Source organism: Capricornis sumatraensis, chromosome 8, assembly GCF_032405125.1.
Source record: "Capricornis sumatraensis isolate serow.1 chromosome 8, serow.2, whole genome shotgun sequence".
Taxonomy (NCBI): domain Eukaryota; kingdom Metazoa; phylum Chordata; class Mammalia; order Artiodactyla; family Bovidae; genus Capricornis; species Capricornis sumatraensis.
In genome coordinates, this window is record NC_091076.1 from 5,444,782 (window position 1) to 5,583,157 (window position 138,376).

General features: G+C 53.7%; 5 protein-coding genes across 10 annotated transcripts; 2 read left to right on the plus strand and 3 right to left on the minus strand.

The window, feature by feature from the left end:
- Positions 1 to 9,220: 9,220 nt before the first annotated feature.
- CHKA (choline kinase alpha) lies at positions 9,221 to 66,802 on the plus strand. Of its 4 annotated transcripts, XM_068976192.1 has the most exons (13): positions 9,221 to 9,567; positions 33,438 to 33,549; positions 43,491 to 43,520; positions 44,459 to 44,512; positions 51,334 to 51,447; positions 52,762 to 52,895; positions 53,251 to 53,355; positions 54,168 to 54,226; positions 55,363 to 55,450; positions 55,861 to 55,969; positions 58,664 to 58,770; positions 60,048 to 60,129; positions 65,734 to 66,802. In XM_068976192.1, the coding sequence occupies exons 1-13, from the start codon at positions 9,221 to 9,223 to the stop codon at positions 65,791 to 65,793; spliced, it is 1,401 nt and encodes a 466-aa protein (XP_068832293.1). In that variant the 3' UTR covers positions 65,794 to 66,802. The 4 variants fall into 4 exon arrangements, with proteins under 4 accessions (XP_068832293.1, XP_068832292.1, XP_068832295.1 ...); XM_068976191.1 differs by lacking the exon at positions 43,491 to 43,520; XM_068976194.1 differs by lacking the exons at positions 43,491 to 43,520; positions 51,334 to 51,447.
- A 1,941-nt stretch (positions 66,803 to 68,743) lies between these two features.
- Positions 68,744 to 80,484, minus strand: TCIRG1 (T cell immune regulator 1, ATPase H+ transporting V0 subunit a3). 2 transcript variants are annotated; one of them, XM_068978385.1, is made up of 20 exons: positions 80,419 to 80,484; positions 78,056 to 78,176; positions 77,642 to 77,720; positions 76,337 to 76,557; positions 76,166 to 76,251; positions 75,760 to 75,886; positions 75,588 to 75,670; positions 75,372 to 75,465; positions 75,078 to 75,290; positions 74,266 to 74,410; positions 71,695 to 71,834; positions 71,437 to 71,594; positions 71,176 to 71,266; positions 70,577 to 70,695; positions 70,266 to 70,479; positions 69,799 to 69,921; positions 69,596 to 69,700; positions 69,404 to 69,521; positions 69,073 to 69,250; positions 68,744 to 68,989 (listed from the first exon to the last, which is right to left on the minus strand). In XM_068978385.1, the coding sequence occupies exons 2-20, from the start codon at positions 78,170 to 78,172 to the stop codon at positions 68,911 to 68,913; spliced, it is 2,490 nt and encodes an 829-aa protein (XP_068834486.1). In that variant the 5' UTR covers positions 78,173 to 78,176; positions 80,419 to 80,484; the 3' UTR covers positions 68,744 to 68,910. The 2 variants fall into 2 exon arrangements, with proteins under 2 accessions (XP_068834486.1, XP_068834488.1); XM_068978387.1 differs by having other exon boundaries at positions 68,906 to 68,984.
- Positions 80,485 to 83,489: 3,005 nt separating this feature from the next.
- On the minus strand, positions 83,490 to 87,512 carry NDUFS8 (NADH:ubiquinone oxidoreductase core subunit S8). 2 transcript variants are annotated; one of them, XM_068977746.1, is made up of 7 exons: positions 87,461 to 87,512; positions 86,475 to 86,538; positions 86,336 to 86,386; positions 85,681 to 85,770; positions 85,413 to 85,585; positions 83,743 to 83,871; positions 83,490 to 83,658 (listed from the first exon to the last, which is right to left on the minus strand). In XM_068977746.1, the coding sequence occupies exons 2-7, from the start codon at positions 86,536 to 86,538 to the stop codon at positions 83,527 to 83,529; spliced, it is 639 nt and encodes a 212-aa protein (XP_068833847.1). In that variant the 5' UTR covers positions 87,461 to 87,512; the 3' UTR covers positions 83,490 to 83,526. The 2 variants fall into 2 exon arrangements, with proteins under 2 accessions (XP_068833847.1, XP_068833846.1); XM_068977745.1 differs by lacking the exon at positions 87,461 to 87,512 and adding an exon at positions 86,674 to 87,352.
- Positions 87,513 to 89,988: 2,476 nt separating this feature from the next.
- ALDH3B1 (aldehyde dehydrogenase 3 family member B1) lies at positions 89,989 to 108,317 on the minus strand. The gene is made up of 10 exons (XM_068976861.1): positions 108,297 to 108,317; positions 103,758 to 103,920; positions 99,860 to 99,970; positions 99,638 to 99,758; positions 99,254 to 99,339; positions 98,732 to 98,813; positions 96,196 to 96,582; positions 95,332 to 95,498; positions 92,338 to 92,437; positions 89,989 to 90,367 (listed from the first exon to the last, which is right to left on the minus strand). Exons 2-10 carry the CDS (start codon positions 103,917 to 103,919, stop codon positions 90,177 to 90,179), a joined length of 1,407 nt encoding a protein of 468 aa, XP_068832962.1. The 5' UTR covers position 103,920; positions 108,297 to 108,317; the 3' UTR covers positions 89,989 to 90,176.
- An 11,548-nt stretch (positions 108,318 to 119,865) lies between these two features.
- Positions 119,866 to 129,944, plus strand: UNC93B1 (unc-93 homolog B1, TLR signaling regulator). The gene is made up of 11 exons (XM_068977864.1): positions 119,866 to 119,991; positions 120,147 to 120,288; positions 120,862 to 121,015; positions 123,737 to 123,898; positions 124,114 to 124,246; positions 124,591 to 124,684; positions 125,213 to 125,337; positions 125,757 to 125,939; positions 126,758 to 127,031; positions 128,152 to 128,270; positions 129,209 to 129,944. Exons 1-11 carry the CDS (start codon positions 119,896 to 119,898, stop codon positions 129,542 to 129,544), a joined length of 1,818 nt encoding a protein of 605 aa, XP_068833965.1. The 5' UTR covers positions 119,866 to 119,895; the 3' UTR covers positions 129,545 to 129,944.
- The last annotated feature ends 8,432 nt before the right edge of the window (positions 129,945 to 138,376 follow it).

Sequence of the window (138,376 nt, forward strand, 5' to 3'; positions counted from 1 at the left end):
CCAGCATCAGGGTTTTTTCCAGTGAGTCAGTTCTTCGCATCAGGTGTCTGAAGCTGATTGGAGCTTCAGCTTCAGCATCAGTCCTCCAATGAACACCCAGGACTGATTTCCTTTAAGAGTGACTAGTTCGATCTCCTTGCAGTCCAAAGGACTCTCAAGAGTCTTCTCTAACACCACAGTTGGAAAACATCAGTTTTCCGGTGCTCTGCTTTCTTTATGGTCCAACTCTCACATCCATACATGATTACTAGAAAAACCATACCTTTGACTATATGGACCTTTGTTGACAAAGTAATGTCTCTGCTTTTTAATATGAGACATATTAAATAATGTCTCATATTAAATAATGAAACAGCACAGGGCCCCTGGCATATGACTGAGTGCAGGTGGACGTGTGGACAAGAGGCCAGGAGAACAGAGTTCTTTCTCCTTTCACGCCCCAGCTGTGGGCCAGCCTCTGTTTGAAGCTCTTCGTAACTATTCACTTATTTAATCCTCTAACAGCTGTATGAGGTAGGGGCTCAAATTGTTCCCACCGCCACCGGTATCACAGCACATGCGTTCACCGAGGAGCAGCCCCTGGAGAAGGATGGGGGCTAAGGGGTCGGTAGAGGCAGAGGCCAGCACAGGTGAGAAGGGAGAGGGGGGAGGTCTCACGGGCAGGAGGACCAAGGCTGCGGGCCTTTGGGGGAGGGGGTCGCTGCAGGGCCTTAGCCCCTGTCTGGAGGCCTGGCTTCCTGGGAAAATCTGCTGGCGGATTCCACTTGCCTTCCGGGAGTCAAACCTTTGCCCCAAGGCTCCAGGAGCTGCCCTCGGCCACCCCCCCCGCACCCTCCCCCGGCCAGTCTGGCGCCGCAGCCTCGGGCGGTGCCTAGCTGTTATCTGGTAAATATAAGCTCTAATTGCAAAAGCGACTTCATCAAGCCAGTCGGAAAAAGCCGGAAAAGCCTTTAGCTGCTCCTGATGAACACGGGAGCGGCTCCTACCGGGTCCCAAGCGCGGGGAGGGGGCTTGTAAAGCAGGGGAGGCCTGTGCCCCCAGCCACCCGCCCCTCGGCCCAGCGCCCTCTCACTGACAGAGGCCGCCGGGCACAGAAATCCTCCGCGCCCTCCTCCCCGTAGCCCCTGACCTTGGAATTTGGCCTGGCAGCTGTTGGGGGGTGGGAGGGTGGAGGGCTGGGTACGGCCGCTGGTCTCTAGGACCCAGTGGATTCCAAGGCTGCCGCCAAGCGCCCCTCTGCCCTGTTAGATGGCTCAGAAGCTGGGCACCGGCCAAGGTCACACAGAGGGTCGCCAGGGGAGCCCCACCTCTGGGAGGCTCCTTCAGACTGAGATGGGAGTGGGGGTCACCAAGGACAGAGCTAGGGGCATCAGGCTAGGGACCGGAGGTGCTCCTGGGGGAGAGACCCTCCCGGAGGTTAGACCCTCTCCCTAACCCTTCCAGGAGCGAGGGGCCAGGTCCTGAGCATGCAGAGTGGGGAATTGGGGGTGGGGTGCCCAGCTCTGGCCATGGGATCCCGGATAGACAGAACCACTGACTCCCGCCTGTGCCCCAGCCTCAGCTTACCCATCTGTTCAAGGGGCCCTCGAGTCCTGCTGGGTTTTCTCCACAGGAAGGAAAGCCACTCCAAGGCCACTTGGCACAAGTCCAGTCCGAAGGGCCCAGGCCTGACTGAGCAGGAAGGAGTCCAGTGGGGCACAGTTCCTGAACCAGGGTTTCCTGACGCCTGCCCAGAGGTTTGGTTCCCCACAGTGTGACTTCTGTCAGAACAGGGATCTTCTAAACAACTGCATTTCTTGTGTCACAAAAATAAGGCATCTAGGGTGCAAAACCAGGGGACAGGTTTCCACCAAAATCGGAAGGTGGGTTTGGAAGGCTCTCTGGTGGGGACACAGGAAACGCACACAGGGGACCCCAGGGATCACTGTTGATAGGTGGATGGTCACTGCCAGGGTCTACCTTGGGGGCCCCAGGAGGGCTTCCTGTGCCCTAGGGCCTCAGAGTTAGATTTTTGGGGTCATTTCTAAATAAAGGTAATCAGAGAGACGTGGTCAGGCTTGAAAATGCTCTTCAGTGTGCCACAAACCATAATTATTTTTAATGAATCCTGCTATTAGCTTGGGAACAGTAAAATTATCTTGTGCAGGAGCTTTTGCACGTGTGTTAAGAGCACTGATGTGTGGGACTTCCCCGGTGGTCCAATGGTTAAGGCTCCATGTTTCCACTGCAGGGGGCGTGGATTCAATCCCTTTTCTGGGAACTAAGATCCCCCGTGCCACACAGCACGGCCGAAAAAATAAAAGGCATTGATTTGTTCAATTTACGTGTTTCAAATATGCCCCAGGTTTTTTTTTTTTTAATAAATATTTTTAGATTAAAAAACATTCCATTTATTTTGACTGTGCTGAGTCTTTGTTGTTGAGAGGCTTTTCTCCAGCCGGGCTGAGTGTGGGCTACTCTCCTTGGCAGAGCGCAGGCTTCACATTGCCGAGGCTTCTCTTACTGTGGAGCACGGGCTCCAGGGCAAGCGGGCTTTCCGTAGTCGCGGTTCCCAGGCCCTAGAACACGGCAGACGCGGTAGTTGTGGTGCTCACGCTTAGTTGCTCTGGGGCCTGTGGGATCTACCCGCATCAGGGATTGAACTCACGTCATCTGTATTGGCAGGTGGATTCTTTTCCAACGAGCCATTAGGGAAGCCCTATGCCCCAGTTTCGATAATTATGTTGAGGTACCAGCATGCCTTGGAGACACTGCGGCTTGAGTTCCAGACTACAACAAAGTGAGCATCAACATGAAGCAAGCTACACGATTGTTGTTGTTTGTTTCCTAGTGCACACACCACATACTCCTAGCATTCCGCGGTCTATTAAGTCTGCAACAACCATGTCTAAAAAACAGTGTACATCCTGCCAACTGGAAAAATCCACAACCTAAAAGTTGCGAATTACAGTTTTTAAAAGAAATTTTTGGCTGCGCTGTTTTTGTTGCTGCGCCCGCGGGCCTTCTCTACTTGCGGTGAGTTTGGGCTACCCTCTAGTTGCAGTTTGGGGCTTCTCACTACAGTGGATTCTCTCATTTCACAGCACAGGTTCTAGGGCCTGCAGGCTTCAGTAGCTGAGGTGCATGGGCTTAGTTGCTCTGGGTCATGTGGCATCTTCCCAGACCAGGGATCAAGCCTGTGTCCCCTGCATTGGCAGGTGGCTTCTTAACCACTAGACCACCAGGGAAGCCTGAGAATTGTTTTACTGGGTGAACATTCTGAGATAGCTTGGAGGGACTGCTCCAAAGAGGTAAGGGATGACTCAGGGTATAGAGGAGTTTTTGCAATAAAAACCAGGTAGTGGGATCATTCAAAGATTACTGTTAATTAAAGGAAACTAGACATGCCGAATTAATGAATTTAGCGCTTTTCTATGTATGGAAAGATGCCAGAGTCTATGTTCACTGAAATAATTCCTCTGCTCTGCACCTGAGCTATCTAGGGCCTGTATCGTATTCTTCCCCATCCCAGTTCCTCAGGGTGCACCGCTGGGTGTGGCTGCAGTGGCTGATGGCTGGATGGCCACGGCCTCCTTGTTCACTGATATGGCAGGGAACATTCTTTATCCACATACTTTAAAAAAATACTTTATTGCTAAAAAATGCTAACCATCATCTGAGCCTTCACTGAGCAGTAATCTTTTTGCAAATCTATCAATATCAGCTGGAAAAAAAATGCACAACCTAAAAGTTGAGAGGTATGTTTATTTGAGGACCTTCCTGAGGAATGTAGGCTGGGAAAGAGACTTTCAGATGGCTCTGAGGAAACGTTCCAAAGAGGCAAAGGGAGAAGCTGGGATATACAGAATTGTTGCTGGAAAAACAACAACAACAACAACAACAAACAAACAAATAAATGAAACTCAGAGTCAAACATCAAAAGATCACTGCTAATCACAAAAATCAGACATCTTGAGTTAATGGTTTTAGTGTTTTCTCTGGATGGCAAGCTGCAAGAATCTGGGCTCAGCGGAATTATTCCTTTGATAGGCATCTCAGCTATCTAGTGCCAGCATTCTATTTTTCTCCATCCTGAATTCCCCTCAGGGTGCACAGCAAGGGGGCTGCCGCAGTGATTGATGGCTCCGATGGCCACAGCATTCATTGTTTACCGAAATGGTGGGCAGTAATTTTGGTCACAAAAACAAGATCTCAGATCACAATAACAAATATAATAATAATAATGTTTCCCCAAATTACCAAAATGTGACACAGACATGAAGTGAGCAAATGCTGTTGGAAAAATGCTACCAATAGGTCTGCTCCATACAGGGTTGCCACAAATTTTGGGGGAAAAAAGTGGTATTTTTGAGGAGCAATAAAACACGTTTTGCCTGTATTTCTTCATTTTTGAAAAGTGCTAGGTGCCTCAAAGAATGGAAAAGGCCCCAGGCCCTGGTAGACCTCTGGGAGGCTCTGTATTGCTATTAACAGAGTTCTTTGCTCCCATCTCCCCTGGACCCCCCTGCCCCTGCCCCAGCCCCTGGCTAATGGGATGAGTTCCTGCAGGGCCACCCTTACTATTAATAACACCAGGTGCTGGGGATCCAGAGAGCAATCAGTACAAGTCCACAGCTACCCTTTGCGTGGGCCTGACCTTGAGCCCAGCCCTTTTCCTGCTCCTTCAATGATTCTCCCCACCTCCAACAATCGAGTAGGGTAGGAACAGTCATCTCCATCTGGTTTAAAGGGGTAGGTAACTTGTCTTAGGTCACACAGCTGGTGGAGGCAAATGCTCCAGACAGCTTTTTACCTCTAACGCTATACTCAAGATATCTGCATGTGGGGGGGTGGGTAGGGTGAGAGCCTGTCCCAACCACCGGACACATGGGTGTATGAGTCCCCTGCTTTCATTAAATTCTGTGGGCCCTCCGTCCTGCCTGGGGCCTTGGCCTTGAAACACTGAGGCTAGGTGTAAGGTAGAATCGTGTCTCAGAAAGGCCCAGAGACCTCTGGAAGCTGCTGGGCCTGCTCGCCCTCAGGCTAACAGAGCATCCTGGGCACGGGTCAACCCAGGCACTCAGTGAAGAGCCCAGTTCCATGTCACACTGCTGGCAGGGGCTGTAATTCAATCTTGAATAGTTAGGATTTCAGTCCGATGGCCTCTCTCCACCCACATTAATATTTTAAGGCTCAGAACTGAAACTGAGGTGACTGGGTTGAGTGCAGCCTGGGAGGGGGTGGTAAGCAGAGCCAACCAGGGCTCTCCTTCTGCAGTCCTCTAGGAAATCCCCACTGTGCCAAGTGCCTAGGACTTTCTGGGTCAAAGGTGCTTTTGGTGCAGAAGGATGGAGTTCCCCTATATTCAAGGGGAGGAGTCCTGGGTAGGTCCCTGGGTCCTGTCCTTACTAGCTGCCTGCCTTGGACAAATGGTTTTACCTCTTGGGTGAAGCTCAACCTTCTCACCTGAGAGACGAAGTGCTGATTATACTTAACGTACTGTTGGCTTTGAAAGTTCAAAGATGCTGGATACAAGTAAGGAGCTTGCCTATGGTCTGCCCAACGACTCCCCTGCCAGGCCTCTCAGGCCAGGCCTCTCAGGCCAGACCACAGGAACCAGTCTCCAGGAAGGCCAGAGTCTGGGCAGGGCCTCGTAATTTCCCCCACGCCCTGCTCCCTGGCCCATCCTGAGGCCCATCACCCATGCCATGTGTCTGCTCTGACAGAATTTAGCATCAAGGAGCTTTCGGAAAATTATTTCTGATGTCCTAGAAGAAAAGATTTTATGCTTGGAACACACTCCTCCCAGCACCAGCACCTGCCGTAGCAAATTTCTCTCCAAGCCTTGTCCACATGTGCACAAACGATCACATTCTGGTGATCAGAATGTCCATTGCATTCTCATCTTACACAGTATTGTCTTCCAAGACTGGTTTGCTACAAGGCTGTGCATTATTCATTACTCAATGCCAGCTGCTGGATAAGAAGCCAGACCAAGCAGAGACTGCATGTAACAACAGGAGGGTGGGGGTGTCTTGCTCGCTGCACACATCCTGTATGCCCACCCGTTCATCCTTCACAACCACCCTGTGCCCTGCGAGTGATAACCCATTTTACAGCTGAGGAAACTGAGGCTCAACCCAAAGTGATAGTTAGCAAGAGCTGAGCCAGGACTTTATTCGTTCAGCAAATATTTCTTTTTAAAACCTTTTTTTTTCTGGCTGTGCTGCATCTTCACTGCTGTGTGGGCTTTTCTCTAGTTGCACCAAGTGGGGGCTACTCTTCTTTGCAGTGCGTGGGCTTCTCACTGCGGCAGCTTCTCTCGCTGCAGACCACAGGATCTAGGGTGTGCAGGCTTCAAGAGTTGCGGCACGTGGGCTCAATAGTTGCGGCTGCTAGAGCTAGGAGCAACTAGGGCTCTAGAGCACAGGCTCAGTAATTGTGGTGCATGGGCTTGGTTGATCTTCCCAGACCAGGGATCGAACTTGTGTTTCCTGCATTGCCTGGTGGACTCTTTACCATTGAGCCACCAGGGAAGAACTTTTCAGCAAATATTTCTGGCACACTGAAGGCACTCAAGGGAAAAACGAACCCTTCCTACTAACTTCACTCCCGACTGATGCGCCGACTTCCTTTACAGCTCAGACTGGGACGCTAGACAAACATTTAGGTTATTTCCAGCTTTCTTCAGTGAGAAATAATGTGGTGATGCCAGTTTTGTACATGTATTTGGGGCTTTGTGCTGCTGATGACTTCTTGTTTGAGGAGGAAGTTTTGGGGATGGGTGCTCCCTCAAGGGTCATGGGCATATTTATCCTTCTGGATTTCTCCTTTGGATAGTGATGTGTCTGATATTTTTCCTGAGCACCGTGTGTTGGATACATCATCACAGATGATTCAGGAAAGTTGCTCCTATTATTATGCTCATTGCAGAGGTAAAAGCAGCCTGAGGCTCCTGACTGCCTAGGAGAGATGTCTTCTCAACCTTTCAAAGCTCAGCTTAAACACCCCCTAATGTAAAATTTAATATTTTACCATTACCATGCCAAGCTACCTCAGTCTCTGCCATGGAGGTTTTGCATGGAGTTGACAACCCCGGGGCTAAGGGTGGGCCCTGACTGGCCATTGAGAGAGAGCAAGTCCAGGACTTTAGTTAGACTGTAGTGGGCGGGAAGTTTTGCATCCATACAGGCATGATGCTCTTCACATGAAGGAACCAGGACACCTGCCTTGCTCTTCATCTTCTTCACCATGGCCAAGGGTCCTCACCTGAGTCATTCAGCCTCCACAGGACTCAGTCTCCATATCCATTAAGTGGGAGCAGTAATGGACATAACTTTCCAACATCTTTAATGAGGCAATTTCTTATTCCTACAACGAATTGTGATCCCATAAGGAAGCTGTGGGTTCTAATAGCCCAAACCAGCAGACACCAGAGTTCCCTCAAAGGACAGAGGCCCAACCCTCACTTCCTGTATCCCTTCCTTCCTGCCACGTTTCAAGCATTCCTGTGAGATTACCAGGCTGCTGCCACGGGATAATGGCGTAAAGGCCTGTCACCTGGGCAGACCATAGACACAGCCCCACCTTCTCAGGGCTGGTATTTTTAGACAAAGTCCTTGGCCCTCTTATCTAAATGGCCTGACTGGAGACCTTGACTTCTCAGCTTTCCGGACATCCAGCTCCTCCTCTCCCCAAAGTGCTGGGCCGGCTCACAGCTCCCTCCAGTTCAGTGTCCAGGCCCACCTCCACAGCTGTCTTGACAAAAGCTCCCTTTCATCATAACCCTTTGTTCAATGAGCCCTCCCCTCCCGGCCCCCTCTTGGAGCAAGTGCAACCAAGCACACACTGCTAAGAAGAGATGTTTTCTTCTCGAAGACTGTGAAATCCCTACACAGAAGCCATTTCCTGTATGCCAGGCGCTGAATTTCCTAAGCAACCAGAGAAACCTCTTGTCCCAGCTCACGCCGGGTAAAAAGAGGATCCGTAATTTTTAAATGTATCCGTACTCCAATTACTTTTGGAAAGGACTGGGGCGCCGGGGTGAGAGAGGAGAGAGGGACACGGGGCAGTACATGGGGTAAATGGAGGGGGGGAGGCCTACTTCCGCGAGCAAAGGTGCGTTAGTCACAGTCACGGGACTGCCTCCTGTGGGGGGGCGGGCGGGGAGGCCTCCACAAAGCCAGGAGCCCCCGCGACACTCACCTTTGGCCAGTGTTTGGGGAGGTCGCGGGGACGCCGCCCCGCCCGCCCCGCGCCCGTAGGCCCAGGCATCCTCAGCACCACGGACAGGGAAACTGAGGCTGCAGACGGTTGGGCCGGTGGCGCGGCCTTGAACCTGTCTTCCCCCTTTCGGGCCTCGGCTTCTGACCCGGGGACAATAATTTCTCACGCTCCAGCTTGGACGGGGCGTGGCCACGCCTCCCGGAGAGCGGAGCCTGCTCCGGGAAGCGTTCTAAAAACACACCTACGGAGCTGCAGAAGGAGGTGCCTCGCTCCAAGGTCGTGGGGAGAGAGAAGCCGGCCTCCGGGCACCCGCTTCCTGCCTGCCCGCCCCCTGCCAGGCCTCAGCCTCTGCTGTCCTGCAGGTTTCGAGGGGGGTCCAAGCAAAGTTTCAGCCCCCAAAGCCGAGGTCTGGCTCTCCCGAAGTTCAAGGGCCGCCCGGCCTCCGACCGCTGTCGGGGACCCCCCAACGGGTTTACTAGCTTGCTCCATCCTTGCGAATCCAGGAGCCCGCTCGACGCTCCGCCCCCTTGAGGCACCGCCCCTTCGAGGCCCCGCCTCCCTCGCTCGCAGCACTCGGGACTGGCAAGGAGGCGGGGCGGGGCCGGTGTGCTCCCGCAGCCAATGAGAAGGCGGCGTGGAGAGGGCGGAGGCGGTTGTGATGCACCGGGGCCCGCGGGCGGCGGCCAATCAGCGGCGAGCTCGAGGGCGGGCTGTGACGCGGCCGGCGCTCCTCGTGCGGCGGCGGTATAGGAGCGAGCGCCACGGCGAGCGGGATCAGCCGAGTGCTGCTGCCGCCGCCGCCGCCGCCGCCCGCCGCTCGCTACCTCCACTCCGCCGCCGCCGCCGCCCCGCACCCGTCCGCCGCGCCCCCAGCCGCCCTCGCCCCGAGCCTGCCCGTCAACGAGGCGGGGAGCGGCCTCGGCGCCCGGCCTCCGTGAGGGGGGCGTCCGGCCGGACCCTGAGCCTCGCTCTCACGCGCTGCGGCCGACCGCGCCTCCTCGGCCGCCTGCCCGGCATGAAGACCAAGTTCTGCAACGGGGGCGAGGCAGAGCCCTCGCCGCTCGGGCTACTGCTGAGCTGCGGCAGCGGCAGCGCGGCCCCGGCGCCCGGCGTGGGGCAGCAGCGCGACGGGGCCAGTGACCGCGAGCCCAAGCAGCTGGGCGGGCGGCAGCCGCCGCTCGCGCTGCCCCCGCCGCCGCCGCCGCCGCTGCCGCTGCCCCCGCCGCCCCCGCCGCCGCCGCCGCCGGCGGACGACCAGCCCGAGCCCCGGACGCGGCGCAGGGCCTTTCTGTGGTGCAAGGAGTTCCTGCCCGGCGCTTGGCGGGGCCTTCGCGAGGACCAGTTTCACATCAGTGTCATCAGGTCGGTGGCAGGGGGGGCGGGCGGTCAGGTGACGCCGGCCGGGGGCGGGGCCCGATGAAGGGGGCGCGGGCCCGCCGGGGGGCTCTGCGGCCGACTAGGGGCCAGATCCAGTAAAACGGACCCCGCGGCCCCTCAGGGCCACCCCCCACCCCCCGCCTGAAGGCAGGCTGTTGCAAACATACCGGTGTCGTAGGAAAGCAGGTCTCTTCTAAGGAGAACAATATTGTTCAGTCACAAAGTACACTTTGTACAGAAGCTTAAAATGTGTCTGAAAGAAGTGAAAGTGTTGGTCGCTCAGTCATGTCCGACCCTTTGTGACTCCATGGGCTGTAGCCCATCACGCTCCTCCGTCCATGGGGATTCTCCAGGCAAGGATACTGGAGTGGGTTGCCATGCCCTCCTCCAGGGGATCTTCCCAACCCAGGGGTTGAACCTGGGTCTCCTGCATTGGCAGGCGGATTCTTTACCGTCTGAGCCACCCAGGAAGTCCGAAATACGTCTAGCAAGTCCCTTTGGGTTTAGGGCCTTGAATGAAGGAGGGATATTGTGGCCCGCTTAAAAAAAAATCACTTGGTGACTTTTGCTTTTAGTTTCTCTAGTCCAAGATTAGATCTCTTTCCTGTTGAAAGAGACATTTGTATGTGGTGAAGTGGTGGCCTCTGTTCATTCCTCACTAACCTTGCAGACAAGCCAAAATTAGGATGTGTGGCTCTAAAAGGTAAAAAGATTTTGCCCCCTTTTTTAAGCTTAGAAAACTTAATCATAAGTTTAAATTACAAGAAATGTGTGTGTGTGTCTGTGTGTGTACGTACGTATTCAGGCTTAACCAGAAAACATAAATTTGCTTTTTGTCAATACTGTGCCTTTGAGATGACCACTTATCATTTAGTAGACTTCCTTTTGTTGAGACATTAAAAAATGTGTGGTCTTTTACTGCTAATTTTCTTTTAACTGTTTGACCAGGTTGAGTGCAGTGTCTGGAAACTGGCTGGCTGGCTGGCTGCCACCAATAATCCTGAAATCCAGTTTTCGTCATTTGATTCCTTTTCTGTGCCCAGACCGCAAATGCAGCAGAATTAACTGACCTTCACTTTCTTTTTGTGCCAGTGGCCTTTCTTACAGATATGCTTAGGAGCAGTGGGAGTCGAAGAGAAAGGAAAGCCCAAGAATTGCCTAATTAAATGTTTTGTTTTTTTTGTTTTTTCTCCCCAAATGAAACTTTCTTCCAAGCTATCACATTTAGTTAGGCCTGAAAATTCTGTGAGAGGATGGTCCCATGTGATGCTCAGATCATCCAACTGTAAAATGGAAGGTGTAAAGGGGCAGCAGCTTGCCTGAGGTCAGTGGCTCTGAGCCGACCTTAGAGCAAGCTGCCCAGCCTCTTGAACCCACTGCCTACTCCAGTGCTCTCTCCTGTTGCCTCTGAAAACATGTGGGCACCCTGGATCCAGCCGTAGGTGTTTTTGTGGCCCCTTTCTGGGGAGTGTCACTCATTAGCGAAACCTTTTGTGTTTTGTGCAAATCTGACAATCTTAAAAGCTTAGAGGATGTCAATGAAAAAACTAATCAGTCGTCAATCTAAGAAAGAAATGGGAAGTTTTATTCGAGCCAGGCTGAGCCTCGTAACCCAGAGAGTCTCTGAGAGCTCTGAGAACTGTTGGGGGTGTGGGAAGCTGTGTGTATGTGGCCAAGAGCGACCTTGCTAAGAAGTACGCGTCTCAGCAGAAGGTTGCTGCTAATCAGGAGGAACAGACATCTGTGTTAATGATCTCAGTGTGGAAAGGTGCAGGAATCCGGCTTTGTGAAATATTTCTCCTGGAAACAATCCGAGGGCCAATTTGGTCATTTTTCCTGGAGCAAGAAGTGCCTCATCCTAATCTTTGCCCTGAATTCCTTTTGGGATGTATGTGAGTCAGTGACCGCAGTGGCTAATGATTTGATTTGATGCTTATAGAACTGGACGGTGGGCAAGATTCTCTACAGTCCTTTCCCTTTCAGTCTTAATTTGACCAAGGTTTAGGAGGCATTTGGTGAGCAGTTCCATGGTGCTAGCCATGCTCATTCCCAGGTCGGGGAGGATTTCCTTGATAGGCCCCTTGATGTGCTGTTAGGGGACTAGGCCCTGTGAACAGCAACCAAAAGCCTCTGGACCACATATCTTAGTAGTCTGTTATGCTCCAAGAAACAATTCCCTGTTGTTGCTTCTTCCCACATGTAGAGCTATACTACTATAGTCACTGGTTTTACAGAGCTTTATACTTAGTCAATCATTTCAAGTGATCTAATGGCCATTAATTTTATTGGAGGCTTAGTCACACATTTGATAACGCAGCAGACACTAATCTTATAAAATAGGCAGAATGCGAGTAATATAGCTAGTGACATTAACAAGGTCATGAGTGACTATTTAAGAACTCGCATTAGGTGCAGCCCAGTCTCTTCTGGGCCAATTGCTGTCCTGAAGGGAAATGATGTGTTGGCCTTGTAAATGTGACATATGTATGTATGATACACTTTAAGGGAAATGATTATCGGCACTAAAGTTCACTGAAGATGTCTGCACATGCAAGGCGAGTGACTCCTGAGAGGACTGAGGGAAAGGAAGGATTGAGAGAGGAGTTTTGTGGCTGGCCCCAGAAGAAGGAGAATTGATCTTAATGGTTGAGTGGGTATTTCTGCCATTGGGGGGGGCTGGTTAGCAACGTAACACTCCAGCGGGGAGGGAGCAGGCCGAAATGGGCAGAGAAGAGTTTTATGGTTCAATTTTTCTTGTCTTGCTGTAAAATACAAATGTTTATTTCATCAAGAATGTTTTGTTTCTTTTCTCCAAGAATCGGTGATCTTGAAAGACACAGCTTTCCTACTGGCTTGGTGGACCTTTTAGAATAATGTATGGTGTGGTGTCAGTCCTGTTTTCTGGAATAATGTAGTTGTGGAATGAGTTGAATGAGGAGAAAGAGGTGTTTTAGGGTATAGAAAGTGGGTGATGCCTAGTTTAAAAAAAAAAAAAAGACAGAGACAATTCAGAGTGGGGAGAGGGATACACCTGGTTGAAATTCAGGGGCCCTCCACAGCCAGTTGCTTTGTAGGTTCTGGTGATCACATCTTCCTGGCCCACATCTCCAGCCCCGGCTTTCTGCTGGGTGCTGGTCCGTCTTCGGCTTATGAGAGCTCGCTCAGCTCAGTCCAACCAGTCTGTCCCATGTTTAACCCTTTCGCTCCTCCCCACCCTGGAATATGCTTCTCCTGCCTTTTTCTTTTTTTCTTTTTCTTTGAACTATTAATATTAACAGCAGCCGGCTGGTGCCCCAGGGTTATTTCTCAGACTTCTCATTCTCTCTGGAAGCCCTTGTCAACACACAATGGCAGCTAAACCCTGGTGACCTGCCTCTGCGCCCACACCTCCCGTCTGCCCCAGCCCTGCTGTCCTGGCTTAGACCCTGTAACAGGAGGCACTTGTGCTGTGGGTTGCCTCAGCCCCAGTTTGATACACCATTGCCAGGGGTTTCTCAAATGTCCTGACTCCTTTGTTTGAAAGTTTACTGTGGCTTCTGTAGCTGGAGAATAAAATCCAAACTTGTTTGCATGTGTTACACTTGGGCCCCAGCCTTACTTTTTCAGAGTGGTTCTTTTTTTGTTATTGTTTTATAAATCTCTCCTTTCCCCTAACCAGCAACAACTAGCTGAGCTAGTTACACTTGACCTTGTATTTCTTGAATGAGCTTTGTGTTTTCAGTCTCCAGGCCTTTCTTCGTTCCTCACTCTCCTTGGCAGCCCGGTGTCTGCTTTTAAAATACCTCCTTCAAGGCCTAAGTTAGAGAGCCAGAAGAATTAATTTCTTCCTCGCTTAGGTTTCTTCTGTAGCACTTTCTGCGCAGACACCTTTGTGTCACAGCACTTACCGCACTGTGTGTTTATTTGTTCAACTGCGTTAGATTGAATTTTTAGAGGGAGGTCGTGTTCATCTTTACATCTCCAGCAATAGAAAAGTGCTTGACTTTAGCCCCTGGATTTTAGCTTAAATTGGCTTCTTTTCTGTCCTTCTAATGTTGATGACAGGAGTCTTTGTCATCAGACTGCTGGTTGCCCAAGTCCCTCCAGCTAAGAGTGGTATAGGGAAAGATACAAATTATCGGAACGTGAAAATTGTCCGTAATGAGCTGACCACTTGGGAGTTTTCTCCTTGCCCGGACATCATAGCTGAACATCAGCCTGTATCTCTGCCCATCAGATCAGTGTTATTGTCACACTCAGTGCTGGTTGGTAAAGCGGTCACAGTTGTGAAATGTAATTGTTAATCTTGCAAAAGATGCACGATGTCTTTTAAGTTTGAGGAAAGAAATGTTTGAGGACTGAAAGTTTCATACAGAGCCCTCCACAGCCCACTACTAGTTAAGAAACGATGGGGTAGATGGTACTACCAGCTCCTCAAAAGTGAATCGTTTGAGTATCAAGACAGAGAGGCCCTTGAAAAAGACTGGCAAAAACCTCAGCTGTATTTGCAGAATTCTACAGCAGGAGTTAAAGAAGGAGTGAGTTGTGCTGTATGGTGCCATCATAAATGTTTTGGAAAAATTAAGCCAAAATTCCCTACTTGGTTTCCTTTTTATGTCATAGTTCCATTTATAACCTACATTATTTTACATGTAAAAACATAAATGATTGTTTCATTTTTCAAGATAAAGTTTCATTTACACTTTGTTTTTACTACACACTGAAAATTTGGTCCCTTAATTGGCTTTACTTCTTTCCAAAAAAAAAGAATAAACTTTAGAGCAGTTTTAGATTGACAGCGGAATTGGGCAGAAAGTACAGAGTTTGCTTTTTACCTCCCCCTCCCCCACAGCCCCCATTACTGTTGGTCACTCGTCCCCCAGCGGCACCCTTGGTACAGTCTGCGGACCTGCACTGACATGTCTTTACCATGGTCCACAGTTTACGTTAGGGTTCACGGTGGTGTACATTCTGTAGGTTTAGACAAATGCATGGTGACATATCGTATCCACCACTGTAGGATCCTACAGAAGAGCCTCATGACCCCCAAAGTCCTGTGTCCTCTGTTTATCCCACCCTCCCCTCAACCCCTGATCTTTTCAGTGTCTCGATAGGTTTGCCTTTTCTAGAATGTCATATGGTTGGAATCATGCAGTATAGCCTTTTCAGATTGCCTTCTTTCACTTGAAAAACATTTACGTTTACTCCATATCTTTTCATGGCTTGAGAGTCTTAGCGCTGAATCGTTTCCCATGGTCTGGGTGTGCCACAGTTTTATCCATTGGCCTACTGAAGGATGTTTTTGATTGCTTCCAAGTTTTGACAGTTATGAATACAGCTCTTAGGAACATCCTTGTACAGGTTTTTGTGTGGACATAACTTTTCAGTTTATTTGGGTAAATAGCAAGGACAGTTGCTGGATTATATGGTAAGAGTATGTTTATGTAAGAAACTGCCAAAGTGGCTGTACCATTTCTCATTCCCATCAGCAGTGAGTGAGGGGAATGTGGAGCAGTGAGTTGCTCCACACCCTCATCAGCATTTGATGTCAGTTTTCTGGATTTGGGTCTTTTGAGAAGGTATGTTATGGGATCTGGTTTTAATTTGTGATTCTCTAATGACAAGTGAGTGAGGCATCTTTTCATATGCTTACTAGCCATCTGTATATCTTCCTTGGTTAGCCCATTTTCAGTCAGGTTGTTTGTTTTCTTATTGTTGAATTTTGAGAGTTCTTTGAATATTTTAGGTAATAGTCCTTTATCAGAGGACTTCCCTGGTGGTGGCTAGAGGTAGAGAATCCGCCCGCCAGTGCAGGAGACACAAGAGATGTGGGTTCAATCCCTGAGTCGGGAAGGTCCCCTGGAGGAGGGCACGGCAACCCACTCCAGTATTCTTGCTTGGGAAATCCGTGAACAGAGGAGCCTGGGGGGCCACAGTCCGTGGGGTCGTAAAGAGTCGGACACAACTGAATGACTTGAGTACCACCTTTATCAGAGTTGTCGCTTGCAGATATTTTCTTGCAGTTTGTGGCTTTGTCTTCACATTCTCTGGATAGTGCTTTTTGCAGAGCAGAGGTGTTTAATCTGAATGAAGTCCAGCTTATGAGTTATTCCTTTCATCCTCTCTTTGGAGTTGTATCTAAAACCTCATCACCATACCCAAGGTCTTCTAGATTTTCTTCAGTGTGATTTTCTAGTGTTACAGTTTTGCATTTTACATTTCGGTCAGTCATTCATTTTGAGGTTCTTTTTTTTTTTTCCTCACTGCACAGCTTGCAGGATCTCAAATCCCCAACCAGAGATTGAACCCAGGCCCACGACAGTGAAAGTGTCAAATCCTAACCACTAGACCACCAGGGAACTCTATTTTGAGTTAACTTTTGTGACGATATAAGGTCTGTATCTAGAGTTCATTTTTCTTTTCCCTGGGCTGTGAGGTTTGGGGGATCTTAGTTCCCCAGTCAGGCATCGAACCCATGCCCCCTGCAATAAAAGCACAGAGTCCTAACCACTGGATCACCAGGGAATTCCCTAGGTTTCATTTTTTTTGCTTGTGGATGCTAGTTGTTCCAGTGCCATTTTTGAAAAGACTGTCCTTTCTCTACAGTTTTGTCTTTGCTGTCTGTCATGATCAGTTGACCACGTGGGTCTGTTCCTAGGCTCTGCATGCTGTTCCATTGATCTGTCTTTTTTTTTTTTTTGCCAGTATCCCAGTGTCTTGATTACTGTAGCTTTGTAGTAAGTCTTGAAATCTGATAGGATTAGTCCTCAGACTTTGTTCCTTTTCAATGTCCAGTTGACTATTCTAGGTCTTTTGCTTCTCCATGTAGCTTTAGAATCAGTTTACTGATATCCGCAAAATAACTTAATGGGATTTTTATTGGGATCACATGAATATATAGACCCAGTAGGGAAGAACAGACATCTTGACAATATCGAGTCTTACTCTTCACATGGGTCGTGTCTCCATGTATTTGGTTCTTCTTTGATTCTTTCTTTGGAATTTTGTAGTTTTCCTCATACAGATCTTGTACATATTTTATTAGGGTTATACCTCAGGGTTTAATTTTGGGGAGTGCGAATGTGAATGACGGAGAAGGATGGAGGAGCCTGGTGGGCTGCAGTCCATGGGGTCACACAGAGTCGGGCACGACTGAAGCGACTTAGCAGCAGCAGCAGCAATTTGAATGATATGTTTTAAATTTCAGTTTCTCCTTGTTCATTACTCATGCATGGGAAGGAGACTGACTTTTGTGTATTAACCTTGTCTCGTCTAACCTTGTTGTAATTGCTTAGTTGTTTTTTTTCAGCCTAGTCTCTGGCTTGCTCAGCTCTGACCTGATGCCCATGCTCTCCTTTCCAGTTTTCTTCTCCAGTGGAGCCCCAGCCACCAACCTACACTGGCTACTGCCCCCCGATCTCAGCGCCCTCTGCCCACTGGCAGGGAGTCTTGTACTGCCCTAGGACAGCCGTTGTCTTCAGCGTTCCATCAGCCTGTGTGCATCCGTAGCTGGACTGCCATCTCCCTGTGTATCAACATTCAGTCGTCTCACTGCCCCTAGCCCTTATGGCACCCCACTCCAGTACTCTTGCCTGGAGAATCCCATGGATGGAGGAGCCTGGGGGGCTGCGGTCCATGGGGTCGCTAAGAGTCAGACACGACTGAGCGACTTCACTTTCACTTTTACACATTGGAGAAGGAAATGGCAACCTACTCCAGTGTTCTTGCCTGGAGAATCCCAGGACGAGGGAGCCTTGGTGGGCTGCCGTCTATGGGGTTGCACAGAGTCGGACACGACTGAAGCGACTTAGCAGCAGAAGCTGTATCACAGTAGTCCAGGGGCTGGTGATGAAACAATAAATGTAAGGCCTGGGAGGTCTGGGTGGGCTGGAAGGGATGTGGGTACTTTGTGGAGAAATTGAGAGCATCCCTGAATTCACTCTGAAAGGTGGAAGGACCTTGCAGATGGGAAGAGAAGCAGAAGTGGGTTGTGTCCCAAGGATGCTCGGATTGGTGGCTTGAAATGGGTATCTTTTTCTGAGGGACACCTAGTCATGTCTGGACACCTTTTGATTGTCATGGTTTCGTGGTGGTGACCCTGGCACCAGATGGTGATCCTGGGAGCGGGCAGGGACACTGCTGAACGTCCTGCAGTGCGCAGGGGAGCCCTCTCCTCTCGTGCCCCCAATAGCGATGGGGCTGAGGATTGTGCAGCCTGGAGTAGAGGACTGAAGACAGTGCTCTCCCCACCCGGCACACCCTTAATAAATGAACTTTGGGCACTTCCACTACAGGGGACCCGGGTTCAATCCCTGATCAGTGAACCAAGATCCCGCATGCAGTGCAGTGTGGCCAAAAACAACTAACCTTTGCTTTGCAGTTGGTGGTGATGGTAACCAACCGAGATCACCCCGCTCTAGACACCGTTACGCTGTTCTCCCGAGCAACGTGACGTCATCCCACTCTAGACGCCGTTACGCTGTTCTCCCAAGCAACATGACGTCACCCCGCTCTAGACGCCGTTACGCTGTTTCCCGAGCAACGTGACATCACCCCGCTCTAGACACCGTTACGTTGTTCTCCCGAGCAACGTTACGTCACCCCGCTCTAGACACCGTTACGCTGTTCTCCCGAGCAACGTGACGTCATTCCACTCTAGACGCCGTTACGCTGTTCTCCGCAGCAACGTGACGTCACCCCGCACTAGACGCCGTTACGCTGTTCCCCCGAGCAACGTGACATCACCCGGCACTAGACACCATTACAGTGTTCTACCAAGCAACATGCTGAAAACCCCGCAGCCGTCTGCAGATCCAGCGGCCCACCTGGGACAAAGCCTGTGCCTTAACTGCCCGTGGACTCGGTGCCGGGAGGGCTGGACGCTCAGGCGCCTGCCCCCGATGACGGCACAGGTGTGCTGCCACTGAGCTGAAGTGGTTTTTCCCCCTGAGCTGTGGTTGTGGTTGGTTCACGTTGAATTTTAGACGGTTAGAGGAAATTTTTCAAAAATGCACTTTGTTCCCCCTTGTTTGTGTTCTAAATTCAGGTATTTAGGAATTTAGATATTTAGATGTTCAGGAATTTAGATATTATCTAAATATGTTTCGATATTATCCTGTCTTCCATCTTCCCTGCTTACAGCCCTATGGACTTAAGGATACTTTTTTCTGCTTAGGTTTTCGTTATGTTAACTTTTTTCTAGTCATCTTGACTTTTATTTATTTTATTCTTTATAATTTTATTTCATTTTTTTCTTTTGGCCACACCGTGCAGCATGTGGGATCTTAGTTCCCCAACCAGGGATTGAACTTGTGCCCTCTGCAATGGAAGCATGGAGTCTTAATTATTGGACCATGAGTGAGGTCCTCCTGACTTTTAGATGGTGCCCTTGCAGCTCCTGGGTGAGGCCCTGAGCCTTAGGGAGGCCAAGTCCTGTGCGTGTTGGGTTTTGCACCAGGTTAGTTGTTGACAGTTTGCAGAGGTTTCAGGCACTTTTTGGTTTTCAACAGAGTGCAGTCGGTTTGGTGCAGACCAAAAACTAACCACTGCAGTTTAGCAGGTGAAAGCCTTTGTATTGAAGGCTTTCCTGGAGCAGGCAGTGTCTTGGGTTTCTCATTATTTAAGCTGACTCTTTTTACAAGTGATTAAAAATATATAGATGTTTTTGATGGATGAATGGATGAGCAGAGTGTGGCATATACATACAATCAGATATTATCCAGCTTTGATAAAAAGGAGTTGCTGAAATGTTACAGCATGGTGAACCTGGAGGACGTTATGCTAAGTGAAATAAGCCAGTCCCCAAAAGACAAATATTGCCTGACACCACTGCTGTGAGTTCCCAAGAGGAGTCAGGTTCATGGGGATGCAGTATCCTGGTGGGTGGCAGGGACTAGGGGGTGGGGAATGAGGAGTTCGTGTTTAAAGGGGGTCAGGTTTGTGAGATGAAGAGCTCTGGAAGTGGAAAGTGGTGATTCACAGCAGTGTGAATGTACCTAATGGACAGTCACAAGTGGTTCAGATGGCAAACTGTGTGTTATGTGTTTTCTACCTCAAACTTACAAATTGGAAAGGAATACACTCTGGATGTTTGACATTAGGAATGGCGTATTGCAGACCTTGGCCACTGCACCAAAGTGTAGTATCCCCACAGCATGGGTTTCCCCCAAGTAGAACGCTGTAGAATCAAACGAATAACCTCATTAAGACTTGGTTAAGTCTACAGATTAGGGATATAAGCCATTTGTAAAGCTACTTGAACACACGTTGCTAGAACAAAAGCTGTGTTACACGGTGAACCTCAGTCTAATGAGGTGATTTTACTCCAAAACTTTCAGAGATTGTTTCTCTGGGACAGAGTCCACGGGCTGGATGCAGGCTCGCCCCCGCGTTCTCTTTATCACTGTAGTTAACAGTACCAGCCACTTCTTGTCGCGAGTACTCGCTGCTCCAGGCACGACATTCTCAGGTGCCCAGTGCTTGCCCGCGTAGACCAGCTTCCTGCTGCCGCGTCAGAGTGACTCACACAGCACAGCGCGGGTGAGTCACATCTGCTGGGCTGTTCAGCCTTAACGGGCTTAGCGTGGACTCAAACGTGACCTCCTTTCTACACGTGGGGGATATTTTCAATCTATGAGAACTTCCCAGAGCAACCAATGTTGACTGACAGTCTTAACAGCCAATACCTGATGGTATGAAAACACCCAAAAAAACATTTCAGTGTTTTTTCACAAGGTGGGTGAAGAGTCCGGAAGGATTTGTGAAGCAGCCGTGCAAGCAAGATGCCATCTTGCCCTGCAGCTTCCTGGCTGGAGAGGGAGTGAGGCGGGCAGGGCTGGGTCAGGCGTCCACTTCGAGAACTGCGCCTTAGGGGGGCCGAGGAGCTGGGGGGCTGGTTTTTCCCCTTGCTGGGGCTGCAGCCGCCTTCCTTTGCTTCCCGGTGTTCCAGTCAGGTTTCCTGGCTCTCGGTGTTGGAGTGGGGCGCGCTTCTGCCACCTCTGGCCTCCCGGGGAGAGCGCAGCAGTGCCGGAAGTGGTGAGCTGGTAAGTCGGCAGTGTTTCTTCCTCATTCGCCTCATGGCGGGAACGTGTTCATCATCTTCTCCCTCCTTGAAAATCTCCACTGCCGTTAAGTCTGGAAATTAATTGTACTTCATCCCAAATGTGACAGTAACCTGTTTGAAACGTAGTGACCTAAGGGGGCGACAGGATGAGACGGTTGGATGGCGTCACCGACTCAGTGGACGTGAGTGTGGGCAAACGCCAGGAGTTAGTGAAGGACAGGGAAGCCTGACGTGCTGCAGTCCATGGGGCCGCAGGGTTGGACGTGACTGAGCGACTGAACAACGGAAACAACAATTAGCAAATTAAGAGGGTCTTGATTACTTTTGTGCCTTACCAGGTATGGGGGCTTTGCCCTGCGTGTAGGTAACATGTAAATTTCCCCAAGCCCTTTCATTGTGTAACATAGTCGACTTCAGTTGGAAAGGGTTATGCTATAGGTTCTGGAACCGGGGGGCTAATGTAGAAAAAGACGAGTCAGAGAAGAATCAAGTTGGCTGAATCTACAACCGGCTCTCGAGTTGAAGGTTAGAAAAGTGACCAAGAAGCAGATTTGTCATCATTATTATAGAGTGCCATCAGTGAAAAATGCTTTGGTTTTTTTAAGGACTCTGCCGTGAAATTCAGGGCTGAAAATGAGGCCTGGGTCTAAAAATCCTGAAATGTACCCAGGGTCTTATCTGTTATGTGACTAGAGGAAGGAAATCAGCAGGAAAGGTTCAGTTAACTGGAGCCAAAGTTACTAAACATTTCCCTTCATTTTCTAAAGAGAATGTGTGAAAATAAGAAAAACCAAGACTAAGAATTCAGAACATTTCCTGGCCTGCCCTGGGAGCTCTTCACATCAGCGCCTCTGTGTGTGCGTCTTACCCCCTAGGGCTCTTCGGTGATGTTTCACGTTCACGATAAGGGCTGCAGACCAGTGAGGGGCTCGAAACACTAACAGGCACCTTGTATTTGCCACCCTAGGTTTAAGGCAGGAATGGAGAGAAGGTGTGAAGAGTTTTTAGGTTTTACACAAGAATATTTCATTTGTTAACCTCTGATTATCTTGTGGTTAGGATGGTACTTGATACAACTTGGTGATTAACCAGGAAATTCAGTTGAGTGGGATAGCTCCCTTCTTTTTGTTTGTGCAGTGATTAGAGAAAACAGTTGGAAAAAGAAAATAAAGATTATTTTTGTTCATTATAGTAAAAAAAAATCTTTGTGAGTAGGTAATCAGTGTACTGGATTTAAAATTCAGAAATTTTTACGGAAGAGTGTCTTTCCCCCTCGCCCCAGTGCCTCTCCCTAGAAGCAAGCATTGTCCCTCCTTCGTTATCCGTTCTTCCAGAAAGACGTCAGGCAATATAGCATGTGTGGGTATACCTGTTTCTCCAGCAAACCCGAGAGCTGCAGTGTGCCAGGGGCTGGGAATGCCTGGCTCCCCCTCCTGGTTTAATGTCAATACTCACAGTAGGTCACTTTTTTGCACTAAAAACAGCATGATATCTTAAGAGATTGTTCTGTTTGGTATTTATTGAGCTGTCTTATTCTCTTGAATAGCCATATAGTGTTATATTTTAATTCAAATATCATTTTGATGTTTTTCAGGACAGTTAAAGACTAGAGCTTCTGCTTTCTGAAGTTAATCATGGTAATAAAAGATTCCATTCGTTAAGTGCCTACTCTTGCCAGGTACTATGGCAGTTGTGCTTATCTCAGTTAACCTGGGCACCAGGCCTCCAGGAGAAGTACTATTCTTTTTTTCTTTCTTGGCCAAGCTGCATGGTAGGCACCTCCTTCTTGGACCAGAGATCAAACCTGTGCCCCCTGCAGTGGAAACACGGAGCCCTAACCACTGGACTGCCAGAAAAGTCCTTCGAGGAGGTATTCTTTACCCCAGGGGCCCAGAGAGGTTGAGGAACTTGCCAGAAATTAAAGTGTCAACAGGTGGTGACTCCTTGCCAGTTGTAACACAGTATGCTGGTTATTTCAGCTGTTCCCTCAGGCATGCACCTCAGTTTTGGTGGAGATTACATACACCTGTCTCTATTTTTTGCCCACATTTTTTTGTGACAAGCAGTTCTCTACAACAGTACCTACTGCTTGTGAAGTATGTGCAAAAGTATGCTGAGAATATGTCTGGCAAGAACTTCAAATGAACTTGAGTGTGCTGATGAGTCCTGTCTTTTAGGTGAGAAATGCAGTCAAGGGGCAGGTCTAACCCTCAGGCCCAGTCAGTGCTCCTGTGGGTTAGAAACCTCTGGATTGGCCTGCTGTCACAGTCCAGGGCCACGCGACGTTCGTAGGGACGCATCACGTGGAGAAGGCGGGGGTGTCTGACCTTGCCAGGGACCCTGTTTTACCAATGAGAACTGCAGACAGACCAGGTTTGTAAGTCGCCTTTGTCTGTTTGGGGATTGTGGATAAGGATGCTAAGGGTTCTGTTGGGTGCACACGCGATGGTGGATAATTAATACCAGAAGTGATGGTGGTGGCGTTCGATTGTTTTCCCCTGCACATAGGCTGTTGGGAATTTCATTTCTTCCACGTCTTCCTCTCAGTTTTCCCGCACTGCATTTGTCCTGGCAGCGCAGGGGTGGAACTCAGGATGCTGCATCAAAGAGTGCTGTAGAAGTACTGCCCCCAGGGCAGAGGTGGTCACAGCTGCTAAAGCATACGTTTAAAACTTTGAGAAGTCCAGAGATTATGAACACATGGAAGTGCGCCAGTCAGCAGGAGGAAGGCAAAGGGCAGAGGAGGCAGGTGTTGTCAAACCTTCCCTCCCCGGGCTTGATTCTGAAATGTTTTCTCTTGACAAGTTTTTACAACGGCCTGGATACCTGGCTTGTGAAAGGTGACTGGGGACGGGGTTGTGGCAGAGAAGGCTCTGTGCGAGGGCGCTCCCTGCCAGGCCTCAAACTGGGCAGGGGTGGGGAGGGAAAGGCCTTGAAAAGATACATGGGGAGGAAAGCAAGAAGTTATGGCAGGACTGCAGGAAAGGACCCTTGGTGGTGCTGGTGGGGAACAGGTGCCACCTCCAAACAGAGTTGCAGATAGGTGTGGGAAGCTGGAACCCAGCGTAACCACAGAGGTTTCCTGAAACTTGGTAACTTTTCTCATTCCAAAGCCCTTACTAGCACTTCTTTCTCCAGATCCTAAAATCAGAGGCGTCCTTTTCATGGGCTTGATTTCTCCTAAGCTCTGGCAGTTTCATTGAAAGTGTTCAGTACTTGGGAGCAGATTTTAATCAAATAGTGATCGCCGTGGATCCTACACAGGGAGCTTAATATTAAAGAGGATGGTCATTCATAGATTCAGATAAATCAGTGAATGGTTGATCTTAATGAGCTACGTAAGGCAAGTTATCACTGGTTTAGAAAAGGAAAATATAACAGCTTTATTGCGACATAATTCACATAGTATGAAATTCATCCTCTTAAATGGTACAGTTTAGTGTTTTTACTATTTTCACAGTTATACAGCATTCACTGTGATTTTTCCAGGACATTTTCATCATCTCAGAATGAGACCCTATACTGTGTTAGCAATCTCCTCCCATCCTCCCCTCTCCCTAGCTTGACAACCACTGACTGACTGATTTTTATCGATTTGCCTCTTCTGATGTTTCATATAGATGGAATCGTACAGTATGTATGGCCTCTTGTGACCAGTTTCTTTCACTTAGTATAATGTTTTCTAGGTTTATCCTTGTTGTAGCATGTATTGGTACTTCATTCCTTTGTATGGCTGAGTAATATTCCATTACATGATATACCACAATCTGTTTATTCATTCAGTAACTGATGGACATTAGGGTTCTTTCTCTTTTTGGGGGCTGTTAGAAAATTGTACAGTGTCTGTGAGAACATACGTTTTCATCTCTCCTAGGTATATATGTAGGAGTGGAATTGCTGGATCGTTCAGTAACTCAGTGATTAACTTTTTGAGGATGTTCCCAGCTGGCACTAGTGGTAGAGAAACCCCCCTGCCGAAGCAGTAGATGGAAGAGATACAAGTTCAATCCCTGGGTCGGGGAAAATCCCCTGGAGGTGGGCACAGCAGCCCACTCCAGTATTCTTGCTTGGGAAATCCCATGGACAGAGGAGCCTGGCAGGCTACAGTCCATGGGGTCACAAAGCGTCGGACACGACTGAAGTGACCTAGCACCCACTACAGCATGCACTGATTTTTTGAGGCCTGTGTCAGAGGATCCCTGTGGACCCCCATAAATACCCCTGTTGCGATCGAGAGGTCATTGCTGTGACCCACTGTGATCCTTCACCAGCATCTTTTTTTTCCCCTTACTACCGGTGACTTTGGTTTTATACATATGCTAAATTGCCAGCTGATTCTTGAGAAGAGTTCATTATAGCATAGGCTGGTGATTGTTTTAGATGCCATGAAGTTTTATGCAAAATAAGTTCTCTTTATTAAAAATTACATTTGTAAAGTAGTAAAGAATAAAGTTTTAAAAATAATAAAGTAGCTTTATAAAATCTGAACATTTTGCCAAATTGGCCTCCGGTTCCTTTCCTTTATCCAGAGGTAACCAGCGTTTTACGTTGATGTTAAAATTTGCTTGTTTCTTTCTGAAATGAGTCTGATCTTTAGAGCAGACTTTTGAAATCTTTCATAACCTGTGTGTTTGGTGTAAGTGTCCAAGTGTTAGAGCATTTTGTGTGACAGGTGTACTTGTAATAGCATGGTTTGTCATAGGAAGGTTAATAATCTGTATGTTTTGAAACATTTTGGTTCCAATTTGACTGAATGGAACCGGTTGATCTCGTCTTCTATTTTAAGAAGACCTTTCATATCAGGAAAACATAATGATATTTCCTGCTATGAGAAACCTTGAGAGTAAGTATCATCAGATGCCAGATCTTAGCTTCATGGAGTGGCTTTTGTTTTGCACTGATTTTGTGGAATTGGTCTTGGTTCTTTTAAAGTCAGTTGTAATCAATGTGATGCCTATTGAGACACCATTTCTTTGACCCATTTTTGGATCAACTACATTTTTAGATTATCTGCTGTTTTACATTTTCCAGTTTTGATTTCACAATTAATCGTATGACTTTGGTTGAGGGGAGTAATGCATTGATGTTTATCAGTTTAGGGGGAAGTTATTTAGCATAGATCACTAAGATGTTTCAAGAAATCCCTTTAAATTGGGTAACTTTAAGTATGTTTCATAATTTATTTGAATTAATGATTTTTCCTGTATTGATGTACTTACAAATATTCCCTTTGCAGTATTTTTTTAACTTTAAAGTATTTCATGCCATGAGTTAACTTTATATATATCTTGAAGCATTAAAAAATTTCATTATCTTCAGTAGCAATTTAATGTTTAAAAAAGTTATATTCTGCTAAATCAGGTTTTAATTGATTAAAAAAAAACAGGTCCATCTAGATATGAGACAGGAGCTCTGACGCCACTGATGGGTGAAGAGTGCCTTGGTGTGGCTCTTTTGTGGGACACTTTGACAGCAGCCATCAGAAAGTTTAAAATGGTAGTGCCCTTTGGCCCAGAAAACCCAGCTTTAAAGGATCTCCTCAGATTGTGCATAAAGGTTGACATGTAGGTATGCATTTTATAGGGTTGTGTATAGAAGTGAAAAATAATGGAAAAACTCTTTATCTTTAGCAGTAGGCAGTTGGTTAAACCATGCTGTGTCTTTAAGGTGAAATACTGTGCCTGATTAAAAATGATGTTTTTAATACTGAATTGATGGAAAATGCTCATAATAGAAGTGGAAAAGCAACTTTAACAGAGCAGTATATTCACCATGATTCCAACTTTAATACAGAGAAAGAAACTGGGAAAAGGAGCTTGGGAAGATGACAAGAAAAAATATATACCACAGTATTCAAAGTGGTTATATTTGAATAATAGAATTTAGGCAGGAAGTTATCTTTTTTATTTTGAGGAGGTCTTTCAGCTCCTTGTACACACAAATTTTTGGAACCTAGATTTTAAAGTCTGCAAGTCAAAAAATTTTTAATACATATTAAAATAGCCTACTTTAGTTGCTTCAACAGCTAATAAACTGATAAACTTATTTGAGTTTTAAAAGTTATGCCTGGGTCACCCGGGTTCTTTGTCCCTTGTGTGTAGGTGACGTTGAATGTGCCGGAATCCTCGAAGCTCTACCAAGTGACTGCTTTGTGACTCTGTGATCACAGACTCATTTTCTTTAGCATGTAATCCAGTTAGCCTTTTGGGTCTTCGGCTAGGGATGTGTTCTTCAGTTTGTTTCTGCATTTTTTTCCCAGATATCCCTTCTGTTCTATGTGTATTGTTGTTTGACCCATCAAATTATTCTTAATTGTGAGTTCATTCTTTTTTTTAAATTGTTGATTGCGCTTACCCTTTTTCCTTTTTGATGTTTATTTTGTTTGCTGCTTTTCGGCCCTGCTGGGTCTCTTGCTGCGAGGGCTTTGCTCTGCTGCAGGCCGCGGGGCTGCTCTTTAGCTGTGGTGCGCACGGCTTTCTCGCCGCAGGGGCTGCTCTTGCTGTGGGGCGCGGGCTCTAGATGCGTGAGCTTCGGGAGCTGCAGCACGCAGGCTCAGTGGCTGCAGCTCTAGAGCACAGGCTCGGCAGCTGTGGCGCATGCGCTTATCTGCTCTGCGGCCTGTGGGATCTTCCCAGATCAGGGACCAAACCCATGTCTCCTGCATTGGCAGGCAGGCTCTTTACCGCTGAGCCACCAGGGAAGCCCGTAAGTTAATTCTTAATAGTATCTAGAGAAATTGTATATTTCAGTTGAAATTGAATATCAATTTCCAGAGAGATTGAGATGATTTTCCTCTGTGATCAACAGTCTGTAAAAGCAGCTCCGTTCTCTCTTGTGGTCCCGTTGGTGCTGTTTGAGGGACCGTGGGGTGGAGATTAGGGGCCACACTCAGCTGGACCTCCAGGGCACTGGTTAGAATTCCCACCACAGGGACCTCTCTCTTCAGCATCTTACCTGCCATGGCTTGCTTACTTACATGTGTTGAATATGAAATAAAGGTGTTATTTTCATTTTATTGATATTTTGCTTATGTGAGTATCTTTATTACTTCCTAAACTGAATTATGGCAGATATGTTTATTATAAAGCGCTTCTGCCACTTGATAAAAAGTGTGGCATTTCAGACTTCTCTGGAGTCCTCCAGCTTTCCTGGGGTTTTGTGCTGGAGGATATTCCTGACAAGTCACATGGTAAATTGACTGTTGTATTTCTGCTACCGTTTCTGTGGCCTGTCAGGGGTTCATTTGATTGTCACCCCCCCCCAAAAAAAAAAATCATCAATGGTTTACTTCCTCTCACTAGAGCATATTGAGCAAGAGGCTACAGAAAATACAAGAGATGAAGGATTTCCAGGTTGTGGGCCTGTTTCTGGCCAAGCCGGCCCGGCTGTCTTTTTCAGGAGTCCAGGGATAAACTTTGAATCGAGTTACACAGCTTAGAACAGTAGCTCATCTGTTTGCTCTCACTGTGGACTGAGCTTTGGAGAGTATGTGACAGGAAGGAAAACTAGGGCTTTTAGCTGATGTCATGCCGGTCCTGTTGCTTGGCAGCCAGACGCCCATGGCGGCCAGGACTGGACGTGGCGGGCCCTCTTGATGGAAGGTGGAGGCTGCTGGGCCAGCCTGTCTCTGGGTCTGCCTTCTCTCCTGTCTTTCTGGGCTTGCTGAACTGAGGTGCACAGCTAGCTTGCCTCCTGGAAAGTTCAATTCAGTTCAGTTGCTCAGTCACGTCTGACTCTTTTTGACCCCATGGACTGCAGCATGCCAGGCCTCCCTGTCCATCACCAATGCCTGGAGTCTGCTCAGACTCACGTCCATTGAGTCAGTGATGCCATCCAACCATCTCATCCTCTGTCGTCCCCTTCTCCTCCTGCCTTCAATCTCTCCCAGCATCAGGGTCTTTTCCAGTCAGTCAGTTCTTCACATCAGGTGGCCAGAGTATTGGAGCTTCAGCTTCAGCATCAGTCCTCCCAATGAATATTTAGGACTGATATTCTGAATATCAGACTCCTGGGAAAATAGTCCCTTATTCTTATAGAGGCTCCCAGATGCTGTGTGATTGCTTTTCTTTAAATAAGCTGTTGAAAATATTCTTAAAAATGACTTATTTACATCTGTGAAATGTTTATATGGAAGCACATTCGAGTTTACTTGGTTCAGAAAAAATCATTACATAGGAACAAAGTTGTTTTTCCCCCTAAAAACACCTTTATTGAGATACAGTTCACATATCGTATAATCCACCCACTTAAATGATAGATTCAGTGGTTTTTAGTGTATGGTTTTGAATATATCCACGGGTATACGCAGCCATCACCACAATCAATTTTAGAACATTTCCTCACCTCAAAAGGAAACCCAGTCCCTTTCAGACCCCTCTACCTCGCCCTAGGCACCCACTCTGTAGGTTTCCTGTTCCGGACGTTGCGTGTGAATGGAGTCATAGTATGTGGTCTTTTGTGCTGGCTTCTTTCATGGAGCATGTTTTTAAGGTTCGTCCGTGTTGTAGCATGTGTCAGGACTTCATTCCTTTTTAAAAATTATGGTAAAACATACATGGTGTTGTTGTGTGGTCATTCAGTCATGTGTGGCTCTCTACACCCCATGGAGTGCAGCACACCTGGCTTCCCTGTGTTTCACCATCTCCGGGAGTTTGCTCAGACTTACGTCCGTTGAGTCAGTGATGCCATCCAGCCATTTTGTCGTCTGTCGTCCCCTCATAACATTTACCGTTTTAGCCATTTTTACGTGTACAGTTCAGTGGCATTAAGTCATTCAGTTGTTGTTCCGCCATCGCCACCAGTCATTCCATGAATGTTTTCATCTTCCTAAACTGAACCTTTGTGCCCATTAAACATGAACTCCTCATCCCAGCCTGTGACCCCTCTTTGAAATGCATTTGTTGTTGTTCAGTTGCTAAGTCTTGTCCGACTCTTTTGCTGCCCTGTGGACTGTAGGCTCCTCTGCCCATGGGATTCTCTAGGCAAGAATGCTGGAGTGGGTTGCCATTTCTTCTTCAGGGAATCTTCCCAACCCAGAGATTGAACCCGTGACTCCTGCTGCTCCCTCCAGATCTGTTTCAGCTATGTTTTGTGTTTCCTGAAAGGTGGTATGTCCTGTTGATGTCTAGCCCTGCTGACTCCTTGAATTTAGCCCCGTGAGACCTATATTCAGGCATCTGACCTCTGGAACTGTAAGACAATGAATGTGTGTTGTTTAAAGCCACTAAGTCTGTGGTCATATGTGACCACAGGAGCAGTCATTTGTCTTACGCAAGACTTCTGCAGACTTGTTCTGACATCGTGCTCCTGTGACCCACGGGGGTGCTCAGACCTGCTGTGTGTCCGATGCGGCATGTAGCACCCTCCAGGTTTGTCTCCCGTCTCGCTCAGCATCAGAGTTAAACCCAGGGACTCTGGAGCCCGACACCTGCCTTCCCTCCTGGCTTGGCCACCTCCTTGCTTTGCACCTCCATTTCCTCCTGTGTGCGATGGAGGCAGGCCAGGTCCACCCTGAGATTGTCGGGAGGTTGAGATGGTCCTGCCATGTCAGATACTCGGAGCGTCACAGTCCCCGGGCTCCGTGACCCTGCCTCCTGCAGTGACTACGTGAGGTGCTGCTCTTTGACCAAGCAGTGGATTTTTGCGAGTCAGAGAGCTTTAGTGCTGTGCCCAAGGTCTCACAGTGAGTGCAGAAGTGGGGTTTGAATCCCTGGCTCCCTGACTCTGAAGCCTGTGGTTTTTCTCTTAAATAATGCCCTCCCTCAGGAGAAAGGGCCTGTCCTTTCAGCCTCATTAGAGAGCCGGGCTAACCCGCCAGCCTAGTGAGGAGAGTGTAGGATGGCCAGTTACGCCGCGCAGCAGGGAGGAGACCAGCGGAGGGAGAGTGCCGCGGGCCTTGCCGTTTTCAGAAGGTGTCTGCTGAGCGCCTTCCCTTGGGGGCCGTGGGCCTGGAGAGCTGAAGCTAGACATGACCCCTGCCTTCAGGGAGCTAGCAGGAAGATACAGAAGCTTCCTGAGGACGCTGGGCTTCAGCCTGGTTTTAAATAGTCGGTAGTTAGAGTAGCAGAGAAGAATGAGGAGTTTTGACTGGAAGAGCAGGAGTCAGTGGGTGAGGTGGCGAGTGGTATCAGTTAGTACTGGGCTTAGCTGCTTATGACAGAGGACCCCAGAGTCACAGTAGCTTAAACCACCTAGAAATCCGCTTCCTTCGTGCATTGAAGAGGCCTGGGAGTAGCCAGGCCGAGCCGGTGCAGCAGTGCCCTGGATCAGTGGGGATGCGCACCCCTCGCGGCTGATGGCTGCGCCGTTCCTGGGATGTGGCCCTTAACCTCATGGTCTAAGACGCCGCCGCAGCTCTGGCCACGTGTGCTAGTCAGGACCCTGGCAAGAAAATGGAAACGACACTGGGTATTTCAGCAGACCTAGAGAATTAGGAAATTGGGTGAACAGGCGGAGAACCAGAAAAGCAAAACGGGCACAAGTGAGTACGATAAGGGCACTAAGTGTGCAGGGGCAGCCTCCCGGGGCTGGGGGAGTGAGGGAGGAGGGACAGGATCCTGGAAGCTGAGAGGAGGGGCCCGGCTCTGTGGGTCCACCTCTGAGGGCACTGCTAAGCTGTGCCGGGGCCCTGACCTCTGGGCTGGCACCCTGAGGCGGGACCATGAGGCTGGTGCCGGCATTGCCCAAAGAGGTGAGGACAGGAGCAGGCGGGTTGGCACCACAGCACATGGGCGGGTCTGCCTGCTGCCAGAACCCGGTGACACGGGAGCCGCTGCTCACAGAGGGGTGTCCCCGAAGACACCAGCGTCATCGCAGAATCGACCTGGGAGTCGGTGCACACTGCAGGATGGACGGGGGCGGGGCCCAGCGTGTAAGCGGGTCCGTTGCTGGTTTCAGGCCCTTCCTTTACGCTCTACGTGCTGGCACTTGGTCACACAGGCCTGGACGGCTGTAGAGGCGGCTGCTAAGTACAGTCCTGATGTGAGGCAGGCTGCCCCCTGGGCACAGCCCAGCTCCTCTAACGCAGGGAGGGTGGAGAACATCCGCCCTGGGAGAACTGGGCACGAGTCTGTGCCACCGTTAGTGCAGAGCGTTAACACCTCCAGATAAAAAGTTCTCCCAGTTATCTCTCTTCGGCACACAAACTGAACTCTCTCTCTTGGACTGGTTCTTGGCGGTGCCTCTCACCGTGTGCCATGAGCCCTGTCTGGGCGTGTGACGGCTCCGTTGTGGTTTGTATTTTAGCCTCCCTTGGGGAGCGTAGTTTCACTGGACTGCTGGTGGATAGAGTAGGGAGAGAGGCATCAGGCTCTGGAGACGGGGCTGCTGTTCTAGAAAGCCGTGCTCCAACTGGCTCATAACTTTGTCTCCAGAAGTTGCACAGGCACGGCATTGCCGTGTGGCACAGCTGCATCTGACGGGCAGGTGCCGGTCAGGGTTTGCTGAGCCTCTGGTTTAGACACTGTCCTGCAGTTTTGCAGTCTCTCTTACAGTTTTATGTTTGCTTTCTGCCCTGGAGCAGAAGTTTCTCGAGGTAGGGCCAGAGCCTGTTTCAGTTTTGTGTTATCTGAGCTTCTAGCGTCGCGCTCCGCCTAGGGGGTAGCCCTTCCCGATCTATTGACTAGACTCTGACGCCTGCTATAGTTGAGGCGCCTTGGGCCCTGAGTTCCGAACTGCAGTGTTTCATGTTCCTTCGTTTAAGTCTCCAGTATCTGCACTAACCATTTCCAACCCAGGCAGGTGGTTTGTCCCCAGGGCTACACTTTCCTGTTAAGTGTCCCCTGTAACGTGTTCCTCGTCTTCGGTAGTCATGTGAAAGGTTTTGGGTGTTGAGGTCTCCCCTTTCCTCTGAGAGCTCCAATAATTCTAAATGTTGCAAATTGTTTGAAACGGCTATTAGTCAAATCTGGTTGAGAAGGGGTGGATCTTGCAACTTCAAGTGGAAAGCCCTGGGGGGATGGTTTAGGTATTGCTCCAAGATTTTAACTCAGCAGTGATGGGAACAGGATGGGAATTTGGGGTCACAGATGAACATGGACTGGAAGGGATACATCTGAGATACCCCCACCCCCAGTTCCCATGGCTGAGGAGGGTCTCTTTGCCCCTTGTCCCTCTCTGAGGCAGATGCTACATGTAATTAAAAGCCATTCTAATGAGGTAGATGAACCTGCAGCCTATTATACAGAGTGAAGTAACTCAGGAAGAGAAAGACAAATACTGTATATTAACGCATATATATGGAATTTAGAAAGATGGTACTGATGGTCCTACATGCAGGGCATCAAAGGAGACACAGCCGTAAATAACAGACTTTTGGCTTCAGTGGGAGAAGGTGAGGGTGGGATGATAATAGCATTGAAACTTATATGTTACCATATATAAAATAGATGACCAGTGCAAGTTTGATGCATGAAGCAGCGCGCCTAAAGCCGGTGCTCTGGAACAGTCTAGAGGGATGGGGTGGGGTTCCAAATGCGGTGGGGTGGGGGGGCCCAGGTATACCTATGGCCAGTTCATGTCAATGATTGTCAAAAGCTAGCACAATGTTACAAAGTAATTATCCTCCAATTAAAATAAATTAAAAACAAAACGCTTCCCTCGTGGCTGTCCTTGAGGACCAATGGGGAGTTTGCGTGTGGAATTGACCTAAGAGCTGTGGAGCTCATCTGTGTTGCCGGTTCCCTGAGGGGCGGAATGGAGACTCAGGTGAGGGCAGGTATCGTGGGCGGGAGCCGACTTCTCGCCCAGTTACCCCAGAAGAGTGACGTGGCTTGCCCTCAGGTCCCGCTCCTTACGCTCTTCTTGTTTCCAGCAGAGGTGGCCTCAGCAACATGCTGTTCCAGTGCTCCTTGCCCGACACCCTGGCCACCGTCGGAGACGAGCCTCGGAAGGTGCTCCTGCGGCTGTACGGGGCTATCCTGAAGATGGTGAGTCCCTCGGCTGCTCGGGGCGGGGAGCCTGGCCGCAGTTCTCATCCTCTTGGCCTGATTACCTGGGAGGAGATTTAAGACGTGTTAGTGGTGGTGTGGGAACTATTTAAAGACACTGCTTTTATTGTAATCGGGCCGCACCCCTGGGTTTTTTCTTTATTATTCCAAGTGAGTTCTGTCTTACTATTTGTAAGCAAACTAGTACAAGTACCACTTTTACGTCCAGAAAAAGTACATGTTGGTCAAATCTGTAATAGGGCTTTAATGACGCCTAGATTTTCCCCACAGTGAAATTTTCAGCTCAGACTTAGGTTGTAAGGTTCCAACGTGGGGAAGGTATGGTTTGTTTAGCATCGTCAGAAAGGGGCTACAGGATAACCCCAGTGCAAAGGAGCAAGCTCAGTGAAGCTGAATTTAGTAAGTACCTCCTTTTGAGATTTCTTTTAAAACTTTGAGTTTGTTAGATTCTTAATCTTTCTGAATTTTTATATGACTTAAATAATTGAATCTAACTTTCAGTTAAAGCGCCTTATTTGTTGAATTGTCTTAACCAATTATATCCCAAATGTCTGGATTAAAAAAAAACAAACCTATACATGAATTTATCATTTTACTGAACACACATATAAATGTGTGTATATTGCAACGGCAGGATTTTTATACCCATTTAAATCTCCCTTGGAAGGGCCTGTTTTGATCCTCGTGAAATGGAAAGTTCGTTTTCTCACTTAGTTTTTTTTTTCTAAGACTAGTCTCTCTCAGGTGAAGTCGCTCAGTTGTGTCCGACTCTTTGCGACCCCGTGGACTGTAGCCTACCAGGCTCCTCTGTCCAGGGGATTCTCCAGGCAAGAATACTGGAGTGGGTTGCCATTTCCTTCTCCAGGGGATCTTCCCGACCCAGGATCGAACCCAGGTCTCCTGCATTGGAGGCAAATGCTTTAACCTCTGAGCCACCAGGGAAGCCTCAGCTCAGTCTAAAAAGCAGGTCATGTCCATTCTCTGTGATGATCGATCATATGTTTAGAAATAATAAAGTTGGCGTTCTGAGTGTTAACTCACTTAAAAAATTGTCATGATGTGACCAGACCTTCCCACTGGGTAGCTTCCCCTTAGAGGGTGAGGGTCTGAGGTTGGAAACAAGCCCGCACGTCTGAGGAAACCTGAGCTGCCGTGGAGTTGGGTTCTCACACCTGGCCCTGCCCGCTGACCCTGCGGTTCAGTTTTTTTATTTAATCAAGTTGCAGTCTCAGAGATGTTCCTGAAATACTCAGTTTACGTCCTTTGGGGTCTTTTAATGAAATCAACTTTCAGCCGTTTTTCCCCCTAAGGACTCTGTGATGGTGAAGTCCCATTTTGGCTCATTTGTTTTGTATGCTTTCATTTAAGCAACACTTTTAAAATACCTTAATAGCCACCTCCTGGAATCGCAGGCAGTAAGACTAGTATTTACCTCTGATTCCTGAGGCTGCTGTTTTAACTTAAATAGGAGCGTGTTCAGCATGCCCTGTGTGCTCCCCCTGGGCCAGACAGGGTCCCAGGGCCCTGTCCAGAGGGGATGAGATGCTGATCCGTGCGGTCCAGGACCTGTGGCTGTCAGGCACGCTTGAAATGTGGCAAGGGCAGCCACGGAATGGAGTTTTACATTTTATTTAATTTTAATTCATTTAAACAGACAGTCCCATGTAGCTGGTGGCTGCTGTGTTGGTCAGCACCGCTCTAGAGCGTGCCGTGTTAAGGATGGACAACTTAGAGAAAGCCAGCTGCAACATAGCCCATGCACCCCGAAATTTTCTTTTCCCCAAATAAAGATTCACCATCTGTAGTTAATATTCTGTCTTTTTTGAAATTTTAGCAGTCTAGAAATATTACTTTATAGTACTTAAGTGCAATAGACATGTCTGGAAATAGAATTTTACAGAATTCTCTGTCCCTATTTATTTTTAAAGGGAAAGAAAGATTATTGGGTAACTCAATAGAAAAATAGAGAATAATGGACGCCACTTAAAATGAATTTAACTTTTTACTGAGCTAATGGATCAGAGCATGTTCTACATGCAGTGTTAACGGGGGAGGTGGGGGCAGCACTCTGCATTTAGCTTCTCAATTCTATTTTTACTAGGCTGTCAGTTTCCATTCCTAAAACTGCATCTGCTGAGGAGGCGCAGAAGCCATGCTTGGAAGCACAGGGGTAGAGAGGGAAACAGGTTGCTCACGAGATGGGCACTGAGCAAACGTCGGGCGGCCTCACAGTTGACTCAGTAGACAACAGACTTGCTTTTGTTAGAAAAAAAAGCTGTTCCTTTGCTTTCTAGATGGGCTCAATGTTTTCACATAATTACTCAAGTTCAAGTACACTTTTGATTGAGGCCCTAGTTCAAGTACACTTTTTTTGTTGAAGTATGAGCTTAGTAAAAACTGTGAAACCTGCAGCCTCAAATATTTTTGGTTCCCACGTTCTTCTGGGTTTGGCAGGGGCCCTTGCTGCCAGTTAAGAGTTTCAGACGTTAATGGCCCTTGTCAACTGCTGGCCATTGGACACTTGGGCAGCATGAGTAAGGGGAGAAATTCAGGATCTTTGAGCAGGGACTTCTGTTTAAGAGGGAGGAGGAGTTGAGGAGTCACGGGTGGAGACTCAGCGGCCAGTAAGACTCGATCCAAGCGCAGCGCCCTGTGCTTTAAAAGCTGGGCTTTCACGGCATGCGGCCAGGATTCTACCACAAATGTGAGTCCTTCCTCTTCTCATATTTTCAAGTCAGATTTAAAAATGTCTATTACTTATTTTTTTGTTGGGTCATATTGCTGATCAACTCTTTACAATGAATCTGGCCTCTAATGGGAGGAGGGGTATCTATAGTCTACAGGTTATATTCCCATCGTAACCAAAAAAATGGCCAGAATTGATAGTAAATTGTCAGGATTTGCATTCGTTAAGAGATGTGGCTGATCAAATATGGAACCCAAATAATAAGTCACATTACTTTCATGAATGCATGGATTAAAGACAAAAATATACAACACATACGCCATGCTTGCCTTATTTTTCGCTCTGCCTTAGAGGAAAGCACACACACGTCCCTATACATGTATGTGCACTTGTGGTATTTCCTGCGCTGGCCATATGAATGCAGTTCTCACATCCTTCAAGGTAGGTTAGAATAAGCTCCTTCCTTGAAACACGACAAATCATGACAGCATGTGGTGATCAGCTTATGTAATATTTTCTCAATGTTTAGCTGTTTGGTTTAATAACATGAGAGCCTGGTTGAGTTTCACACATCCCTTCTTTCCTTTTTTCCTCCTCGTTTTCAGCTCTGGGACTTTTTAGCTCTGTGAGAATCGAATATTCAATAGTACTTTTAAAATTTGCATTTACAATCATTCACAAGTAACTTGGTTTAAAATAATAAGATGCTTCTTGGCTTTCTCATTCTTCATCTTGGTATTGTGAGATGTCTGACCTTGTTTCCATAGCAGCCCTGAGATGCTCTGTGGTGCAGCTCACCACGGGCTAAACAATAGACAGCCAAGGTGAAGCTTCCTGGTGGGTTTAAAGACGACAGTTCTGTCCCCACACAGTTGTCTCTGCCAGCCCCCATTTCTCCACGAGATGAATCAGAAGCAGACTTCCCAGCTGAACCCTCCTGGAGGTTCTATTCAGGATTCGTGTTAATTTTAGGGGCACATGAAAAGTCCTGCATTGGACAAGAGGAAAATGGGCCCTTTTGAGAATGAAACAAGATCAGACACACACGGCTTGAAAAACTGCCACACCACACAATATTGTTTGTAGGAGATTATTAAACATAAAAATATTGGTCTGATCTTCAAACAGTGTACATCAGTAGCATTTAGTGCCTATTTCCCATGGGCCAGCTCTAACTTTAATGAAAAGGAGGTTATCCTCCTTAGCTGGAAACTGACGATGAAAACTGAAATTAACCACGAAATCGACTGTAACTAAAGCAGGCAGGACTGCTGAGTAGAAGCCTTGAGAAGCCCTGGTTGAATCTTTGCCATTGTGGGAAGAGGTATAATTGCTAGAAGAGAGCTTGAACTGATGACGTCAGCTGCCAATGTAACGTGATTTTTTTCCTTTCTGGTTTCTGGGAAGGAACATGCGCTCTGCACCGTCCAGCAGCAGCCTTTTCCCAGAAGCGAGTTTGGCTGATTACAAATAACCAGTTTGCTTATTTATCATGAATTGTGGAAGACACAAATGTCAGTACGTATTGTTCCTTCAGTGTGACCTGTGCCAGTGGGCGGAAGTCTCAGGAGGCTTTGTCCTCGCCTCTGTCAGAACAGTGACTGTGTGGAGCCGGTCCCTTCTCTGCATGAATGGAGAGATTCCGCCTGGCCTTTCCCAACGGCCTCACAGGCCTGAACGTTTGTAACACACCCTAGATCTCTCGAGTGTTGTCTGGGGAGCTTTTGTTTTTGTTCTGTGAGTAATAGAAGGCTAATATTAGTGCTTGTTGGAGTACTAACCGTAATAAAATGAAAGGCATCAAGGCACAACGCAGATATGTCTCGGGGACTCAAAAAGCACCGTCTGGGGCACAGTCTTTTTTGAATCCAGAAAACCAAAAGTCACCGTCCCTGTCTTCTCTTAACCCCAGCTTAATTGAAAATTCAGGCATGATAAAGTCCGGAGCAGCCCACAGGTAGTCAGCAGTAAACTGCTGGCTCCCTGAGAAGCCGCCTGCTAGCAGCACTTGGCTCTGGAGCCGAGATGGGGTGGCTGCCCTGCTTCACACAGAGCCCAGCTTGGTCCCCAGTGGCTGGGCACACATTCCCACCAGATGAGCACGGCGCGTTGAATTTTTTTTCTCATTGTATTAGGTCATTGTAACCTAGTTTACTCTACTTTAAAAACTCCCCATCTATGTTGAGCATGATATATCTATTGTAAAGCAGTCAAACCTTCCTCCTGGAAGTGAAGCATTTTTCTAGTATTGCGTGTTCCCATTTGGTCTCACCCAGCCATTCTCCCATGAATCCTCTCCAAAGGCAGTTGCCAAATTACCCCCTACCCTGGTACCACCTTCCATACCTGCTTTGGTGCCTTCTTTTGATAACGAAATAAACCACAGGCTACTGTGTCTAATTTTGACATATGCAAAGTGTCTTTTGTCTTGCTGGTCTTAAATGTTTGGGGTTTCTAGCATGAAGCCAGGGCAGATGCCTGGCCCCCGGAACGCTGGTGTGGCTGCAGCCCGCCCTCTCGGGAGGGAGCGTCTTTGTGCTGGGCGGCGTGAAGGGCGTGGGGTGATGTACGACTTGAGCTGTATGTGCATGTGTTCTCTGCTGCAGGCTTGTCCATGCGATCGTGCCTGGAGCACTCTGGTTTCCAGGTGACAGACACGATTCACGGTATAGTATGAGTCCTCTGAAGGTGGAGCATTCTCTACGGCTTTAATTTCTTTCTTTTAGTTCTTGGTTTCAAGAAATGTTTTTTTAAAAAAACAAAGTTGTAATGCTTTTGTTAAGTAGCACCAGCTACAGTTTGTGCTTGCTTAAAAAGCTACAGTAATTAAGATTTCAGAATGTTATGTATTGAATATATCACTTTGGGGTGGTTGGTTTTTTTTCAGTCCCAGGCAAATCAGATCCCTTTCTTCTGTTTCCTCAGTAGAAAATGACAAACGTTTAGTAATTATAGACGTTTATGGGCCTCAGCTTGAAAATTCATGTCCAGTATTCAGCTGCTGCTTCTCTCACACCATTTTCGGCCTTCAAGAAATGCCATGTACATACTGATGTTGTGGTTGGAGTTGGACACTCCCTTCTCTGCCCTTATCACGTAGGGTCCTTCTCCCCAGCCCAGGCCTCTGTGGAGCTCAGCAGTGCTGCTCTGACATGGGAGCATGCACAGGATCTGTCCCTGGAAACATGCTGCCTGCCAGTCAACCTTGGGGTGCTCGTGCCGGAGGAACCCGAAGCCATCAGAGTCCTGGGGCGGCAGGCCACGTGGGATTAGACCTCAGTTTTGAGAAAGTCACCTTCAGAAAGCCACCTTCTTTACCTGGCCTTGCACTCACCTGTCTTCCTCCTAGTTTAGGTCTGCCTGGAGCCTTTTAGAAGTTCCAGTCTCCTCTCGATATTTGTCACATCATCTGGTTTTGCAGAGTTCAGCGGGATCAGACTGTCTTAGATTGGTCCTTGAGTAGATGGAACACACTCTAGAGACTCCAGTGAAATGTTAGAAATCATCGTCTGTTTCAATTCTCCCTACCCCTATGTGTTCACTAAATAATCACACGAGCTATACTTTAGATCATTGCATTGTCACCTCACAATTTAATGTGTTCTGTAATATATTTTCAGGACATGGCAGAAGAAGCCGTAAGAGCAGTAAATACAGAATGTTTTCAGAAGGTTAGGGTCCATGATATTGAGGAGAAAACATCCTGCAAAAGGTTCCTGAAGAGCCACATTCCTGCCGTGCATTCCTGCCACCTTGGTTAACAGGGACGGCAACAGGTGTAGTCCCCACACTGAGAACCTCTTCTCTCATCTTAGTCATCTTCAGAACCACAGGCAGTACAGTCAGGAAGCCCATGGCCCTCCAGGACCTGACAAGCCTCGTAGTGACTGAATACTCAGGGTGGTGCAGCCATCCTGTGACTCAGGGTGAACCCTGGTGGCCCAGAGTCCCTCGGGGCTCAGTTCAGCAGGAGACCCTCTGCTGGAGAGGGAGAGGGTTTTCCCAGACCAAACCTTAGATGCCCTAGAAGCTGAGTCTAGCTAACATTTGGCTTATTCTTTCTTAGTTACTCATTGATGGATCCCAAAGCTCTTTTATTAAAAGGCTGCAGCCAACTTAATCTTTTGTTTTATAAGAGCCTTTAAAAGAGACAGTAGCTGAATGATGCTTGCCCTTATTGTGCGTAGATTCCCATTTGTATCTTTTTATCTCTGTAGCCACCATCATATTTAACATGGTACACCTTCCTCCTGACATTATCTGTAATTGATGATTTGATTTTAAACAGCATTTCCAACTTAGTATACTAGTGAGGACGTGTCCCTCTTCTTTCTCAGTTGGTTCATCACTTTTCCCCAGCCTACCCACAAGCAGCTAATGCAATAGTGGGTCTTTAAATGCACTGTGCAGATAAATGTTTCAGGTTTTATACATGATATTGAAGTAGCTGTATGCCCTCTCATTTATTTACACACACAGCCACACATACACAGACCAGGGAAAATCCAGATGCTGCTTTTGTTTCATCCAGCAAATGTGGCTTTATTAAAGTAGTTTAATCATTAAACTAGTTCCCTCATCATTATCAGAATCTTTTATTAACAACTGCCCGAGCAATGAGAGTTTATTTGGCTTAAACAAATGTAAAGAAATAACCCTTTTATATTGTGGAATATTAGGTAACTTACTTTCTTCATAGTCTTTAAAGTAAGAAATCCTTTAAATGTGATTTTGTCAGAAAAGTAACATTTGAAACCTTGTACCAAATATATTTACTGTAGAAATAGCATGCCTGTAAATCCTTTCTAAGTATAGGCATATGTAAAGTGAAAAGTCAGAGTCCTATTTGGTCTCATCTTATTACCTAGCCAATAGTGTACAGGCTTTTAGGAACTTAGGTTTTAAATTTAGAGGTGCTTGGCCAACCAAAAATCTGTTTCAGCTTTTAAATTCTTCCATGACTTTAAAACAAAATATAAACCACCCCCCCTTTTTTATTACTACGACTTTAGCCTGTTTCCTACAGCAGAGCTGTTGAATACTTGGATTATAATGAATACTTATAGATTCTCTTGAAAACCAAGCCCAAACTAGGAAGAAAAGAACAAGAAAGATGGCAGGAAACCAGTGATAGTGTATTTTTATTATTATTGGATATCTTCTCTCTTTGTAGCATACAGTCACTTATTTGAGTATACAATTCAGGAGTCTTTAGTTTATTCCTAGCATTGGGCGTCTTCTGTAGCATATCTGGTGCATTCTGACTTCTTAGGTCTTTAAGTTTCAGTGTTTATTTTAAAAAACATTTTATTATGGAGAATTTCAGATGCATATAGAAGTAGACCAGAAGAGTGTAGCAAAACCCAGGTGCCCAATATTCGTCTGTGTCTCTGACCAGCTTTCTTTCGTCTCTACCCTCATTTGTTTTCTAGGGTTCTTCCAGATTTCATAGTATTTCTTCCATGCAGGTTTCATGTACTCATGTAAGCTGATTTTAAAAATACATGACCACAGTAGTGTTGAAAATGAAAATTTTAAAACAATTATTTAATATTAAATAATGTTAGTGTTCAAATTTCTAATAAATGTTAAAACTTACCTTTATTTTATAACTTATTGAAAGCTAATTTTTATTAATGTACAAGCTAGTTGGTGAAGAACTCAGAGTCATGTTAAATATTTCTATATTGTATTTTAATATCTCCTTTGAATAAGCCTATGCCTCTGATAAAATCCCAGAGATCCCAAGTTAAGTCTTACCTCCTCTCTCCCTGGACAGAAAGGCCTCTTTCTCGGTGGCTCTCTCTGCGGGCGGCTGCTTCCCTCACCTTTCTGTGAATATTCAGCCTGCTTGGTTTTTGATTTCCTGCCCTTCTTACCTGCAGGATCGAGGGGCCCTGAACATTCTGTACTGAGGAAACAGAACAGAGGGCTGGGTGTGGCGCAGGTCCATCTGGCCTTCCTGATGGTGCTCTGACGGGAGGAGCAACGATGCACTGGGGGCAGAATGGAGTGGGCAGGGCGGGGAAGTTATTCGCAGAACTTATTTCTACCTAATGACGCTACTTTGTTTAAAAGAAATGGCCTTGGGAACTAAGGCAATTGGTAAGTCAGGTGAGGTGACTTGCTGTTATTGAGAGCACCATTAGGCAAGGGAGAGGGACTTGTGTTGGCTCAATAACCCCTTAACTGTATCTCCCTAAGAAGATACAGTTCAAGTAATAACAGCATAGAAATAACCACGGTTGTCTAGAAGTGTGTACAGGTCAAATCCCGTTACTGCAGACTTCAGTGGGGTCTCCAAATTCCTTATTTGTCTCTTCCGATGAAGTATCAATATGCAGAATATCAGATCATAGAACTTGTTCTGTTCTTAGTGTCCTTTGGGGGAAAAAAGCACAAGAAGTTAATCTTTGGGGGGCACTGCAGCCCACCGGGCATCCTACCTAGTGCCCGTAGCCCGTCTCCCCACTTCTGGAGTCACAGACCTGGGTCTGGACTCACCAGGCTCGTTCGCCCTTGGTCGCTCCTTGAGCTTCCTGGCGAAGGAGTGTTTATTCAGTCCTGCCATCCACAAAGTATCGTGAGCACCAGGATTTGTTGGGAAAGACCAACAATAAAGAAAAGGTGGAGTCCCTGTCCATTAGGAATTTGTGGGCCACTGGGGAGAGGGGCCCGCTGGAGTGTAGGGCTAAGGCCATGGGGTGATCAGAAGGGTGTTTTGCAGTTAGGGAAGGAGGGACCGTACCTAATACTCCTCCCTAGGGTTTGTCCCGCCCCGCGTCAAGCCATCAGCAAGAGTCAAAAACTGTCTCTGTAGTATTTTCATTTTGTAGTTTTCATTGTAACGGGATTTAACCTGTAACATCTTTCCATCAGAGAAATGCAGATTACACAGAAGAAAATAGCATATATCCCCCATTTGTACTTTCTGTGCTTTGTACAAAATGTACTTCACTGAGTGCTAAAAACATTACCAAGTATGTATAAGTGCGAGTCTTTTGCAGATAACTTCATATGAACATTATTTTGTTTACTTTTTATATTGAGTAAACTGGAACATGTACTATTTATACAGAACATACATTAAAATGTCTGTGGGTTATTATTTCCGTGTTGATGGATGGGAGTGGTTGCTCTGTATGGCTAGGTGTTTTGAATGGTGCTAGAGTAGCTGGTGGTGCTTAACGTGGCATTTTTTTTTTCCTGTCCACACTTTCTACCCTTGGTACAGGTATTTTTGATAAAGCTGTGGAATGGAAAGGTATGTTTTTCATGGGATGTTCAAGAATCTTTTACCTTAAATTTCTGTAAGAGCTTCCTTTCTGGGCCTCCGTGTCTGACTTAAGCAGACTTAGTTTAATAAATTAAACAAATAACGTTTTTCTAGGGGCAATATTTGAGTATAAAATTTGACAGGACACATAAGTTTCTCACTTGCTTTCCCCTGTCTCCCTGTTAAACACCGTGTGAAGGTTTTTAAAGCACTTGGGGTGGGGGTTGCTTTTAAGAGCTCAGATCTGCTGTGAGGGGCCGATGTGGGCAGACAGTGGCTTGTGGAAGGTCAGAGTCCCGAGTGTGTCGCTGACAGACTCCTGGTTACCGCTAACTTGCAATTTCATTGAGGAAAGGGGTGTAGAAGTCTTTCTCAATACGTTAACAGATGAAGTAAGTTTAGGGCCTGTATTAAATTGGCTCGGGCCTCTCTTGGGTGGAGAGACTCCACACTGAGCTAGTAGCTGCCCGACCAGCAGGCCTCCTGCCTGCCCGAGGCACCCTCGTCCACCCAGTGCTGACCTCGGCGGCCCTGGGCCTTGTGCCCCTTATGGGACAGTGTCTTCCTGGGCTGGCACTGCCTCGAAAGACCCACCTGGCTAAACTGGTGAGCCGGCCCAGCGCCCACGGGAAAGCTCCCTCCGATGACTTTCCTCCAACGATGAAATTGTAAAAAGGTACCAGGGTGGTGGTGAGGTGGTGGCTGTGTGTACCCACAGCACCTCCCTTTTCTCGTAAAGCAGCGAGGTGCTTCCTCAGGTGTTGGTCCGAGTGTGGGACTCTGGTGGTGCGTTTAGACTGTGCAAGAAACCCTTGTTTAAAGATCTGTGATGTCTTGTACACCCTGACTGTTCTGATGGTTGCTGAGTGAGTGCTTGCTCAGCGTTCCCGATTTCACCGGAAGTGTTTGCTTTTTCTCGTTCGTAGCAGTCCTGTAATAAAGAGGGATCCGAACAAGCTCAGAAAGACAGTGAATTTCAAGTAAGTAATTCAGCCCGCCCTGCGTCCGGTGTGAGGTGTGAGGTGTGAGCTGGTGGTGGGCAGGGCAGCGCTGGGTGGACAAGGGCCCCTGTGCTGTCAGGAAGCGGGCACAGGGTCTGTGGGCCTTGACCCCCTTCGGCTGTGCCCCTTCCTGTCCCTGAATCCTGGTTGTGTCCCAGAGGAGGGGCTCTGGGTACTGGGCACCACCTCAGGAAGAGGTGGCGAACAGCCCATGTTCCCGGCTCCTGCCGAGGGTGTAGGGAGGGCTGTAGGGAGCTGAACAGCACTTGGGCTGCGGGGAGATGGCGGCTTGGGTGGCCGGCATGCGTGATGTTCCGACGTGGAGGCAGCCTGGCGTCCGTGCTGCTCAGGGGGTGCCATCCCCAGGCAGGTGGGAGTGTTTTTCCCTCTGCACCGCAGGTGGACCCTGTACCGTCTGATCCACCAGGGAAGCCCTCTCGGTGTGGTGCCCGGGTCCAGAGGCTGCTTCTGAACTTCGAGGTCTCACTCTCAGCAGTGCGTATGCTCAGAGGAGCTTCAGGTCAAGAGCGCCTGGCCCTGAGACTCCGAGGCAGGGTGTCCGCAGGGAGTGGCTGCTGTGGAGCCCACTCTCCCAGAGTGCGGAGGTGTGTGTGCGTTGTGTACGCCCACACACACTGCAGATGAAAGATATAGCTGCACACAGTGAATAAACTGGTTTTGTTCATTGTACGCTTACTTGTGGCATGCAGGATCTTTAGTTATGGCATGTAGAATCTAGTTCCCTAACCAGAGATCAAACCTGGGCTCTCTGTATTGGGAGTGTAGTCTTAGCCACTGGACCACCAGGGAAATCCCTCTCTTATTGTCTCTTATTGTAAAAAAAAGTGGTTTAAAACTCAGTATTCAAAAAACAAAGATCATGGCATCCAGTCCCATTACTTTATGGCAAATAGATGGGGGGAAAAGTGGCAAGTGTCAGATTTCATTTTCTTGGGCTCCAAAATCACTGCGGACGGTAACTGCAGCCATGAAATTAAAAGGCGCTTGTTCTTTGGAAGAAAAGCTATGACCAACCTAGACAGTGTATTAAAGTGCAGAGACATCACTTTGCCAACAAAGGCCCGTCTAGTCAAGCTATGGTTTTTCCAGTAGTTGTATATGAATGTGAGAGTTGGACCATGAAGAAGGCTGAGCACCAAAGAATTGATGCTTTTGAACTGTGGTGTTGGAGAAGACTCCTGAGAGTCCATTGGACAGTAAGGAGATCAAACCAGTCAGTCCTAAAGGAAATCAGTCCTGAATAGTCATTGGAAGGACTGATGCTGAAGCTGAAGCTCCAGTCCTTTGGCCACTTGATGCGAGGGGCCAACTCATTGGAAAAAGACCCTGATGCTGGGAAAGATTGAGGGCAGGAGAAGAAGGGGAAGACAGAGGATGAGATGGTTGGATGGCATCACTGACTCAATGGACATGTGTTTGAGCAAACTCCAGGAGACAGCGAAGGACAGGGAAGCCTGTTGTGCTGCAGTCTATGGGGTCACAAAGAGTCGGACACAACTTAGCGACTGAACAGCAGCAGCAATACTAATTACTAAAATTATCAAGAAACAGGAATTTAAGAGAGCTGAGATTATAATGGAATGAAAGTATTGACGTTCTTCCTCGATTTTCCATGCATCTTCCTCCTGGGCCGAGCTCCAAAGGCCGCGGTCTGGAGGGTCTGGACTGTGTGCTCTCAGGGGAGCCCCTGACTCAGCCACTGTCGGGGGGAGGTGGCTGATGTTCTGTCTTTCGTCTCCCGGGCCTTTGTGTACAGACTTCTGTCTGTACTGGGACTGAAACTGTTGGGTTACTAGGATCTCCAAGACGTTGAACCTAAGTTGTATTTTCAGTTCTTGTTTCCCCTTCACTTCTTAGCAGCCGAGGGGCCAGGACTCAGGGGCACCAAGCAAAGGCCCTTCCTTTACTCCATCCCTTCCTTGTTTTCCTTCTGGGCTCGTCCTCCTATTGTCTTTTTATTTTTCCCCAATATTTATTTCTTTGGCTGCACCGGGTCTTACTGGGGGCACACAGGATCTTTAGTTGTGACATGTGGGATCTAGTTTCCTGACCAGGGATTAAACCTGGGCCCTCTGCATGGGGAATGTAGGGTCTTAGCCACTGGATCACCAGGGAAGTCCCTCTCTTCTTGTCTTAAGTACTAGGCCTGACCACTTGTCCCTCCCCACTCTTCCGAGACCACATGATCCAAACCTGGTCCTTTGTTTCTCCTGGAGACCAGGGATCTGCGGCTCCTCCAGCCCATGGAGCCAACCCCAGCTGCTCCCTGTCTCCCGGGGTGTCTAACCAGGTCCAGGACTGAGCCCACATTCTCTTTCAGTCCGTCCTTCCTGGCAGGCCGGAAGCAGGAAGCCTCCTCTGTCACTCCTCCCCTCCCGCTGTGTCCCACCCGCAGGTCCGCTGGTTGTGTTCCTTTGGACTGGACCTTGGATCTGTAAGTTTCTCTCTACCCGGCCTGTGAGCCTGGCTAGTCCAGACTGCCCCAGCTCCCCTCAGGGCTCCCACTGCGACTCTTGCTGCCCACAGACCATTCCCTTCGTCATCACCAGAGCCATCTTTTTGAACTGCTTATCTGATCGTGTCGGCCTCTTGCTGACAGTCCTTTGGTGATTGCTTTCTCTCCTGATCCAAGTTAGGTGAGCTCTATCCTACCAGGTCCCGGCAGCCTGACCCCACGGAGCCTCCTGGCCAGATTTCCACTAGGGGCCAGTCGGTGCTGTTTGTTTATGATCCCCTTGGGTCAGAAGGTAGGCAGCCGGTGGTCAGAACAGGGAAGGTGGTTGGTCTTTGGGCCTCTTTGAATGGCTGGTCTTTGTCTCTTCTCCTCCAAACCAGCAGGAGGCCTGACTCCATTTCCGCTTAGGGGGCCCACGAGTCACTGGTGGGCTCACCTCCCCGGCCTGCAGTGGCTGTGTGTCCCACCTTTCCTCTTCAGACTCCCCCTCACCTGGGAAGTACTGTTGTATCTTCTCAGGAGGGTCATATTGTTGTTACAATCTGGGTATTATTGCTGGATTTAATTTTTTTCAGGGATAAAGTGGAAAGGCAGTCTCACACTTCTCCCACCCACTGGGGCCCCTGCGGCCTCTTCTGCTCGCTCTGCCCCAGCTGCATTCTAAGCCCTGTCCCCGTGGCTTCCTGAACCATTCTTGGTTTTGTTACCAGTGACTCGTGCGGGCAGATCCAGTGGCCACTTTCCTCTGCCCCCTGTTCACCGTCAAACACTGCTGCCCAGTCCTGACAGCAGGCATCTCCCCTCCCCCCACTGCCCCGTCTCCATCAGCTGTTCTCGGGGTGGGCTGTAAACCTCTGCTGGGGCGTCAGATGTCAGCCTTCCTTTGCTTCCTTAAGTGAACCAGAGTAGAAAATATTAGAAAGCATTGCACAGCTGTGAGCATGTGTGGTTTGTTTCGAATGTGTGCGTATGTGTGTGTGTGCACGCTGGGTTGCCATGTACAGTGTGACAGCGTTGCTGTGAGCGCGGGGCATCCTCAGGCTCCGTGCTGCCTCCTCCTCTTGGGCCAGTTCATTTAACGCTGTCCGGATGCTGAGGGCTGTCTGGCCCAGACCCCTGGCAGCCCCGGGGGCCCCTCTGGGCTGGTTCCGTCCTCCGGGCTGGTTCTGTCCTCTTCCTCCTGGGTTCCTCTGCTCCACGTGTCGGCCCCTCCCAGGGTCCGCGTCTCTACTTGGGGGTGGCCACCGCCCTCACACCCCATCAGGATGCCCTCTGCTCCTTCCCTGCGTGTGCTCCAGTCTGCCGACGGCCCTGCTCAATTCTGGCTGCTTCTGTCCCTAGAAGGCAGGCACCGTCCAGGCAGTGGCCACATGTGTCTAGTTCTTGTTTCCTTGGGGCTGGAGTATGTAAATGTATATTTCTGAAGCCAGCGTGAATCGTTTCCAGTGGAGGTATTGCCTTCTCTGCTGAGAAAGCAGGACCGGCTGTGGGTGGACAGTCAGAGTCCTGACCAGGTGATGGGCAGTGGGCTGGGTCACGGCCCCCGCACCCGTGTTTCACTGGGCGTGCTTTCCTTGAAGGTTTGGAGACCCGAGGTTACCTGCTGTCCTTTATGACCTACCCACTTTCGTTCTGGGACTTGGGGTGTTCTTTCATTTTCTTCCTCTCCAAATTCTTCCCTCCGCTTCTCCCTGCTGTGAATAAATATTGACCTATGACATCACAGAAAAACAGAGGTGTTTCTTGTTCACAGTGTGCAGAGCAATGCCAAGGAGAACTGGGACACTCCAAAGTTTCTTTGCTCTTCTCTCTGCCGTCCTGGCGCTGGTTGACTGTGCTCAGGAGGGTCCTGATGGTGTGGGTTTAGCCCGGGGCAGGGGCACCGGCGACAAGGCTGAAGGCAGCGCCTGCTCTCTGCACTACCTGGGAGCCACGAGCAAAGCGCTGAGCTTCCTGAAGTCACAGCGTGGGTTAAATCCGCGTCCAGAACTTTCAGACAAAAAGGGCTATTTCCGATTGGGTGTACGTGTCCCCAGTGCCCTCCAGCTTAGTCACTCTACACAGAAAAAGTTGAAAAACCAAACTTTAATTCTGACAGAATTCCGGCTACCTAGGACAGAGAATACCCTGATCCTGCTCTTGGAAACAGTTGGGAGTGGGTTGGATCTTTGAGGTGGGAGGTTGAACAGAGGGCAGGGGGCTGCCAGGAGCCACTGCCTGTGGATGGCCTGCTCCGGACCTGAGCCCAGCACCCCCTTTCCACGATGTGAGCCTCCATTCGCTTGCGGGGTGTCTCTGAGGCTGAACTTGAGGTAAACAGGCCCACGCTGACCGTACTTCCTGCCGACGTTTGCTGTGAGGTCAGATGAGAGAGAGAGCATTCTGCCAGTTCAGTAGAGCTGTTAGGGATTTGTTGTCATTCTCTAAGGATTTAAGGAGTAGAACTGGCAGAAATCCTGTCTACCAGTAGACGTCCTACAGAAATCCTGCCTCGTAGAAATCCTCCTCAAATCCATGAACCTGACAGGTCGATGCTGTCTGGATGGTGGTGTCTTCATTTGCTTGGACTGGCAGGAAAAACTACCCAGGGTGGTTGTTCATGGTTCTGGAGGTTGGCAGGCCAGGGTCAGGGCGCCAACACACAGCTGGGCTCTGGTGGCGGTCCTTTCCTGACTTGCAGATGCCGTCTTCTGCCTGGGTCCTCACATGGCAGGGAGAGAGAAGTAGGCGGGGAGAGGGTGCAAGCTCTCTGGAGTCCCCTCTTAACAAGGATGTTGACCCGTTAGGGCTCCGCCCTCGTGGCCTCATCCAAACTCAGCACCTCCCAGAGGCATCTCCAAATGGCATCTCTCTAGGGGTGAGGGCATGAACCTAGGAATTAGGGGAGGACACAGTTTGGTTTGTTGCAGTCGTATGTACAGAACTGCGAGTTAGTGAGATGGGGCTTCTCAAGGCGGTGATGGCCAGACCGTAGTCATGGGGACCACACGAGGTGATGGGTGGATTACCCAGTCCCCCAAAGGAAAAGTGGCCGAGTCACCTTTTGCCTGAATGTGTGTCCCATATCCTTTGAGAGCAGTTGTTCCTTTTTGTTTTCTTCTCGCCAGCTTCAGAATCATGTCCCTGCCTGGTGAGTTTGTCCTGTGAAGTCTTTCCATCTGTTTTGGTAAAATGAGTATATTTTAAAGAACTGTGTTTTATGTGAGCAGTGTTTCTCTGAGATCCTGTCCCCACAGCCCTTTTCTGAACAAGGGGTGACCTGGTGCCACCCGAGAGTGTTTCCAGACCACACCTGCCGCCCCTCCTGACACATGGATCTGGAAGCTCCACCTGCAGAAGCTCCTTCGGAGAACGAGATGTAGGGCTCCTTCCCACCCGTCCACCCCCACAGATAGAAGCTCTTTAGCTGTGGTTTGCTGTTAAAAGGAAGAGGACTTAGGAATGGATTTGAATTGAGAACAAAAGATGGATTTTGAAGGCAGAATGACTCTAGATCCCACTTAGTTATTAGGACTAATGGCAGAATGTAGCAGCGTCTGTGACTTGGTGTTTTCTTTCCTTTTCAAACAAACGTTAAATGATAGGATTGGGGGTAAAAGCAGAAATCAGAAAGTGTGACTGCTTTATGCTCGGGTGTCATCCCAGGCATGGCTTCCTGGGCAGAGGGCCCTTTGCCCATTTACTCTCACTGGGTGCTCTCAATCGAAAAGCAAATCAACCTTCACCAGGACGGGTGGAACTGTGTGGCCTTTGATGAGATGCCAAGGGTGAGACTAAATTGAAGTGGTAAACTATTGATACTGTTCTATTTTTGGAACCAGTGACCTAAATTCAACTAGAATTTCGACTCTCATCAATAGAGTGTGATGCTTACCAGCATCCTTGTCTTAGTCATTCAGATGTGTCTAACTCTTTACGACCCCATGGACTAGAGCCTGCCAGGCTACTTAGTCCATGGAATTCTCCAGGCAAGTATACTGGAGTGGGTTACCATTTCTTACTCCAGAGGATCTTCCTAACCCAGGGATTGAACCTGTGTCTCTTGGGTCTCCTACACTGGCAAGGGGGTTCTTTACCACTGAGCCACCTGGGAACCCCTTGCCAGCACGGAGCCTGTGGTTTACCAGTCTGTTTCTTCATGTTTGAAGTGGGAGTGATGAGGATCATAACAAGTGTAGTACTAATAACAATACCAACAACAGTAGCCACAGTGCCCAATCATAGCATTGCTGTGGGAGTGGGTGGATGGCTCGCACGGAAGGACTGGTGACCCCTGGCACGTGGCTGACCCGGTGACCGTCCGGCATGCCACCGTGTGTTTCAGGGCGCCGAGGCCATGGTCCTGGAGAGCGTCATGTTTGCCATTCTCGCCGAGAGGTCACTGGGGCCGAAGCTCTTTGGCATTTTCCCCCAAGGCCGCCTGGAGCAGTTCATCCCGGTAAGGAGTGCGGGGGTGCTGGTTGGGGCTGGGGGCAGGCCCACAGAGAAGGCGGAGTCTATGTCGTCACCGTAGGAGCCCAGGCACCATGATCTGAAATAGTAAGAGAGGCCTGTGTTACCACAGAAGGAAACAAAAACAGAATTTCTATTGAATTTGCATCAAAACCTCTGTCTTTGGTGCAAAGGTACATGCACCCAGATCGAAACCCACAGGCAGACCTTGTTTAGCTGAGCTCCACAGATACTGCGTATTTTACGAATTGAAGGTTTGGGGTGGCTGTGCACTGTCAGACAATGGGTAGCGTTTTTGAGCAATAAAGTATTTTTTAATTAAGTCGCTGTGGGGCTCTTCGACATAATGTCATTGCCACTTATGCGCTGTAGTGTAGCATGAGCATAGCTCTTGTGCGTGCTGGCAAGCAAAAACGCTCACGGCTCGCTTTGCTGCGGCATCAGTGTGGCCGTGGTGCTCTGGGACCGACCCTGGTTTCTCCAGGCACAGCTGCTCGCGGAGCCTGGCACTGCATCGGCCTCCGAAGCTGCTTGCCTCGGAGCCAAGCCCGGCCAGCCAGGCCTCATCTCCCTGGCCCTGGCTAGAGAGCCACTGGAGGAAGCGGTCCTGACCACACCGCCAAGTGTCTGCCCCGCAGGGGCTGGGCCGCTGCCTCTCCCCTCATTGTCTCCCACTGCCCGCTTCACTGTAGAGCCTCCCCTGCCCCCGTGTGCCCGTCAGATTCCTTCACGTTGCCAGGCCTGGCTCAGATCCTGTTTCTGAGAGTCAGGGCTGTGCTCCCGTTCTCACTGTGCTGGCCCGTTGTTAGTGTTGCCCTGACATCTGCCGGTGTGCCGCGCTTGGAGTCGTGTGTGCATAGTCCCCACCCGGATCGGCTCGTGCCAGGCTGCCTGAGGGCAGGAGTGGGAAACACTTCCGGTGAGCAGCCGCCTTGAGCACCGCACCTCACGGGCCAGCTGTGAAGGCAGAGGGGCTGAGCTGGTGGCGGAGCTGGATGCGGTCCCGTCGCAAACTGCTGGAGACCTGGCGCGTTGAGCCCGGGGAAGAGGCGCATCTCAGCATGGGGTGGGGTGACCGGAAGGCAAGCCCAGGGGTGCTACGATTGTACGTGGAAGTGGACCTTTGAAGGTGGCTGCCCCTCCCTGAGCAGTGCTGTCTGTGGGCACAGTGCCCTTTCAGGAGGAGTTGTTCTCTGGATGAGACTGAGATGCCCCCAAAGACACTCTAGGTCTAGGGTCATGTGACCTCACATGTCAAGTTTACCTGGATAAATGCCATCTTTTCACTCTTTTATCTCAGAGCCGGCGATTAGACACTGAAGAATTAAGTTTGCCAGATATTTCTGCAGAAATAGCTGAGAAAATGGCCAGATTTCATGGTATGAAAATGCCATTCAATAAGGAACCAAAATGGCTCTTTGGAACAATGGAAAAGTAAGTGCTCAGGCGCTTGCCTCTCGCGTGGCTTCCCCGGGGCTTCTAGAGACTCCAGAGCAGTTCTTGTTTCCCCTGAGGGTCAGAGGCCTTTCTCAGTCCACTGGCGCACAGGCTGTCTGCTGGTACTTATGGTCTCAAGAATAAATCATTCTAGCATGTAAAAATCAATTCCTGAACCAAGAAAGAAGAGTATTTGCAGAAATGCTCCTGAACAGGCTGGGTGGGCAGAAAATCAACTTCCTAGACTCTGGGGTCAGGGGCCCTGAGGATTCTACGTGGTCCCTTGAGTGGGAGCCCCAAGCTAAGGCCACGGTGAACTCAGCCCTGATCCTCTGCTCCCCTTTCTTCCAAGATACCTGAATCAAGTGCTGAGAATTAGGTTCACCGCGGAGTCCAAAGTGAAGCAGCTGCACAGGTTCCTCAGCTACAACCTGCCTCTGGAGCTAGAAAACCTGAGGTGAGTGTTTGCCTCCGTGTCCTGCCTTGGCGAGTGCATCTGCCCAGACACGTCAGCGCTCCGCGTCACTGCCTGTGCTGCCAGTGAACGCTGCAAGCATCGTCTCAGGCCTGGTGTCTTACGTTGGGTTGGTGGGATGAGTTTAAACAGGTTAACTCTGCCATCTCAGTTTTACACGAGCGGCGTCACCTTCCTCTGATCATCCACGAAGGCTTCACGGAGGAAGTAAAACGCCAGAATTCCAGGCCTGGTCAGTGACTAGGGCAGCAGGTTTTTCCTGAAACAAAAAGCAGGAACCCTTGGGACAGGCTGGAGAGCGTCAGCAGATGAGGGGTACAGTTGAGCCCAAGCTTGGGCGGGCGGGAGGGCACAGAGCAGGAAGCTTGACACAGGTTTCTGAGTAGAGACTACAGGGGTATCCCTAGGCTGTGGGGCACACAGGGTTCTAGACTCTCACCCATAGCCGAGTATCGGCATCGCCACCTCTCATTTCTCACGAGTTTGAGCATCTGCTGTACTAACATCAGGAATGGCTCCGAGCTATTATGACCAAGACATCCTGCAGGGAGCTTCTCTCTTGTTAGGAGAGAGAGGAGACAAGTAAATAAAATAATGTCAGGTTGTGATGAGAGCTGTGAAGGAAAGCAGAGGTCCAAACAGACCCAACACAGGGCTCTGCTCAGGCTCTGTGGTCAGAGGGCTCCAATGAGGAGGCCCCCACCCGACCCCGGGCAGGGGGGCTGCGCTCAGAGGCCCTGCCAGGGGAGGGAGCTGCAGATCTGAGAAGTAACAGCAGAACCTTCCTCTCTCAGGTCATTGCTTGAATCCACTCCGTCTCCCGTCGTGTTCTGTCACAATGACTGTCAGGAAGGTAAGAAACACTGCCCGTGATGGAGAACCTGGGCCCTGTGTGCTTAGAAGGTTCCCTCCAGTGTGTGTGATAACCACCAGGGGCCCATGAGGAGGGGGTGAGCTACATGGATTTATGGCCCAGCTGTGCACGCATATTATGCAACTATTAAAATAATGAGGTTGAGTTCTGTACAGACCAACAGAAAAATCTTCGGGATACATTTAGCAGGAAGAGCAAGTTTTAGAAAGATGTGTAAGATGATCCCATTTCTGTAAGGAAAATATTCTGAGAAGATCCACTAAACCGAGATCTGGGATCGACAAAGCTACGTATTTGTGCAGTGTTTAACTCCTTTTGGTCAACGTGTGACCTTGTTGATCTGAAGAAGCGTTAAAGAGCAAGATGGCCTCCTCAACCAGCCCAGGGGCCATGGCCTCTGGACCTTGCGTGCACTGCGTTGGCCAGAGCCCCTGCTCTCTCAGCACTGGTTCAGGTGTTTCTAATGACCTTGGGTTTCTCTGCTTTAAAAAACTGCAGGGACTCATCTGGTGGTCCAGTGGCTAAGGCTCCACACTCCCGATGCAGGGGGCCCAGGTTCGGTCCCCTGGTCAGAGAGCCAGAGCCCACATGCTGCAACTAAGACACAATATAGTAAAAAAAATAAATTTATTTTAAATATTAAATTTTTTTTAAAAAATTGCAATGCCAGGTACTGCTTACTGTAACCAAACTCCACTCAACGTCATTTCAAACCGAAACAGTTTCCTCCGAGGCCCCATCTGGCGGGCTTCCCTCCCCGACACTGCCATGGCACCTGGCTTTCCGTGCTGTCCTCACCCTGACCCTCCCAGGACAGCTGGCTGAGGCCCACCCTTGGGCCCTTTCCAGGCTCTTCAGGTTGTTTTTAATTTTGAGAACATCCCCTGGTGAAGACTTGTCATCAATAAGATGTCAGTTTGAGCCAGAATACCTTTTACTAATTAGCTGATGATTGCTGGACAAGTCAGATGAAGCAGGGTGTGGGTAAGGCAGCCTCATGTGTAGGATGCCTTGAGCAGATCAGAACCACTCTTGGCCCAGCTCTTGGAGGACCTGTGTCTTCGGTGATGGAACATGCCCAGAGTAAAGGTCATGTCATCCAAACCCTTTTGCAGGTAACATCTTACTGCTGGATGGCAGGGAGAATTCGGAAAAACAGAAACTCATGCTCATTGACTTTGAGTACAGCAGTTACAACTATAGGTAATGTCAAATGTTTTTATTTCTGTGAACATTTTAATACGTGTATGAAACAGTTGAAGGAGACCTTGGGTCACAGTACCACCCTGAGCTGCAAGTTTCCTCGCTGGGGGCTGGCGCTTTCCGTCCCAGCGGGTGAGATGGGCACCTACCCTGTTCTCAGTCGAGCTAGTGAGGAGCAGCCCCAGGCTCCTCAGAGTCCAGAGCTTGGCCTTACATTGGCTCCTCAGAGCGCTGACCGCAGGAGGGCTCCCGAGCAGTTGCTCCGGACAGTGGGGCCGGGCGCCGTGGTCACTGGGGCTGCCCAGCTGGCAGTCCTGTCGCTGACACAGTCGTGTTCTCGGGACCCCTGGGTCTGGGGAGGGCTCGTGGCAGGCCTGCTGCCTCACTGTCTGCCTCTCTCTCTTTTTCAGGGGATTTGACATTGGGAATCATTTCTGTGAATGGATGTATGATTATAATTATGAAAAGTACCCTTTTTTTAGAGCAAACATCCTGAAGTACCCCACCAGGAAGCAACAGGTAGGAGCCTCATGCGTGCACGCTTGTTGAGAAGTGAGTGACTCATACGTACATTGGTTTACCCAGTTAGAGTTGACTACAGCTCCACTTCTAAAGATGCTTGTTTTGGTTAAGCAGGTTCTTTTGCTTTAAAATGTTGTGTCAGACAGTATTGGAATCCAGCCTTTTAAAGTCCCTTTGCCAAAGGTGGCCTGTAGCTAGTCACAGACAATCACAGCCTCCTTGGTAACTCCTTCCAGTTTTTTCTGCCCTGCCCTCTGGCCTTTGGAGGGTCACTGACTTTCCTCTGTGTTTCACTTTGTGCAGACGGAGGTGGTCTCGGGGCACTGGCTCAGCAGCTGTTGCAGCACCCACAGCCCCCTTTCTTGTCCTGGGTGAGAGGAATCCAGTGACTAGAGTCAGTCCTGTGGGACTCCTCCCGGGAGGCTCTCTGTTCCATTTGTCAGCCATGGCCCAAGCCTTGGGTTGAGGATGAGTAGGGTGCGATGTGGAAGCAAGCAGGCTGGGCAGAGGGGACACCACCCTCGACTCACCCAGCCTTGCAGGGCCTCAGCTGTGTCCGTGCTGCGCAGCCCTGCTTTAGGTCAGCCTTCTCCCAGGAGCCCTGCCTGATCAGAGTGTTGCCCAGGGACTGGGGGCGAGGACACAGCTGGTCAGTCGCTGTGGCAGCTCACTTAGGAGAGGTCTCTAGAGTGCCTGCCTGAGCTGGGCACAGGCAGCCTCTCCAGCAGGTGCCCATGCTCAGGGGCAGCCGTTGAAATACAGACCTGCTGTGCAGCCAGAGCTGCCCACTCCGCTCTGGCCACATTTCAGGCTGACCTCATGACCTTGCATATGTCCAAAGTGACCGGGATGGTTTGGAACCTCAGGGTCATGCTATGTGGGCAGGAAGGCTGGTGAGCCCAGGGAGGAGAGCACACAGCAGGCTTCAGGTTGCCGCTGTGACACTGGGCAGGCGTCTCCAGAGAGGGGGCTCTGCACCCAGTAAGGGGGGTTTTCAGTAAGAAGGACTTCATTCTAGTGGTGGCAGAGCTGTGTGGCCGCCCTCACTGCACAGCAGTGGAATGTAAGGAAGTGCCATGTCTGTTTTCTGAGAGATTTTAACAATCATATGCACGGCCCGTCTCGATCACCCACCCTGTCGCCATCTCCTGAGGTCATCTCATGCTTTTCTCTCTTTACTGCACTGAGGTGTTTTAAAATGTTAAACACGACTGGAATTCCTAAAATAAATTATTTGAGTGAGTTACGTTATTTTGTGATCCTCAGTTGGATCCAGTTAGTCAGTTTCTTATTTCACAGTTTTACATATATGAAACAGGACTTAAATGTTCATTTAAAAAATTATTCATACCTGCTTTTGGAATAAAAAATTATGCTAGTTTACAAAATGAGTGTCCCTTTTTATTTTCTGGAGCAAATTTTTATAAGATGGTGCTGTTTGAAAGTTTGGTAGAGTTTGCCCATAAAACCATCTGGGCCTAGAACTTTTTTGGGCGGGAGCGCCACTAATTAACACTTTGTTAGGGTTTCAGTCTCTTCAGATTTCCTATCTTCATTTGCTACCTTCAGCTTAGAGTCTCCCAGAAATCAGCCACCTGTGGTGGTGGTTCCAGCATGGGCTTTAAAAACTAATAGGCCTGGATTTGAATCCCAGGTCTACCACTGCTGGTTGTAACCTACTGTTTCCATGCTTCAGTTTCCTCATCTGTGGAAATTACTGTGTCGTGGGAGTGAGTTACTGTGCAGGAACGATGCTCAGCTTGGTGCCTGCCACACAGAGTTTAATAGGTGTCTCTTGTACCAAGTTTACTGCAGAATCGATGGCCCCCTGCCTGGAACAGTGCTAGAACATGAAGGATGCTTTCCGGTGGCGGAGGGGCAGTGTGGGAAGCCGATTGCAGAGCAGCAGGATGGAAGAGGGGCAGATTCGGGAGGGAGAGGTACTGGTTGCTTCCAGCTAGGTAACCAGTTAGCAGGGGTTCCTGCCTGGAAGAAAGACTGATGGCTTTTTGCTTCTTCACAAAAGCAAACATGCAGTGGTTGGCCATATTCTGTCACCTTTTGATACAGTATGAAATAGTGAGGCACAGGGACTCTCAGAGATCCTAATTCACACGCAGACTCATGGTGCCACCTGGTAGAACATCAGGGTAAACAGTGTCTTCTCTGGACTGGAATTAGATGCTGCTAGTGCACGGACATGAGTGTATAGTCAAGGCATCTGAGAGGTGGAAAAAGGCCCCTTCTCAATGCCCAGGCCAGCTCCTGCCCTGAGGGAGTATTTAACTGGTGAAGGTCAGGGTGCCCTGGCGCCTCAAGCCCATGCCACGTGGCATCCCATCCAGGCTGGGGGGTGTGCTGGGGGTGTGCTGGAGGCTGGCGCCGCTTTGTGGGCAAACAGTGAGAGACAGGAGTGTGGGTGAGAGGAGAAGAGTGATTCTACCTGAACAACCCTCTGCAGAAGTAGTAGTGGTCTCGGCGACAGTGCGGCCTGGAGAGTCCTTTTGTTCTCTGTCACCCCGGCACCCCGGCGGGGTGGGGCGAGCTCCCCGGATGCCTGCCCGTGGGCAGAGGAGCGTGCGGGGTTCTCTGACATCTGGAAGAGTCATGTGAGATGTGCGCGTGGTGGCAACTTTGACATTGTCTATTTTTAACAATCATTGATCCTAATGTAATTACTTTTTTTTACAGCTCCATTTTATTTCCAATTACTTGGCTGCATTCCAAAATGAATTTGAAAACCTCAGTAACGAAGAAAAGTCTGTTATAGAAGAAGAAATGCTGCTTGAAGTCAATAGGTAACCTTTTCTTTGTTGATCCGTTATGATAGCTTCCTTCTTCAAGGCATGCACTTGGGATGCTTCCTTGCAAATAAGAGTATTTCAGGAGCTTCCTCTTAACCCTACATCTCTGGGTCTTGTAGTTTGCCAAAATAAAAAAGAAAGAAACGAGAACATTTGGTTATGGCTCTCGGGGCTGAGTGTGTTAGGATCCTTCAGCTCTCAGCACACGGCACGTTAGGAGAGGGGTCTGTGCACAGGGTCAGCACGTGGGGGTGGTGTTCCGAACCGTCATCCCCGCCACAGACTCTGCTGCCCAGCCCCTGCCACCAGGGCCCATGCTCTCCTGTCACTCGTGCTCCTGGAGTGGGGGCTCCATAAGGTAATACGAGGAAATAACTGAATGTCTGTGTCCTCAGCAGCTCTCGAAACAAGGCTGAGAAACCCCCAGATTCCACAGAGGTGTAGAGCACGGTGTGTTCACCCTCTGTCATCTCTTTAGTGGAGAGGCCCAAGTTACCCCTAGCCTCTGGGCTCTCCCATGAGATTGCGTGGTACCAGGGACGGCTGGAGTCCCTGTGACCCCCCTCCCTCGGCACAGAGCCCCCGCCTCGCAGGCCTCAGAAGTGTCCACACTCCTCTCTCTGAGCTGCGGCCACCCTGGCGGTCCCTCAGCTCCTCCTGCGGCAGAGAGCTTCCCTCTCTGGTTCCCGAACAGATGGAAATAGGAAAGGGGACATGGAGAAGAGGCCCAGACAGAATGGTGGTGCCAGGGCATCTAGCGGGTCAGGGGCGAAGAGCAACAGAAGCCCCGAAGTCCTCGGTCCCCAGTGAGAGCTTCATTGTTGGAGGGGAGTATGGGTTCACGGTGGCGGAGGGAGGGCACAGCCTAGAGGCGGGACCTGGCTGCACCTCTCCCAGGTCTGCTTCCGGGGCGGGAGGGGCGGGAAGGGCAGCAGGTCCTCCAGGCCCGGGCTGTCCACCTGTGGCTGGTGCGCGCTGGGGGCCGCCGGCGCCCACCCATGTGCAGAAAGTTTCATTCCCCCATGTGACCCCTGTTTCACCAGCACGGCTGCCAGGGCCCCCACGTGAGTCCCGTGAGGGTCGGCCCGTGTGCCCGGGACAGGCTGTGGGGGCTTCACCCCTGGGGGGCCACTGGTGGGGGGAGGCAGGCCGGCCGCCGTCACTGGGGCATGTAGTCCCCTGCACCCCGCCACCGCCGAGTCAGAGCGCCGCCGGGCAGGGAGTGGCGTCCGGGCGCCGTCTCACTGCGCGTCCTGCTGCTGTCTTTACAGGTTTGCCCTCGCGTCCCATTTCTTCTGGGGACTCTGGTCCATCGTTCAGGCCAAGATTTCCTCCATTGAATTTGGGTACATGGTATGTACTGGGGCAGTTTTTCTCTTCTCCTCCCAGGGGAAACACCTCCTTGTACAGGAGCGCTTGGCAGTAAATGGCTCTTCCTTCCAGAGGGTCACTGTCCCCCTCCGCGTTCCTGCGCCAGGTGGCCAGCACCAGGACAGCGGGCTCCCCAGGCAGCACAGTGGAAGCCACGGTCACGGGTGCTCAGTCTGCCACTGGAAGTTGCCCTCCCTCCCGGGGCCTGCAGCTGCTGCCTCCTCACTTCAGGGGAGTGCCCTGTGGTCCTGTGACTGATGGCGGATGTAGAAATCGGGACCCTCAAGACCCATCCCCGACCTCAGTCCCCCGACACAAAGGACACTGAGCGAAGCGGGGAGGAGGCCTGTGCCTCCCTCGCCTGAGTTTATTCATCTGTCCCCACCCCATCCTCCGGCCTGCAGTGCCCGGCCTAAGAGCTGGAAGCTGGTGCTGAATGAATGAGACCCCTTTTTGCAGCAAGTTTGTACCATGCTAGGCTGTCTTTATATTCTAACCTGAGAACTGTCCTTGGCAGACTCTGCGTTCAACTCCTCTCCGTAGTGCGTGGTGGGGGGTGTCCCGGGCAGGGGTGCTCCTGAGTGCAGCGAGCATCTGGCTTTGGGACTTGTGGAGGGAAACAGCTGGGTCCTTTAGTCCTCAGTCCACCGTGACGACGGTTTCTGCTGCTGGGCAGAAGCTTTGGTAACGCACAGACGTTCGTAGACAAGAGAACATTCAGGTTTTTAAAGCGGATTGGAAGTCATGACCAGATGTTACTGTAAGACGGAGTGGACTTCAGATCAGGACCCAAAGACAGAGAAAGGAATCGCATCCTAGAACAGGCATCAGTTCGCCCACGGGACACAGAGGTCCTGAGTGCCTGTGCCCCTGTCTTCTTCCAGAGACACAGGGCAGGGGCTTTCCTGGTGGTGCAGTGGTTAGGACTCCACGCTTCCACCACACGGGGCATGGGTTCAGTCCCTGGTCAGGGAACTAGGATCTCACGTGCCTCACCGCATGGCCAAAACGAAAGACATAGGGCAGAAACTGACAAAGCTGAAAGAGGGGCGCCTTCACCTGGTAGACTGCACACCTGGCGCTAGCGGGTGGAGCCAGGGAGCCCTGCCGCAGGGGAGTCTGACACCTGAATGTCACCCCAGGCAGCTCGACCTGACGAACATGCCCAGCTGCAGGACACACATCCTTTTCAGAGAATGGGGAGCCTTCATCAGGATAGGCCAGGGGCTGGGCTGTGAGACAGCCCTCAGATCTGCTGCAGAGTAAGTTCTCTGACCACAGTGCAACTTAATTGGAAATCACCAACCACCACAAAAATATCTGGAAAATTCTCAATTTGGAAATTAACTGTATACTTCTAAGTAAACCCTGGGTCAAAGGAGAAATTAAAAAGGCAATTAGAAAACATTTTAATTGAGTTATAATGGAAACACCATTTTTTTAAGAAGAGGAAAAAGTGGAAGTAGTGATAGGTTTTGTTTTCTTGGGCTCCAAAATCTCTGTGGATGGCGATTGCACCCATGAAATTAAAAAAGACACTTGCTCCTTGGAAGGAAAGCTTTGACAAACCTAGACAGTGTCTTAAAAAGCAGAGACATCACATTGCTGACAAAGGTCCATATAGTCAAAGCTATAGTTTTCCAGTAGTCGTGTACAGATATGCGTGTTGGACCATAAAGAAAGCTGAGCACCAAAGAATTGATTCTTTTGAACTGTGGTGTTGGAGAAGACTCTTGAGAGTCCCTTGGACAGGAAGGAAATCAAACCAGTCCACCCTAAAGGAAATCAGTCCTGAATAGTCATTGGAAGGTCTGATGTTGCAGGTGAAGCTCCAGTACTTTGGCCGCTTGATGTGATGAGCCGACACATTGGAAAAGACCCCGATGCTGGGAAAGATTGAAAACAAAAGGAGGAGGCAGCAGAGGATGAGATGGTTATGGCATCACCAACTCAATGGACATGAATCTGAGCAATCTCTGGGAGGCAGCAAAGGACAGGGAAGCCTGGGAGTGCTGCAGTCCATGGGGTTGCAAAGGGCGTGGCTCAGCAACTGAACAAGAGTGGAAACACAACATCCTAGAATTTGTGGGATGCAGTTAAAACAATGTTTGGAATCTTTTGGTTTTGTAGCTTAAACATTTGTACTGGGTAAGAAGAAAGTTCTCAAACTAGTAACATAAGCTTCTATCTTGAGAAGGTAGAAAGTGAAAAACCAAGTAAACCCAGAGTAAATAGAAGTAGAATAAAGGTAAGAGCAAAAATCATTGAAATATAAAATATTAAAGATAGGCAAAAATCAATGATACCACAAAAGTATTTATAAATATCTGGCCATACTGAGCAAGAAAGGATAAGGCAGACATTACCAAAACCAGGTATAGAGAGAAGCCATCATCACAAAGTCAGTAGATGTTAAAGTAGGAGAGAGAGAAACAACTCTGCAGATCTGACAGCTTGCTCGAAACATGCCAGTTTCTTGGAAGATACGAATTGCCAAACCTGACGTCGTAAGTGGCCGTGTATTTATTAAATTGAACTGATAATCAAAAACCTGTAGACTAAACTTCAGGTCCTGGTGAATATTATCAAACATTTAAGGAAGAATAACAGTCTCACAGAAACTTTTAGAAAATCAAGGGGGAGGGATCATTTCTCAGCTCATTTGACAAGGCCAGCGTGACCCTGATACCAAAACTAGACATTTCAAGAAGACTGCGCGTCAGTGCCGTTCATGGACATCACACACAAGCCGTTTCCAAAGTACTGGCAAAAGTAAATCCAGTACATATAAAAGGATAATTATTTTATGACCAAGTGGCATTTATCCCTGAAATGCAAGACTGACATCGACATTTGAAACACCCATTAGTGTATTTCACCATATTAACAGAATAAAGGAGAAAAATCATGCAGGCATCTCAGTGAACGCAGGAAAAGTGTTTGACAGAATTCAGTCACTTGGAACACCTGTTCACAACAGAAAGTCTCAGCAAACTAGTAACAGAGAACTTCCTCAGCCAGGTAAAGGGCTTTATGGGAGCCCACCGGGGGCCGTGATAATCGATGGTAAAGGACCAGATGTTCCTCCCACACGTGCCCCAAGTGGAGAGCACGGCCAGGGTGTGTGTGCTGAGTTCTCGCCAGTACAGGAAGGTGAAAAAAGAAAACTGTCTTTATTTTATAGGTGACATGATTGTGTACATAGAAAAATAGAAAAGAGTCAATAGAAAAGCTGTTTAAATTACTGAGTTTATCAAGGTCATAGGACACAAGGTCAATATACAAAAGCCAACTGCATTCTGATGTGCTGGAAACAATTTGTGAAAAAAAAATTTAGTAGTTTGGCGTAAAAAATGTGAAATACTTAAAATAACGTGCATGATCTGTACACTGACAATTATAAATGGAGAGATACCACATGTATGAATTTAGAAGACTTAAAATGTTCATTCTCCCCAAACCAATCTATGCGTCTCCATGACCCCATCGAAACCCCACAGGCTTTTGATAGACATTGACAAGCTGATTCTAAAACTTACGTGAAAGTGCAAAGGCCCTGGAATAACTAAAACACCAAAATTATAGAACAGAGTTGGAAGACATGCCACCTGATTTCACAGTTTACCAAGCACAGTAATTAAGACCATGTGGTATTGGTGTAAGTGAAGTGAAGTCGCTCAGTCTTTGCGACTGACTCTGCCCGACTTTGCGACCCCGTGGACTGTAGCCTACCAGGCTTCATGGGATTGTTTAGGCAAGAATACTGGAGTGGGCTACCATTTCCTTCTCCAGGGGATCTTCCTGACCCAGGGGTTGAACCCAGGTCTCCCGCACTGGAGGCAGATGCTTTAACCTCTGAGCCACCAGGGAAGCCCAGTTGGTGTAAAGACATACGTAAATCTGATGGAATAGAATCAAGTTCCCAGAAATGGACTCCTACACATAGAGGCAACTGGTATTCCCCAGGAAGGCCAAGACAGTTCATTGCAGGAAGGGTTAGATGTTCCAAATATGACATGGCAACAACTGAATAAGCCATACAGGAAAAAGATAATGAACTTCGAACTTGTACCATACACAGAAATTGACTTGAAACAGATAATAGGCCTAAATGGAAAAGCTGAAATGGGAGAGAAGCTTCATGACTGTGGCAAGGTTTTCTGAGGTTACGTACAGCACTCACATCAAAGAAAAAAGATACAATAGATTGGACTGAATAAAAATTTACAACTTTTTGTTTTTTGAAAGACATCATTAAAATGAAAAGCCAAGCCACAGACTGGGAGAAAATACTGCAAATTTACATCTGACAAAGACTTGTGTTTAGAATGTCCAAAGAACTCATAACTCAGCAAGAAACCAAACAACTTACTTTATGAAAGGACAGATTTGAACAGACGCAGAAGATAAATGGCCAGTAAGCATCTGTTCATCTGCCAATATAGTCATGAAAGAAATGCCAGTTAAAGCCCAGAGAGATGCCCTGCACATCCATGTCAGTGGGTAGAACTTAAACCAACAATGCTAAATGTTGGCAAGAAGGTGATGTCACATACACTGCGGGGGGGACTGCAAGAAGGGGTGACCAGTGTAGAAAACAGTTGCCTCTCATATAAAGTCAAATACACACTTAACCATACAGCCCAGCAGTCCCTCTCTTTGGTGTTGATCTAAGAGAAATGAAAGCCTGTTTCCACACCAAGACCTGAATTCACATGCTCCGATAGCCCCAGACTGGAAGCCTCCCATGTGCCCAACATCAGACGAGTGTGTGACCATCTGCACTGGGGCCGTGTCACAGAGCACTGCTCCGCACCAAACGGACGAACACTGCCCCCCCCCAGCCGTGCAGAAGCGTCCCTGACCCCAGAGGGGCCGGATGATGCCATTCATGGGGCTTTCTGTCAGGGCCTGGAGGGCTTGACCGCAGAGGCCGTGGAGAGCTCAGAGGGTGATGGCGGTGCTGGTGGTAGGCAGGCTGTGTGCTTTAGCCAACACCGCACATTTCAGATGAGTTAGTTTGTGTTGGTTTATAAATTCTCCCTCAGTGTTCAGTTTTCTTAAGGTGACTCTATAGTCTTGGTGGCTGGCATGGCAGAGTTCTCAATTTGGAGTGGTCCTTCAGAAACTGTGCCCACACTGATGGACGGACAGGGGCGCAGACCGGGGGCGGGGCGCTGGCCAGGCATGCTCACTCCCTCCCGGTGTCCTTTTAGTAAGTGTGCAGCAGTGACCCCAGCACACAGGTGGCACGCGCACGTGCACATACACCCGTCTTCCACCTTGGTGCCACACTTGCTGATGCCCAAGGGGCCTTGGGCTTGGAAAGAGGAGCCTGTTGGGGCTGTCAGCCTGTCTGTAGCGTTCGAGGTGAATGAGTTGGTGCACCATGGCAGCGCCCGGTCCATAGATGGATGTCCCGCATCCTGTCCGGGTCAGCAGGGCCGGGCCAGCATGGCAGGCCATGGCGGGGAGCAGGGCTGCCAGCGGGGAGGACGGCCCGGGGGCAGCACTGGACGGAGCGGATCTGCTCTGTGCCAGGGGCAGGCGGGACCCTCGGTGAGGCCTCTCTTCCTTTTCTCCTAGGAGTACGCCCAAGCCAGGTTCGATGCCTACTTCGACCAGAAGAGGAAGCTCGGGGTGTGACCGTGTGCAGCCTTCCTGCCTGCATCCCTGGATGGCGTGGGGACGGCCGAGCCTGCGGCCCCTCTGTGCTCCTACTACTGTACCCACGGCCACGGCCGGAAGGCTCAGACATCTCACCGCCCAACACAGATGTGTATGATATGAAAGACTGTGTTAAAATTGAGTAACATTTATTTCTTATCTCGTTTACGACCTCACTAGGACTCTGACCTGAGATTGGGACGCAGAATTATAGTACACTAGTGCAATATTGCAATATCTCAGACCCCTCTCATCTAGAGAAGACGTTTCTGTCGCAGTCAGACACGGCGCCCAGCAGCGTCACTCCAGGTGCCTTTTGTGGTGAATGTTGATCTTTACACGATGTGAACGGCCATGCTGGCAGACAGCGCTGAGCCGGCTCTGTGACGGGCGTGCAGCCGCTGCCCGCTCCCGAGGGGCGGTGACACTGTGATCATGCTCCTTGGCTTGACCGCCCCCTTCGGCGCGGGGGCTGGGAGGAACGTGGCTACCTGCTTCCTGTCGTCCGAACTTCCCCCAGCCGGTGAATCTCACCCCAGCTGGGTGTGCCCTGCCCCGGGCCCTCTAACAAAGTGCTTTATTAACCCCGGCTTCGGGGCGGGCGGCAGGCCATGGCCACCAAGGCCACGTGGACACACCTGCCCCCCCTCCTGCTCTCTGCCCCCCGCTCCCGCCCCCCCCCCACCCCGCTCAGCCTGGAGCTGGGGCTGCTCCGGCAGGGCCGGCCCCCCGCCCCCAGGCCTGGTCCTGCCCCGTGCCCTCGGAAGCCTCCTGCCGTCCCCAGTACTGGGGCCTCGGCGTGCCCGCACCTGCTGCCTGTTCATATGGTCATTGCGTGGCCATCCCAGTGGGAGACCACAGCCCGTGTGTGGAGTCTGGGGGCGTGGATAGAGTATAGCTGTGAAGTCCATGTATATTAAATGTCCCTTGGGATAAATCCTTTTGTTTTTTACTCTGAACTCTTATTTGAATTGTTTTTTTGTGCATACATTCCTGCTACCACAAAGATTGTACTATACAAACAATAAAAAGTATAAAAGCCTATTTCTGCCGTCACCCTGGGATGTGTCCTGAGTCTGGGTGGTGGGGCACGGCTGCTCCTGATGCGGCGGGATGGCGGAAGGCCGGGAGGAGGAGAGTGGCTGGGCTGGTGGAGGGAGACCACTGCCTGTCCTTCCACATGTCTGGAGCGTGGCCGGGAGGGGGTCTCAATGCAGCGCCCTCTGTACGAGGTCTCGAACACAGCCCCCAGCTGCTGCCTGTACCCACGAGGCCATCTGCCTTAGACCCCAGGGCTCTGCTGGGCAGTGCCCTGCAGGGTCAGGTCAGCTCCGAAGTCACGGCCCAGGTGGCAGCTCTCCTCCCAGCCCCACCGTCGCCCCATCGTCACTGCTTTCATCCCGGGTAGCATTCCTGGCTTCCCATTTCCTCATTGTCCTGGGCAGACCACACGCTCGCATGAGCAGGGGTCAGGCTTGTCCCTGGCGCAGGTGGCCCCCCTGCCTCATCCCTGCATCTCCTGAGGGTGACCTCCAGCCCCAGGGTGCCCGCCCCTAGAGCCCTGTGCGTGCTGGTCCCACAGTGCCCAGCCCTCTCAGCCGAGCTGCCAGCTGTCCGTGCAGCCAGACTCTCCCCAGGGTCACACCTCCCTCCTCCCAAACACGCTGGCTCTCGGCGCTGAGCACCTGCCTCACCTGTGAGCACTCAGCTCTGCTCCCCAGGAAAGTGAGGCTTGGAGTCCTGGGCTTGGTTCAGGTCCCGAGACACACCACCCTCTGTTCCTAACCAGAAGCTGCTCTTTCTTGGATCCGACTCTGCCAGGCTTGTGGGCTGCAGCCCAGCGTCCAGGGGCCCTGAGCCGGGGCAGGCCTGGACTCTGGAGGGACAGGCTCCTCCTGGCAGCTGGCCAGATGGAGCCACAATGATGGGGCCTCCTTCCCGCTTGCTGTGCCCAGGGCGTCTCTGCCTTCAAGGCAGCCTTTGTTCCTGGGGCCTGCAGCCGGAAGAACCACTTGGCAGCTCCTCGGCAGGAGAGTGTGAGGCCGCTGGGAAGCACTGGCTCTGCCCCCCAGCCAGTGGTGGGACCCAGGTCAGAGATGCCTGCAGGGTGCCACCTTCTCCCCAGCAACTGCATGGCCAGGGGGCAGGACTGTCCACCAGGGGGGGATGGGGAAGATGGTGGCCTCTGGGTACAGGAGGGAGGCAGGGCGTGGGGTCTGGTTCAGCCCTGTTTTGACCCTCAGAGCCCTGGGCAACACTCGGGGTACCTGGACAACCTCTGCCCACGTCTGCAGGAAAGTGGCTTTGGGTGTGACCTGCCATCCCCCGTGGAGTGACACACTGTCCCCTGTGTAATGCGGGTCACACTCAGTGCCCTGGGCTGCTCTCTGCTCCAGAGTGTCGTGAGTGCCAGTGGCCAGCGCCAGCATAAGGACACGAGAATCTGGCCAATTCATGCCAAGCACCTCCCTCCACACTCTGAGTATCCCAGACATCATCCTACAGTTTGCATACCTCCAAGGACAGGGAGCTCACTCACTCCCCCTGGTCCAGCCCGGGACAACAGTCATCCTGAGCTACAATGCGCTGGACACATCAGTCCTCTGTCCTACTTCTGCCCTCTTCCCCCCTTCCCTGAGTCTGGGGGTCCTGCCGACGTGCTGCTTGGGCCTCTGCTGACATCTTGAGGACCCAAATCCTAGATCAGTGCCTCCCACCTCTCCACACCCACACCAGCTTCAGCTGCAAAGACAGACCTCAGAGAGACACAGGCTGGGATGGTGTCCCTCAAACCAGAAGAGGCTCCCGAGGAAGGACTAGCCCAGCGAGAGCCCAGGCCCCTGCACACCAGCCTCCCAGGCCCTGCCTCTCAGACAAGACCAAGACACGGGTCTTAGGCCTTCTTCGTCTTTATTATTTTTTTAACTCGGTCGCACCGTGTGGCATGTGGGATCTTAGTTCCCTGACCAGGGATCAAACTATTGGAAGCACCATCCCTGTACTGGAAGCATGAGGTCTTAACTGCTGAACCACAAAGGAAGTCCGCCGCCTCAGTATTTGTTTCCTGCTTGGCACGGTAAGGGCAGGTCATGGGCATTACTCATCCTCCACAGCAAAGGTGAAGGGGCTCAGCTTGTAGCCGGAGCCCGAGTAGAACTTGTTCTGGAACTCTACCCTGGGGGAGGAGGAGAGCTGGTGAGAGGACCCCTGCCCCCGGCCCGCCCCCCGCGCTGCCGGCACCAGCCTGCGGCCTCTCACCAGTGCAGCCTCAGCGCGTGCAGGAAGGCTGAGAGCCCCTCCATCACCAGCAGGATGGCCACGGTCATCACGGCGAAGGCGGCAAAGACAGGGACCAGCACCACGGCCTCCACGCCCATCTCGCCGCCCAGGCCCAGGCCAACTCGCATCACCATGGCCCACAGGACCTCCGACAGTTCTGCAGGTGCGGGAGGGAGCAGTGCCACCTTGGCGTCCCTAAGCTCATCCTCCCCGAGGGTCAGCAGGGGACCTCCCCCCCACCCCCCCTTTCCAGACAGGGACACTGGGAAGCGACGGGAGGAGACGTGTGGGAGGAGGCGCTGGGACTTACGGGCGTGGGCCAGGCTTAGGGCCCAGAGGCGCAGGTAGGAGGCCGTGTTGGAGATGCAGCCGAGGCAGAACTCGATGGTGTGGATGGCCTGGTGCATGAATACCTCGGACAGGACGAACTAGGGGAGCGAGCAGCAGTGAGGGGCAAGCCAGGCCGCTGGCCTCCCGCGACCCAGGGAGTCCCCACACCCACCTCTTCCTCCTCTTGGTCCCCCAGGCATCCGGCCTTCTCCTCATCAGCGTTCTGGCTGGCCACAGACACGTCGGGCTGGCCCAGGAGCCCGGCCTTGTCCTCATCCTGGAGGTGGGAGCATCAGCAGACACACGGCCCGGGTGGGCTCTCACAGCCCGGACGCGACCCGCCCCGCCCACCCCGCACGCCTCCCCTGCCCCTACCAGCAGTCGCCGCCTCCGAGACTGGCGGCGCTGGTGCTTCCGGCGCAGGAACAGGGGAGTGCCCAGCAGCAACACGGGCACCGTGGCCAGGGCCAGGACCACCAGGGTGGACTGCACCACCTCCTGTGAGGGAGGGCGGCAGTCAGGGCGCCACGCGGTTCCCCGGGCCCAGGGAGCCTGCCCCCCACTTCTCCGCCAGGGCCCCTCACGGAGCAGGGACACCACCCCACACGGAGCTCTGGGAGGGTGGCACGCCAGGCTTCCAGCACCCCTTCTGCTGGACCATCTCTGCCGGTCCTCCGACCTCCCTCCTCGTCTCACCGCCGCAGGTCTGCATCCCGCTTTCCAGACCAGGATCTGCAGCCAAGGGGCGGGGCCCCGTGGTGGGAGTGGGCCCACCTGGCCCCACCCAAGGCCACACGCACCAGCCCTTCCTCGTCCCACCCACCGGCCCCGGCCCCGCCCACCTGCCCCTGGAAGAGCTGCCGGTTGGTGGGGCTGCGCGAGAAGAGGAACATGTTGATGAAGTGGATCAGGATGCTGGGGGCCGTGGCAGCGCTGGCGGCCGTGAGGCGCAGCCACTTGTAGACGACCAGGAAGACCAGGTAGCCGAACAGCCCCAGCAGGAAGACCAGCTCGGGGAGGGTCTCCAGCAGCAGCCGGTGCCACTGGCCGAAGTGCCTGGGGCAGGGGCGAGGGGGCGAAGTACGGGGGAGCCAGGTCAACAGGCCACTCTGGCCCTGCTCGGGACCCCCAACCCCAGGACCCCGGCCCTCACACGTGGTTGAAGACTCCCAGGACCACCCCGAAGGTCATGTGGGTGACCCCCAGGATGACGGACATCTTCATCTTGAAGGAGTTGAGGAAGCTCAGGTGGTTGACGGCCAGGCTCCAGACCTGGGGGAGCAGGAGGGCCGGGGGGGTCACGAAGGGGCCTCCCCACCCGAGTCTCATCGGCCTGTGTGTGCCCCTCCAGGGCCCCCTGCACAAGCCATCACCCACCCGATAAGCAGCAGAGTGGCATGGTTCAGAGCACAGCCTGGGCCCCTACCCCAGTTCCTCCTGGCTGGGCAACTCTGGGCATGTACCCTCAGCTTCCTCATCTGTGAAATGGGGAGAGTGTGCACTGACATGCACTCTGTGGAGTTGTCACAAGGACTGGACACAAAATCATTTCAACAAGGCCTCAGAACGGTGCCTGCCTGGCACAGAGGGGGCTACATACAGAACACTGTCCTTATCAGGACTCACTTCTCTGCTTTTCAAGAGGCTGCAGTGTGGGCCCTGCCAGGCAGGCCCTGGTCTAGGGAGCACTGAGCGGGGAGCCCAAACCCACCCTCCCACCCGCACCACCCCGGACGGATGGCCAGGACTCACAGGGTCGATGCCGAACGGGTAGGGTCCCAGGAAGACACCGGTGACGTTGGGGTCCAGGGCAAGCAGCTGGTGCTGGGCCAGGAAGGCATCACTGTGACAAGAGTGCGGAGGGGGCGGTCAGGGGCCCAGGCGCCTCGGGGCTGCAGTAGGGGGGTGGCCGGGCCTCACCGGGCCAGGAAGGCATCGCTGTGACAAGTGGGGAGGGGGCGGTCAGGGGCCCATGCGCCTCGGGGCTGCAGTAGGGGGGTGGCCGGGGCTCACCTCCAGCCGGACTGGTTGGCCATGGCTGCCACGCTCCAGCCCGAGGGGAAGATGGCCGTGGCGCGGCTGAAGCACTCGTTGTAAATGAAACCAGTGTAGATGGAGAACAGGCCCATGAGCAGCAGCAGGTAGCGGCCCCCGAAGAAGGTCCTCCAGATCTGGGGGTGTGGGTGTAGTGAGAGCTGGCCCTGGGCCCCGGCTGTGCCTGCACCCCCGCTTCTCCCCCACCCCCACCCCCAGCCCCCCGCCACTCCTCACCTCGTTCTGCGCTGACTTCACAGCCGGCTGGTTCTCGGCCAGCACCATGGCCAGGGCGAAGAGGAACATCAGCAGCCCGTGGCCCACGTCACCAAACATGACAGCAAAGAGGAAGGGGAAGGTGATGATGGTGTAGGGTGCTGTGGGCAGAGGGGCCACGCAGTCAGCCATGACCCCGGCCCTCTATAGGGGCCCCCAAGCCAGGGGCCAGGGCCACAGGAGACACAAAGGTGGTGTTTGTCAGGCAGGGATGCCACACCGCTTGCCCGCATGCAAGAGCCAGCCGTCTCCTAGCTGTGCAACCTTTGGCTAGTGTCTTAACCTCTCTGAACCTCCATCTCCCCATGGGCAAAATGGAGATAATACCACTACTTTCTGGGGCTATTAAAAATGAGACAGCAGGCCATAAAATAAATAACTAATATAAACTCATTAGTTCTAGCCATTATTTATGAGAAGAGCTTTAAGCAGAAGCACAGAGAGCCCGATGGGAGTCCTGGCTGGCCCATGGCAAGTTCCAGAAGGCCAATTTGGTCACTTAATCTTTGGGGCCTCAGCTTCCCTTTAGCAAATGGGGAAAATTTCTCATAGATGTTAGGATTCTAATGCACATCCCAGTTATGGGTCAAATTGTGCACCCCCTCAAAAGTAGGTTGGAGTCCTAAACCCCCAGCTCCTTAGAAAGTGACCTCATTCGGAGGTACAATCTTTACAGATGTAACCAAGTGAAAACGAGGTCATTAGCGTGAGTCCTAATCGAATATGACTGCTGTCCTTATAAAATGGGCGATTTGGACCTTAGACACAGACACTGGAGAAGGCCATGCAAACGTGAAGATGGCTGCCTCCCAGCCAAAGAGAGAGGCCTGAACAGAAGCCCCCTCAAGCTCTCAGGAGGAACCAGCCCTGCCAACACCCTGATCTCAGGTTCCCAGCCCCCGGAACGGAGAGACGATAAATAGCCACTGTTGAAGCCGCCCCATCGGGGATGCTCTGTTACGGCAGCTGGAGCAAATGAATACCCCAGCAGAGCTATTGCTGAGAGCTGGGGGCGCATCAGCAGCCGCGGATATCTGGGGATCAGGCTGCTGCCAACGCAGCGGACCTATGGGCAGGCGAAGTGTGTGTGGTAGGGGAGTGCACATCAAGCTCCCAGGTGCTATCCTGGAGGGTCAGCAGGCCCCAGAGGACACGAGATCCGGGCCTCGGTCCACACAGCCCCAGATTCCACCCTCAGGTCCTGCTCGTACCACCTTCGGGGCCCCTAACCCTTTCTCTTGCCCACCGGGTGAGGTAGGACCCCTCCCTGGCCCCAGACTAAGTCCCCCTCCTGAAAGGGCCCTCCTCACGCTTCACCCCCAGACCCCTCCTCCAGGATCACATGGAGACGCCCTGCAGCCCTCACCCAGCGACACCGGGGACGCTGGGCCACTGGGCATACAGCAGCCAGCCTGCCTCAGGGGGAGTGTTGTCTGGAAGGAGAGGGACCAGGCAGGTGACAGGCCAGGTCCCACAGGCCTCGGGAAGGTGGCCGGGGCCAGGGAGGGAGAGAGCCAGTGCCCACTGGCCCCAGCATGGACCCAAACAGGAGGGGTGGCCACACCCAGCTCCAGCCTCCTGGGGGTGGGCACCATGCTGCCAAAGCTCTCACTTTTTGCCAAAGTCCTGGGAAAAGGCAGACTTTTGCCAAAACTCCCACTTTAAGCCCTGGTGCCTGCAGCATACGCTCTGCCCAGGGGGCACGGGGCCCTCAGCAGCTCTGTGTGGGCCCCTGCCAGATGTGCCACTCTCCGAGCAGCAGCCTCTCCAGGCTGGTGAGCGCCCAGGATGTGCCAGGAGCTGACGGCCTCACTGCCCACCTGCCAGGGCTGGCTGACAGCTGAGGGCGCCGGGTGTGGAAGCCCTGCTCGTCGGCCTTGAGACAGACATGCTCCAGCGTGGCCGGACTTCACCCAGGACTGGGCCTGCTCAGCCGTCCCTTCCCCACACGCCTCCCCATCCCCTGAGGTCCCTTACTGGTTTCTCCCAGGAACACCTCTCTTAAGAGACCACTTGCAGCAGAGACCCCACCTCAGGGTCTGCTTCTGGGAAAACCTGACCCAACTCGAACCTCTCAACGTGTCTGGACAACATGGCCAAACAAAACATACAAGCAGATGGATTCTGGCCTCGTGGGCCACTGGTTTTCAACCTTTGGTGACCATTCATCTTCCCAAGACTGCTCAGAGCTGAACCGTTATCTCCATTTCACAGATGAGGAAACTGAGGCTCAGAGAAGCTAAAAAACTCATCAAAGTAAGCAAGTAGGATCTTAAACCCAGGCCACTCCTGCTGCAAAGCTGTTGTTCTTTGCACAACTCGGCTGGCTCCCTTGTATGTGTAACAAGGTGGGGTTTGTTGGGGGTACACTCGAAGACCCCGGGCTCCCCCCAAGAGCATGAGAAGCAGAGCATCTCTCATCCCAGGAGGCCGGGGCAGCCCCAGCGTGGAGACATAGCCCTGCCAGCCTTCCACCCAGGGCAGCAGCTGACCCTCCCAAAGGCCAGGGATGTGGGAGGCGGCGGCCCTCACCGGGGTTGACCTCCTGGTAGCGGCCCACACCATAGGCGTCCACGATGCCCTGGAAGCTGGCCGTGAAGCGGTTGGTACGGATGAGCGTGGGGGGCATGTCCCGGCAGGGGATGCAGTGAACCACGGCGCTCACACCTGCTTCGCTCTGGGGCACCCGGCAGGCAGGCAGACAGACAGAGAAGGCTGATTGCAGGGGCCTCCAGGGGCCTTGGACCACTCTGCCGCCCAGCCAGGCAGAGCTGGAGAGGCAGAGCACTGTGGGGACTCACTGGGTGGCAGCCCAGGGACCCGGGGCAGCCGCTTCTCTCCCTGTGAAACCGGACGACCAGCCCCACCTGCCCCCTGTTCAGGGGGCTTTAGAGACAGCCAGAGACTGGCCCAGAAGTTACTTGGGAAACACTAGCGTGCTTCTCCCCATCCAGGTGGCTGGGGAGAAGGAGCCCCTTGTTGCCACCGGTGACCCTGCCTACAGTGGCCACCCCCGGGGAGGCAGGGTCGGCACACCCATTTCACAGATGAGCCCAAGGCTCCCTCCAATCAGCCCAAGGTCACAGGGCTGGCGCCTGCAGAACCTCGATCTGAACGTGGTTCTAACAACACCCAGTGTGGCCCGCAGGGTACGATGGCCCATCCTAAGGCTTCAGGGGAAGTGGGGGTGGGGAGAGGGCTTGCTGGGCCAGAGGCATCATGGAGGACTCCCTGGAGGAGGAGACCCGGCAAAGGCAGGGTACCCATGGCACCAGGAATGGGAAGTGTGTTGTGAGGAGGGGCCCCTGCCTGGCAGTGTGGGTGGGCGGGAGGCCCCCACTCACCGAGCTGTCCTGCAGGGCCTGCTGCAGGGCGGGCAGGTCGCGTGTGGCACACCAGGCCTCGGCGATGAGGCACTTGTGCGTGGAGCTCATGCTGCACTGGTTGAGGGCCAGGTACACGGCCTTCATCTTGCGGATCTGCACCTGCCAGGACGGCAGCAGCCTCTGCACGCGGCCCAGCACCTGGCTCAGGAAGCGCTCCGTCTCCCCCAGGACCTGTGGCCAGAGCAGCTGGTCAGGGGGTTGGTGAGCCTAGGGGGTGGCAGCCAGAGGTCCACCCTGGCCGCGGGCACCCACCTCCTGCAGCTCCTGGCTCTGCTGCTGCAGCTGCTGCAGGGCTGCGTGCCGGGCCGCCTCCTCCTCCGCAAACGGGAAGACGTGGCAGTGGAAGCTGGCAGGGAGCCGGAGGGTGAGCAGGTGGCCGGGGTCCAGGACACATGCGCGGGAGCGTGGAGGACGGCACGGGCTCAGCGTGGGGTGTGGGGGACACCCAGGGCCCCGGGGGGCGCTCACCAGTCAGTGATCTTGCGGATCTTCTGCCCGATCTGCCCGCCCCAGTAGGAGATGAGGAAGGTCATCCACGTGGCAGGCTCACCCTGCGGAGGGGGGCCCAGGTCACCCTGCAGTCCCTGCGCCCGGAGGGCCGCACCCCCGCCCAAACAGCCCCCAGCCCGTGCCTGCGCACCGTCACTGGGTCCTCCAGCTGCTGCTCTGTCTCCCGGAAGCTGGCGATGAGGAACCCGCGGCAGGCCCTCCAGAGCAGGCGCTCCAGGGCCGCAGCCTTTTGGGGTTCCACCGCACCGGCCACGAAGCTGCGGGGCCAGGCGGGGCTGGGCAGGGGCTGCGCTGGGGCTGCGCCAACCTCCCCTCCCCTCCCCTCCACCCCGCCTCCCCATCCCAGCCAGGCACACCACCCCTCACTCCCACGGGGAAGGCAGGAGCCCACCCGGCACACGCCAGGAAGGGAGAAACCTGTAGGGCAGAGGGGAATCCCAGGCCCGAGGGAGGAGAAGGCAGGGGGCAGTCTGAGGGAGCACTGGACAAGGAGTCTGCACTGGGCCAGAAAGAGCGCCAAGCTGCCCCTCACTTACTTGACCCTCAGGTCCTGGTGCGGCTCTCCGGGGGCCTGGAGCAGGGGGGTCCTTTCCGAGGGCCCATCGGGGTGGGTGGCCGCCACCTAGAAGCCGAGAAGCCCCATGAGCCCCAGCCTGGGGGGCCCTAGCACTCCCGCCCCGCGTCCCTGCCCGGGGGGCTACACTGACCGGGGGGCTGTGGCCTTGGCCCAGTACGGCCGCGTGGAGCTGCAGCTGGTGCCACTGGGCCCGCAGGGCCTGCTGGTTGCCCCGAACATCCCGGAGCTCCTGAGCCAGGCGGTCAGTCTCCTCCTGGATGCGCAGAAGGTCGCGAGGCGGGGGGGCTGGCAGCCCTGCCTCGGGCAGAGGCAGCGTCAGCCCAGCCCGCCGCACCTCCTCCTGCAGGAAGGCTGGGTGAGGAGGGGAGGAGTGTCAGGGGGCGCCGCTCAGGGGCCTCCACCAGCTAATGGCCACCACTACCCAAGGGCTGGAGGGCTTCCCCAGCGGTTCATCAGGCAAAAAATTCTGCCTGCCAGTGCAGCAGACACAGGAGACCCGGGTTCGATCCCTGGGTCGGGAAGATCCACTGGAGGAGGAAATGGCAAGCCATTCCAATAATCTTTCCTGGAGAATTCCACGGACAGAGGAGCCTGGTGGGCTGCAGTCCATGGGGTCACAAAGAGTCAGACACGACTGAGCAACTAAGCACACACAGAGCCAAGGGCTGCTAACGTCGAGGTGATTCTAAACATCACTTCAAATTTCCCTGGCCACCAGCCAACTGATTGATTCACTGAGTCCAAGACCCCAGAAAAACCTCAGACTAAACCTCCACCCCTGCAGGTTTACTCTGCTTCCCCGCCCGGGGCTCTTCTGGGCTGCTCTCCGTCCATCCCCAGCCCCTGGCCTGGGTCCCACAGCAGGCGGCCTAGCGCTGCAGGGCCTCGGACAGCAGCTTGCATGCAGGCCCACGGACGACCTGCCTGACTACTTAAAACCTATCAGGTAAGCTAACCGTTAACCAGACATGCTCTATCCTCCCACTGTGCCGGGTCCTCCTGGGAGGGGCTTCTGGAACACAACCCAGGGCAGGGGTCCTTCTTGCCCAGGTCCAAGGAGAAGCTACTCCTTGGGGCACCGATCCAAGACTGGTGGCCTCTGCTCACCCCAGTCCACCTGCAGCAGAGAAAGTTCTGTCCATGCTTCGCTCCTGCTTAGAGACCTACAGGTAGCTCTCAGCATCTGCAGGACGATGTCCCGAGTCCTCACTCAGCGCTCAAGGGCTCGTCCGAACCCTGGCCGGGGCATCAGCTCAGCTCACTCAAGAACACCCCACAGAGCCCAGCTGCCCTGGCCTGGCTCTGCAGGGCCTGGCCTGGCTCTCCCTTCTCTGCCTTCCAACTGGGTGCCTGGGACTCTTCCTTTCAGACCAAGCTCCACTGGCACCTCCTCTGGGAAGTCTGCCTGGGGTGTGTGGGCCCAGGGCCAACTCACTGAAGGTCTTCTCCAACTCTTCGCAGCGCCGAACATCCACCACGAAGCGTCTCTGGAAGGCACTCACTGAGGCGTTGAGCTGTGGTTGTGCATGGAAGGGTCAGTATTCCAGGCCGGGGGGGCCAAGGAGGTCCCCCACAAGGGCAGGCTGGCTCTCCTTAGGCTGACCACACCATGAACCTCCCGATGCCCAAGTGAGGACAACTAGGCCCTACGTGGACCAGGGCTGAGGAGGCCTGGCTAAACCCAGCCTGGGGGAGGCATGAGTAAAGACAGCCTTCCTGAGGACAGAGCACCCAGGGGCAGAGGCCACCGGGACTCAAGCTGGGCCGGGGATCAGTACAGGGCGATGGCCCGCCCTCTGGGACGCCCAGGGACGAGGCCTCCCCCAACGCCCATCCCGGCCCCACTCACATCCCTGAACTCCACCAGGCCCAGCTCCCCGAGCTGGCTCACGCAGGTGTAGGCGGCAGCTGTGGGCAAGAAGAGCTGGACCAGTGCCACCTCCTCACTCCGGAACATGGAGCCCATGGTCCTGCGGGGCGGGCAGGCATGGGGGCTCAGGCTGGGAGGCAGGAAACAGGCAGCTGCCCACCGCCTAGGAACTCCGTGCTCCTATGGTCCTCCAAGGTGCTGTCATCTGACAGATGGGGAAACTGAGGCCCAGGGCGGCTCGGCAGGGTGCTGATGTCACACTAGAAGCAGGCAGCGCAGCTGACCCCACGGCCGGACCCAGAGTCCAACACCAAGCTCCTCCCCAGCTGGGTCTGACTTGTCTGAGACCGCTGCACCCCCTGCCCCGGCGGCTCCTGGTGACACTGGCTCTTCTCACACCTGGTCCCATCTCCTGTCGTCCCCTCTCCTGTCGTCCCCTCTCCGTGACCTGCCCTCACCTCTTCAGGGCCCCAGGTCAAAGGCCACCTCCAGCGCTGGCCTTCTGACCTGCCGCGGCCAGCTGGAGCCTTCGCCTTTCGGCCCCAGGGAGCACCATGACAAGGACATGGGGCTGAGGTCTGGCCTGGCCCCTCGGCAGTCGGAGCCTGCCTCTTCCCTGAGGCATCTGTGTGCTGAGGGGGTGGGGGCCACCCCCGAGCCTCGGGGAGGACACAGGGGATGGGCAGGGCCTCTGAACAAGGAGGACCTTCCCCTGGGGCCTGGGCAGCCCCGCCGCAGCCCTGGGAGGAATCCTCCAGGTGTCGAAACCACGGAAAGTGAAACTATGGAAACTGAATGGGCAGGAAGGGCCTGGTGGGGGCTCTGCTCCAATGTCAGCGGGGGAGGCTCCCCTGGCCTCCGATGGGCCCCGTGGACGCCCAGCTCACAGGCCAGGACTCCACGGCCACTGCCCTGGGGGCCCAGGGCCGGCCCCCAGCCCCTCTGTGGGACTCCGCTTCCTTAGCTCTCCCATTGATGGGGGGAAGGGGAAGCGCTGGGCGAGGGCCCCGCTGAGGGTGAACGTTTGGCGCCGGAGTGCCCCGCCCGCAGCCTGGGCTGGAGCCACCTAGCGGGTCACTTCCTCCCCTGGGTCTGGTTAACTTAAGAGTAAATAGGAAAAGCAGCCCCTTCCCCAGTGGAGAGAATGGCGAGAGTCAGCTGGGGGCCGTGAACAGGGGAGGGTGGGCGAGCGGCCCAGGGATGGAGGCTCTGAGCCCTGCCCAAGCTGGGATTAGCTGTGTGTCCTTGGGGGACTCTCCCACCCTCTCTGGGCCTCCACTTCCTCTTTGAGTGAACGGGAACTGGCCACCAAGCAGAGGTAGAACCTGGTGGGGAGATAAAAATAACCAGGGTCCCCATGTACCTTGTCACCTCCACTACCTCATTTAAAACTAACAGCAGGCCTTGGGGGAGGGGGCACTGCACCCCTGTTTTATAGACTGGTCAGCAGGTGGCCAAGCCAGGCAGGAGCCTGGGCTGCAGCTTTGGAAGTTCCGGCCCAACGTGTGTCCTCAGGGGGAGGGTTGTTCCTTGCCCCAGGCACCCTGAAAGGTGAGGCTAGCCAAATGAGGGGTTGCAGGGAGTTAGATCCGGGATCGTGGCGGGTAGCAGTCCTGGACAGCTGCTGTGACCAGTCCGGCCTGGTACCCGTCTCACAGGGCCCCAGGGCCTGGCCCTTCCCTTTGGTGGTCAAGCACAGGAGTCCAGAGACCTGGTCAGACCCCTCCCCTGGCATTTCAGCCCTCCACCGGCTCATCCCCTCCCCCTCCTCTACCCTGGCCGCTGCTGAGCCAGGACCCACCCCCCCACGACATTTACAGAGCAAAGGAAGGGGCCGAGGTCCTTCAGGGTCCAGACTAGTCACTTTGTGCCCCTCGCCTCTTTCTCCCTTGGGAGGCTGAAGGCTAGGGCCAGCTCCTCCGGACACCTCTCCTCTGAGCCCCTGGCTCGCCGCGATGAGCCGCGCTGCAGGCAAGGGTCTGCGCTCTCTTTTACCTCTGCCTCTGCCTAGTTGGGTTGGGCCTCAGTTTCCGCACCTGTAGAATGGGTCCCTCCCTCCCAGGAAGACGCAGCAGAGAAAGCTCTGAGCACAGCCTGGCCCGGCAGAGCCAGGCCACAGTGGGGTCACAGGCTGTTAACACCCCCATTCTCCTCCTCTTCCTCCTCTGAGTCGCGTCTGTGCACCCCCACCCCCCACCAAGGGCTGACACACGCGGGCCTGCGGACTGAGCCGCCTCTACTGATCCACACGGGTGGGGGCGCCAAGACTCCCTTCCGGGGCGGAGGGAAGCGAGGGCGGCAGGCAGAGCGGGGGGCCCTGTAGCCCTCGCTGGGGCACTCACCCCGGGTCGGCCTCACGCGGCACTGCTCGGCTCCGCTCGGATCTCGCTCGGATCTCCTGGCTCAACTTCTTTCTGCCTCCGCGGCGCCCACGCAACTCACTTTTCCCGACGGGCGGGGCCGGGAGGGGCGGGGCCAGGGAAGCCCCGCCCCCGGGTGGCCGTGGACCCGCCCCGGAGTCCTGGAGTCGGTGCAGGAGCCCGGCCGGAGGGCGGGTGAGAGGCAGGCCTCCGGCTGGGCCCTCGCTTCCTCGACCCCCGGGTGGGAAACCATTCCGAGCCCTGAGCCGCCTAATCCGGGCGAGGAGGCCCAGACCCCAGGGCAGACACTGGCGTCCACCGTGCACGTCTGCAAGGCTGGGATGTGGGGAAGTGCTCAGCCCAGGCCCAGGGGCTACCTGGCGGGACTTCCACCACCTGGGCCTGTGGCTGATAGGATCCCCAATAGGTTCAGACCTGGGGCCCGAGACCCACGTGTCCCCACCTCTGGGACCCCTTCCCTCGAGTGAGGCTGTAGTCACACAGGTCCTGTTTTCTTCCTGTTTCTGAGAGCCCGCCTGGACTCCAGGCCCAGTGCTCTGGGCCCTTGGGTGGGCGGCTGCCTTTCTCTGGGCCTCTTCCCTCAGTGGCAGCAGGACGCCCATGGCCAGGCAGCAGACCGCAGCTGCAGGTGCTGGGCAGTGCTCTGCCCTCACTCTCGCTTCTCCTGTGACTGGACTTGTCCCTGGGTCCTCACTCATATTAGCTTCATGCAGCATATCCGGTCCCAGCCTGTGGGTCACCACTGTCCAGCTTCCTGCACTTTGAACTGGCCAAGACTGTACCCACTGGGTCAGCTCTGGTGATCCTTGAACCCCCACGGCAGAGGAAGGGCCTTTGGTGGTGGTGGTGGTGGTGGTGGTTTAGTTGCTAAGTCATGTCCAACTCCTGTTGACCCCATGGACTATAGCCTGCCAGGCTCCTCTGTCCCTGAGGTTCTCCAGGCAAGAATACTGGAGTGGGTTGCCATTCCCTTCTCCAGGGGATCTTCCCGACCCAGAAATCGAACGTGGGTCTCCTGCATTGCAGGTAGATTCTTTCCCAACTGAGCTACAAGGGAAGCCCAAGGGCCTCTGAGGGGTGGGCAAATGGAGCCCTAGAGCTGGGGCCTGGAAACTGAGTCACAGCCAAGGTGTCTTCCGAAGAATGGGGACACTTTTGGTAGGGTTATTTTCAAGGAGAAACTTCGACACAACTGAACTGAGTACCACTGGGGGCCTCAGGTCAGTGCTTCCCACGCAGGGCTAACTGGAACTCTTAACATGTTTCAAAATGGCCTTAGAGCTGACCTGGCAGTGAGGGAAGGAATTAAGTCAGAAGCTAGACAGGATCATCTGTGGTGCTAGAGAAGACTCTTGAGAGTCCCTTGGACAGCAAGATCAAACCATTCAATCCTAAAGGAAATCAACCCTGAATATTCATTGGAAGCACTGATGCTGAAGCTCCAATACTTTGGCCACCTGATGCAAAGAACCAGCTCATTAGAAAAGACCTCAATGCTGGGAAAGATTGAGGGCAGGAGAAGGCAACAGAGGGCAAAATGGTTGGATGGCATCATCGACTGAATGGATATGAGTTTAAGCAAACTCCAGGAAATGGTGAAAGACAGGGAAGCCTGGTGTGCTGGAGTTCGTGGAGTCAGAGTTGGACACAACTGAGTGACTGAACAATTTTCCTGTGTACAGAAAGAGACTCCATGTCAAGCGTCTAATACTGGCTACGTCTGATAAAAGCAAAACTAGAAGTGATTTAGGATATTCGAGCCTGCCTCTGACAGCTGGCCTGTTTTTTGGAGTTCCTGCTTCCAGCAGCCGCCAGGACTAGCAGTGCTGAACTCACGGACACTCCCAGGGCTCAAGCTGTCCTTTCTGGTCCTGTACTTACTTCTGAGCCACTTTGTGGATTATAAGGGCCCCAAAACTTTGGCCAATGGTGGGACCACACAGGTCCTGGGAGATGGCCCAGCAGGGCCTGGTAAGCAGGCCCAGATGTCAGCAGGTGATCTGAGAAGGAGGGCTCTCCAGGAATGAGTTGGGCAAAGTCTGGGCTTCTCTGCTGCAGGCCTTCTCAGAGCCTTGAATATGCTCCCGGACAGAGTCTGTCCCAGAAGGGAGAGGCCCCCTTGGGGCACTGCCTACACTTACTGATCCAAAGAACACCCTGCCCCTTCTAAGAAGCATCTGGAGAGATTAGTGTTTTGTAAAAAAGCACTTTTGGAAATGATGAAGGGAATTCTTGATATCTCTCAGACCTGTTAGTTTTTTCAAGATGCGTGCTGTGTGATCCTGAGCAAGTCACTTCACCTCTCTGAGCCAGCTTCCTCACTGCTGAGAATGAACTGAAATGCTCTCACACGCTCAGCACCAAGTCAGAAGGGGTTGTCGTGGGGGCTATTCTGCTGCCACTGGGCTTGCGTGTGGCCCCAGAAGGAACCGCATTGCTTTGCTGGGGCTACAAAGCAGGAAGTCCTGAGCAGCAGAGGCCACGCCAGCAGTCTGCCCGGAGGAACTTGGGGAGGAAAAGGGATGTGGCTGGAGGACAGGCAAAGCCAGCTCACGGGCAGCAGGGCTTGTGTCATCCCCTCGTGACCGTTACCCCACAGCAGGCTTCCCCCACCCCGCCCCCCAGCAAGGACGCCCTGGCCTGTCCAAGTTCCCGCTACTTGACGTGCTTCGGCCTGAGGCTGGACAAACAAGACTTCGCCCAACTTCTTCCCGGAGACTCCCCTTTCTCAGCAGGCTCTAGGTTCTCAAGAGTCTCAGCTGTGGGTGGGCCTCAGGAGAGGACAGGCCCCGGCCTCACCAACTGATCACTCAGGATTATGCAAACAGTGGCCTGAGCCGACCTTCAGCTAAGCCTTTGCGGAATATGCCTGGGAAGACGTGTGGGCCGCAGGCTGCTGTGGGCCGGGCCCAGCGGGTCGCACAGGTAAGGCAACTCGGTCCAAGAATCTGATCCACCGGAAGAATCCACAGGCTGCGGATGGTCCCGGCTCAGACAGCAGACGCATGACAGAGGTGGTGGGGGAGGTCAGAGCTTTTTATTGGGCAGGAGAGGCCGCGGGCCGGCCGGTCATCGGTAAAGGTAGTCGGCCTGGATGTTGGCAGCGATCTCGGCCTCCCACTTGTCCCCGTTGTTGAGCAGCTTCTCCTTGTTGTACAGCAGCTCCTCGTGCGTCTCCGTGGAGAACTCGAAGTTGGGGCCCTGCAGGCGCAGGGCAGGCACAGTTGTGTCAGGCCCCTCCCAGGAGCTCCAGCCCCTCCTCCCCCGCCGCGGGGCCCCGCCTACCTCCACGATGGCGTCCACGGGGCAGGCCTCCTGGCAGAAGCCGCAGTAGATGCACTTGGTCATGTCGATGTCGTAGCGCGTGGTCCGGCGGCTGCCATCGGCCCGCGGCTCAGCCTCGATGGTGATGGCCTAGGCGGTGGCACAGGGGACTGTCACCTGCCAGCCACATGGCCCCTGGCACAGGATCCAGCCCCGCATGGGCCTACAGAGAGGCCCCTCTGTCGTCCACTCTCCATCCTCGTGGGCCTTTCCTGACTCCCCTCCTAAGAGGCCACCTGGCACAGCCATGACGCCGGCCTCTGCGTGCCTGCCTGAGCTGACACTCTCATCTGCTATCTGCCAGCACCTCCTGCCTGAGAATGCGAGTCCCACGAGGAGAGGGCTGCTGCCTGCCTGGCACACCAGGGCACCTGCAGCCCCAGGGGGTCTCACCCTGTAAATAATGCCCACTTTCTGCTGACTATATGTTGAACAACCCTCCCAACTACACCTAGTTATCTCCATTTAATGGATGAAAAAACTGAAGCTCAGAAAGGTGGAGTGCCTTCCCAAAGCCACCGAGTAAACAGACTCAAACACAGGTCCTTAACTCTCAGTTCCCGGGGGCAGCCTGGCACTGGTTGAAGGAAGGGGTGGCCCAGGGCTTCCCCAGAGGCGAGGACCTTCAAAGGGATGTGGCCATGGCCCTGAGATGTCCCCAGGAGCGTAAGGCCCACCGCTCACAGTGGGACCTTGGGCTAGTAGCCTCTCTCTTTGTGCCTCAGTTTCCTCCTCTATAAAAATGGGGATAATAACCTTGACCACCTAGAGCTGTTGCAGAGAGAGGTCGTGAGCTTGGCACAGTACTGGTCTATGGGCGGCACTCACTGCCTGGATGCCACTGCTATTTCTCGGGGCGGGGAGGGGGCTCCTACATGCTACAGAGACTGGGGACCACAAGGCCACAGCCCATGGGCTGCAGAACCTGGGATTGGTGCAGGAGCCGAGCCAGGACTCAGACGGGAGCCATCCTGAGTCACAGAGACATGGCTGGAGCAACCGCTGGGAGGGGGACGCTGTGTGGACAGTCAGGACCCCTGTGCCTGCTGGGCACCTGCCGGGCACATGCACCACCCGAGCACCCCTGCTTTATCGGTTTCTGCACCCACAAGCCGTGACTCTCGGCAGTCCGTGCGGGACCCTCCGACAGAACCAAATGCCAGGGGCTCAAAAGAGCCGCAGCCAGGGGCAGCGAGTGCCCCGCTGTGGTCCGAGTCTCCCCGGGTCCGGCCCTTTGAAGGGCACATGTGTAGGCAGGGCTCCTGACACTGCTGCCGCCCATGTCAAAGTGGAGACCTTCAAGTGCAGCCTCGTGGCTCTGGCCTGGCTCTCACACTCACGACCAGACCCCCTAGGAAAGGCCACAAGTGTATCTCATAGTCTGCTCAAGACTGGAAGCTTCCCTCCGTTGACTCACCACCTCTGAGTCGGCTCCGGCAACAAGGCCTCATGGTTCCTATCACGGGACAAGTGGCTCAGAGTGGGAGGGGACTTCCCTGGGGACACACACCCAGCAGGGGGTTAAGAAATGGGACCCAGGGCTGCCCACTTCTCTCTCTCTGCAGCAGACTGCGGCCTCCCCCTCCCAGCGGCCGGGGTCAGGGTGGCGGTCATCCAGGGTCAGGGCGTACCTGGGCTGGGCAGACGGCCTCACAGAGCTTGCAGGCGATGCAGCGCTCCTCCCCGGACGGGTAACGGCGCAGTGCGTGCTCCCCGCGGAAGCGCGGGCTCAGCGGGCCCTTCTCAAACGGGTAGTTGATGGTGGCGGGCTCGCGGAACAGGTAGCTCAGGGTCATGCCCAGGCCTGGGGGCGGCACAGGCACGGTGGGGGGGGCCCCTCCTCCCTCACACATCTCTATCCCCCGAGCCCACCTTGAGCCTCCCGTCCCCCGGCCCCACCTCGGATGAGCTCGGTCCACAGCAGGGTCTGTGCTGCCCGGTCGGTCACCGACTTCATGTCCATCGAGGGCTCCCGCAGGTTCACATACTCTGCAGGGGAGGCGGGCAGAGAGGCCATGGCAGGGGCCACGCACAGGCCCTCTTCAAGGACTCCAGCTCAGGAAATGAGGCCTGGCCTCCTAGACATAAGAGCTGGGTCCCTGGGGGGCTTGTTCATTCACCAAATGCCCCTTGCCTCAGTAAGCAACCCTCGAGGCTGGCCTCCAGCCATGGGCAGTCCTGGCCTGCTTCTCCCTGCGCCTGTGAGGCCATCCAGGCCTGGAGGGGATGCAGGTGGGGCTTGGGTGCTCGCGTCCTGAGGAGGAGGTACAGGCTCCCAGGGTTCACACCTGGCAGCCCCCTCCTTGTCCCACGTAGGGAGGGTCTGAGATCATATGTATAGCCACAGGGAAGAACCACCCCCCCACATGCCCTGCAATAACAGACCCCACCCCCATGAATCATCTTGATCACCCACTTCATTTTACAGAGGGGAAACTGAGGCTCCGAGAGGGGGAGCCCCCAGCAAAGCCAGGAGGAGAACCCGGGCCTTCTCCCCTGCCCCTGGCAGGACCATGATCACCAAGCCTGAGGCTCGAGGCACCCCGGGACTCACTGTAGGTGGCTGCCACTGCGCTGCTGTGGAGGCCCCGGCCATTGGCATGCCCTGCAAGGAGAAGGGTTACGCCGTGCAGATGTGACCTCGTGCCAGGAGGCTGGGCCCCCACACCCAGGAAAGGTGCCCTTGGTCCTACCTGCACGTGCGGCCTGGGCCTGGGCCAGGGCCCGAAGCAACACGGGCATGGTCAGGCAGCGCATCTGTGGGGGTGTGAAAAGAGAGGCAGGCACAGGTGGGTCCCAGACAGGTGTGATCCTCCCCACATGAAACTCTAGCACGGCAGGTGCCCTGACCCTTGACCCCAGAGGCACTGTGGCATCTTGTCCCCTGCTCACCCTCATTCCTGTCAAAGGCACAGATGGCCTTCCTGTGCCCAGGAGCTGCCCCTCTCAGCCTCCAAACTGACCCAGGTAATACTGCCAACCGCCACCAGCACTTATTGAGAGCTCGCCGTGCCAGGCACAGTGCTAGGGGTCACAGATGAGACGCTCAGTCATGTTAAGTGACTTGCCCACAGTCGCACACTGAGGGGGCGTTCGTGATGTGAACCCAGGCCAAACCCCGCCTTTTACACCCCCCAGCCTTCCCCTGCTGGAACCCCTTAAAGCCTTAAATAACCCTCAAGATCAAATTCCTCTCCCCCGCCCCCCGCATCAAGGTCCTTCTGGAACTGCCTCCCTGCCTGCCTAATGACCTTGGGTTTTCTCATCTGTGATAAGGGGGTCACGGGGATAGAGGGGGGCTCGAAGAGGCCACGTGTTTAGCCCAGAGCCTGGCACTTGGCCAGAGCCGCAAAGTGCCCTTCCCGTGACCTGCGACCTCTGGCGGGCCCATTTCTTTGGACCGCTGACTTCAGGGCTAGGTGCCCAACCCGGTTCCTTCCTTGACTTTCCTCCCGACCTCTGACCCCACGGAGCCGGCGGCTCATGCGCCCTGGAGGCCGCCAGCGTCTCGGTCACCCCCGCCCCGGCTGCACGCCCAAGGACACGGCGGCCGCGCGTGCTGAGCAGGCCGAGGTGAAACATGGGCGCGGAGCCAGCAGGGCCCACGGGGGCCGCACCCGCGCCCCCCGACGCCGCGCTGCCTAGACGCGGCCTTAAGGACTGAGACCGCATCACCCACCTTGAAGTGCGGCCGCTCTGTCCGGTGCAGCGCGGCCCGTCCGCCGAGAGGCGGAGCCTGCCTCCCGGGACGCTGCCATTGGGCCGGCTGGCTTCGCCATTTCCGCGCTGACTCTCCATGGCGTGGTCTGATTGGCTGGTGGTGCAGCCGAGGGAGGCGGGATAAAAAAGTTCTTCTTCCCGATTGGCTAAGAAAGAGCAGGCGCTGGAAGGGCGAAGGAGCCGGGACTCCCGAACCCTTAAGGGGCGGGACATCCGAGGCGTGGTTTTAGGATAAAGCTCACATCCAACCGGGCCCTCCGGGTAGAGGGAGACACGCTGCGCCCCAGCGGGGTACGGGCCATAACGGTGATTCCGCACCATAGCTGGGCTTTGGTAGGCTTTTGGACTTCCCTTGTGGCTCAGCTAGTAAAGAATCCGCCTGCAATGCGGGACACCTGGGTTCGATCCCTGGGTTGGGAAGATCTCCTGGAGAAGGAAAAGGCTACCCACTCTAGTATTCTGGCCTGGAGAATTCCATGGACTATACAGTCCATGGGGTCACAAAGAGTCGGACACGACTGATCGACTTTCGCTTTCACTTTGGAGCTCTCCAGGCTCCTCCGTCCATGGTATTCTCCAGGCAAGAATACTGGAGTGGGTTGCCATTCCCTTCTCCAGGGGATCTTCCCGACCCAGCGATCGATCGAACCTGGGTCTCCCGCACTGCAGGCAGACGCTTTACCATCATAGCTGTGCTTGCCCTATGACAAACCTCCACCCAGGCTGCTGCTGCTACTGCTAAGTCACTTCAGTCGTGTCCGACTCTGTGCGACCCCATAGACGGCAGCCCACCAGGCTCCCCCATCCCTGGGATTCTCTAGGCAAGAACATTGGAGTGGGTTGCCATTTCCTTCTCCAATGCATGACAGTGAAAAGTGAAAGTGAAGTCGCTCAGTCGTGCCCGACTCTTAGCGACCCCATGGACTGCAGCCTACCAGGCTCCTCCGTCCATGGTATTCTCCAGGCAAGAATACTGGAGTGGGTTGCCATTCCCTTCTCCAGGGGATCTTCAAGACCCAGCGATCGAACCTGGGTCTCCCGCACTGCAGGCAGACGCTTTACCATCATAGCTGTGCTTGCTCTATTCCAAACCTCCACCCAGGCAGCTTCACTTAATCCTCACCGCAACCCTGTGTGGAGGAACGATTTACGAATGGGAAAACTGAGACCCGGGCTTGTGCAGGAACTTGATCCAATCCTTGAGAGCTGCGCAGTGCGGCCGCCTCAACCGCTCCTGGATGTATACGAGTCGGGAGCCCCATAACCCAAACAGCCACCAAACAAACCCACGTTTCCTCTCGGTGAGTTGTGTGGCAGAGGGAACTGGGAGGCTGCAGACACTAAGAAGACCCTTGAAGGCCGCCGGTGTCTTGGGGTCGGGGTAGGGGGGGAGGGGGGAGGAGGCGGGGAGGAGGCGGGGAGTGGAAGGTGGACAAGGAGGTCTTCCTGGAAGAGCTGACATCCAAGCAGAGAGCACGGAGGAGCTGGGCAGAACAAGAGGGCCAGAGGGCGCGCCCAGCTCGTGTGCGGAGGTCCCTAGAGGGGGACACATCAAGGGCATCAGAAGAGGACAAGGATGGGGACACGGGGGCGTGCGCAGGGCTGTGGCAGAACCTCCCAAGGAAGGTTTCCCATCCAGACTTGTGGGCCAAAGGGAGCCAATGAAGGGGTTCAGGCTGAGGGCTGGCATGGTCCAGTGGGCTTTGGGAATATCCGTGGGTGCACTGAGAAGGGCTGGGCCTGGGGGAAGAGGGTAGGTGATGGATGGCCCTGGGCACAGCCTTCAGTGTGTGGATTGGGGAGGCCCGTGGCATCATCGAATCATCAGGAATTGCTCAAAGATGGGACTTGGGCGGTAGAAGGGAGTGTCCAGCTGGAGGCCTGGGAGTTTGGCAGCTAAATGGGTGGGGACCACTCCAGAGCACTGAGGTCCAGGAAGATGAGCAGGACAAGGAAGAGGATGAGCCCAGGGTGGGACATGGAGAGGAGAGGGTGCCCAGGGCCAACCACTTGGGGGACAGGAGTGTGTTCAGAGCTCCTCAGGGCTCGAGCTGAAGGGAAAGAGAATCTACTGTGGCATCTCATCAATCTTGCCTGGAGGGAGAGGCGGGGAGAGAGACAAGGGAGGCAGCCTTCCCCCGCCTGAATGAGGAGACCAGGACGTTGGAGCTTAGAGTCAGCAATTAGGTTCCAAAATTTAATCCTCACAGTGATCTCAGGAGATATTGTTCGTCACCTCCTCTGTACACCAGAGAGGGGGACAAGCTCAGAGAGGGCAGGGACGACCCAGGTCACAGCAGGTCCACAGCAGGGCATGGATCAGATGCCAGGGCCCCTTCTGCACCCCTCCACAGAAAGAGGGGTCCCGAGTGCCCACAGCTGCCCGACTCCCCTGGAACAGAGGTGGCCAGCCTGGGAGCCAGAGAGCAGATTACAGTTTCCCACGTGCCCACACCTTGGCCCATCCTGGTTGTGGGGCAGCTGAGGGCCTGAAAAGAGAAGCCTTGGGTGGGAGGAGGGCAAGCACTGGTCTGGACTGTGGCCTTGGCAGGTCTTTTGCCCCTGCGTCGTGGATCTCAAGTCCTGTCTCCCCCAGCTTCAGGTGGCCACGGCAGCGGAGGATTCACGGGCGTGGGCTGGGAGGGACGCTCAGTGCCCCCGAGCCTGGGCTGGGCTCACAGCAGGGTGCAGCTGCAGCTGCGGGTCTCCAGGGCCATCAGCAGCACCCTCAGGTTGCGTGGAGTGTGGGGCGGGTAGCGGATGGTGTAGATCTTCTCCAGCCCTGGGGGGCGCAGCAGGCAGGCGCGATGGTGGGAGAAGGTGTCGAAGGAGAACTTGCCGTGGTAGTTGCCCATCCCGCTGCTGCCTGCAGAGGGACGAGGGGCATGCCAGTCAGGCCTCCAGGGGCCAGCCAAGGGGCGTCAGACACACCTGGGCTCTGCCGGTCACAGGGTATGACCTGAGTGGGCCGCTCACCCCCGAGCCTTGGTTTCCCCACATGTAAAGTGGGCTAATCATGAGATGCTATGGGTAAAGGGCTTAGCCTCTCCTTGGCACCAGCACCCAGTCAAATAAATGTTGAGGACGCCAGGTCTGGGGCAAGATGGGTGGACAGTGGGTGAGTGGGCTCCAGGGGTTGGGGGAGGGAAGGATTGGGGGTTTGGGGTTAACAGTGCTCACCATAGGAAATAGACAACAAGGCCTACTGTAAAGCGCAGGGAACTATATGCAATATCTTGTAATAACCTATAATGGAAAAGAATCTGAAAACGTGTGTGTGTGTGTGTGTGTGTGTGTGTATGTGTTAGTTGCTTAGTCATGTTTGACTACTCTTTGACTACGACGACTCTTTGAGACCCCACGAACTGTAGCCCACCAGGCTTCTCTGTTCATGGAATTCTCCAGACAAGAATACTGGAGTGGATTGCCATTCCCTTCTCCAGAGGATCTTCCTGACCCAGGGATCGAACCCTAGTCTCCTGCATCGCAGGCAGATTCTTTATCATTTGAGCTACAGGGAAGTCCTGTGTGTGTGTGTGTGTGTGTGTAAAACTGAATTGCTGAAACCAACACATTACTGTAAATCAAATACACTTCAGTTAAAAAAAAAAAAGGGAGGCAAGATGGAAAGTAAAGAAAGCAACCCCCCAGTGGATTCTGGGGTGACTCCCTAGGTTTGAATCCCAGCTTTGAACCGGCAAGTGACTTTGCCTCGGTCTCCTCATGACATGGGGGGACAGTGGCACCACCTTCTAGGGTCGCAGGGACAAGTGTTCAGCCCCATAGATGCAGCGAGTGCTTTGTTGAGTCCGCGGTGTCTGGGTAGGGAGACAGTCGAGGAGCAGGCAGTAGGAATCCCAGGGGATGCAGCCTGGTGGAAGCAGGGGCAGTCTGAGAGGGTTTCCTGGAGTGGGTGAGGCCTGAGGGATATGGCATTGACCAGATAAAGTGGGCGTGTGGGGGCAGGAAGGCCCCAGACAGAGGGACAACTTGAGAGAGCATTGGAAGTGGGTGACCTGGATGTGCTGGGACTCAGGTCAAGCTCCGTGTGGCTGGGGCAGCAGCTAGGGAAACGGGAGAGGAGGCTGGAGCAGGATTCCACGGCCAGGCCAGGGAGGGCTGGCCTCCGGAAGCCAAGTCGGGGTCCTGTGGCTCCGTCAGGGGCTGGGAGCTATGGGGGGCTTCGTCAGGGGAGTAAGAGGACCAGGTTCCCCCACTGACAGACCCGCTCACTTCCCTGAGGAGGAGCGACTGGGACTGGAGGTAGGGAGCCAGGCGGGCTGGGGGCCGGGCTTCCAGAAGGGGGACAGCCCGTGCCCAGCCCTGGGAGGGCCTGGGATGACCAGGGCAGCGCGCCAGGCCCTGCTGGTCATTCACTCCGGTGCCCAGTGTGGGCCCTCTCGTCCCCTGAGGAGGAGGTCGCTCAGAGAGGGGCCGTGGCGGCCCCACATCACACAGCCGTCGGCTTGCTGGGGCCAGCCTCAGAGGCCAGGACCTTGCAGCCGGCCTGGGGGCTGCTAGGGCCTGGTGGAGGGGGGAGCTGACAGCAGACCCCCATCTCCATCATGGACCCAAGCAGCCGCGGGAGGGCTTGAAGGAGCCGCGAGTAGCCGCACGTGGCGTAGAGAGCACACCCGGGCCGCCCTGCATGCGATGCCAGGCCAGTCGGGGAGAAAAGCGGCAGCAAGCACCGTGGACGGACTTCACAGTGACGCTGAAAACAACATAAGCTGTGTCTGCAGGTCTGCCTGCGGACGGAAGAGCCAGGACCGGCGTGGAAGGTTCCACTACAGGCTCTGTGGAGGGGAGCGGGGCGAGGTGAGAGACGGTACCTACCCACTCCTCCGAAAGGCAGGCTGGTCAAGGTCAAGTGCATGAAGCCGTCGTTCCCACAGAAGCCCCCGCTGCTGGTCTGGGCCAGGACCCGCTTGACCACCTTGGGGGGAAGAAGCGGTGAGGCTGGTAAGAGAGCTGCGGGGGCTCTACCTGGCCCCTTCAGGGTCCCAGGGCCCATGGCAGGGTCTGAAGCCACCATGTGAGCTGAAGAGTAGCCTGCCACCCTCACGTCAGCACTGGAGACGTGTGTCTTGAGCCTCCCTTGAGTGTGGTCCACGCAGGCGGCCGCGGACACAGACTCAGGCTGGCAGGGGAGGCGGGAAACCCAGCCTCCTCCTGGGGACGTGGAGGGGCGGGCGATCAGGGAGATGCCCCAGGAGGGATGTGAGGTGCCTACTGGGTGTCCAGGAGGGCAGAAGAGAGTAGGAGGGACCCCCACCCACGCAGAGTGAAGGCCAGGTGGGGAGGCCTGTGGACTGCGCCACCGGGAGGACACTGAGATTTGTACTTTGGAAACATGAACTTGACCCCTGCTTGACTTAATGAAGGCCCTTCTTCGGTCTATGGACAATAAAGAAAGATTCAGTTCAGTCGCTTAGTCGTGTCCGACTCTGCATCCCCATGGACTGCAGCACACCAAGCTTCCCTGACCATCACCAAGATGAGCAGACACTAAAGAGTTGTTGCACAAAACCTTGGCTGTAGTTAGTTACAACGTGTGACCCTCAGGTCACAGCTAGATCAGGGCCTCCCGCAGAGTGGACCCCCATCCTCAGGGTCAGAAAATCCCGTTGAGACCAGCAGTAAGGACAGCAGAAGGCGGAGCTGGGACCACCAGTGCTCAGTGAGGACCCAGGGCAGGGCATGCGGGGTGGGATGAGGGTTTGTGTCACCGCGTGTCCTGGAACAGCACCGGGCAGTCGGAAAAGCTTGAAAGCCGACTGGCCAGAGGACCCCCCTCCCTGCTTCTAAACACTTGTGTAGCACTTTCTCTTTTGACTGCTCTGTGCAGCATGTGGAATCTTGGTTCCCCCACCAGGGAGTGAACCTCTCCCCCCTGCATTGGGAGCAGGTTTAACAGAACCTTAACTACTGGACACCCAGGGAGGTTCCTGTGTAGCATTTTCTAAAGTTAACATTATGCAGATAAACAAGGGCTCCTTGGAACAGCTGATTCTAGGGCCAGGCAGCTTGTAGACCCAGAAAGGAAGGAAGTGGTGGGAAAACCAAAGGATGGGCAGGTGTCTGGGACAGAGCAGCTCCCAGTGCCCAAAGGCCAGACAGGTCGAACGAAAATCAGGTGGTACTGGGGACAGGTTGAAGAAAGAAACAAATCAGGTGGTATTGGGTTGTAACCCGGAAAATCAAGCAGATGCACTGGAGTCCGTGCTAATAAAAAGAGCCAGGCTTCCCTGGCGGGCCAGTGGTTAAGACTCCGTGCTTCCACTGCAGGAAGCGCAGGTTCAGTTCCTGGTCAGAGAACTAAGATCGCACGTGCCACATGGCGCGGCCAAAAAGAAAAAAGGCACTGCTATAAAGAACCAAGCCAAGATTCCAGGTAGGATATGCAGATGTTCCCCTCCAGCAGGTAGAGCTTACTCTCACCCCATTGAAGGTAGGCTAGACTTAGTGACTTGCTCTCACAGAACAGAATAAGGAAAGGGAAAAACAGTCCTTGGTGGAGACCTGTGCCAGACCTAACCTTGGCCAGGGATGAAGGTTAACCTCACCAGTGATGGATGGATCCCATGGTCCCCTGAAGATGAGCAGAGATGGGCCCTTGGCCCTGTGGGCTTCTTTCATGAGAGAAACAGCTGACCACTGAGATGGGGGCATTCTGCAGGACAGATGGCCGGCACCCCGTAAGCTGAGAGATGGCCACAAGGGGACCAGAGGAGCCATGGCAACTAAATGCAGCTCAGGACCCTGGCCTGGATCCTGGGGTGGAAAGAAAAACTAGCAAAATCTGTCTAAAGTCTGGAGTGTGGTTGACAGCAATGTGCCAATGTCAGTTTCTTACTTTCGACCAACGTAAGGGGAGAAACTGGAGTATATGGGCCTTCCCTGGACTCTCTGCAACTTTTCTTTAAATCTAAAAATTAAAAGTTTATTTTAAAAAGGCCTTGCCAGGACTTCCCTGGTGGTCCAGAGGGGAAGACTCAGTGCTCCCAGTGAAGGAGGTCCGTCTTCCATCCCTGATTAGAGAACTAGATCCCACAGGCCTGGGGCAACTACAAGTTCGCATGCCACAACTAAGACCTGACACAGCCTAAATAAATAAATAGAAATAAAAAGTAAAATTTAAAAAAAGCATTGTCCAGGGGAATCCCCTGGAGGGTCAGTGGTTAGGACTCTGCGCTTCCACTGCAGGGGGCATGAGTTTGAGCCCTGATTGGGAACTAAGACTGCATGCTGCACGGCACTCCAGTGAAGGGGGTAGGGGTCGGGGGGAAGCATCGCCCAGTCTATGAGGGATCTCAGGAGTGTTGGGGGCGGGGGACGTGTGTCCTGAGCTGAAGATTGCCGGCCACACGCATGTGAGCCTCCCAAAGGACCCCCAGGGAGGGGCAGGGGACCAGGGCTCACTCTTGGGTCTGCGTGTTTTGGTCATTCATCCCCCTTCAGTCATTTCATCCCATGTTGTGTGTGCCTTCCACGAACCAAGCACCGAAGGCCAAGATGATGCAGAACAAGAGAGGCCAGGGCTGACGTAGAGGGGATGCTGGACCCTAGAGGAGACCCTGGGGAGCTGCCTACTAAAGGCCCATGAGAACGTGGCCTAGATTGAAAGGCAGCAGGGAGGCCCTGCTGCCCCCAGGAGAAAGGAGAGAGACAGAGCCCAGTGTGCCACCTGTCAGTGCCCCCGAGGGACCAGGACCCCCTGCCCTCCTGCCAGGCCCATTGGTCCACTCTGGATCCTGGAGCCATCGCCCTCTGCTGACCCCACTCCAGTCTCTACTGCTGCCACCTGCCCCCGCCTGCGTCCAGCCCCACCTGGCTGCTGTTGGAGAAGGCGTACAGGGCCAGGGGCTTCTCCCGACGGTTGATGAAGTCGATGGCCTGGCCCAGGCTCCTCACGTTCACGATGGGCAGGATGGGCCCGAAGATCTCCTCCTGCATCACCGGATCTGTCTCCTGCACGTCCACCAGCACCGTGGGGGCTGCCAGAGACAGGGGCCGGCTCAGCCCAGGGAAGGGGCCCTCTGGTGGGCGGGGCCTAAAGTGGGTGGGCCTCTGGTGGGCGGGCCCGCGGGCTGTCAGGGCCCAGGGACCCGGATGTTCCAGGGATGGTACTCTCCCTGCAGCCCCCGGGAAGTGACCACGAGGGGCTCCCCAGCCTGACCGGGCTCGTGGGGCCCAGAGAATCACTCAGCCTTGGTCTCACAGTCAGAGGGTGATCCGATCTTAGACCCCAGAGTCTGAGGCCCCAGGTCCCAGCCTGTTAGACCCTCCGAGTCGTTCAGCCCAGGAGACCAGGGTTCTTTGTTCACAGCAGAGCAGACGCTCAGGACGGGCTTGGGAGCTGAGAACCGGAATCGTGGGCGCAGAGCACTAGGGGTCGTGTGGCCCGTGGAGCAGCGGATCGTGGGACTGAAGTTGGGAAGCTGAGCCTAGAACGCTGGGGTCTGAGCTTGGAGAACTTGGGCCAGAGTATGGAGTCGTGGGGTCGCGGGCTCAGACCCCAGCACCAGGAAACACCGGTATCACGAAGTCATGGCACCAGGCTGGGCTGTAGCGGTGGGGTGGGGGGAGCCTCAGAGCCCAGACTGGGGGTCCAGCTGTGGCCCCCAGCGTGGAGGGGCCTTCGCTGGGGTGTGGATGGGGGTGGGGCACAATGGCAGGGAGGGCGGGGCTCACCGATGTAGAGATCGCTTTCGTCACTCTGGCCGCCGATGACCACGCGGCCGAAGCTCAGCAGGCCCCGGAGCCGCTGGAAATGCTTCTGGCTGATGATGCGGCCCAGGTTTGGGGAGCTCTGGGGGTCGTCGCCATAGAAACGGGTGATGGCGCTCTGCAGGGCGGGCACCAGCCGTGCCTGCATCTCAGGGCTGCACAGGACATAGTCGGGGGCCACGCAGGTCTGGCCGGCATTGAAACAGCGGAAGAAGGCCACCCGGTTGGCCACGGTCTGGGGGTCGCAGTTGTCGTCTATGTAGCAGGGGTTCTTGCCTCCCAGCTCCAGTGTGATGGGCGTCAGGTGCTTGGCGGCAGCAGTCATGATGATCTTGCCAACTTGAGGGTTCCCTGGGCAAGGAAGGAAACCAGGGTGGTTCTCCATCACTTGACCAGGCGGGGCGGCCCCAGCCCAGGGCTGGGCACTCTCAAGGGGGTTCACTCCCTGTCCTGCACTTCCCTGGAGAGGCCTTTGAATGGGGTCTCACCTGGCCTTTCCTTGTCAGTTGCTGCTACACTGGGACCTTCCTCCCATCATCTTCCCCCTACCCCCGCCCTGACCAGCCCCACACAGTGGAAGGTCCCGGCTCCCTCACCTGACTTGCCCGCTTAGACATCCAGGAACACCCACACACACACACTACAATGTCCCCCGGCTGCTGACCCCAAGCTGGGACCTGCAGAGACTCTTTCTAACCCTCCCCTCTGCAGCCTCCCTTCTCTCCACTGGCCTCTGAAAATGACCCCTGTGGCCCAAAGTCAGCATCCCACTCCAGCTGGTCAATATCTGGGTCTCCCCTCTCTCTGACCTGATGCAGCAGCCCTGGCACCCTCCCCTCCAGGTCCCTGCCTCTTCTCTGTGTTGGTCTCCCTGGTCTCACAGTCTCCTCCTCCGCTCAGCCACCCCAACCACTCCTGATGCCCCCCAGGCCTTGAGACCCTCCTGCCTATGCCTGACCCAGGGTCCCATGCTGCCGTTTGTGTTGTGATGACCCTGGTCTTTCTCCCCAGCCACCACGGCCCGAGGGAGCCCGAAGCCCAGTCACCTCTCTGGTCTCACTTCCTCCTGCTTCCCTGTCCTTGGTCCCCTCTATCCAGGCCCCCTCACCCCCCGGGTGCTCTCCCCGGACCACAGCTCCTCCCTCAGGGCCTCCTGTCTTTGTCAAACACCTCCCTGACTGTGAGGCCATCCTAACCAACCCTGCCATGTGCCTTCCCACCTCTGCCCTGATCAACGTGGAATGGGCTCCATGACAACGCGGGAGACCTAGCCCTGCTTCATCCCAGGGCCTGGCTGTGCCGGGCACGGTCTGCGCTCTAGTAAATGTTCACTGAGTGAGCAAGTGAGCAAGTGAGTGCATGCTGCCCAGGCCACATGCTGTGACAAAGGCTTTCATTCATCCATTTATCCTTAAGACAGGCCTGTGACTTGGGGATGGCCCCTGTCCCACTGGTAAGGAAACTGAGGCCTGGGCAAGTCAGGAGATGTGGCAGAGTGCCTTCTGACAGTTCGTCGGCCCCTGCACAGACTGCCTCGGGGGCCTGACCTGGACATTGGCCTCTGGGGTCTGCCTGCCTTGCCTCTGCACCCTCGGTCCTGAGGGGCCAGGGCTCAAAGCCCATTGATCTTCAGGGTGTGGCAGTGGAGGGTGAGTGGAGGGTGGGTGGTGGGTCCCCCCCAGCTGCTTCCTCCTGGTATTCCCCCTCGCCCCAGGAATCTGGAGGAACAGCTGAGAACCCTGCCTCTGCTCTCCCCCCCCGCCCCCCGCCATCTCCTTCCCTGTCTGTTACAGTGGCAGCTGGCAGGTCTTGTCCTGGGCTTGCGGCAGGGTCTGGGGAGGAGAGAGGCCGAGACAGCCTCCCCGGCAGGGACGAGGTGTGCCATGGGGGAGGCAGGTCTGGCCTCTCTCCTCCAGGGCCTGGCCCGCTGACATGGCTGTCTGCCTCCTCCACCCTTTCTTCTCTTCTGGAAACTTTGTCCTGGTCACCTGAAGCTAGGTGGTGTCTGGGCCCCATGGGCACATGCCAGGGTGATGGCAGGTGACCTATGGAGGCAAAATCCAGCCTGCCCCAACCCTGGCTAGTGAGGTGGGCACTGCATCTCTTTGTCACCCAAGTCTCCAGACCCTCGTCCGTCCAGCCTTCCAGAAGGGCTGTGGGGTGGTGAGGGAGTGCCTGGCATAGCCGAAGCTCACTCAGCAAGGGCAGATGCTGTGACGTGTGAAACTGTGATTGGTGGAGAGGCCTGTTCCCTGGGACGGGGTCCAGCTCCCCAAGGGTCCTCAGGGGTCCAGGGCCACTCTCCAGGCTGCTTGTCCTGGAGCCAAGCACACCCCTCAGCACTCACCCCCGTGTCCTCCCTGGCCAGCTGTCTACCTCTGTCCTCTGAGCCTCTCTCCAGCAGCTGGGGACTAGGCCCGGAGTGTGGGGCTGGCCTCAGGCCTCTTGCCCCTCCCATCCTGGGCACTCCCCCGACCTGCCCCTGCAGCTGGCCCCTCACCTGTGAAGAAGATGTAGTCGAACTTGTGCTCCAGCAGCCGCCCCGTCTCCTGGGGCCCGCCCAGCACCACGGCAAAGCAGCTCTGCAAGGGGGGATGGACAAAGGCAGGCTCCCTCTGGGGTCCCAGCCTGAGAGCCCAGGGGGCTGCCTGCCTGCCTGGGGCCACTCCCCCCTTGCCTGGCCTGACCCAGCGGTGCCAGGGCTCCAGGCGGGCTGGGTGGGGAGCGGGGAGCTCCCCAGGGGCACTGGGCAGGGCAGTGCCAGCCCAGCACGTGTGAGGTTGGGGGGGCTGGCAGAGTTGGGGTGGGGACTGAGGCCAGGGTGACCAGAGACAGGCAGGGAGCCCCTGGGGACAGGCCCCATCCTCTGTTTCACGCAGAGGGGAACAGAGAAGCCGGTGACCTGGCCAAGGCCACACAACCCAGAGGAGGTCGGAACTCAGGTCTGCCCCGGGCCCAGGGGGCCAGCCTGGCCCTGCTTGGCCCCAGTGTGGTTGCCCGGTCTGCACCGGGCCCGGCTCACCTGGTCCAGGTATCGGGGCAGCACCTCAGCCAGGACCTTCTCAGTGCTCTTGCTGATCTCGGAGGGTTTCAGCACCACGCAGTTCCCTGTGGGGAGGGGGGGGTGGGGCGGGGAGAGGGCGGGGCCGTGTGTAGCCACACCCCATCTCCATTCGTCCTCACACACCTGCAGGGCAGAAGCCCACCTCACTCCCTCTCCAGGTGAAGAGTACAGCTCGGTAGGAGAGGTGCGGTCCCAGCCCCAAATCCTCACACATGGAAACCAGGCCATCTTAGCCACCTGGTGCCAGCCCCCCCAACTCCTCCCTGGCTTTGGGGGTGGCTGTGAAGCCATGAGGCTGGGAGGGGATGGGCAGGGGGCAGGAAGGCAGAGGGTCCCTCTCACCTGCTGCGAGGGCACCCACCAGGGGCCCCAGGCTTAGGTTCAGAGGGTAGTTCCAGGGAGACAGGATGAGCACCAGGCCGAAGGGCTCCTTCCGGATGAAGGCCGAGTCCAGCTGCGTGGCCTGGGCCGGGGCCAGCATGGTGGAGAACGGTGAGGGGCTGAGACCCCAGCCCCTCAGCCACCCTCCACCCAGAGAGGTCTCCTGACCCCAGCGTCACTCACCAGGTTCTTGGACACTTTCTCATCCTTCATCCAGGCCCTCAGGTTCCTAAGGGCCAAGTTAATCTCATTCTGGCTGATGCTGATTTCAGACAGCTCTGCCTCAAAGGCTGACTGCAGGGTGGGTGGGGGGGAAAGGGCACGGTCAGGACTGGGGTCAGGGACCCAGGATCCGCAGGTGGCCAGAGCCCTGGAGAGGGCTGGAGCCCTGGGAAGGGCAAAGCCTGTCTTAATGACTCGTCCACTCATTCATTTATTCGCTCCGCGTTCACTGAATGCTTGCAGTGTGTGTGGGTCCCATTCCCGTGCTGGGGATGTAGCAGTGATGGAGCAGGCAGAAGACCTGCCCCACGGAGCTGACGTTGTGGTAGGGGTGGGGGGCGCACAGTGCACGTGATGATGAGAATACTGACTCCTCCATTAGGATGTGACAGGTGCAATACAAGGATGAAACAGGTTTTCAGGGTGTGTGTGTCTCTTTGCTCTATTTCACACAAGGTGGTCAGTACCATCCTCTGGGATGGCATGACATTTGAGCAGTGAAGAAAGAAAGGAAGGGCGCCCAGGATGCCCGGAGGCGGGCTATTCCAGGCTGAGGGTGTGGCATGTGCAAAGGCCCTGAGGCAGTGCCGGCTTTGCTCTCTTCCTGGTTAGCAAGCAGGAGGGTGGGTGAGGTGATGAGGCCTAGCCACTGGGGTGAGGGCTGTTGAGCACAGCAGGGACAGGATCTACCTCAAGTTTGAACAGGACTGTCCGTGTGGCTTTTGTGGATGTCAGTCTGCAGCAGACACTGAGGACAGGTATCTCTGGATAATTGCCATCAGTCCCCATAGCCCAGGGGCCAAGGGCAGATTTCAAGGGCAGGAGTCAGAAAGAGGCAAAAGGCAATAGGGACACTGTCCTGATCTCTGCCAGCTGGTGTGCCTGCCCCACCCTCATGAGGGAGGAGGGACCCAGCTTGTGGGCTGGAGGCAACTGGAGGCCCATCTCTCAGGACTCCAGAGCCAGGCTGTCCTCATTCCTGAGACTCCGCTGTTACAGTGAGAGTGTCTTCCTGCCAGAGGTGAGGGTGATGGGCCCAGGGGTGCCAGAGCTGAGCCTTGAGCGGGAAGGGACCCTGGAGGAGGAAGCCCTGTCCACCGGCTGACTTCAGGCACGCCTTCAACTGTGTCTGTGTTTACAGGCCCAGTGAGATCTCCTGTGACCTGCGTGAGGTTTGGGCCTGTTTAAGGGGCTTCTCTGGTGGCTCAGATGGTAAAGAATCCACCTGCAATGTAGGAGACCCGGGTTCAATCCCTGGGTTGGGAAGATCCCCTAGAGGAGGGCATGGCAACCCACTCCAGTACTCTTGCCTAGAGAATCCCATGAAGAGAGGAACCTGGTGGGCTACAGTCCATGGGGTTGCAAGTAGATGGACACGACTGAGCGACTAACATTTTCACTCTTTTCAAGGGATGATCTGGGCCCCATTGAATGCCATGGAAGAGTAGGCTGTTTTCAGCAGGCGCTGTGTGCCCTCAGGCAAGAACATGCCCTCTCTCAGTCACCTCTGAGGGTGACTGGGTGTGACCACCTGTACCTGGAAGGGCTGCTGGAGGTTAAGTGGGAGGATTCGTGCAGGGCAGACAGGGCAGATGCTGCCTGCTGGGAGGGTGGGAACAGGGCTGGCCGAGACCAGAAGGAGGGACAGATTGGATTTCCTGCACTGCTGCTCCCTTCATGGAGCCCTGGCTCTGGAAGCCTTGAGGGTTGGAGGCGGGAGGTGAAATCTGAGCTGCAGGGAGAAGAGGGACCAGATAGACCATCGGGTCAGGTGTCACAGAGGCGGACAGGCCAGGCCAGCAGGTGCAGGGCAGAGGCTCCGTGGGGGTGCCAGTTCCTAGGGAGCCCAATAATCCAGGGCAGGGGATGGGAGTCCCCTCTGTCCTGGATCAGGTCCAGTGAGGGACACTCCACACAAGGAGTCAGAGCCAGGCCCCTTGGATGTCAGAGAGCCAAGGAGAGGATGCTCTGGCACCATGGTTTCATAAATGGGACAACAGATGATTCCAGAAAAAGCTGATGAGGGAGCCCGGCTGTAGTCCCGGAGCATGGTGATAAATAGAAGGTTTGAGGACACTAAGAAAGGGGCTAGGCATCACCAGGAGGCCACATCCTGAGGATAAGTCCTTGTGTCCAGCTTTTGTTGTCCCTATGGAATGAGGGTGCCCTGATCCATGACCTCAGATGCCATGAAACCCCATAGTCTCTGAGTTCAGGCCTGCTCTGGAGCCAGGGTGGACACCCGGCTGGGTGTCTGCAAATCAGGTGGGTCCCAAGGAGGCTGCAGAGGCACCCCCAGGTCTGCCAGGGCTGACATCTCTCCCACGAACTGGGTGGAGCCAGCAGGCCCAGCAGAATGGCAAAGATGGCCGGAGGGCAGTAAGGGATGACTCCAGGGTTCCCTGGAGGGTTCTGCTCGTGGGCTCAGGAGGGTTGAAGAAGAGCTCGGTGCTCAGCATGAGCCAATGTGGGACTGCTGCAGCCCCCTGGGGACAGCGGCCCACATGCACCTTGGGCCTGTCCTGGTGTGAAGTCTCAGAATAGCACCTGACCAGCTGGCAAACAGTCACAGCCTTGGAGGGCACCAATGTCCAGGGGTGAGTCTGGACACTGTGGCTTTGTGGCAAGCACAGGGATGTTTTGTCCAGAGAAAAACCCCGGGGACAGCTGTCTTGGGGCAGCGGCAGCCACATGGGTGGGCCCTACTGGCTGAGAGGGTGGGAGGCTGACTACAAGGAAGGATATTTCTTGGGGTCCTGTCAAGGCTACTGCTGGAAACGGCAGGGACTGAGCCCCAGCCGTCCAGGATTTGGACAGAGGCCATGATGCCCACAGTACCTGGTGAAGCTTCACGCGGCCTTAGGGGTGCGACCCTCCTCTCTGGACCTCACCCCTCGTGTGTCTCCACCTCTTGCCCTCCCCTCCAGCTACGCCAGCCTCCTTGCCGCTCCTACAGCACAAAACACACCAAGCACCTCCTGCCTCAGGGCCTTTGCGCATGTTGGGCCCTCTGCCATTTCCCTCCTTGTCCCTGGGACCCTTCTCCCTCCCCCTTCACACGTCACCATCTCCAGGAAACCTCCCCTGACCCCCACATACGAAACAGCACCCTGACCCTGGCCGGCTCTCACCCCCTTCACATGGGAGTGTCTCTCCATGGTATTCATCACCACCCAACATGCTTTGCATTTATTTACTGTCTAATTGTGTCTCTCCCTGGGAGGCCAGCTCCCTGGACTTGGTTTTATTTGTTGTATCCCCAGAGCCTAGAACAGGACCTGGCACTTAGTAAGTGTTCAATAAATAGCAGTGGAGTGGGGAAATTCCCTGGCGGTCCAGTGGTTAGGACTCGGCGCTTTCACTGCTGAGGGCGCAGGTTTAATTCCCTGTCGGGAGACTAAAATCCCAAAAGCTGTTCGTGTGCGTGCGTGTGTGTGTGCATGCTAAGTCGCAGTCCGACTCTTTGTAACCCCACGAACTGTAGGTCACCAGACTTCTCTGTCTGTGCAATTCTTCAGGCAAGAATACACGGGAGTGGGTTGCCGTACCCTCCTCCAGGGGGTCTTCCCGACCCAGGGATCAAACCTGTGTCTCTTATGTCTCCTGCATTGGTAGGTGGGTTCTTTTCCACTAGCACCACCTGGGAAGCCCCAAATAGCAGTGGAGTGGAGGTAGAAATGAGCCATTAGATGATGCAGAAGAGTAGGTTCTGGAGCAGGAAAGGAGGTGGGCGCGATGGCTTTTAGTTCCCCTTTGTGGAGGATGCAGCTGTCTCCCTCCTCCCCACCCCTGCCCCTTTCCCTGCAATCCCCCTCCCCTCACCCCTGCCCTCCTCCCCCCACCACGCCCCCCCACCCACCTTGTGCAGGTCCTGAGCCAGCGCCTCCTGCAGAAGCTGCTTGTTCTCTTGCAGAAAGCGGCTCAGGCCCTTCAGCTGGGCGGCCCGGAACTCAGCCGGCCGTGTGCGCCCTGAGACGAAGGCCTCCCGCAGCCGCTGCAGGGTGTCTACGAAGGGGTCCATCCTGCCAGGCAGGGGGCAGCATGGGTCAGGGTGCCCTCATCTCCGTGGCCCCCTCCCTGGCCCCTGCCCGCACCCAGGTGGGCCCACGGACACTCCCTTGGGGACTCACACGTAATCCCAGGGACCCGGGCTGCCCCACCTACACGCACACACACCACACACATGTACGCACAGGACACACTTAGACACCCACTGACAGAACTACAGATCACGCCCCTCGGCCAGTGGGCAGGAGGGCCCTGGACCCCAGGGCAGTCACGGGCCCAGGCCTGGGCTGGGTGACAGCTACTCCACAACCCCTAAGGGTGAGCAGGTGGCCAGGGGACCACGGGTCTTCCTGCTGCAGGGAAACGAGCCCTAAGCCACAGCCCCCACCCTGCTCCGCACCCTTCCCAGAGACGGCAGCCCTGAGCCCCGCAAGCCTGAGTGGAGCAACCAGGGGAAGTGTGGCCACCAACGGCCGCTGCAGCCACCTCGTTGGGACATTCCCAATGCAGAATGCGCTGCCACCCCCGGTCCCCAGGTGGGGGGCCCTGCCCAGGGAGGCCGGGCTGGTGGGCGGTGGCTCAGAGGCTGGGTGACAGGACCCCTCTCCCTGTGGCCCAGCTCCGCAGCAAGATAGGGAAGGAAGAGCTCGCCTCCCACAGGTGCCATGGCCCACCCCCACTCTGCAGCCACGGTGCAGAAGGAACAGGGAGTGGGGGTGGCAAGCGGTGAGGGGCAGCCTGGCCCGCGTGCTGGCATCAGCCTGGGCCGGCAGGCTGGGTAGGGGCCCTGGGATTCCCCGGGGCCCCCGCCTGTTTACCTGAAGCTCACGAGAGGAGCGCTCTGACGCACTCGGCCCTCGGCCTGGTGCCAAGGACCCATGGGGACCCTTTCCTCCTTCCCTTCTGACTCCCTTCCTTCAGGTTTCTGCTTGGCTGATGCCTCCTTCAGGCAGCCCACCGTGATTACTCCCTTATACATTCTCACAGTGGTCCCGCAACCATGCTCCCCACCATACTGCGTGTGTGTGAGTTGCTCAGTCGTGTCCAACTCTTTGTGATTCCCATGGACTGTAGCCCACCAGACTCCTCTGTCCATGGACTGTTGCAGGCAAGAACACTGGAGTGGGTGGCCATTTCCTTCTCCAGGGGACCTTCCCCACCCCAGGATCAAACCCGGGTCTCCTGCGTTGTGGGCAGATTCTCCACCACCTGAGCCACCAGGGAGGCCCACACAGTGTTGTACTTCGTGGTAAGTACTGGTTTTCTCTGCCCAATTCTCTGTCCCCACCCCCCCATCCCTCTCCTCTCCCACTAGACTGGGAGGCAGGGCCCCACTCTGCCTTCTTAGCTCGTCATTTGGGTCTTTGTGCTCCCCATCTGTTAAGGTCTCCCTTCCACCTACCAGCTGACAGGGTTGTTGTTTTTTATCAAGGATGAGACCCTGGTGGCCAGTTCAGGGCCCAGGGCGTGGCATCAGTGCCCCCCAGGGCTACTGTTAAGTGGCCACTGCTGCTGCAGCCCTAAGCTTTCTGGAGGGCTCCATGACCACCAGGGCCAAGCTGCTCCAGCCGATAGGATGGCCTGGCCCGATGGACACCCTGCCGAGAGCCCGACGGGAGCCCTGAGCTGTCCCCACGCGTGATGGAGGCCAGACTGAGCCCACAGGCCTCCTGCTACAATCAGGAGAAAGCGGGCAGTGGTCTGGGCACAGGGCGGGCTCCATGTCCCCCAGAGAGGGTGACGGTGCCCCAGAGCAGGGACATTGTCAGGGCCGCTCTCAGCCCCAGGCTCACCCTCCGCTCCGACCCTCCTCCTGGGAAGAGGGCATACTGGCCAGAGGCCCAGGAGCCCAGAGCCTTGAGGACCCCCCGGGCTGCCTTGTGAGCTCAAACCCTGACCCAGCCTCTTCTGGCTGTGTGACCTTGGGCAAGTCACTTGTCTTCTCACTGCCTCAGTTTCCACATCTGTAAAATAGGGATGCCGATAGCACTTGCTCTGGAGAGGGAAACGGCAACCCACTCCAGTATTCTCGTCTGGGAAATGCCATGGACAGAGGAGCCTGGTGGGCTACAGTCCGTGGAGTCACAAAGAGCTGGACACAACTGAGCGACTAAACCACCACCACCAGTAACACTTGCTAAAGTCTGGAGGATTACATGACATATCACCCCGGGAAGCAGTGGCCGTTGCCCGCATAGTGAATGGTCAGCTGTGGTTATTGTTACCAAGAGCTCGACAAATATTTATCCCTGTTCCCTCCCCCCGCCCCCTCTCACCTTTAGATTCCTGCTGATGGATGCTGAGTGCAAACCGCACCTGCCCCCCTCCCTCCTCCGCAGGGTCCCTTTCCTGAGTCTCCGCAGAACCCACAAAAATGCGAGGCATCTCGCTGGAAGGGAGCATCTCCCAGTGCAGTGAGGGGCGGGGAGCTCTGCGGGGGTGGAGGTCTGGTTGGAACATTCCAGCAGCCTCTCCAGGCAACACTGAGGCAAACTCACACAATAGTGCCCCCTGCAATTGGGTCAGGACCGAGTCCCCCCCTGGGGGGGCCTGCTGGGGACTGGGGAGCTTGACTCAACCCACGTGAGCAGGTGAGCCAAGGCTACCTGTGGGGCCTGGGGCCTGAGGGGACCCTGGGCCTGTGACCTCACAAGGGAGCCGAGCAGCTGCTGTGAACACACGTGCACAGGTTCCTGCACTGGGGGGTCTGGGGGCCCTGAGCTCACCTCCCTGGGAGCTGTTAAGTCATTTGATGTGACAAGGGACGGCTTGTTTCCCGGGAGCCCCGGGACCTTCCCTCAAGGCCAGGGGCCTGGGGATGCACTAGAAAGAATGATGACCAGGCGCTGACACTACAGGTACTGTGTCGGCAGCGGGGGCGCCAGCCATGGGTACAGCGTGGTGTTCGGATGGTGTCCCTGAAGGAAGCTGAGGCCCGGGGCCCGTGGCGTCGAGACACTGACAGGCAGGGTGGGCACTCAGGTCTGCCGCCTCCAAAGCAGCATCGGGAAGCCGCTGCTGCCCAGGCCCCGCCCCTGCGCCCTGCCTGGTCCTGATGATGAGCTACCTCCCAGGCCCCACCCCTATCCACCTTCTTGTGCTTTTTGCCTTGGTTTCCCCATTTACACCACAGTCCCTCTAAAAGCATGCTCCCAGTATGCCATGTCAGGGGCCCAAGGACCTGGGTCCAAATCCTAGGTTATCAGCTCGGGCCTTGGGCAGGTGGCTTGGCCTCCCTGTGGCTCGCTTTTCCCATCTGTGAAATGGGCACAATGCCTGTCTCTATCCTGTGGTGCTGGGAAGCGATTGGTGCTGGGCTGAGCCCCGTGAGCGCTCATGAGGATGGTTCCTGATGATTGCTATTCAGATAAGACTGCAAAGGACGGCTGTGCTGAGAGGGCTGAGGGGAGATCCTGGGGTGGGAACCCAAGGAAACCTTGGCCCAGCATGGCAACCCGGGAGGCAAGGACATCAACTTGGGACCCTGTGGGGGCAGGGAAGCTGAGCTGGCAAGAGCAACAGAGGTGACCTTGGTGGTCTGAGGGCCTGGGAAGCCCCTTGACTGTCAGGTGGAGGTCACAGGCCTGCCTCGAAAGTCCCACAGGCCCCAATACTCTAGAGTGTCTAATCTGGGCCTCACCCCTGGGGCCGTGTAGCCCTAACTTGGATTTTCCCAAGGTCTCCTGCACTCTGGGCAGCAGCCCCCTCCCTTCCGTGGGGGCCATGGGGAGCTGGGGACCAACCCTTGGCCGTGGGCCAAGCCAAACCCAGCCCCGCCGCATGGAGAGGCTGTGCCAGTGGCTGGACTCCCTGAGGTCCATCTGATAACAGCTTCTCTGCGAGGCCGGGAGGGAGGGCCCCGGCTGACCTTTCTTCCTGGACGTTGGCTGGGTCCATTCCCAAGAATGTGATCGCTCAGAACCACTCACGGTGAACCCCACCCCAGCAGTGGGTACGCGTGGCCGATGCCCAGGAAATGTGTTGTCAGATGGATGCTTGATGCCGCACCCACTTCACCCCAGGGACAGGGGTGTATTCCTTCCTGGGGCAGCTGGTCCAAAGCTGGGGCCCCTGGCTCCCTCAGTAACCCCAGCCCAGCTCAGACTCAGTATGGGTGCTGGCTGGCCTCAGGGACCCTCGGCTTCTCTCTTTCATCTCTGAGGTTGGGGTGAAGGGAAGTCCCTTCCTCCTCCTTCTTTCTCCCCAGGTGGCCGTAGCAGCTCTGAGAAGACAAAGCTAGCTTCTGCCTGCAACCGTGAGGGGTCAGGCCTGCCCTGACCCAGAGCAGCCAGAGTCTCGACAGCAGCCCAGAGGCCCTGCACCAGCCCGCCAGCAGGCCCCGGCCCTGACCACTGGTCGCTGCATCCCCAGCCGCCACGGAGTACCATACCTGAGGCCCTGCCCAGCTGCCCGTCTTCCTGGTCAGCCGCGCTCTGCCCAGCTGCCTGCCCTGTCGTTATGAAATGTCCAGGGCTGGGCCGGCCCCTGGGGCGGGGCCGCCCTGGCCTCGTGCCTGACTGACTCCGGGCTAGCCGGAGGCCGCAGGCTGAGATTTCATCAGCACTTCCCTCCGTGTGGGGGGGGCCTCTAGGTCCTTCCCTGGACCACAAAAGAGGGCCAGGGCCCAGAGAAGGCCAACACCAGGCCAGCGTCACACAGCAGGCCTCGAGGGAGCTCTGAGCTGAGGGTCCATCCTGAGGCCTTGGTGGGAAGGGTCCCAGGCCCGGCTAGAGGAGGAGAGTCCAGGCAGTGGAATTCCGGTGTGGATGGGGGCTGCGGCCTGGAGCGGCAGGGAAAGCCTGCTCCCCACAACCCCCCCACCCCCGCCCCTCTGAGCCTCAGTTTCCCATCTGCAAAGTGAAGAGTTCAGATCCAAAGACAGCTGGAGTCTGGAAACACAACCTCAGGGCCCAGAAGGGCCACAGGCTTCATCCTGACAGCCGCGTGTCTGTGTCCATCAGCACCACCTCCCCCAGCACCCTACTCATGGCGCCTGTCACCCTTGCAATGTGACATTTTACAAGGAGGAGACAGAGTCCCGGGGGGAGGATCTGACCCCACAGGGCACGGTGGCAGGCTGGGACCCACAGGAGAAGGCTGTCATTCTACATCAGGCCGGGCCATCTCCAGCCACCCCCTCCTAACCTTTTGGGAAAGAGCACCGTCCTCTGCTCTCCAGGTGGGCCGCCGTCATGACAAGTGTGGCCGTGGAGGTTCCCGTGTGCCCGCTCCTCCGCGTCACCCCAGCCCCCACGCCCGCACACCTGTCAGAGCCAGCACAAAGGGGGAAGATCCCCCCGCAGGTGCTGGTGTCAGACAGGCGGCTGATTAGGTTACAGGTGTGGGGACAGGCGTATCCTCCGTGCCTTCGCCCCAGGCCTGTCACCCTGGGCCCGCTGCTGCCCCTCCACCTTGGTGCCCTGGGTCTTGCCCAGGTCATGGCCCAGGGCCTCTGGGCCAACCGGGCCCCCGGGAGATGCTCCTCACAGCCCCCGCCCTCCCCGCAGCCCCTGCCTACCTGGGAGGGCAGGAGAGGCCTCCGGGCCCTCCTGCAGGATCTGGTAGCCCCCGTCCTCTGCGTGGGATGAGGCTTCAGCCACTGGGACGGGGTAAGGGGCTGCTGGGGCCCCCGTCCTCTGCGTGGGATGGAGCCCCCGGCCGCTGCCTGTCACGTGGCTCAGCATGTGACAACCCTGCCCTGCTGCCTGGAGCTGAGCCAGGCAGAGGCAGAGCCAGCGGCAGGCGGGGCAGGGCTGGAGCTGAGCCTGGCACCGGTCAGCCTGCCACCAGGCCCAGAGAGGGGCAGTCACTGATCTAAGGCCACACAGCAAATCAGGGACCCACCTGGGGAGACACTGGTGGGTGGCAGGGGTATTGCAGGATCCTGAGGGGCCCCTCCCTGACTGGGGATCCCTCCTGCAGGGGTTACCCCTGAACTTGTCACGAATTCAGCCTGGGAAGTCCCCAGAGAGGACTGTCCTCCTGGCACAAGGGTCCTAACCTGGCCTGGGAGTGAAGCTCCCTGAGCCTTAACGGGCACCGCCCCCTGGGGAGGAACAGGGGGCAACCCCCTCCCCTCTCTGGGTTGGATGCCTCGTGTTGATCCTTAAAGCTCCAGGGGCTCAGAGGGACCTGGGGTGACACCCTTGTCCAAGAGAGCTTGGGATAAATGGGGGGATGTTGCCAAGGTCCCGCTAGGACCTGCTCTTGGAGCCAGTCGGGTGGTGGCAGGGTCTCCCGAGGACCCAGGTCAGCCAGAGGAGCGGGTGTTGGGGGAGCACAGGGGTCAGCGCCTGGCAGTGGGGAGCACATCTGACCAGCCGGGCCCTGCCCTTCTGCAGCTCCTCTGGGTTTCAGATTGCAGATCTGGATGAAAAGACCCTTGTGATTGTCGCTTTTGGGCTCCCTCTCTGGGCAGAGAGATGGGGGAAGGTGAGCAGGTCATGGGCTAAGGCATCACGTCCATTCATTCTGTCCCTCACCTGCTGAGCCTGGCTCATAGCGCCTCAGATCCGAGCATCTGACCACCTGGCCTGCTGCCCAGGTGACCTTAAGCAAGTCCTGACCCCTCTCCAGGCCTCTGTTTCCTCCCCCTAAAACGGGGTCGATGCTCTCTGCTTCACAGGGCTGCTGTGAGGGTGAAATCCAAGCATGTCTGGAAAGCCACCAGTATACACTAGGTGCTCGGTAGGTATGAAGGATTTTCTGCCCCTTTCCCCACACTCCTAAGGGAGTGGCCACCCCAGGCCTTGTCCCCGGTGCCCTGCCCCCACCTTCCTTCCTGCCCCCAGCTTTGAAGGCAGGACCTGTCTCCGCCCCAGCAGCCACCTCCATGGAGGCCAGTGTGACCCTGCGGGTCAGTCACAGGCCACTGGGGTGCAGAGCCCAGTATACAGTCGGCACTCATTTGTGTGCTCACTTAGCAAAGCTTCACTAACACATGACACAAATTCGTGTAATTCTCAGATGTGTGGTCTGAACTTCACAGATGAGACAACCGACTCAGAGAGGGCCAGTGGCCAGGCCAGGGCCGCACAGAGGGACAAGCGGGGATTCTAACGCAGCCAGGTCTGAGTGCTCAGCCCTCGGCGTCTCCAGGGGGCCCTGCTGTGTTGCCTAGGAGCCAGGTGGGGGTTACCCCACTCCCAGGAGCCTCTAGGTCTCAGTCTAAAGCAGCGTTTATCCTGGACAATTGCTGCGGCAGGTGCTGGGCAGGGTCTTTAGCACATCCTAGCTTGGGACCTCCCAATAGCTTGTGACAACTGTCATCCCCGTGGTTCTTAGTGTTTTTTATGATTTCTTAAAATAGTTATTTTAATCAATTTCGTTGGCTGCACAGGGTCTTAGGTGCAGCGTGCAAAGATCTTCAATCTTTGTCGAGGCATGTAAGAGCAAGCTCCCTGACCAGGGATCCACCCCGGCCCCCCTCCGCTGGAAGTGTGGAGTCTTAACCACTGAACCCCTAGGGAAGTCCTCCCATGTTTTTTAGTTTTGAAAAATGGCAAAAATCTGCCTCAAGGCCACAGGAGCAGTGTTAGGGGAATTAGCAGTGGACCCTGAGCGCTCTTTTGGATTCAGTGTCAGGGTGACGCTTTACACGACCTCTGGAGCTGTTTCAGGGTGTTCGAATCAGGAATGATGTGTATGTCTCCTGTTTGCTTTTCTGTGAGGAGCATCTATTATTTTCAAACAAAAATCGATCCTACAGAAAAAAATGGACCTTCCCAAGTGTCTCAACGGTAAAGAAGGCAGGAGCTACAGGAGACTCGGGTTCAATCCCTGGGTCAGGAAGGTCCCCTGGAGGAGGGCATGCCAACCCACTCCAGCAGTCTTGCCTGGAGAATCCCATGTACAGAGGAGACCGGTGGGCTACAATCCGTGGGGTCACAAAGAGTCATGGTGGACCTGGCGGCAAACACAATAAAAGGGGTCCACCAGGAAGAGACTTAGCATGCATGCACGCACAACTTGGGACGTTTGAATGTGTACTCTTTATGTCAGTGTTTTTTAAAAAAAGTAATTGATCTTTTGATATTTAGATGTAAATATATTTTCTTTTTGCTTGTAATAGGATTAAGTTGTTGTTCAGTCACTAAGTCATATCTGACTGTTTGTGACCCCACGGACTGCAGCCCACCAGGCTCCTCTGTCCATGGGTTTTCCCAGGTAAGAATCCTGGACTGGGTTGGCATTTCCTTCTCCAGGGGATCTTCCTAGACCAGGGATTGAATCAGCGTCTCTTACTTGGCAGGCAGATACTTTACCACCGAGCCACCAGGGAGGCCTGATAGGATTAGGATAGTGTCATTAACCACTGGGTGCCGTAAAGTCAGATTTGGAAATGAGCTACCATGACCCCCTCTCCCCAAAATGTTCTGAAATCAATCAATTTTAAGAAAGTAATTCAAAAGTAAAAGCTACCAAAATCACAGAAGGAGTCCACTGTAACAAGGACTCCAAGATTTAATTAAATATTTATGGGACCCTACACTGTACAGTAACCTATTTTTTTAGGCGTGGACTGAGATCCCACATAAAACAAGCAATATTGCAGAAAGCCAGCATCTAAGAAGTGATGCCAGGGACTTTCCTGGCAGTCCAGTGGTTAACACTGTGCTTCCAACGCAGAGGGCGTGCGTGTGATCCCTGGTTGGGGAACTGAGACCCCACATGCTGTGTGGCAAGGCCCAATAAATAAATAAATAAATAAAAGAAGAAGTAGCTTCCAGCGGTGCTCAGCACAGAGGAGGCGGGGGGACCCACTTGTATAGGCAAAGCACCCTCTTCCTACAGCAATGCCCTTGATCTCCTCCTACCTTCTCTTTGCTTTCTGGATAATTTGTAAAATACACTCCATCGGATTGCATCTTGGGGGCCCCTCCTGGTGAGAGATACACAGCCCAGGGGTGTCTGCCCATGAGCATGCAAGCTCACCTAGGTGACCGTTACCCTTTCTTGGAGGACACAGATCCACTCTGGGTAAATACCGGGCCACCTGGAACCTCAAAATGTGAATGGTGAGCTCTTGGCCAGAAGGAGCTTTCAGAGACTGCATCTCAGAGCTTCCTGGCCCCTTCAGAGGTCACCCCATCTTCCCTTTGTCCCTTTTTAGGAATTCTTTGGGTTTGTCCTTTTCCCAACACAGTGACAACTAAATATCTCCCCTGTCCAGCCTGGGTCTGGGGCACTGCCCTTCTCTTTCCATGGGTGTGATAGAAGAAATGCTCACATACCGAGGTTTAGGGAATCCATTCTGCCTTATCCATGAGTTAACTTGGATTGGTGCTAACTAGAACAGCCTGCTCGTGGCCGGTCAAACAAACACTGTGCATTCGCTTCAATCACTAAACAGAAGGGCGCATTGACCAGAAGAATGTCCACGTTAAAAATGAAGATGATACGCCTCTCTTCCTGAGATGTCCATGCTGGTAACCCCTTCGGTGATAAGACTCCATTCCCAGGCGCCAAGGCCATGCTGACTCACTCTATTCACCCTGATTTGTTTTCTGGGAAGGAATGTCTCCCTGACTTGTTTGGTATTCTGTGTTCTGACAAGACAAAAAACTGTGCTGAAAACCCTGTTTCTCTGGAGCAGTTCCTCAGAGTAACCTGAGAGGCTGTCTTTGGCATTATAGTCCTCAGTTTGGCTCAAATAAAACCCTCTTCTATTACTATTACGGGTGGTTGATTATTTTCATCCACAGCTGTCACTCCGCTCTCACCCCTAAAGTTCTGCTCAGTCTCTAGAATTCCTCTCCTCCCCCAGCCACCCTCCCTCCTGTTTTCAGTCGGGGGAGGCTTTTTCCGCTTACACCTGTTTTCCAAGGGAGGAAATATTGGGGTGAGTGGAAAATGGGCAAAGGGCCTTCCCACACCAACACCCAGAGAAGACCGGGCACCCTGGGGATCCCCCTGCATGGTGAGAGGGCCTGTCCCCTACCCTTCTGCTCTGGCTCGTCCGGGGTTTTCAGTTCTCTATCCAAGGAACTGGAGGAGTCTGGTACACTTGGCTGAGTGGTTTTTTTCCTTGACTGCTTCAAGCACAGAAGGTGGCAGACAGGAAGGTCATTAGCAGACTATAGATGCTAGTCTCCACCCCGTCCAAGGGCCCTCTTTCTGATATGGACTTAGGAGGGTGCACTCTTCGGAGCCGGCAAAAGTCCGTGTAGTCAAAGCTATTGTTTTCCCAGTAGTCGTGTGTGGGTGTGAGAGCTGGACCATAAAGAGGGCTGTGCACTGAAGAACTGTAGTGCTGGAGAAGACGCTGGAGAGTCCCTTGGACTACAAGGAGATCAAATCAGTCAACCCTGAATATTCATTAGAAGGACTGATGCTGAAGCTGAAGCTCCAATACTTTGGCCACCTGATGCAAAGAGCTGACTCACTGGAAAAGACCCTGTTGCTGGGCAAGATGGAAGGCAAAAGGAGAAGGGGATGACAGACCATGAGATAGTTAGATGTCATCACTACTGGCTCAATGGACATGAATCTGAGCAAACTCTGGGAGGTAATGAAGGACAGGGAAGCCTGGTGCACTGTAGTCCATGGGGTCACAAAGAGTTGGACACGACTTAGCGACTGAATAACAAAATTTCTTCTAGTGGTGGAATAACTCACATCTATTCTCTCAGTAGGTTTAATATTCATAATACAGTTTTGTTGTACGTAGTCCTTGTACAGTGTATTAGGTCCCCAGGCTTTATTTATCTACCAGGTGTGAGTGTGTTCCTTCAGCGTTTCTCCCATACCCCATCACCTGCCCTTGCTAATCACCTTCCCACTCTGTTTTTTCAGATTCTTTTTTTTTTTTAAGATTATACGTGGAAGAGACATCATCCTTCTTTGTCTGACTTATCTCACTTAGCATAACATCAGGATCCATCCATGTGGTCACAAATGGCAAGATTCTCTTTTTTCTTCTCATGACGGAATAGTATTCCATTGTAGGTATCTATGTATCTATTGTATGTATCTTTATCCACACTCATCACTGATGGACACAGGTGGTTTCCATATCTCGACTGTTCTGAGTAAAGCTGCAATCACTTGGGAGCACAGATATCTCTCTGATGTTCTGTTTTCATTTTCTTTGGATAAATATCAAGAAGTGGGATTGTTGGATCACACGGTGGTTCTGTTTTTTTTTGTGGAATCTCCAGACTGTTTTCCACAATGGCTGGGCCACCAACAGGGCACAAAGAGAACCAAAGGGTTCTCTTTTCTCCGCATCCTCTCCAGCACCAGTCATCCCTTGATGATAGCTGTTCTTACAGGTGTGAGGTGATATCTTAACTTCTGGTTTTGATTTGCATTTCCCTGATGACGCAGTGTTGTTGATGAAAAAAATGCACGACCTCAAAGTTGGAAAGTATGTTTTATTCAACAGACCTGCTGCGGACTTAAGCCTGGAAAGCAGCCTCTCAAATAAGCTCGGAGGGAATGCTCTGAAGTGGTCAGGGAGGAGCTAGATATATAGGAGGTTATGCGATAAAAACCACGTAGCGGGAACATCAGAATATTACTGTTACAATAATGAAAGAAAATCAGACATACCAAAGTTAATGAATTTAGTGCTTTTCTAGGTATGGGAAGCAAGGATCTAGGCTTCGTGAAATCATTCCTTTCATTCGCACCTGAACTGTCTAGGGCCAGCATCCTTCTTTTCCCCATCCTGACTCTCCTCGGGGAGTACAGTCCGGGGCTGCGGCGTCCTTTATTCACTGATATGGCAGGTGACATTCTTCGTCTACAGAGCACTTTTTTGTGCTGTTGGCCATTTGTATGTTTTCTTCAGAAAAAAAAAAAAAAGTCCATTTAGCTCTTGTTATTTTTTTTTTTTAGACCTCAAAGTATAAGGGATTTTAGTGCCCTGAACAGGGACTGGACCTGCACCGGGAGTTTTAATCACTGGACTGCCAGGGAAGTCTCCCCCACTCATTTTTAAATTGGCTTTTGTTGTTACTGTTATTGAGTTGTATGAGTTCTTTATGAATTATGGATATGAACCCTTTATCAGATGCATGATTTGAAATAGTTCTCCCACATTCCATCAGTTCAGTTCAGTTCAATCGCTCAGTCGTGTCCGACTCTTTGTGACCCCATGAACTGCAGCACACCAGGCCTCCCTGTCCATCATCAACTCCCGGAGTCCACCCAAACCCATGTCCATTGCATTGGTGATGCCATCCAACCATCTCATCCTCTGTCGTCCCCTTGTCCTCCTGCCCTCAATCTTTCCCAGCATCAGGGTCTTTTCCAATGAGTCAGCTCTTCGCATCAGGGGGCCAAAGTATTGGAGTTTCAGCTTCAACATCAATCCTATCAATGAACACTCAGGACTGATCTCCTTTAGGATGGACTGATTGGATCTCCTTGCAGTCCAAGGGACTCTCAAGAGTCTTCTCCAACACCACAGTTCAAAAGCATCAATTCTTCGGCACTCAGCTTTCTTTATAGTCCAGCTCTCACATCCATACAAGACCACTGGAAAAACCATAGCCTTGACTAGACAGACCTTTGTTAGCAAAGTAATGTCTCTGCTTTTTAATCTGCTGTCTAGGTTGGTCATAACTTTCCTTCCAAGGAGCATGTGTCTTTTAATTTCATGGCCGCAGTCACCATCCCCAGTGATTTTTGAGCCCAGAAAAATAAAGTCAGCCACTGTTTCCACTGTTTCCCCATCTATCTGCCATGTTACTTTATTATTTTATTTTTTGGCTGCGCTGGGTCTTTGTTGCTGTGCCTGGGCTTTCTCTAGTTGCAGTGGGCAGGAGTTATGATGCATAGGCCTCTCCTTATGGTGAAAGTGAAAGTCACTCAGTTGTGTCTGACTTTTTGAAACCCCATGGACTATGCAGTCCGTGGAATTCTCCAGGCCAGAATACTGGAGGGGGTAGCCTTTCCCTTCTCCAGGGGATCTTCCTGACCAGGGATCGAACACAGGTCTCCCGCCTCTCAGGCGGATTCTTCACCAGCTGAGCCCCCAGGGAAGCCCTCTCCTTGTGGTGGCTTCTCTTATTTTGGAGCATGGGCTCTGGAGCGCGCAAGCACAGGTTTCAGCAGTGCTGGCGCTCAGGCTTAGCTGCCCCCTCAGCACATGGAATCTTCCTGGACCAGAGACCAAGACTGTGTCCCCTGCCTTGGCAGGAGGATCCTTAACCACTGGATCACCCAGGTAGTCCTATAGGGTGCCTTTTTATTTTAATTGTTTCTTTTGCAGTGTTCAGTTCAGTTCAGTCGCTCAGTCATGTCCGACTCTTTGCGACCCCATGGACTGCAGCACGCCAAGCTTCCCTGTCCATCACCAACTCCCAGAGCTTACTAAAACTCCTGTCCATTGAGTTGGTGATGCCATCCAACCATCTCACCCTCTGTTATCCCCTTCTCCTCCTGCCTTCAATCTTTCCCAGCATCAGGGTCTTTTCTAATGAGTCAGCTCTTTGCATCAGGTGTAGAAACTTTTAAGTTGATATAGTCCTACCTGTTGATTTTTTTTTTCTTTTGTTTGTGCTTTTGATGTCTTAACTGAGACATCATTGCAAGACCCATATTGAGAAACTACTATTTTTTTTTTCAAGCTTTAAACTTTTTGTTTTGTATTGGGGATATAGCCGATTAACAGTGTTGTGGCAGCTTCAGGTGAGCAACTAAGCGACTCAGCTACACTTACACAGTATCTTTTCTCCCCCAACCTCACTCCCATCCAGGCTGGCATATATAACATTAAATAGAGTTCCATGTGCTATGCAATAGGTCCTTGTTGGTTATCTATTTTGAATATAGAAGTGTGTACATGACTCTCAGGAGCTACTACATTTTCTTCTAGGAGTTTTATTAGGTATTAGGTTATTAGGTATTATGTGTCTTTGCCTACAAACACCCATATAGTCAAAGCTATGGTTTTTCTAGTAGTCGTGTATGGATGTGAGAGCTGGACAATAAAAAAAAGGCTGAGAGCCAAAGAATTGATGTTTTTGAACTGTGGTGCTGGAGAAGACTCTTGAGAGTCCCTTGGACAGCAAGGAAATCAAACCAGTCCACCCTAAAGGAAATCAACCCTGAATATTCATTGGAAGGACTGAGCTGAAGCGGAAACTCCAATACTTTGGCCACTTGATGTGAAGAGTCGGCTCATTGGAAAAGACCCTGATCCTGGGCAAGATTAAAGGCAAGAGGAGAAGAGGGTGGCAGAGGATGAGATGGTTGGATGGCATCACCGACTCAATGGACATGAGTTTGAGCAAACTCTGGGAGATGGTGATGGACAGGGAAGCCTGGCGTGCTGCAGTCCATGGAGTTGCAAAGAGTCAGATGTGACTGAGCGACTGAACAACAAGGTGTCTTTGATCCATTTCAAGTTAATTTCTGTGAGTACCCTCAGAGAGAGGTCCAATTTCATTTTGAGCATGTAGTTATCCAGTTTTCCCAACACCAGAGACTATCCTGGAACCAATATTTTTAAAAGCTTCCCAGGTATTTCTAACCAGGCAGATACCCAGACCTGTGGAGTGCCACCTCCAGCAAAGCAGAAATTTCCTGGGCTCTCACTGAAGCCCTGGACCCAGTGTCCAGTCAGAAGTGGGCAGGAGGCTCTGAACCCTGCTGCAGTGTGGTGCTGGGGGTGGTCACCCTGCTGCAGTCCAGCAGCCCCCACAACCTTCTGTCTCCCAATGACCCTGCAAAAGGAAGCTCAGGGTGAGCGGGAGGTGGGTGTGGGCTGCCAAGTCCTGTGCTGGGAGCCTCTCCTGGGTGCTGTGGGGACTCTTTGAAGTGAAGTGTTAGTCGCTCAGTCATGTCCGACTCTTTGGGACCCCATGGACAGTAGCCCACCAGGCTCCTTTGTCCATGGAATTTTGCAGGCAAGAATACTGGATTGGGTTGCCATTTCTTGGCATTGCCAAGATTCCAGGGGATTTTCCTGACCCAAGGATTGAACCCACATCTCCTGCATTGCAGGAAGATTCTTTACCAACTGAGCCACCGGGGAATCCTTGGGGGGCTCTTCGGTGACCTGCAAACACACCAGATGGGCCCCGGAGATGGGATAGGGATGACAGTGGTAAGGCTGAGGGGAGCTTATTATGGGCCTGGCACTTTCCTAAGCCTTTGCATTACCCCAGTAATCCCGAAATAGCCCTTTGAGCTGAGTATTCCCTGGTTTGTTGTTGTTGTCAGTCGCTCAGTTGTGTCCAGCTCTTTGCAACCACATGGATTGCAGCACGCCAGGCTTCCTGGTCTTACACCAACTCCCGGAACTTGCTCAAACTCATGTCCATCGAGTTGGTGATACCATCCAACCATCTCATCCTCTGTCATCCCCTTCTCCTCCTGCCTTCAATCTTTCCCAGAATCAGGGTCTTTTCTAATGAGTCAGTTCTTCACATCAGGTGGCCAAAGTATTGGAGTTTCAACTTCAGCATCAGCCCTTCCAATGAATATTCAGGACTGATTTCCTTTAGGATTGACTGGTTGGATCTCCTTGTAGTCCAAGGGACTCTCAGGAGTCTTCTCCAACACCAGAGTTCAGAAGCATCAATTCTTCCCTGCTCAGCCTTCTTTATGTTCAACTCTCACATCCATTCAGGACTATTGAAAAAACCGTAGCTTTGACTAGACAGACCTTTATGGACAAAGTGATATCTCTGCTTTTTAATCCCTGGTTTACAGGTGAGGAAACAGAGTCACAGAGAAGTGGAGTTAATCTCCAGTCACAACACAGGGAAGTGGCAGAGTGGGGATACGAACTACCTACCACCTCCCATCCCTGAGGCCACTGAGGGGCACGAGGGTGCTCCCCTACACACACAGGCACGGGGACACACACACACACACACACACACACACACACACACACACACACACGCCGGGCACGCCCCCAGCTGCGCAGGGCCTCCCCTAGCGGAGGAGGTGGCCCGGGGGCGGGGCGCGGCCGGTCCCAGCGTCGGGAGGAAGTGCCGGACTCCCGGGCGAGTCCTCCCGCGGGTCGGGCCATGGAGGCGGAGCCGCCGCTCTACCCGGTGGCGGGGGCCGCGGGGCCGCAGGGCGATGAGGACCGGCTCGGGGTCCCCGACGGGCCCGAGGCCCCGGTGAGCAGGGACGCGGATGGCGTCTGGGCGCGGGCACCGGGAGGGCCTGGGTCTCCCCGGCGGGAGTGGGATGCGGCCCCGGGGGCCGGGGGCGGCGGGGCTGGACGCGGGAGCGGCCGGGAAGCGCCTTTGCGAGCGGCCGTGGTGCCCCGCAGCTGGACGAGCTGGTGGGCGCGTACCCCAACTACAACGAGGAGGAGGAGGAGCGCCGCTACTACCGCCGCAAGCGGCTCGGCGTGCTCAAGAACGTGCTGGCGGCCAGCGCGGGCGGCATGCTCACCTACGGCGTCTACCTGGGTAGGTGGCCGGCGGCGCGCCCCGCCGGGGGGATTGGGCCCCGGGCCCGGCGAGGAGGCACGGCCCGCGGGCTCCCCTCCTCCCCTCCTCCGGCTCCGTCTGCGGACCTGAAGTTTCTCAAGGAAAGAGAAACCTCGGCCTCCCTTCCTCTTTCACTTCTCAATCTGCGCCCTCGCAGATGCAGCTGCGGCGCCCCCTCAGTGGGGGCGTCCCCGGCGGGGGGAAGGGGGCAGCCTCGACCCTCGAGAGTGTGTGGGCGGCGCGCTGGGAGCCCTGGGCGGGTCTGCTGCCATCCTGGGGGCGGGGGGCGGGCAGGGCATGGGGGCGCTGGGTTCCGAAAGTCCTGCAGAGCGACGCAGGGGAGGGGGGGGTGTCTAGATTCAAGTCGCCGTCCTTGCCACTGGCAGGGGGACGCTCGACCAGCCTGGGCCTCCCCGCTGCCCTCCTGGGCATTGGAGTTAGGGATCCCTTTGGTGCCTAGAGCTCCCCGCCCGGCTTTGCGTTCCCACCTCTGCTTGGTTGCCCCCAGAGCCAGGCGGCTCTCTCTATGCCCGCTCCCCGCCCCCACCCCAGGCCTCCTGCAGATGCAGCTGATCCTGCACTATGATGAGACCTACCGCGAGGTGAAGTACGGCAACATGGGGCTGCCCGACATCGACAGCAAGATGCTGATGGGCATCAACGTGACGCCTATCGCCGCCCTGCTCTACACGCCCGTGCTCATCAGGTGCATTGTGGCCGTCCCTGCCAGGGCTGGCCTGCCCCCACTCCAACCTTGAAGGGGTGCAAGGGCTGTTGGACACCGGGGTCTCCAGCTCCCCTGGTGTTCCTGGGGGATGGGGAGAGGACTTGCTGACCTAGAGGGGTGAGAGAGAAGGGGTGAAAGCCAGGTTTGGGGAAGAAACACGAGCTTTGCCCCCAGACATTGTGGGTCTCAAGGTGAAGTCGCTCAGTCGTGTCCGACTCTTTGCGACCCCGTGGACTGTAACCTACTAGGCTTCTCCATCCATGGGATTCTCCAGGCAAGAATACTGCAGTGGGTTGCCATTTCCTTCTCCAGGGGATCTTCCCGACCCAGGGATCGAACCCAGGTCTCCCGCATTGGAGGCAGACGCTTTAACCTCTTAGCCACCAGGGAAGCCTCCGTGGGTCTCAAGCAACAGAAATTCACTCTGGCTCCTTCCCTCAGCTTGTCCGTACCCCACGCGGCATCATTCTCATGCCCTGCTTTGTGGCCTGGAGCCACAATGACCTTATGAGGTCAGGGCTGTGGAGTTTCTGGAAAGAATCTGATCAGCTAGCAAAGCCCAGGGACACACCCCAGGACCCATCAGGGTGGCATTGTTGAGGGACATTGCTCACTGCAAAGGGCATGGTTGGGTAGGTGGCCTGGGGACGTCTACTCTAGACCTGAGCCTTACTGGCATCCGGGGCTGTCACCGGGCCGTCCACCAGAACCTAACCACCAGGTGGTAGGTCAGTGTTCAGATGGGACCCAGAGATCAGTGCACACACTGGATCTGTTCCCCTGTCTTTCCAAAACCAAAGCAACCCCCGCCCCCGCCCCTCCCGCCCCCCCCAGCTCCTGGGCTGTTTCCTTGTCTTAAAACTAAAAAGAGAGAGGTGGGGGGAGAGAGAGAGGCTGAGAAAGAAAGGAAGGAAGGAAGGAAGAAAACCTCCTAGGATAAACTTTCAGAACTGCCCTGACTAGGTCAGAAGCACATAAAAGGCTTTATGGCTCTTGAAACCCATCACTATTATCCACAGGGACCTCCTTTCATTTCCTTTGTGCTGGGTACTTTATAAGCTATCACATTCCCTACAATCCAGGGTGCACTTGATCTTAGCCAAAAGGCCGAGAAGCGATTACAATCCAGGGTGGATGCTCTAATCTTAGACACAGGGAGACCAAGAGGTTGAACCCATTCCCACAGGCAGAAGTGCAGACTGAAAGTTTGAACCCGGGCAGTGAACTCAGAACCCCCATGCTTTCCCTACCCCCATACTCCCAGGCGGACTTTCCAAAGGACTGTACCACCTGCCTGAGCACTGACTGTGTCATTTATAAAACCGCAGCCTCATCAGCAGTGAGTGTTGGTATTTTTACTCTTTTGCAGTTTCCGAGTGTACGGTGCAGTTTCGGTGCCCTTCCCCAGATAGATCAGAGGAGGCTGCCTGTCTGTTTATTAGATGGCAGTTCAGTTCAGTGCAGTCGCTCAGTTGTGTCTGATTCTTTGTGACCCTGTGGACTGCAGCATGCCAGGCTTCCCTATCCATCACCAACTCCAAGGTTACTCAAACAACTGTCCATTGGGTCAGCGATGCCATCCAACCATCTCATCCTCTGTTGTCCCCTTCTCCTCCTGCCTTCAATCTTTCCCAGCATCAGGATCTTTTCCAATGAGTTGGCTTTTTCACATCAGGTGGCTAACGTATTGGAGCTTCAGCTTCAGCATCAGTCCTTTCAGTGAATATTCAGGGTTGATTTCCTTTAGGATTGACTAGTTTGATCCTAGGGGTGTGACCACACAATCATGGTTATCTAGGTCATTAAGACCTTTTTTGTATAGTTCTGTGTATTCTTGCCACCTCTTCTTAATCTCTTCACGAGCAAGTATACTCCAATTAAAAAAAAAGAAAAAAAGAAACAGGAAGACCCTGTTGTAGAAGAGAAAGCAATTGTATCAGAAAACCAGAGTCACTGAACTTTGAGCTTGCTAGAAACTCAAAGAAAGGAAATAATCAGCACAAATACTCAAAACAAACAAAAACCAAAACAAAGCTAATCCCAAGATCAGAGGGGTGATTTTTTTATTATCTGATCAGCCTCCGAGCCCGAATAGTCCCTTATCCTGTCATTTGTCAACCCCTTCCTAATGTGGTGTGACATTTTCCCAAGAGCCAGTGAGGATGTTGTTCTAGGAGCCAGTGAAGAGGAAGCTTCCCAACTGACCAGGCTGGACTGAAAGGGCAAAGGGCAGAGGGGACGGGGCGCCAGGGCTCTCTCCGTGGTCCTCAGTTTCCTCCACCCAGTTTCCTGGGACAAGTTCCTTAGACTTTCGCTTGGGTCCTGCAGTCACTGCACGTGGGTAGAGGAGGGGCCTCAGTAGTCAGCCCAGAACACAGATGAGGGCTTCTTGTGTCCACGGGCCGCTGTCTCCTGACACCCTCTCCCCGCTTTATCTCCTCTATCCCTGCAGTGGCCGTGAGAAGCTTGCAGCTGGGGCACAGCGCACATTACATCTGTGTGGTTACAGTGGCTCACCTGAGGCCACCAGCAAGTCCGTATCTCTGAGACTCTAGTTCAGGTCCCTCGATTCCAGGGCCAGGGGTCTCTCCCCACCTCAGCCAGCCTCAGGAGCTGGGACCCAGAGCTGTGGCCCCTGTGGTTTGGGGCTGAAGCCCTCTGGGTAGCTCGTGGTGCCAGCATCCTTCCTACCACTTGCAGGTTTTTTGGCACCAAGTGGATGATGTTCCTGGCTGTGGGCATCTACGCCCTCTTTGTCTCCACCAACTACTGGGAGCGCTACTACACGCTTGTGCCCTCAGCCGTGGCCCTGGGCATGGCCATTGTGCCTCTTTGGGCCTCCATGGGCAACTACATCACCAGGTGAGTCTGGTGGACAGCAGGGTGGAAGACTGGGGACCCAACAGAGCTGTATTGCCCACCTCAGCTAGGGGACCTTAGGCCAGCCTTAGTTGCCCTCTGGGCCTCAGTTTCCCCATTGGTGGGACACAGGTTGGGTACACATATGCCTGGGTACAGAGAGTGAGGCATCTGGCTGACGGAGGGCTGGGGAGAGCCTTCTCTCCTTTGCGGTCCAGGATGGCCCAGAAATACTATGAGTACTCCCACTACAAGGAGCAGGATGAGCAGGGGCCCCAGCAGCGCCCACCACGGGGCTCCCATGCACCCTACCTCCTGGTCTTCCAAGCCATCTTCTACAGCTTCTTCCATGTGAGTGCCATGCCTGGGGACCCTGGGGGCAGGCTATTCCAGGCCCAGAATCACATATTGCAGCCTATCCCACAGTCTTTCCAGTCCACTAGTCCACTGCCCTTTCTTAGGCCAACCCTTGCTTGCTTACCTCTAGTGACAGAGACCTCATCATCTCACTGTCCATGGTGCTGACCAGGAGGAAGTCCTCCTGCATCGGGCACCCCCCACCACTGGACTGCCCCCCAGAAGTGGGAGGGCCCCTGTCCTCCCAAGGCTGTGCCCAGACCCCTCCCAGATGGTGCCTGTCCTCTCCACCTGGTTCCATGCCCTGCACCTGACCCATACCACCCGCCTGCCCACAGCTGAGCTTCGCCTGCGCCCAGCTGCCCATGATCTACTTCCTGAACCACTACCTGTATGACCTGAACCACACGCTGTACAACGTGCAGAACTGTGGTTAGTGCTCAGGGGGGTGGGTTCCCTAAGGTTTGCTTGCCTCCCCCGCTGAGTCACCCAGCAGACACTGGGCCCTCAAGGGCAGAAAGGATGCCCTCGCTCACAGGATCCAGAGCTGAGAGCCTGCCGTCACACCTCTGGTGATTGGGAAAAGCAAAGGGCCTTGTCCTTAGGTCATCTGACTCAACCTGGGGTCAGGGTAGGGTGCATCAGGGAAGGCTGCCTAGAGGAGGTCCATCTGGGCTGAGGCTGCCTGTGGAATCTCTCAAGATCAAGTATACCCTCAATGCAGGGAGATGTATGGAGGTGGGAGGTGGGCTGGCAACCTGGGGAGAGGTACTTTCAGCCCCCTTGGCCCTCACCTCCAAAGTACTTTCCAAAGGAACCCTGCCTTTGCAGGCACGGATCCTCAGCCACCCCCTCTAACCCTCCCCTCACCCATCTCCTTGGTCCCATTTCTTCATGACTGAGTTGCCAGTGTGCCCTGCTCCCTGCCTCACGACGCCCCCGCACCCTCCTCTTTCTCAGGCACCAACAGCCAGGGCATCCTCCTTGGCTTCAACAAGACCGTTCTGCGAACGCTACCGCGGAGCCGAAACCTCATTGTGGTGGAGAGCGTGCTCATGGCGGTGGCCTTCCTGGCTATGCTGCTGGTGCGGCCCTGGGTGGGGGTGTGGCGGGGTCAGGTCTGGGGCCCTTGGCGGGGAGAGAGGCGGCTTCGTCTGAGTCTAGAATCAGGGCTGAGTCCTCGGGAGGGGTCCTGAGCCTACGCACTGGGCTTGAGGCTTGGAGGCGTGGCCGATGCCTGTGGACTGAGAGAGGAGTTGGAATGCCAGAGGCCAGTAAGAGAGGGTCCAGGCCAGATCCGGGGTTGAGCTGGAGACAGGGTCCTGGAGGGGGTGCGGCCAATGGGAGGCGAGGCGAGAGTCCGAGTTGTGGCTTCAACCTGGGGAAGAGGCCGGGAGGCACGTCCTGGGATTTGCCGGGGGAGGGGATGGGGGCGGGGCCGAGTTCAAGGGGCGGGGCCAGGGCTCCCGGCTGCCCGCCCCCTCCCTTACTGCCTGGCCCGCAGGTGCTGGGCCTGTGCGGAGCCGCATACCGACCCACGGAGGAGATCGACCTGCGCAGTGTGGGCTGGGGCAACATCTTCCAGCTGCCCTTCAAGCACGTCCGCGACTTCCGCCTGCGCCACCTCGTGCCCTTTTTCATCTACAGCGGCTTCGAGGTGCTCTTTGCCTGCACTGGTCTCGCACTGGTAAGTGCAGCCTGCAGAGGGTAAAGCCAGATAAAGTCCACGATATCCCGTTAAATTTGAGTTTCGGATAAACAACGAATAAGTTTCGAATTTATCAGTTCAGTTCAGTTCAGTTGCTCAGCCGTGTCCGACTCTGTGACCCCATAGACTGCAGCACGCCAGGCCTCCCTGTCCATCGCCAACTCCTGGAGTTTACCCAAACTCATGCCCATTGAGTCGGTGATGCCATCCAACCATTTCTTCCTCTGTCGTCCCCTTCTCCTGCCTTCAATCTTTCCCGGATCAGGGTCTTTTCAAATTTCGAATTTATAAGTATGTGTAATACAAACACCGTTGGCCCTCCGCGTTCACGAATCCAGAGGGCCCACAGCACTGCCCCATGTTATAGAAGGGATTTAAGCATCCACAGAGGGTGTCTGCAGAGAGTCCTGGAGCCAACCCCCTGCAGACACCGAGGGACAATTGAAGACCTGGATATTTCCCCCCATCTCCTTTTGCCTCTTTCCCTCAATCCCTGTGTACTTTGGGAAAGTTGCTTTCACCTCTCCCAGGCTGCTTCCTCATTTGTGAAGTGTCTAATGACTCAGTTCCAGCTGAGACGGAATCGTGCCCAGAAAGTGTTTGGTTCCACGTGGGTTCCAACCTTGGTGTCTGGGGCCACTGTCCAAGCATTTTCTCATGGTCTGTCAGTAAGGAATCTTCCCACAGGCTTTGGAGGAAGTTGGCCCTGTGGTGGCAGTTGAGAGGGCAGGATGTGGCCTGACGTGAGTCAAAGAGCCTGGGCCAGCTGACCACCAACCTCACCCCTGTCCCCCTAGGGCTACGGCGTGTGCTCGGTGGGGCTGGAACGCCTGGCATACCTCCTCGTGGCTTACAGCCTGGGCGCCTCAGCCTCCTCGGCCCTGGGCCTGCTGGGGCCGTGGCTGCCGCGCCCGGTGCCCCTGGTGGCCGGGGCTGGACTGCACCTGCTGCTCACTCTCAGCCTCTTCTTCTGGGCCCCCAAGCCCCGGACCCTGCAGCACATCTGGATCCTCTACACAGTAGCCGTGCTCTGGGGCGTGGGCAGTGCCCTCAACAAGACTGGGATCAGCAGTGAGTGTAGCCGTGGGCCCTGGGTAGCTGGACAGAGGAGCTCCAGGGGCTCCTCGAGGCAGTTGTGGGGAGCACAGACATCCCAGGGACAGACTTAGGGGCGATGGATACCCTGGAGGGCTGTCATGGGGCCTGTGCACTTGCTGGGGGCAGGTGGGTATCCCTGTGCACACTCTTGGTGGTGAGGGGAAGTCCACAGACACTGCGGGGACAGATGGGGGCTGTGGACACCCTCAAAGCGGGTATGGAGTCACCTGCATGGACATCTTGTCGACTACCAGGGCAGGCATGGGATTCAGGGTGACATTGTGTGGTTCCGTGAGCTGAGTATGGGGCTCTGTGGACACCCCTTCAGTTCAGTTCAGTTCAGTTGCTCAGTCGTGTCTGACTCTTTGTGACGCCATGAACTGCAGCACGCCAGGCTTCCCTGTCTATCACCAACTCTCAGAGTTTACTCAAACTCATGTCCATTGAGTCGATGATGCCATCCAACCATCTCATCCTCTGTCATCCCTTCTCCTCCCACCTTCAATCTTTCCCAGCATCAGAGTCTTTTCCAATGAGTCAGTTCTTCACATCAGGTGGCCAAAGTATTGGACACCTCTTAGGGACCATGTTAAAAAAAAACACTGGGGAGGTCTTATTTCATATTAGGGGGCAGGGTCCACCTTGGCATAGTTTTCAGAACACTGGAAACATATCAAGGTCTGTGCCCCAGAGCAGGTCCATTGCATCCCAGAAAAATAACCAGGGTGTGTCCATTAGGGGGCTCACTGGAAAAGTCCCTGATGCTGGGAAAGATTGAAGGCCAAAGGAAAAGGGGTCAACGGAGGATGAAATGGTTAGTTAGCATCACTGACTGAATGGACATGAGTTTCAGCAAACTCCGGAAGATAGTGAAGGAAGTGCTGCAGTCCCCGGGATCGCAGAGTCGGAGACGACTGAGCGACTGAACAACAACGAACCACTAGGGGGCAGGCCGGGACCGGTTTACAACAGCTTTCTAAGCGCTCTTGCCAAGGGCTGGGACCAGTGCAAGGGATCTGGGGGTCCCCAGAGGGAGGTCCGCAGCTCTGGGCCCACCTGGCCCCTCCCCCTCTCTGCCCTGCCCTGTCTGCAGCGCTCCTGGGAATCCTGTACGAGGACAAGGAAAGGCAAGACTTCATCTTCACCATCTATCACTGGTGGCAGGCTGTGGCCATCTTCACCGTCTACCTGGGCTCAAGCCTGCCCATGAAGGTGAGGGCCGTCCCTACTCAACCCCTAGACAACAGATACTTTTGAGTGCCCGCCCTAGCCTCACAGACCCTGAAAGGCATTCTCTGTCCAAGGGCCAGGCCCTGGGCAAAGCCCACTGGTTGGCCCCACACCCATCACTGGCTTGTCACTTCCTGCTTCATCTCCTGCCAGCCTCAGTTTACCCGTGTCTGAAAGGGTTCATAGTTTGCCCTCTCCTTGTGGGCACATCCCAGCTGCCTGATGGGTTGTTTGGTCACCTGTTCACTAGATGTTGGGCTCTGAGCTGGATGCTAAAGGTCCCTCTCCCTTCTTGACCCTCTGGCCAACTTTAAAAACAATTAAAAAAAAAATTATTTATTTGGCTGCACTGGGTCTTAGTTGCAGCACACAGGATCTTAGTTGGAGCATGTGGGATCTAGTTCCCCCGCCAGGGATTGAACCTGGGCCCCTTGCTTTGGGACCACAGTCTTAGCCACTGGACTATCAGGAAGTCCCTGGCCAAATTTTTTTTTTTTTAATGACATAGAACAGGAAATAGCAGGGAGTATGCCTGTGAATATGCGTGAATGTACTGCCTTATGTTGTAAAATTATGTCTGACTGGCCTGTTACAGTCAAACCCTGTAACAAGTGTCACTTATGGTCCTCACATAAGGGGCAGGGTAATCTAAGCCCTGTTAAGGTGGCCCAAGCCTCCCTTCACATCTACCCCGGGAAGCAAAAGCATTATCATTACAGTAAGGGAAACTGAGGCCCTGAGAAGTAGGGTGGCCATAAAGGACAGAGCTGGGGTTTGGGCCTTGCCGGCAGCACGGTACCCAGAGCTTGGCTGGCCCCCAGGAGGAGGGAAGGGCAGCCGAGGAGCTGCGGCGTGCCTATCCGGGCGAGGGGCGGGGCCGGCAGCCGTGGGTCCCCTGCATTCTACCCCTGTTGGCCCAGGCTAAGCTGATGGTGCTGCTGGTGACGCTGGTGGCGTCCGCCGCCTCGTACCTGTGGATGGAGCAGAAGCTGCGGCGAGGCGTGGTCCCGCGCCAGCCGCGCATCCCGCGGCCCCAGCACAAAGTGCGCGGCTACCGCTACCTGGAGGAGGACAACTCGGACGAGAGCGACGCGGAGGGAGAGCGCGGCGGCTGCGGAGGCGGCGGCCGGGGGGACTGCGCGGAGGAGGAGGCGCCGCCCGCGTGGCCCCGACCCGGCCCGGAACCAGCTGGTCTCTACCGCCGGCCCTGTCCCTACGAACAGGCGCAGGGAGGCGATGGGCCGGAGGAGCAGTGAAAGGCCAAGCGTGATCTCCGGCCTAGGTTTAACGCGTCTCAGGTCGGGGCCCCTCTGATTCCGCGCGCCAATTTCAGGCAGGACCCTCTGCGCGCCCCGCCCCGGGTTCAGGAACGCCCCTCCCAGAGCCTGGCCACCTGGAGCTTGGGATCCTCCCCGCAGCCTCTTCCAAGGCGGACTGGGTCCTCGAGACCCCTCCGCCAGGCCCAGGCTTCAAGAGACCGCACAGCGGAAACCCTCCTCCGACCTTAGGGGCCGCTCTCCACGACCCCCTCCCCGGCCCCAGCCCCGGGGCAGGGACCCCGCAGTCCCGCCCCAGCTCCCGGCTCCAGGACTGGGCCGGTCGGTGTGTCGCCTGCTTTGCACATCCTGTCCCCACAGCCCGCCAAGATGTACGACGACTTTAAGAAAATGGGCAATAAAGAGATTTTTGTATTGTCCTGATTGGGAAGCGTGTCGTGGGTGAGCAGAGATGGCCCGGGGCGTGTGGCCGGGTGACCCAGCCGACTGCGGCACTGGGGTCGCCTACCTTGAACTGAGATTGGGGAAGGAGGGTCCCCTAAGCTCCGCTCACCAGGCTGTTCCCGCTCCTGGAGGTCCTGCCGCTCCTCACAGCCGCCAGCTTTTGCCAGTTCCACCCCACCCACTCAGGACAAAGAGGCGCCTGGGGGTCGTCAGTAGGGACCTCAAGGGAGTGTGATGGGGAGCAGCCAGCCCCCCATTGGGCTAGAGGAGGGGATGGAGTCCCGCAGCCCAGGTCCCGCTGCCCCCTCCTCTAGCATCCCCAGCCCTCCTGCTCCACCCCCGTCCTTTCCTTACCCCTTGGGCCGCTTCTGCCCACAGCTCCCCAAGGGATTCCTTTTGGGGCCAAGTCCATTTCTGAGCCGTGTGCGGGTCACCCCGTGTCCAGTATGGGCCTGGGGCATTGATGTCTGAGCCCAGCTAAACTTGGCTGCTGATCTTCCGGGGTGACAGCCTACGCTGTGACGTCCATGAGGGATGCAGACGCTGGTGGGAGGGGCAGACCCCTATCCCCTGAGGTCGCCCACCACTGTGGGGAGAGGGAACTGAGATCCCACTGTGAGGAGAGGCAAGGGGACCGCAGGAGGGTCCTGGAGCCCCCAGCTGCACCCCAGGAGATCGGTACCAGCAATGCTGGAGGCAGAGCATTCCTCCTCACCCCACATCCACCCCTGGCAGCCTCCCAGACCCTCCTCCACACCCACTTAAGCATCGGTCTCCTAGCTTCTTCCACCCACTATGGCCCTCTCTCCTCTGCCTCCCGCAGCCCTCACTTGAGTTTGGTTCCAGGAACCTCAGCGAGCCCTGGAGCCAGGCTCTTGAGCTCAGACAGGGGGTCAGCCCCTCTGAGCCACTTTCCTCCTCTGTAAACTGTATCTGTGGTGGCACCGAGGTCCCCAGAGCCTGGAGGAGACTCACAAGGGCACAGAGGATATTTTAAATTGTCTAAAATGTGGACATCTCCCCGCTCTGAGCAAATTAACAGGTTCCGTTGGTTCACAATTTCAGCGTTAGATGACACCACAAATCCTTTCATGTCATAGCTTTGAGAAGGTGGGTTTCCTGTGGTTTCGAGATTAAAAAATGGACATGACCATGGACCAAGAAATGAGACTGGGGGTGTCCCGTCTGATTCCAGGTTTGAGAAGCTGGCCGGTGCACATAGCCAGTTTGTAAGTCATGGTGGTGATTGTTGTCGAGTCATTACGTGGTATCCAACTCTTGTGCGACCCCATGGACTGTAGCCCACCAAACTCCTCTGTCCATGGGATTTTGCAGGTAACAATACTAGAGTGGGTTGCCATTTCTTTCTCCAGGAGATCTTCCCAATCCAGGAATCGAACCCGAGTTTCCTGCACGTGTCTCCTACATTGTAGGTGAATTCTTTACCACTGAGCTACCAGGGAAGCTTGGTGGTTATTAGAGAAGGAAATAAAAATACCATTTTTTTTCCTTTCTATTGCTGTGTATTATTCAATATATTTTCTAAGTTATTAGAACATACATACTTATTGATTGGACCTAAATAATCCACAAATAGAACAGTTAGATATTTCCTTTGGCTTAGGAGCACCGTGAAAAAATTACCGAGACGCTGGCTGAGGGTTTCAGGACCAGGGAATGCTCGGGCAGCTCTGTGTTAGCAGAGGGCTGGCACGGAGTTACCTACAGGGAGGCCCTCGTAGGACCCTGGGCGCCCCCTCCTGCCTTGTCCAGAGAACTGAAGCATCTTTGGCCCCAGCCTGGGGACAGAGATTAAACCTATGCTCTGTGATGCTCCAGGCCCTGCTCTGAACCAGAGTAAACTAGTCACCATCTGCTTTTGGCGGATTCGAGGATCCTGCCTTTATGGGGGGCAGCAAGGCCCACACCTCTCCACAGCCTCCCCAACAGGTGAGCTCTAGACTCACACAGATGAAGGGGCTGAAAACTGCCTGCCTCATATACAGACTTTCAATGACGAGCAGCCCCAGACGGGGTCATGCGGGGTGACTGGCACTCTGTCCTCCCCTTTCCCCAACAGCATCTAGCACGGAAGGCAATGTTCTCTGATGGCAGATGTGCTGACCTCCTTCTGGCAGGGTTCCAGCCTAATTCCAGACAGAGCTGGGCAACCAGATGCTCGAGCCATAAGCAGGGCAGGGCATCGTTTGGGAAAGTGTGGGCGTCTGGTCATGCCAGGCAAGCGAGGGGAGGCAAAGACAATGGTTCTACAGCTGGTCACAGTTCCAAGTCATTTCCAGGGATGAGCCCAGGCATTCAGAGCAGCCACCTGGGAGGGAGCATGACTTTCAATGACATGCCTTGCAAGGGGATAGGCTCCCCATCAGAAGACTCCACACCCCCTCTTACTGCTCCTGGCACATGGACAAGACCCACAGACAGACATACGGAACAGGCCACACCCATGACAAGCAACACACACACACACCCAGAACAAGCAGGATAACTGTCATGGCGGCAAGCCCCAGCAGGCCAGCTCTTACAGGGACGCCTAATCAAGCCATCAGATGTGGATGCTCCATCCCTTGGCAGCTCCAGGTCTGGATGTAAAGTACAATGTTGATGTCTCTGTCACCTCTGGATAAAGGGACTGGGTGGTCGTCTGGACTCCAAAGTGGAAAGTCAGACTCAGCATCACGGTCTTGGCTTCTGTGATTCTGTGTCAATCTGCCCTTGGGTAATTTTAAAAATTATATGATTCCAAGACTCTATAGTGTAAGATTTTAACTATCTTCTCAATAGCAGATGAGAGAGCTTGAAAGTCTTCTAGAGTCACCTAGAGATGCTGGATTAGAAACAAACTGGTTTGGGGATGTCCCTGGCAGTCCAGTCATTAAGATTCTGTGCTTTCTAGAGGGGGAACTAAGATCCCACGTGCCATGGCATCCCATATGGCATGGCCAAAAAGTAAAATTTGATAAATTCTGCAACTGAGGCCGATTTGCATCAGCAGGATACAAAAGTAAAGGTTGCTATTTAGAGGGTATTAGAGTTTACATTCAGAAAAGTGGAAGTCACTCAGTCATGTCCAATTCTTCGGAACCCCATGGACTACACAGTCCATGGAATTCTCCAAGCCAGAATACTGGCATAGTCTTTCCCTTCTCCAGGGGATCTTCACAACCCAGGGATCGAACCCAGGTATCCCGCTTTGCGGGCGGATTCTTTACCAGCTGAGTCATCAGGGAAGCCCAAGAACACTGGAGTGGGTAGCCTATCCCTTCTCCAGCAGATCTTCCCAACTCAAGAATCAAACCGGGGTCTCCTGCATTGCAGAGTGTCAATCTAAATGTAAGTTTGCAAATGTGGGCATTCTTCCAAGTATCTTGTTCAAGAGATGAACCTTTTTTATGAGAAGGCGGGATCTTATGAGAGTTGTTGAAGTTGGACGATTTGGCACAGGCTGAATCCCTTTGTGTTACATGTTACCGGTCATGAGGCAATACATGTTGTGGTTTTGTTTTTACAGACGGCAAACCCAGCCGCACAGCTCTGGGGTCAGGAACAGTGTGGCTGTGGTCCTGGCTGGTCAGGGTCCTGCTCTGGTGCTGATGGTAGTGCCCACTTCGGCTGGCTGAGAGGCCCGTGATGCTCAGGGAGGGCCCACGAGGGATGGAACCGCTGCTCTCAGTGAAGCTCTGTCTTGTTTACTCTCTTATTCCTGTGTTATCCCTCAGTTGTGTTTGACTCTTTGCAACCCCATGGACTGTAGCCCATCAGGCTCCTCTGTCCATGGGATTCTCCATACTGGAGTGAGTTGCCATTTTTAGGGGACCCCAAAGTGGTAATGACTCTGGGGCAAAAATGGCCTCCCAGAGCATCATGGTCCTGGGCAAGGGACCAAGGGTGGGGGTGGGGGTGGGGAAGGGTTGAGACTATGCCAGAAGACCCAGGTCTGTCTTTACCCTAAAGATGTTATCTTTACTGTAGCAAGGAGGTTTCTGTGGCCCACTTTCCTGACCCAAGACATAAGTGCAGGGAATTTCCCCGGTGGCCCAGCGGTTAGGATGCCAAGTTTTCACTAGTGAGGGCCTGGGTTCAATCCCTGGTCGGGGAACTAAGATTCCACAAGCCATGTGGCACAATCAAAAAAAAAAAAAAAAAAAGCCATTTGGACATTTATGTGGAAAGTGTTGTCAATAAAATATCACACCTGGATTCTAGGGACAGCTACACGTGACTGAGGGCCTGTGGGCACAGGTTTCATGCCACAGCTGGGCTGTTCAGGTAACCTGGGGAGCTCAGCCGGAGCTCACGGTTTGTTGTTGTTCAGTGGCTCAGCCCTGTCCGACCCTCTGTGACCGCATGGACTGCAGCACACCAGGCTCCCCTGTCCTTCACGATCTCCTGGGGTTTGCTCATACACATGTCCGTTGAATCAGTGATGCTGTCCAACCATAGAGTAGGACTTACTTCAGAAAGACCTGTGGGGGCACCTTTCATCACACACGCTGAACTTCAGCAAGAGTCACAGAATTCCCACAAGGTTTAGGAGAAAGTTCGCCAGCTTGGACTGAAAGGACACAGACAATGCAAAAGCAAAAGAGGCCATCAGAATGCCCCCTCCCAGTCCGTCCGATTCTACCGGCAGGAAGCAGACTGAGGAAACCACTCGGCTGCAAACACATGCTCCCTTTTATGAGAAAGGAAAGACTCAGACGACCAAGACCCAGAGATCAGAGCCCTGAGCCTTGCAGCATTCCTCCCAAACCTTGGAATCCGACTAAAGAACTTCCCATGTGTTCCTGACTGGATTTCAGAACTGCTCCGGGCCAGCCGGGTCCACTGCGCCTCCTGTCTTCTTGCTCTTTGAGCAGGAATGCCTGTGGCAGCTATCCTGTGCTGAGATTATAAGACTACAGCCGAGGCATCGGCCAGATTTCAGTCATCTCAGGGCTCCGATGGGAAAGGACCCACTTCCAAGCTCCCTCCCCTGGCCGTTGGCTGGCTGTGGTTCCTTGGAGGCTGTTAGATTGAGGGTCTCAGCTCCTCACTGGCTATTGACGGAGGCTGCCTACAGTTTCTGCCATGTGGGCCTTTCCATCGGCAGCTGGCTTCATCAGAGTAAACAAAAGAAGAACCAGAAAGAGCATGAGCGGGTGGAATAATAACCTTTACTTTTGTGGAAGTGAAATTCAAATAACACAAAACTCACCATGTTAAAGTTCAGTGGCATTTTCTGCACTTGGCATATTATATAATCAACACCTCTCTCTAGTTTCAAAACTTTTTCATCACCACAAGATGAATATCCTGTACCCACAAAGCAATCGTTCCCGGTTTTTCCTGCCCCCAGACCTTGACAGCCACCAGTCTGCTTCCTGTCTCTATGGATTTGCCTCTTCTAGACATTTCATATAAAACAAATCATTCAACATGTTCCCTTTGATGTCGGGGTTTTTTTTTCCACTTAACCTAGTGTTTTCAAGTTTCATCCATATTGTAGCTCATGAATAAGGACTGCATTTTTTTAAAAAATAGACTATTTTTTAGAGTTGTTTTAGGCTCACATTCCTTTCTAAGGTGGAGTAATATTCCATTGTATGGATACACCCTATCAGTTTATCCATTCATCCACTGAGGGACATTTGGGTTGTCTCCACATTTTGGCTGTTGTGAATAATGCTTCCATGAACATTCACGAACAAATATTTGTTTGAACACCTGTTTTCAATTTGGGGAAATATACACACCTAGGAGTGAAATTTCTTGGCCATGTGGTGCCTATGCTAAACTTTTTGAGTAACTGCCAATCTCATTTCCAAGCCAGAGGCATCATCTGACAGTCTCACCAGCAGTGTACGGAAATTCTAATGCCTACACACTCTTACCAAGACTTGTTATTTTCTGCTTTTATGGGTTTTGTAGTTGTCAGTTTATTATAGCTACCCGAGTGGGTATGAAGTGGTACCTTATTGTGGTTTTGATTTGAAATTCCGTGACGGTCAAAGAGACTGGACATCTTTCATGCGCTTTTCGATCATTTGTATATCTTCTTTGGAGATAGGTACTTTGCTATTCAGGTACTTTGCTCATATTTAAATCGGATTTTTTGCTTCTTGTTGCTGAGTTGTGAGACTTCTTTATATATTCTAGATACGTAACCCTTACCAGATTATATTGCAAATACCTTCTCACATTCTGTAGGCTGTCTTTTTGCTTTCTTAATAATGTCTTTTGATGCACAAAAGCTTTAGATTTTTGTAAATCCCAGTTTATCTATTTGCTCTTTTGTTGTTCATGCTTTTGGTGCCATATTTAAGAATTCATTGTGAAATCCAAGGAGATGAAGATTCACTCCTGTGTTTTCTAAGAGTTTTATTTGTTTTAGCGCCTATACTAGGTTGTTGATACATAATGAGTTAATTTTTGAATATGGGGTGAAGTAGGTATTCAACTTCTTTGGCATGTGGTTAGCCTGGTGTCCCAACACCATTTGTTGAAGAGACTATTCTTTCCATAGCTTCCCTAGTGGCTCAGTTGATGAAGAATCTGCCTGCAATGCAGGAGACCCCGGCTTGATCCTGGGATGGGAAAGATTCCCTGGAAGAGGGAATGGCAACCCACTCCAGTACTCTTGCCTTCCTTCTTTCCATACTGGATGATCTTGGCATCCTTGTTGGAAATCAACTGATCATTGATATTTGGGTTTGTTTCTAGACTCTCAGTGCTATGTTATTGGTCTATCTGTCAGTCCTTAAGCAATAATCAAAATGTCTTTGATTATTAGAGTTTGTAATAAGTTCACACATCAGGAAATGTAAGTCCTCTAACTTTGGTTTTCTTTCTACATACATTTTTGGCTATTTAAACAATGAGGATTGGAATTGCAATTACATATGAAGATGGGCTTTTCCGTTTCTACAAAACATTAGAGTTTCCACAGAGATTACATTGTATCACAGATCACTTTGAGGAGCACTGCCATATTAAACATTATTCAGCTTTTCATCTCTCAGGCCTTCACTTCCAAGGTGACCAAGAAAAAGAAGGAATGATAGTCATGCCAAAAAGAGCTGTGGCCACGTGCAGCCCACGGTGCCAGCTGTGCCCAGTGTGCGCTCAAGGACAAGGCCACTAAGAAGGTCATCATGCAAAACATATAGAGGCTGCGGCCATCAAGGACATTTCTGAAGCAAACGTCTTCAATACCTATGTGCCTCCCAAGCTGCATGTGAAACGACAATACTGTGTGAGTTGTACCATTCATAGCAAGGTAGTTAGGAGCCATTCTCGTGAATTCTGGAAGGGCTGAACACCCCCACCCCAATTTAGAACTGGGGGTGCCGCCCCATGACCTTTGCCAAAGACCAAGTGGGGAGCTAAGTCCTTAGTGACCAAAGAAAAACTACCCTCTGGAAAAAAGTAAAATGAAAATTATATTTTAAAAAATATTAAGTTTTCCAATCCATGAACATGGGATATCTTTCCACTTATTTATATATTCTTTAATTTCTTTCTGCAGTGTTTTGCAGTTCAGCGTAAAAAAATTTCCCCTTCCTTGGTTAAATTTATTCCTAAGTATTTATTCTTTTGGATAATATTGTAAATAGAATCGTTTTTTAAATTTCCTTCTCAGATTGTTCACTGCTAGTGTATAGAAACACAGCTGATTTTTGAGTATTGATTTTATATCCTGTAACTTTGCCGAATGTGTTTATTAGCTCTAGTAGTATGTGTGTGTGTGTTCTTTGGGTTTGTTTGTTTTTTTTTTAACCACACCATGTGGGCTGTGGGATTTTAGTTCCCTGACCAGGGATCAAACCCAGGCTCTTGGCAGTGAGAGAGTAGAGCCCTAATCACTGGATCACCAGGGAATTCACCTTCTTTGGAATTTGTTTATATATAGAATCATATCATCAGCAAATACAAATTGCATTACTTTTTAAAAAATATTTATTTAGGCTGCACTAGGTCTTCATTGCTGTGAGAAGGCTTTCTTCAGCTGTGGCAAGCGGGGGCTACTATTTGTTGTGGTGCTCGGGCTTCTTATTGCGGCGGCCTCACGTGTTGCAGAGCATGAGGGCTCTAGGCATACTCTAGGCTTCAGTAGTTGTGGCTTGTGGGTTTAGCTGCTCCACAGCATGTGGGATCTTCCCAGACCGGGGGTCAAACTAGTGTCCCCCCCATTGCAGGCAGATTCCTTACTGTCTGAGCCACCAGCTCTATGTAATGTTCAATGACAGTAGAAGACGCCGCCACTCACAAAGTTATAAACACATGGCAAATGTTAAGATCTGATGAGGCTGGGCGGTGTGTGTGTGTGAACAATCGTGCGTTATCCTGTGTATTTTCTGTATGCTAGAA

Bases quoted from the DNA above. Each gene is read 5' to 3' on its own strand.
- UNC93B1 (XM_068977864.1), top strand. From the start codon at position 119,896: ATGGAGGCGGAGCCGCCGCTCTACCCGGTGGCGGGGGCCGCGGGGCCG. The intron at 120,289-120,861 runs GTAGGTGGCCGG...CCCCCACCCCAG, and splicing joins CACCTACGGCGTCTACCTGG to GCCTCCTGCAGATGCAGCTG. The intron at 121,016-123,736 runs GTGCATTGTGGC...TACCACTTGCAG, and splicing joins TACACGCCCGTGCTCATCAG to GTTTTTTGGCACCAAGTGGA.
- NDUFS8 (XM_068977745.1), bottom strand. The intron at 86,387-86,474 runs GTAGGACCAAGG...TTCTCCTTGCAG, and splicing joins GGCCCAGGCCGCACGTGCAG to GGCATGCCAATGGCCGGGGC. The intron at 83,659-83,742 runs GTAGGCGGGGCC...CTGCGCCTGCAG, and splicing joins CCGTGGACGCCATCGTGGAG to GGCCCCAACTTCGAGTTCTC.
- ALDH3B1 (XM_068976861.1), bottom strand. From the start codon at position 103,919: ATGGACCCCTTCGTAGACACCCTGCAGCGGCTGCGGGAGGCCTTCGTC. The intron at 96,583-98,731 runs GTGAGGGGCCAG...TTCCTTGCCCAG, and splicing joins CGACTACATCTTCTTCACAG to GGAACCCTCAAGTTGGCAAG. The intron at 95,499-96,195 runs GTGAGCCCCGCC...TGTCTCTGGCAG, and splicing joins CGAAAGCGATCTCTACATCG to CCCCCACGGTGCTGGTGGAC.
- CHKA (XM_068976192.1), top strand. From the start codon at position 9,221: ATGAAGACCAAGTTCTGCAACGGGGGCGAGGCAGAGCCCTCGCCGCTC. The intron at 55,970-58,663 runs GTAGGAGCCTCA...TTTTTTTTACAG, and splicing joins ACCCCACCAGGAAGCAACAG to CTCCATTTTATTTCCAATTA. The intron at 58,771-60,047 runs GTAACCTTTTCT...CTGTCTTTACAG, and splicing joins ATGCTGCTTGAAGTCAATAG to GTTTGCCCTCGCGTCCCATT.
- TCIRG1 (XM_068978385.1), bottom strand. From the start codon at position 78,172: ATGGGCTCCATGTTCCGGAGTGAGGAGGTGGCACTGGTCCAGCTCTTC. The intron at 77,721-78,055 runs GTGAGTGGGGCC...GCACAACCACAG, and splicing joins GCCTGGTGGAGTTCAGGGAT to CTCAACGCCTCAGTGAGTGC. The intron at 69,701-69,798 runs GTAGGGGCAGGG...TCCCACCTCCAG, and splicing joins CTCGGAGGCGGCGACTGCTG to GATGAGGACAAGGCCGGGCT.